This window comes from Saccoglossus kowalevskii, chromosome 12 (genome assembly GCF_978046115.1).
Source record: "Saccoglossus kowalevskii chromosome 12, keSacKowa6.1, whole genome shotgun sequence".
NCBI classification, from domain to species: Eukaryota; Metazoa; Hemichordata; class Enteropneusta; family Harrimaniidae; genus Saccoglossus; species Saccoglossus kowalevskii.
This window is the reverse complement of record NC_140652.1, coordinates 37,875,118-38,019,296: the sequence shown is the minus strand read 5'-3', so window position 1 is coordinate 38,019,296 and position 144,179 is coordinate 37,875,118. Positions and strand designations below refer to the sequence as shown.

Genomic DNA, 144,179 nt, shown 5'->3' with positions numbered 1-144,179 from the left:
ACTATGAATACTAAATCCCCTCCGTCCACCCATCCCACTCACTATGAATACTACATCCCCTCCATCCACCCATCCCACTCACTATGAATACGAAATCCCCTCCGTCCACCCATCCCACTCACTATGAATACGAAATCCCCTCCGTCCACCCATCCCACTCACTATGAATACTAAATCCCCTCCATCCACCCATCCCACTCACTATGAATACTACATCCCCTCCGTCCACCCATCCCACTCACTATGAACACTAAATCCCCTCCATCCACCTATCCCACTCACTATGAATACTAAATCCCGTCCGTCCACCCATCCCACTCACTATGAATACTACATCCCCTCCGTCCACCCATCCCACTCACTATGAATACTAAATCCCCTCATATCCACCCATCCCACTCACTATGAATACTAAATCCCGTCCGTCCACCCATCCCACTCACTATGAATACTAAACCCCCTCCATCCACCCATCCCACTCACTATGAATACTAAATCCCCCTCCGTCCACCCATCCCACTCACTATGAATACTAAATCCCGTCCGTCCACCCATCCCACTCACTATGAATAGTAAATCCCCTCCGTCCACCCATCCCACTCACTATAACTACTAAATCCCGTCCGTCCATCCATCCCACTCACCATGAATACTAAATCCCCCTCCGTCCACCCATCCCACTCACTATGAATACTAAATCCCCCCCGTCCACCCATCCCACTCACTATGAATACTAAACCCCCTCCATCCACCCATCCCACTCACTATGAATACTAAATCCCCCTCCGTCCACCCATCCCACTCACTGTGAATACTAAATCCCCTCCGTCCACCCATCCTACTCACTATGAATACTAAACCCCCTCCATCCACCCATCCATCCCACTCACTATGAATACTAAATCCCCCTCCGTCCACCCATCCCACTCACTATGAATACTAAATCCCGTCCGTCCACCCATCCCACTCACTATGAATACTAAATCCCCTCCGTCCACCCATCCCACTCACTATGAATACTACATCCCCTCCGTCCACCCATCCCACTCACTATGAATACTAAATCCCCTCCGTCCACCCATCCCACTCACTATGAATACTAAATCCCCTCCATCCTCCCATCCCACTCACTATGAATACTAAATCCCGTCCGTCCACCCATCCCACTCACTATGAATACTACATCCCCTCCGTCCACCCATCCCACTCACTATGAATACTAAATCCCCCCCATCCACCCATCCCACTCACTATGAATACTAAATCCCTACCGTCCACCCATCCCACTCACTATGAATACTAAATCCCCTCCGTCCACCCATCCCACTCACTATGAATACTACATCCCCTCCATCCACCCATCCCACTCACTATGAATACGAAATCCCCTCCGTCCACCCATCCCACTCACTATGAATACGAAATCCCCTCCGTCCACCCATCCCACTCACTATGAATACTAAATCCCCTCCATCCACCCATCCCACTCACTATGAATACTACATCCCCTCCGTCCACCCATCCCACTCACTATGAATACTAAATCCCCTCCATCCACCCATCCCACTCACTATGAATACTAAATCCCCTCCGTCCACCCATCCCACTCACTATAAATACTAAATCCCCTCCATCCTCCCATCCCACTCACTATGAATACTAAATCCCGTCCGTCCACCCATCCCACTCACTATGAATACTACATCCCCTCCGTCCACCCATCCCACTCACTATGAATACTAAATCCCCTCCATCCACCCATCCCACTCACTATGAATACTAAATCCCTACCGTCCACCCATCCCACTCACTATGAATATTAAATCCCCTCCGTCCACCCATCCCACTCACTATGAATACTACATCCCCTCCATCCACCCATCCCACTCACTATGAATACTAAATCCCGTCCGTCCACCCATCCCACTCACTATGAATACTAAATCCCCTCCGTCCACCCATCCCACTCACTATGAATACTAAATCCCCTCCATCCACCCATCCCACTCACTATGAATACTACATCCCCTCCGTCCACCCATCCCACTCACTATGAATACTAAATCCCCTCCATCCACCCATCCCACTCACTATGAATACTAAATCCCGTCCGTCCACCCATGCCACTCACTATGAATACTAAACCCCCTCCGTCCACCCATCCCACTCACTATGAATACTAAATCCCCTCCATCCACCCATCCCACTCACTATGAATACTAAATCCCCTCCATCCACCCATCCCACTCACTATGAATACTAAATCCCCTCCGTCCACCCATCCCACTCACTATGAATACTACATCCCCACCGTCCACCCATCCCACTCACTATGAATACTAAATACCCTCCATCCACCCATCCCACTCACTATGAATACAAAACCCCTCCATCCACCCATCCCACTCACTATGAATACTAAATCCCCTCCATCCACCCATCCCACTCACTATGAATACTAAACCCCCTCCATCCACCCATCCCACTCGCTATGAATACTAAATCCCCTCCGTCCACCCATCCCACTCACTATGAATACTAAATCCCGTCCGTCCACCCATCCCACTCACTATGAATACAAAACCCCCTCCATCCACCCATCCCACTCACTATGAATACAAAACCCCCTCCATCCACCCATCCCACTCACTATGAATACTAAATCCCCTCCGTCCACCCATCCCACTCACTATGAATACAAAACCCCCTCCATCCACCCATCCCACTCACTATGAATACTAAATCCCCTCCGTCCACCCATCCCACTCACTATGAATACTAAATCCCCTCCGTCCACCCATCCCACTCGCTATGAATACTATATCCCGTTCGTCCACCCATCCCACTTACTATGAATACTAAATCCCGTCCGTCCACCCATCCCACTTACTATGAATACTAAATCCCGTCCGTCCACCCATCCCACTCACTATGAATACTAAATCCCCCCGTCCACCCATCCCACTCACAATGAATACTAAACCCCCTCCATCCACCCATCCCACTCACTATGAATACTAAATCCCCCTCCGTCCACCCATCCCACTCACTGTGAATACTAAATCCCCTCCGTCCACCCATCCCACTCACTATGAATACTAAACCCCCTCCATCCACCCATCCATCCCACTCACTATGAATACTAAATCCCCCTCCGTCCACCCATCCCACTCACTATGAATACTAAATCCCGTCCGTCCACCCATCCCACTCACTATGAATACTAAATCCCCTCCGTCCACCCATCCCACTCACTATGAATACTACATCCCCTCCGTCCACCCATCCCACTCACTATGAATACTAAATTCCCTCCATCCACCCATCCCACTCACTATGAATACTAAATCCCCTCCGTCCACCCATCCCACTCACTATGAATACTAAATCCCCTCCATCCTCCCATCCCACTCACTATGAATACTAAATCCCGTCCGTCCACCCATCCCACTCACTATGAATACTAAATCCCTACCGTCCACCCATCCCACTCACTATGAATACTAAATCCCCTCCGTCCACCCATCCCACTCACTATGAATACTACATCCCCTCCGTCCACCCATCCCACTCACTATGAATACTAAATCCCCTCCATCCACCCATCCCACTCACTATGAATACTAAATCCCCTCCGTCAACCCATCCCACTCACTATGAATACTAAATCCCCTCCATCCACCCATCCCCCTCACTATGAATACTACAACCCCTCCGTCCACCCATCCCACTCACTATGAATACTAAATCCCCTCCATCCACCCATCCCACTCACTATGAATACTAAATCCCCTCCGTCCACCCATCCCACTCACTATGAATACTAAATCCTCTCCATCCTCCCATCCCACTCACTATGAATACTAAATCCCGTCCGTCCACCCATCCCACTCACTATGAATACTACATCCCCTCCGTCCACCCATCCCACTCACTATGAATACTAAATCCCCTCCATCCACCCATCCCACTCACTATGAATACTAAATCCCTACCGTCCACCCATCCCACTCACTATGAATACTAAATTCCCTCCGTCCACCCATCCCACTCACTATGAATACTACATCCCCTCCATCCACCCATCCCACTCACTATGAATACGAAATCCCCTCCGTCCACCCATCCCACTCACTATGAATACGAAATCCCCTCCGTCCACCCATCCCACTCACTATGAATACTAAATCCCCTCCATCCACCCATCCCACTCACTATGAATACTACATCCCCTCCGTCCACCCATCCCACTCACTATGAACACTAAATCCCCTCCATCCACCTATCCCACTCACTATGAATACTAAATCCCGTCCGTCCACCCATCCCACTCACTATGAATACTACATCCCCTCCGTCCACCCATCCCACTCACTATGAATACTAAATCCCCTCCATCCACCCATCCCACTCACTATGAATACTAAATCCCCTCCGTCCACCCATCCCACTCACTATGAATACTAAATCCCCTCCATCCTCCCATCCCACTCACTATGAATACTAAATCCCGTCCGTCCACCCATCCCACTCACTATGAATACTACATCCACTCCGTCCACCCATCCCACGCACTATGAATACTAAATCCCCTCCATCCACCCATCCCACTCACTATGAATACTAAATCCCTACCGTCCACCCATCCCACTCACTATGAATACTAAATCCCCTCCGTCCACCCATCCCACTCACTATGAATACTACATCCCCTCCATCCACCCATCCCACTCACTATGAATACTAAATCCCGTCCGTCCACCCATCCCACTCACTATGAATACTAAATCCCCTCCGTCCACCCATCCCACTCACTATGAATACTAAATCCCCTCCATCCACCCATCCCACTCACTATGAATACTACATCCCCTCCGTCCACCCATCCCACTCACTATGAATACTAAATCCCCTCCATCCACCCATCCCACTCACTATGAATACTAAATCCCGTCCGTCCACCCATGCCACTCACTATGAATACTAAATCCCCTCCGTCCACCCATCCCACTCACTATGAATACTAAATCCCCTCCATCCACCCATCCCACTCACTATGAATACTAAATCCCCTCCATCCACCCATCCCACTCACTATGAATACTAAATCCCCTCCGTCCACCCATCCCACTCACTATGAATACTACATCCCCTCCGTCCACCCATCCCACTCACTATGAATACTAAATCCCCTCCATCCACCCATCCCACTCACTATGAATACTAAATCCCTCCGTCCACCCATCCCACTCACTATGAATACAAAACCCCTCCATCCACCCATACCACTCACTATGAATACTAAATCCCCTCCATCCACCCATCCCACTTACTATGAATACTAAACCCCCTCCATCCACCCATCCCACTCACTATGAATACTAAATCCCCTCCGTCCACCCATCCCACTCACTATGAATACTAAATCCCGTCCGTCCACCCATCCCACTCACTATGAATACAAAACCCCCTCCATCCACCCATCCCACTCACTATGAATACAAAACCCCCTCCATCCACCCATCCCACTCACTATGAATACTAAATCCCCTCCGTCCACCCATCCCACTCACTATGAATACAAAACCCCCTCCATCCACCCATCCCACTCACTATGAATACTAAATCCCCTCCGTCCACCCATCCCACTCACTATGAATACTAAATCCCCTCCGTCCACCCATCCCACTCGCTATGAATACTATATCCCGTTCGTCCACCCATCCCACTTACTATGAATACTAAATCCCGTCCGTCCACCCATCCCACTTACTATGAATACTAAATCCCGTCCGTCCACCCATCCCACTCACTATGAATACTAAATCCCCTCCGTCCACGCATCCCACTCACTATGAATACTAAATCCCGTCCGTCCACCCATCCCACTTACTATGAGTACTAAATCCCGTCCGTCCACCCATCCCACTTACTATGAATACTAAATCCCGTCCGTCCACCCATCCCACTTACTATGAATACTAAATCCCCTCCGTCCACCCATCCCACTCACTATGAATACTAAATCCCCTCCGTCCACCCATCCCACTCACTATGAATACTAAATCCCGTCCGTCCACCCATCCCACTTACTATGAATACTAAATCCCGTCCGTCCACCCATCCCACTCACTATGAATACTAAATCCCGTCCGTCCACCCATCCCACTCACTATGAATACTAAATCCCCTCCATCCACCCATCCCACTCACTATGAATACTAAATCCCCTCCGTCCACCCATCCCACTCACTCACTATGAATACTAAATCCCGTCCGTCCACCCATCCCACTTACTATGAATACTAAATCCCGTCCGTCCACCCATCCCACTCACTATGAATACTAAATCCCGTCCGTCCACCCATCCCACTCACTATGAATACTAAATCCCCTCATATCCACCCATCCCACTCACTATGAATACTAAATCCCGTCCGTCCACCCATCCCACTCACTATGAATACTAAACCCCCTCCATCCACCCATCCCACTCACTATGAATACTAAATCCCCCTCCGTCCACCCATCCCACTCACTATGAATACTAAATCCCGTCCGTCCACCCATCCCACTCACTATGAATACTAAATCCCCTCCGTGCACCCATCCCACTCACTATAACTACTAAATCCCGTCCGTCCATCCATCCCACTCACCATGAATACTAAATCCCCCTCCGTCCACCCATCCCACTCACTATGAATACTAAATCCCCCCGTCCACCCATCCCACTCACTATGAATACTAAACCCCCTCCATCCACCCATCCCACTCACTATGAATACTAAATCCCCCTCCGTCCACCCATTCCACTCACTGTGAATACTAAATCCCCTCCGTCCACCCATCCCACTCACTATGAATACTAAACCCCCTCCATCCACCCATCCCACTCACTATGAATACTAAATCCCCTCCGTCCACCCATCCCACTCACTATGAATACTACATCCCCTCCATCCACCCATCCCACTCACTATGAATACTAAATCCCGTCCGTCCACCCATCCCACTCACTATGAATACTAAATCCCCTCCGTCCACCCATCCCACTCACTATGAATACTAAATCCCCTCCATCCACCCATCCCACTCACTATGAATACTACATCCCCTCCGTCCACCCATCCCACTCACTATGAATACTAAATCCCCTCCATCCACCCATCCCACTCACTATGAATACTAAATCCCGTCCGTCCACCCATGCCACTCACTATGAATACTAAATCCCCTCCGTCCACCCATCCCACTCACTATGAATACTAAATCCCCTCCATCCACCCATCCCACTCACTATGAATACTAAATCCCCTCCATCCACCCATCCCACTCACTATGAATACTAAATCCCCTCCGTCCACCCATCCCACTCACTATGAATACTACATCCCCTCCGTCCACCCATCCCACTCACTATGAATACTAAATCCCCTCCATCCACCCATCCCACTCACTATGAATACTAAATCCCTCCGTCCACCCATCCCACTCACTATGAATACAAAACCCCTCCATCCACCCATACCACTCACTATGAATACTAAATCCCCTCCATCCACCCATCCCACTTACTATGAATACTAAACCCCCTCCATCCACCCATCCCACTCACTATGAATACTAAATCCCCTCCGTCCACCCATCCCACTCACTATGAATACTAAATCCCGTCCGTCCACCCATCCCACTCACTATGAATACAAAACCCCCTCCATCCACCCATCCCACTCACTATGAATACAAAACCCCCTCCATCCACCCATCCCACTCACTATGAATACTAAATCCCCTCCGTCCACCCATCCCACTCACTATGAATACAAAACCCCCTCCATCCACCCATCCCACTCACTATGAATACTAAATCCCCTCCGTCCACCCATCCCACTCACTATGAATACTAAATCCCCTCCGTCCACCCATCCCACTCGCTATGAATACTATATCCCGTTCGTCCACCCATCCCACTTACTATGAATACTAAATCCCGTCCGTCCACCCATCCCACTTACTATGAATACTAAATCCCGTCCGTCCACCCATCCCACTCACTATGAATACTAAATCCCCTCCGTCCACGCATCCCACTCACTATGAATACTAAATCCCGTCCGTCCACCCATCCCACTTACTATGAGTACTAAATCCCGTCCGTCCACCCATCCCACTTACTATGAATACTAAATCCCGTCCGTCCACCCATCCCACTTACTATGAATACTAAATCCCCTCCGTCCACCCATCCCACTCACTATGAATACTAAATCCCCTCCGTCCACCCATCCCACTCACTATGAATACTAAATCCCGTCCGTCCACCCATCCCACTTACTATGAATACTAAATCCCGTCCGTCCACCCATCCCACTCACTATGAATACTAAATCCCGTCCGTCCACCCATCCCACTCACTATGAATACTAAATCCCCTCCATCCACCCATCCCACTCACTATGAATACTAAATCCCCTCCGTCCACCCATCCCACTCACTCACTATGAATACTAAATCCCGTCCGTCCACCCATCCCACTTACTATGAATACTAAATCCCGTCCGTCCACCCATCCCACTCACTATGAATACTAAATCCCGTCCGTCCACCCATCCCACTCACTATGAATACTAAATCCCCTCATATCCACCCATCCCACTCACTATGAATACTAAATCCCGTCCGTCCACCCATCCCACTCACTATGAATACTAAACCCCCTCCATCCACCCATCCCACTCACTATGAATACTAAATCCCCCTCCGTCCACCCATCCCACTCACTATGAATACTAAATCCCGTCCGTCCACCCATCCCACTCACTATGAATACTAAATCCCCTCCGTGCACCCATCCCACTCACTATAACTACTAAATCCCGTCCGTCCATCCATCCCACTCACCATGAATACTAAATCCCCCTCCGTCCACCCATCCCACTCACTATGAATACTAAATCCCCCCGTCCACCCATCCCACTCACTATGAATACTAAACCCCCTCCATCCACCCATCCCACTCACTATGAATACTAAATCCCCCTCCGTCCACCCATTCCACTCACTGTGAATACTAAATCCCCTCCGTCCACCCATCCCACTCACTATGAATACTAAACCCCCTCCATCCACCCATCCCACTCACTATGAATACTAAATCCCCCTCCGTCCACCCATCCCACTCACTATGAATACTAAATCCCGTCCATCCACCCGTCCCACTCACTATGAATACTAAATCCCCTCCGTCCACCCATCCCACTCACTATGAATACTACATCCCCTCCGTCCACCCATCCCACTCACTATGAATACTAAATCCCCTCCATCCACCCATCCCACTCACTATGAATACTAAATCCCCTCAGTCCACCCATCCCACTCACTATGAATACTAAATCCCCTCCATCCTCCCATCCCACTCACTATGAATACTAAATCCCGTCCGTCCACCCATCCCACTCACTATGAATACTAAATCCCTACCGTCCACCCATCCCACTCACTATGAATACTAAATCCCCTCCGTCCACCCTTCCCACTCACTATGAATACTACATCCCCTCCGTCCACCCATCCCACTCACTATGAATACTAAATCCCCTCCATCCACCCATCCCACTCACTATGAATACTAAATCCCCTCCGTCCACAAATCCCACTCACTATGAATACTAAATCCCCTCCATCCACCCATCCCACTCACTATGAATACTACATCCCCTCCGTCCACCCATCCCATTCACTATGAATACTAAATCCCCTCCATCCACCCATCCCACTCACTATGAATACTAAATCCCCTCCGTCCACCCATCCCACTCACTATGAATACTAAATCCCCTCCATCCTCCCATCCCACTCACTATGAATACTAAATCCCGTCCGTCCACCCATCCCACTCACTATGAATACTACATCCCCTCCGTCCACCCATCCCACTCACTATGAATACTAAATCCCCTCCATCCACCCATCCCACTCACTATGAATACTAAATCCCTACCGTCCACCCATCCCACTCACTATGAATACTAAATCCCCTCCGTCCACCCATCCCACTCACTATGAATACTACATCCCCTCCATCCACCCATCCCATTCACTATGAATACTAAATCCCGTCCGTCCACCCATCCCACTCACTATGAATACGAAATCCCCTCCGTCCACCCATCCCACTCACTATGAATACTAAATCCCCTCCATCCACCCATCCCACTCACTATGAATACTACATCCCCTCCGTCCACCCATCCCACTCACTATGAACACTAAATCCCCTCCATCCACCCATCCCACTCACTATGAATACTAAATCCCGTCCGTCCACCCATCCCACTCACTATGAATACTACATCCCCTCCGTCCACCCATCCCACTCACTATGAATACTAAATCCCCTCCATCCACCCATCCCACTCACTATGAATACTAGATCCCCTCCGTCCACCCATCCCACTCACTATGAATACTAAATCCCCTCATATCCACCCATCCCACTCACTATGAATACTAAATCCCGTCCGTCCACCCATCCCACTCACTATGAATACTAAACCCCCTCCATCCACCCATCCCACTCACTATGAATACTAAATCCCCCTCCGTCCACCCATCCCACTCACTATGAATACTAAATCCCGTCCGTCCACCCATCCCACTCACTATGAATACTAAATCCCCTCCGTGCACCCATCCCACTCACTATAACTACTAAACCCCGTCCGTCAATCCATCCCACTCACCATGAATACTAAATCCCCCTCCGTCCACCCATCCCACTCACTATGAATACTAAATCCCCCCGTCCACCCATCCCACTCACTATGAATACTGAACCCCCTTCATCCACCCATCCCACTCACTATGAATACTAAATCCCCCTCCGTCCACCCATTCCACTCACTGTGAATACTAAATCCCCCTCCGTCCACCCATCCCACTCACTATGAATACTAAATCCCGTCCGTCCACCCATCCCACTCACTATGAATACTAAATCCCCTCCGTCCACCCATCCCACTCACTATGAATACTACATCCCCTCCGTCCACCCATCCCACTCACTATGAATACTAAATCCCCTCCATCCACCCATCCCACTCACTATGAATACTAAATCCCCCTCCGTCCACCCATCCCACTCACTATGAATACTAAATCCCGTCCGTCCACCCATCCCACTCACTATGAATACTAAATCCCCTCCGTGCACCCATCCCACTCACTATAACTACTAAACCCCGTCCGTCCATCCATCCCACTCACCATGAATACTAAATCCCCCTCCGTCCACCCATCCCACTCACTATGAATACTAAATCCTCCCGTCCACCCATCCCACTCACTATGAATACTAAACCCCCTCCATCCACCCATCCCACTCACTATGAATACTAAATCCCCCTCCGTCCACCCATTCCACTCACTGTGAATACTAAATCCCCCTCCGTCCACCCATCCCACTCACTATGAATACTAAATCCCGTCCGTCCACCCATCCCACTCACTATGAATACTAAATCCCCTCCGTCCACCCATCCCACTCACTATGAATACTACATCCCCTCCGTCCACCCATCCCACTCACTATGAATACTAAATCCCCTCCATCCACCCATCCCACTCACTATGAATACTAAATCCCCTCCGTCCACCCATCCCACTCACTATGAATACTAAATCCCCTCCATCCTCCCATCCCACTCACTATGAATACTAAATCCCGTCCGTCCACCCATCCCACTCACTGTGAATACTAAATCCCTACCGTCCACCCATCCCACTCACTATGAATACTAAATCCCCTCCGTCCACCCATCCCACTCACTATGAATTCTACATCCCCTCCGTCCACCCATCCCACTCACTATGAATACTAAATCCCCTCCATCCACCCATCCCACTCACTATGAATACTAAATCCCATCCGTCCACCCATCCCACTCACTATGAATACTAAATCCCCTCCATCCACCCATCCCACTCACTATGAATACTACATCCCCTCCGTCCACCCATCCCACTCACTGTGAATACTAAATCCCCTCCATCCACCCATCCCACTCACTATGAATACTAAATCCCCTCCGTCCACCCATCCCACTCACTATGAATACTAAATCCCCTCCATCCTCCCATCCCACTCACTATGAATACTAAATCCCGTCCGTCCACCCATCCCACTCACTATGAATACTACATCCCCTCCGTCCACCCATCCCACTCACTATGAATACTAAATCCCCTCCATCCACCCATCCCACTCACTATGAATACTAAATCCCTACCGTCCACCCATCCCACTCACTGTGAATACTAAATCCCCTCCGTCCACCCATCCCACTCACTGTGAATACTAAATCCCCTCCGTCCACCCATCCCACTCACTATGAATACAAAACCCCTCCATCCACCCATCCCACTCACTATGAATACTAAATCCCCTCCGTCCACCCATCCCACTCACTATGAATACTAAACCCCCTCCATCCACCCATCCCACTCACTATGAATACTAAATCCCCTCCGTCCACCCATCCCACTCACTATGAATACTAAATCCCGTCCGTCCACCCATCCCACTCACTATGAATACAAAACCCCCTCCATCCACCCATCCCACTCACTATGAATACTAAATCCCCTCCGTCCACCCATTCCACTCACTATGAATACTACATCCCCTCCATCCACCCATCCCACTCACTATGAATACTAAATCCCGTCCGTCCACCCATCCCACTCACTATGAATACGAAATCCCCTCCGTCCACCCATCCCACTCACTATGAATACTAAATCTCCTCCATCCACCCATCCCACTCACTATGCATACTAAATCCCGTCCGTCCACCCATCCCACTCACTATGAATACTACATCCCCTCCGTCCACCCATCCCACTCACTATGAATACTAAATCCCCTCCATCCACCCATCCCACTCACTATGAATACTAAATCCCCTCCGTCCACCCATCCCACTCACTATGAATACTAAATCCCCTCCATCCTCCCATCCCACTCACTATGAATATTAAATCCCGTCCGTCCACCCATCCCACTCACTATGAATACTACATCCCCTCCGTCCACCCATCCCACTCACTATGAATACTAAATCCCCTCCATCCACCCATCCCACTCACTATGAATACTAAATCCCTACCGTCCACCCATCCCACTCACTATGAATACTAAATCCCCTCCGTCCACCCATCCCACTCACTATGAATACTACATCCCCTCCATCCACCCATCCCACTCACTATGAATACTAAATCCCGTCCGTCCACCCATCCCACTCACTATGAATACTAAATCCCCTCCGTCACCCATCCCACTCACTATGAATACTAAATCCCCTCCATCCACCCATCCCACTCACTATGAATACTACATCCCCTCCGTCCACCCATCCCACTCACTATGAATACTAAATCCCCTCCATCCACCCATCCCACTCACTATGAATACTAAATCCCGTCCGTCCACCCATCCCACTCACTATGAATACTAAATCCCCTCCGTCCACCCATCCCACTTACTATGAATACTAAATCCCCTCCATCCACCCATCCCACTCACTATGAATACTAAATCCCCTCCATCCACCCATCCCACTCACTATGAATACTAAATCCCCTCCGTCCACCCATCCCACTCACTATGAATACTACATCCCCTCCGTCCACCCATCCCACTCACTATGAATACTAAATCCCCTCCATCCACCCATCCCACTCACTATGAATACTAAATCCCGTCCGTCCACCCATCCCACTCACTATGAATACAAAACCCCCTCCATCCACCCATCCCACTCACTATGAATACAAAACCCCCTCCATCCACCCATCCCACTCACTATGAATACTACATCCCCTCCGTCCACCCATCCCACTCACTATGAACACTAAATCCCCTCCATCCACCCATCCCACTCACTATGAATACTAAATCCCGTCCGTCCACCCATCCCACTCACTATGAATACTACATCCCCTCCGTCCACCCATCCCACTCACTATGAATACTAAATCCCCTCCATCCACCCATCCCACTCACTATGAATACTAAATCCCCTCCGTCCACCCATCCCACTCACTATGAATACTAAATCCCCTCCATCCTCCCATCCCACTCACTATGAATACTAAATCACGTCCGTCCACCCATCCCACTTACTATGAATACTAAATCCCGTCCGTCCACCCATCCCACTCACTATGAATACTAAATCCCCTCATATCCACCCATCCCACTCACTATGAATACTAAATCCCGTCCGTCCACCCATCCCACTCACTATGAATACTAAACCCCCTCCATCCACCCATCCCACTCACTATGAATACTAAATCCCCCTCCGTCCACCCATCCCACTCACTATGAATACTAAATCCCGTCCGTCCACCCATCCCACTTACTATGAATACTAAATCCCCTCCGTGCACCCATCCCACTCACTATAACTACTAAACCCCGTCCGTCCATCCATCCCACTCACCATGAATACTAAATCCCCCTCCGTCCACCCATCCCACTCACTATGAATACTAAATCCCCCCGTCCACCCATCCCACTCACTATGAATACTAAACCCCCTCCATCCACCCATCCCACTCACTATGAATACTAAATCCCCCTCCGTCCACCCATTCCACTCACTGTGAATACTAAATCCCCTCCGTCCACCCATCCCACTCACTATGAATACTAAACCCCCTCCATCCACCCATCCCACTCACTATGAATACTAAATCCCCCTCCGTCCACCCATCCCACTCACTATGAATACTAAATCCCGTCCGTCCACCCATCCCACTCACTATGAATACTAAATCCCCTCCGTCCACCCATCCCACTCACTATGAATACTACATCCCCTCCGTCCACCCATCCCACTCACTATGAATACTAAATCCCCTCCATCCACCCATCCCACTCACTATGAATACTAAATCCCCTCCGTCCACCCATCCCACTCACTATGAATACTAAATCCCCTCCATCCTCCCATCCCACTCACTATGAATACTAAATCCCGTCCGTCCACCCATCCCACTCACTATGAATACTAAATCCCTACCGTCCACCCATCCCACTCACTATGAATACTAAATCCCCTCCGTCCACCCATCCCACTCACTATGAATTCTACATCCCCTCCGTCCACCCATCCCACTCACTATGAATACTAAATCCCCTCCATCCACCCATCCCACTCACTATGAATACTAAATCCCCTCCGTCCACCCATCCCACTCACTATGAATACTAAATCCCCTCCATCCACCCATCCCACTCACTATGAATACTACATCCCCTCCGTCCACCCATCCCACTCACTGTGAATACTAAATCCCCTCCATCCACCCATCCCACTCACTATGAATACTAAATCCCCTCCGTCCACCCATCCCACTCACTATGAATACTAAATCCCCTCCATCCTCCCATCCCACTCACTATGAATACTAAATCCCGTCCGTCCACCCATCCCACTCACTATGAATACTACATCCCCTCCGTCCACCCATCCCACTCACTATGAATACTAAATCCCCTCCATCCACCCATCCCACTCACTATGAATACTAAATCCCTACCGTCCACCCATCCCACTCACTGTGAATACTAAATCCCCTCCGTCCACCCATCCCACTCACTGTGAATACTAAATCCCCTCCGTCCACCCATCCCACTCACTATGAATACAAAACCCCTCCATCCACCCATCCCACTCACTATGAATACTAAATCCCCTCCGTCCACCCATCCCACTCACTATGAATACTAAACCCCCTCCATCCACCCATCCCACTCACTATGAATACTAAATCCCCTCCGTCCACCCATCCCACTCACTATGAATACCAAATCCCGTCCGTCCACCCATCCCACTCACTATGAATACAAAACCCCCTCCATCCACCCATCCCACTCACTATGAATACTAAATCCCCTCCGTCTCCGTCCACCCATCCCACTCATTATGAATACTACATCCCCTCCATCCACCCATCCCACTCACTATGAATACTAAATCCCGTCCGTCCACCCATCCCAGTCACTATGAATACTAAATCCCGTCCGTCCACCCATCCCACTCACTATGAATACTAAATCCCGTCCGTCCAGCCATCCCACTCACTATGAATACTAAATCCCCTCCGTCCACCCATCCCTCTCACTATGAATACTAAATGCCCTCCGTCCACCCATCCAACTCACTATGAATACTACATCCCCTCCGTCCACCCATCCCACTCACTATGAATACTAAATCCCCTCCATCCACCCATCCCACTCACTATGAATACTAAATCCCCTCCGTCCACCCATCCCACTCACTATGAATACTAAATCCCCTCCATCCACCCATCCCACTCACTATGAATACTACATCCCCTCCGTCCACCCATCCCACTCACTGTGAATACTAAATCCCCTCCATCCACCCATCCCACTCACTATGAATACTAAATCCCCTCCGTCCACCCATCCCACTCACTATGAATACTAAATCCCCTCCATCCTCCCATCCCACTCACTATGAATACTAAATCCCGTCCGTCCACCCATCCCACTCACTATGAATACTACATCCCCTCCGTCCACCCATCCCACTCACTATAAATACTAAATCCCCTCCATCCACCCATCCCACTCACTATGAATACTAAATCCCTACCGTCCACCCATCCCACTCACTGTGAATACTAAATTCCCTCCGTCCACCCATCCCACTCACTGTGAATACTAAATCCCCTCCGTCCACCCATCCCACTCACTATGAATACAAAACCCCTCCATCCACCCATCCCACTCACTATGAATACTAAATCCCCTCCGTCCACCCATCCCACTCACTATGAATACTAAACCCCCTCCATCCACCCATCCCACTCACTATGAATACTAAATCCCCTCCGTCCACCCATCCCACTCACTATGAATACCAAATCCCGTCCGTCCACCCATCCCACTCACTATGAATACAAAACCCCCTCCATCCACCCATCCCACTCACTATGAATACTAAATCCCCTCCGTCTCCGTCCACCCATCCCACTCACTATGAATACTACATCCCCTCCATCCACCCATCCCACTCACTATGAATACTAAATCCCGTCCGTCCACCCATCCCACTCACTATGAATACGAAATCCCCTCCGTCCACCCATCCCACTCACTATGAATACTAAATCCCCTCCATCCACCCATCCCACTCACTATGCATACTAAATCCCGTCCGTCCACCCACCCCACTCACTATGAATACTAAATCCCCTCCATCCTCCCATCCCACTCACTATGAATATTAAATCCCGTCCGTCCACCCATCCCACTCACTATGAATACTACATCCCCTCCATCCACCCATCCCACTCACTATGAATACTAAATCCCTACCGTCCACCCATCCCACTCACTATGAATACTAAATCCCCTCCGTCCACCCATCCCACTCACTATGAATACTACATCCCCTCCATCCACCCATCCCACTCACTATGAATACTAAATCCCGTCCGTCCACCCATCCCACTCACTATGAATACTAAATCCCCTCCGTCCACCCATCCCACTCACTATGAATACTAAATCCCCTCCATCCACCCATCCCACTCACTATGAATACTACATCCCCTCCGTCCACCCATCCCACTCACTATGAATACTAAATCCCCTCCATCCACCCATCCCACTCACTATGAATACTAAATCCCGTCCGTCCACCCATCCCACTCACTATGAATACTAAATTCCCTCCGTCCACCCATCCCACTTACTATGAATACTAAATCCCCTCCATCCACCCATCCCACTCACTATGAATACTAAATCCCCTCCATCCACCCATCCCACTCACTATGAATACTAAATCCCCTCCGTCCACCCATCCCACTCACTATGAATACTACATCCCCTCCGTCCACCCATCCCACTCACTATGAATACTAAATCCCCTCCATCCACCCATCCCACTCACTATGAATACTAAATCCCGTCCGTCCACCCATCCCACTCACTATGAATTCTAAATCCCCTCCGTCCACCCATCCCACTCACTATGAGTACTAAATCCCCTCCATCCACCCATCCCACTCACTATGAATACTAAATCCCGTCCGTCCACCCATCCCACTCACTATGAATACAAAACCCCCTCCATCCACCCATCCCACTCACTATGAATACAAAACCCCCTCCATCCACCCATCCCACTCACTTTGAATACTAAATCCCCTCCGTCCACCCATCCCACTCACTATGAATACAAAAGCCCCTCCATCTACCCATCCCACTCACTATGAATACTAAATCCCCTCCGTCCACCCATCTCACTCACTATGAATACTAAATCCCCTCCGTCCACCCATCCCACTCACTATGAATACTATATCCCGTTCGTCCACCCATCCCACTTACTATGAATACTAAATCCCGTCCGTCCACCCATCCCACTTACTATGAATACTAAATCCCGCCCGTCCACCCATCCCACTCACTATGAATACTAAATCCCCTCCGTCCACCCATCCCACTCACTATGAATACTAAATCCCGTCCGTCCACCCATCCCACTTACTATGAATACTAAATCCCGTCCGTCCACCCATCCCACTTACTATGAATACTAAATCCCGTCCGTCCACCCATCCCACTTACTATGAATACTAAATCCCCTCCGCCCACCCATCCCACTCACTATGAATACTAAATCCCCTCCGTCCACCCATCCCACTCACTATGAATACTACATCCCCTCCGTCCATCCATCCCACTCACTATGAATACTAAATCCCCTCCGTCCACCCATCCCACTCACTATGAATACTAAATCCCCTCCGTCCACCCATCCCACTCACTATGAATACTAAATCCCCTCCGTCCACCCATCCCACTCACTATGATTACAAAACCCCCTCCATCCACCCATCCCACTCACTATGAATACTAAATCCCCTCCGTCCACCCATCACACTCACTATGAATACTAAATCCCCTCCGTCCACCCATCCCACTCACTGTGAATACTAAATCCCCTCCGTCCACCCATCCCACTCACTATGAATACTAAATCCCCTCCGTCCACCCATCCCACTCACTATGAATACAAAACCCCTCCATCCACCCATCCCACTCACTATGAATACTAAATCCCCTCCGTCCACCCATCCCACTCACTATGAATACTAAACCCCCTCCATCCACCCATCCCACTCACTATGAATACTAAATCCCCTCCGTCCACCCATCCACTCACTATGAATACTAAATCCCGTCCGTCCACCCATCCCACTCACTATGAATACAAAACCCCCTCCATCCACCCATCCCACTCACTATGAATACAAAACCCCCTCCATCCACCCATCCCACTCACTATGAATACTAAATCCCCTCCGTCCACCCATCCCACTCACTATGAATACAAAACCCCCTCCATCCACCCATCCCACTCACTATGAATACTAAATCCCCTCCGTCCACCCATCCCACTCACTATGAATACTAAATCCCCTCCGTCCACCCATCCCACTCACTATGAATACTATATCCCGTTCGTCCACCCATCCCACTTACTATGAATACTAAATCCCGTCCGTCCACCCATCCCACTTACTATGAATACTAAATCCCGTCCGTCCACCCATCCCACTCACTATGAATACTAAATCCCCTCCGTCCACCCATCCCACTCACTATGAATACTAAATCCCGTTCGTCCACCCATCCCACTTACTATGAATACTAAATCCCGTCCGTCCACCCATCCCACTTACTATGAATACTAAATCCCCTCCGTCCACCCATCCCACTCACTATGAATACTAAATCCCCTCCGTCCACCCATCTCACTTACTATGAATACTAAATCCCCTCCATCCTCCCATCCCACTCACTATGAATACTAAATCCCGTCCGTCCACCCATCCCACTCACTATGAATACTAAATCCCCTCCGTCCACCCATCCCACTCACTATGAATACTAAATCCCGTCCGTCCACCCATCCCACTCACTATGAATACTATATCCCGTTCGTCCACCCATCCCACTTACTATGAATACTAAATCCCGTCCGTTCACGCATCCCACTTACTATGAATACTAAATCCCGCCCGTCCACCCATCCCACTTACTATGAATACTAAATCCCGTCCGTCCACCCATCCCACTCACTATGAATACTAAATCCCGTCCGTCCACCCATCCCACTCACTATGAATACTAAATCCCGTCCGTCCACCCATCCCACTTACTATGAATACTAAATCCCGTCCGTCCACCCATCCCACTTACTATGAATACTAAATCCCCTCCGTCCACCCATCCCACTCACTATGAATACTAAATCCCGTCCGTCCACCCATCCCACTCACTATGAATACTAAATCCCGTCCGTCCACCCATCCCACTTACTATGAATACAAAACCCCCTCCATCCACCCATCCCACTCACTATGAATACTAAATCCCCTCCGTCCACCCATCCCACTCACTATGAATACAAAACCCCCTCCATCCACCCATCCCACTCACTATGAATACTAAATCCCCTCCGTCCTCCCATCCCACTCACTATGAATACTAAATCCCCTCCGTCCACCCATCCCACTCACTATGAATACTATATCCCGTTCGTCCACCCATCCCACTTACTATGAATACTAAATCCCGTCCGTCCACCCATCCCACTTACTATGAATACTAAATCCCGTCCGTCCACCCATCCCACTCACTATGAATACTAAATCCCCTCCGTCCACCCATCCCACTCACTATGAATACTAAATCCCGTCCGTCCACCCATCCCACTTACTATGAATACTAAATCCCGTCCGTCCACCCATCCCACTTACTATGAATACTAAATCCCGTCCGTCCACCCATCCCACTCACTATGAATACTAAATCCCCTCCGTCCACCCATCCCACTCACTATGAATACTAAATCCCGTCCGTCCACCCATCCCACTCACTATGAATACTATATCCCTTTCGTCCACCCATCCCACTTACTATGAATACTAAATCCCGTCCGTCCACGCATCCCACTTACTATGAATACTAAATCCCGTCCGTCCACCCATCCCACTTACTATGAATACTAAATCCCGTCCGTCCACCCATCCCACTCACTATGAATACTAAATCCCGTCCGTCCACTCATCCCACTCACTATGAATACTAAATCCCGTCCGTCCACCCATCCCACTTACTATGAATACTAAATCCCGTCCGTCCACCCATCCCACTTACTATGAATACTAAATCCCGTCCGTCCACCCATCCCACTCACTATGAATACTAAATCCCGTCCGTCCACCCATCCCACTCACTATGAATACTAAATCCCGTCCGTCCACCCATCCCACTTACTATGAATACTAAATCCCGTCCGTCCACCCATCCCACTTACTATGAATACTAAATCCCGTCCGTCCACCCATCCCACTCACTATGAATACTAAATCCCGTCCGTCCACCCATCCCACTTACTATGAATACTAAATCCCGTCCGTCCACCCATCCCACTTACTATGAATACTAAATCCCCTCCGTCCACCCATCCCACTTACTACCCAGCTGAGCAGCACTGAACCGACCCCCGGATTTTGCCGGCAAACGCCACCCGCCATAAAACTGATCATTTCTTTAGTAACTTTTAAAGAATGACCTGAATCACAGAAAAAATGTATTCGTTTTTTCCGTAACTACATTGAAAGATAATTTAATTGAGCTTTAAATTATTTGGTAGGATTAGCAAAATGTACAGACAAACGATTATGCTCTCTGTGTAACTGCAATAAGATTAGGGGTGGAATTCATTACATTTTTCACTGTAATCACTAAGGCATCTCTAAGTTTTTGAAAAATGTTTGTAATGCTCTGCTTATGCGCCTAGCCCCCCAAAGCTTGGCAAGTACATCAATATATATATATATGATAATGAAGAAATAATAATTAAATAAGTATTTCACAAAATGAACAAAAAAAAGTTCGGGAACTAGGATCCGGTTTACTTCAATTTATGACCTGATACATATCCTAATCCTTCAGACTGATCATGTTCCAGACACCGGATCCAGTCACGTGGTGGAATGTACACAAATTAATGAAATTCTTTCAGGTCTTGTGAATCACATAACCGACACGTTTTTCTATAAACGTGAGTGCTAGGGTGCTATGTGCACGGTACACAAATAATAATGTTTTGAAAATGTTGTGTTCACAGAAATCAAAATGACGGCATTATTTGTATATGTCATTCACAGCCTGGTAATAGAATGGTTTGATTTTATGCTCCCGTGAAGTTGAAAACCGTAAAAAATATATTAGAATGGTTTGATTTTATGCTCCCGTGAAGTTGAAAACCGTAAAAAATATATTAGAATGGTTTGATTTTATGCTCCCGTGAAGTTGAAAACCGTAAAAAATATATTAGAATGGTTTGATTTTATGCTCCCGTGAAGTTGAAAACCGTAAAATATCTTAGAAGTGCAATACTATTAAATCCATTAAAAACATTTGAAAAGGCGGTTTTTTACAGTTAAAAAGGGAGTTATTTAGCCATTGTCTAAACATTCGGGGATTTTTAATGAGTTGTCATCCAGGATTGCAATGACATCACTTACGCACCACTGTGTTTGAAATACATCTAAACATTTTGTAAGCAGGTGATAGTTGTATTCAGTAGATAGATAGACATTTTATTTGACACAAAATTTAGTATGAATGAAAAAAAAATACAATAAATCAATGGTCAAGAAAAACACAAATAAAACAATAGACTAAACTAAAGCTTAGAAATAAAATCAATAAATTTTCCCAAGCAATTGACAATGAAGCTATCGTTAGTGCCTAGCAAGCACTTGAATTTCTCATGAGTTGATAACTTGCAAATGCTGTCATCATAAATTGCTAATTCAGCTTCAAATTTAGTACGAGCTTGTACAATCTGACTATTTCATGTGAGTAATACATGAAATTCATCCCCAACTTGAATAGCCTGTTCATTACATAGAAAACAAAACCTTTGCTCTGGAGGTGTTTTATTATATCTAATTAGTTTTTCAATTGGCAACGAGTGAGAAGAAATGCGAAACTTAGTGAAGCTGACTCTGTGATGCACATTTTTGATTTGTTCTAAATATGGTTCAAATTCAAAATTTTGTTTAAACTTGTTATAAGTACGTAGCTTATTCTTTTCTGGTTCAAATACCGTTGACAACGTATGCAACGTTTGTAAAATACATTGTTTGTTTACGCGTAATTCTAATGACGACTGTAGTGCAATAATATTGTTGCTTCGTATGTTGATGAAATGAGTTGTGGACGCGTGAATGAAAGGAACATCTAATTACCAACATCATCAGCGAACTTGATAACGAATCGCCTGTGTTGATGTCTGGAGATCGTTATCAATTTAAAACACTTTGGGCCACCTCTTTCTCAAAATGAGGCAATGGTATTTACTGAGAGGGACGCACTCTAAAGTCGTTACTTTATGCTAAATTTTCGTATTTTTTCTCGTTTTGCGCTCTGTTAAATGTTATAAATTATACAGTACAATTACAACAACGATAAAAATTATTATGGAAAATTCATATACCTCTCTAATAGTATCTTGGCCTCCTATTGAAATGGAATGGCTTAATCTGACAACGATCTCCAGACGCCAGTTCGAATCAGCACAGGCGAATCGTTAGCAAGTTTTCTTTCATTCACGCGTTCACAGTAATGATTAAAGCGGGGAGTCGTCACCTGCGCATGACAGTCATAGCGTATCGCTGTTGAACAGACGTCTGCCCATGAACCATTGCGTTATCGTCGCCTGGGACTCAATTCCCGCGCGTGCGCAGGTATCGATCGACCCCTCCGCTTTAACATTTGTCGTGAAATATTAACGTTCTTGATGAACACAACATATTATTCTGTCGAAAAAAAAACAAAACAATGACATTGTCATCGATTTAGCCTTTTTTTTATATATTTAAAGTAATTTTATTTCATTTCATTAGAAAAAGCCAATAAGTGTGTAGTAAACAAATAAACTGCCCTATTTGTATTCAAATATAGACAATCATATACATTATAGGCTTTGCTGTACAAAAGAAAAAAAAATGATATTTTCTTTTATCATAAAATTTGCATGAAACAATTGACATAATAGATAACACTTTCTGTACATAATCCCTCAAAGGCTTAAAATAAAAAAATAAAAAACAATAAAAAAAAAACAATTAGGCCGTACATACTAACGGGTTCACCAACAAAACATCAAGTAACGTTGTCTTGTGCAAAATTGGCCCATTTTTCTAGAAACAGTAAACGTGGTATTTCTTCTTTCTTTTCTATCTTTCTTGTATAACTAATTTCAGCTTTAATGGCAACAAAGGATGGTAATTCTTTCTTAATTTTGCTTGTATAGATACATTTTTTAAAGAATATAATTAAATGGTTCAAAAGGTGAAAGAAACTCACCTAGGAGAATCTGTTTTGCTGGGGGCACTGCAAATGTTGACCCCAGTGATCATAAAACCTTGTCCAAATATCTTGCACCACATGACAGTCACAAAAGAGATGAACCAGAGTTTCACTGAAGTTATGGCAAAATGTACACATGTCAGAAATAACTACTAGTAAAGGTGATTGAAAGTGATATACATTGTAGCATAGCATTTTTGTACAGGATGGTATGGTTTAATTTCCATTGAAATTCACGAAGAGTACTGCAAATTGTAACAAGAAATGGCATTGAATAGAAAAAATCCCATCCAGTTTCTACCCCCAACAAGTCTCTAAAGAAAGGCTGACTAAATGGAGTAATTAAAAATTCAGAAGAGATGAGTTTACGGCTGAATTTTGGGGTATAGTTAGAGAGATTAATCATTTGCTTTCGACCATATATACTGATTGGAGGATCTGGCCGCACAACAACTGGTCTACTTATTTTCCAGTCTTTAGGGATAGCCGCTTTGAGACCCCGCCATCGATGTCAGCTATTTAAACAATTCCTAGATCCTTTAAATCTGAATAAAATATACTTTTATTTTGAATAAGAATGTTTTTATTATTCCATATAATCTCATATGCAGGGGAAATAAACTCGTTCTGTATAACATTACTACATACATTTAGCATGTCCCAATAAAACGGTGGTAATGTAATATGTAGTGCATTATTGAGAGGTTGCATCTAAAAATTAGTTGTCCCCCAAGTGGTTTTAAATAAAGATCCAGGAACCGTTTCCATGGATGAAAATATGACAAATACCTTTTAACCCAATCAATTTTAAAAGCTTTCTGCATAACACAAATATCCAACATCCCTAACCCACCATGGCCTATGTCACCTATCATAGTATTACGCGCAACTCTATCTCGACCCCCAAATAAAATAGAATATTTATGAGTTAATCTTATTGACATCAGATTGATTAATATTAATCAGATTTAACATATAAAGGAATTTGGGTATAACAACAGATTTAATGATTTGTATTTAACAATTAGTGTGAAGTTCTGCATATTCCAGAAGCTTTAGCCGTTTTAGTGTGATCGCGGTCACGTTAGTTTTCGCGATCACACTAAAAGGACTTAAACAATTAATTATTTCTAAACAAAAAAAGAAGTCCCGACTTTGCCAGTCGATCCTTCACCAACTGTCAACACTTGCTGGTTACCTAGTGATAACCCTGATCCGGGGGGGGGTTTACTCACATTGAAGTGCTATATGTATATGTATATGTGCCAAATTCAACACTTCTGTCTGAAAATGGGCATGTAATTTTACCCTGTCTGTCTGAAAAGGGGTATCCCTTTTTCATTATTTCTGTCTGAAAAAGGGTCCATGTTTTCCAAAGACTGTCTCTAGAGCTTGAGTGATCCAACAATCAGGAGAATTCAATTCCCTTGGCACCATTTATGCTTACTGTCTGGAAAAGGGTGTCAAATATCCACAGTTTGTCTAAAAAGCGGTAGGCAATTTGAGTTTATTTCTGTCTGATAAGGGGTGGGGGTTTTAAACAACCAGCTACACAGCCCTGTCAGTACCCCCCGTGCCCTAATCATAAAATCCACAACGTCATTATATTTAGAGGTCCAAGCCCTTTCAGGGCTGGAGTCCTTTTGTTATCGCTGGGATTTTTCTGCTTTCCGTCGTTTTTTTCGTCAGATCGTTTGAGAAAATGGCTGAACAGAATGTTTTCAAACTTGCTGTGCTGATTGGTGGTGATGTGAATTTGTGCACTGAAGTTTTTAAATTTGTATTGGTTAAATGTCATGGCCGATATCGAGGGTCAACATTCGACCAGAGGGGGGGGGGGGGGGTAATCACCCCTTTCTGAGGGTCTAGGGCTTTCAAATTTGTAATAGTACTGCCTAAGTGCAATAAATATCGCCAATAAAAACTTTAGTTGTCACGTGACATTTATGTTATGTCCACTTTTAAAAAAATGCATTTTTTTCATTGAAATCTCTTTCTCTCCTGAACAACATGGCCGGTCGCTATAAAACTTAGCATATAGCTTCTACTTCTACTAACTTATATCTACTTAGGTTGGAAAACAAAATTTGATTCGTCCATTAATTTGGTCACCATCTTGGATTTAGTGAAAACCGAAAGCGACCATTATGACCACTTTGTGGCGGTCTAGAAATCCCATTTTGTTGTTGTTTTGCACCTCAATGAGGTAAAAGCACATTGAGGTCGCGTGACTTTTACCGCTATTTTGTTTTTTTCGAGAATCTTCTCATAAATTTGCAGACCGATTGACATGAAATTTGGCATAATCCATCTACATGCATAGCTCTTTCAAGTTTGAGCCCAAAAAGTTGATTGGTCACATGTTTTGGCCGCCATTTTGTATTATTAACAAAAATGACCAAAAGTTTGCGCATTTCTTTCTCATTTGTGCTTCAACCAATTAACTGCCGATTTTGATATAACATGTCTGGTCATAGCTGCATATGAGAAAAATAATATATTTTCGACCAGTCACGTGGTTTGACCGCCATCTTGGATTATAGGAAAAACTGACCAAAAGTTTAGGCATTTGTTTCTCAAAGGTGCATTCACAGATCAACTAAATAAATATGTATATGACATGTCTGGTTATAGCTTTATATGAAACAAATAATAAAATTTCGATCCTTCATGTGGTTTGGCCGCCATCTTGGATTTTGTGAAAACGGGATTATGGGCAATTACATGTGTTGTATTGGTCCGATTGGTGTGAAAATTTGTATGTGCATTCTAATTTTGAGATACATTTTTCCAATTGAATGGCACATGGCTAGGTCCAGTGGCTGGGTGCCCATGGGGTGGGGGCTTCTAACCTCATTAATATGCATAACTGTTATATCTCAAACACTGTTGCAGTTAGGAAGATGAATCCTGTGTTATTATGACGTTGAACAAGAGATTTGATTAAAATAACAGATGAACATATATGGTCATGTGAGCTCATTAATATGCATAACTGTCATATCTGTAACACTGTTGCAGAAATGAAGGCATCAAACAAAAGATGTAACTGACATAAGAAATGGCCATATATGATCATGTAACCTCATAAATATGCAAAAGCAATACACCCAAATTTTACCCCCAAATTGTTATCAGTCGCATGATGTTGAATATAAAGAAATATTTAACATGTTCATTATGCAGGGTTATTGGTATCGATACCCCATTTCAATGAGTATCTGTAGATAACTTTTCTGACAATTCTGCTTGGACCCCCCCTCCCCAAATGCTGCTTGCAGCTTTAATTTTTAAAAACCTTTAGAATGACTAAAATAGTCCATGCATTCAGGATTTGTTGTCACTGTACTCAGCTGTTCCATCGCTGTCTTCAATATGAAGGTTTTTCAGCAGAGCATTCAGAGAACCAGTGTTCGCTCACTTAATTTCTGGAACTTTTTGCTATTTTGAATGCAAATCCGTAAGCGCTGCTTCAAAATGGTGCAACTGTGCTAATGGGTCCTACTTGCATAAAGATGATTTCTTTCATTTTTCTATTATTTTGAGCATTCTGAGATGCATATCGGTAATCGTATGCATATCCGGATTACCACGTTTACCTACCATAGGTTTACGTATCTTGTCGTTGATTTTGTCTTTTCTACTCCGCTTTATCTATATTTAAACCATTGTAGTATGCTGTCCAAGAAAATTAATATTACACGAATATATCTAAAGTTTATGCAGCTTGCGTGGGTGGTGCGAACAGATTATACTTTTGATGGTCATGACCAACAGGACGCGACAGAACCATCTAGCTCAGTTATTTTCTTCGATCAGAATGTCAAAGATATCCAAAAAATAATCGTTTCCATTAGGTTTCCAAATGAGTAGAAAGACAAGAAAAAACTTGTATGCGTTTCATGATTTTGGTAGTTTGTGTAATACAATTGACAGATTCTTATCTAGCATACCAATAACTGTGTATCACATTATCCGGTGAACTTCAAGAAAACAAGGGATTGCACTATATAATCCATACACGATCTGATTTCCAGTTTTCTGATCAGTTCATAACAATAGCTGGGGGTCTGTAACTTCTTCAAGTTTTCTGTACATCTATTTTTGAGAGAAACACATACATGAACACACAATTCAAAAATAGAGCTAACTAAAAAAAATATATGTATGTAGTCAAATGTCATCTTCACTGTGAAACACACCCACGAACCACAGGGTACTAGTATGATGTGTCATTGAATCTTGAAAACATCTTAGTTATGCAATTTGGTAAAATTACAAGACAATTACATTTGTATAAACAAAATAAATGTAAATATTCTTAGCCTGAGCGATTCTTTTTGGCTGTTAAAGCCTGTTACTGTAGTACAAGATAATTTCAATCCTAAACTAATCATGTCTGCACATTATCCATATAGCATCTGTGTACAACAATTCATTTTTATCCAATGAGCATTATTTTTAAAATATCAGTAAAATGGACATACATACATATATACCCACATTAATGACACTGGACAATTATTGTGTAATAAATTGAGTAACCACAGTATCAAATTAAAAAAAAAAATATGGTTAAACATCAGTTTCTTACCATAAGCATTGATTGTTACACTGAATGTAAAGGACACACCAAGTATCAGTTGAAATGCTTTCTCTTGCTTACTTGAAAAATTTTATAAATTACAAAACATTAAATGCCTTTATAACTGAACACGCATCTCAAGATTTTTCACAAAACATAGCATAACTATGACAAACTTGTCCACTGAGAATCTAGATATTGAATAATGAATTCAGAAAGGATACAAACAAGACAAGCCTGATTTGTGTTTATCATTTGATGAATATCTGTCTCTAAGAATATGAATAAAATAAATGGTGGAATATTTGAATTATTAACAATTTGATAGCAGGTAAGCTCAATTCTACCAATTGTATCGTCTATTACATGTAACTAAGAAGCTAGTACAAGTTGAAAACACTTTAAGGTAGCAACAACAAAAAAATAAGTTAAAAATTGATTTGTGATTCAGATATTCTCTAAAAGTTACTAAGCATTCTACTACAACAACCTATATATCACCTGAAATCTTAATATATATTGGAAACACAGTAGTGAATATGCAGCAACAATGTTTGTCTATTGAAAATACAGTTTATAAATTAAAATGACATGAATGACCTGTGAATTGCACAGCATGTTCATAACACTGTTGGCTAGATTATCTTGTCTCAGTTTTGTTTTCTAGCTACAACCAAATAACTAAAAACATGCTTAGATGCTTTCCCTTGCTGCTACTAAAGTCTATACACTGGTGGGCTAAGCTTGGAAAAACAAAATGTGAGTATTAAAAGTTCTGAAACAATGAAAAATTATATGCAAAACCCCCTCCATCCACCCATCCCACTCACTATGAATACTAAATCCCGTCCGTCCACCCATCCCACTTACTATGAATACTAAATCCCCTCCGTCCACCCATCCCACTCACTGTGAATACTAAATCCCCTCCGTCCACCCATCCCACTCACTGTGAATACTAAATCCCCTCCGTCCACCCATCCCACTCACTATGAATACAAAACCCCTCCATCCACCCATCCCACTCACTATGAATACTAAATCCCCTCCGTCCACCCATCCCACTCACTATGAATACTAAACCCCCTCCATCCACCCATCCCACTCACTATGAATACTAAATCCCCTCCGTCCACCCATCCCACTCACTATGAATACTAAATCCCGTCCGTCCACCCATCCCACTCACTATGAATACAAAACCCCCTCCATCCACCCATCCCACTCACTATGAAAACTAAATCCCGTCCGTCCACCCATCCCACTTACTATGAATACTAAATCCCCTCCGTCCACCCATCCCACTCACTGTGAATACTAAATCCCCTCCGTCCACCCATCCCACTCACTGTGAATACTAAATCCCCTCCGTCCACCCATCCCACTCACTATGAATACAAAACCCCTCCATCCACCCATCCCACTCACTATGAATACTAAATCCCCTCCGTCCACCCATCCCACTCACTATGAATACTAAACCCCCTCCATCCACCCATCCCACTCACTATGAATACTAAATCCCCTCCGTCCACCCATCCCACTCACTATGAATACTAAATCCCGTCCGTCCACCCATCCCACTCACTATGAATACAAAACCCCCTCCATCCACCCATCCCACTCACTATGAATACAAAACCCCCTCCATCCACCCATCCCACTCACTATGAATACTAAATCCCCTCCGTCCACCCATCCCACTCACTATGAATACAAAACCCCCTCCATCCACCCATCCCACTCACTATGAATACTAAATCCCCTCCGTCCACCCATCCCACTCACTATGAATACTAAATCCCCTCCGTCCACCCATCCCACTCACTATGAATACTATATCCCGTTCGTCCACCCATCCCACTTACTATGAATACTAAATCCCGTTCGTCCACCCATCCCACTTACTATGAAGACTATATCCCGTTCGTCCACCCATCCCACTTACTATGAATACTAAATCCCGTCCGTCCACGCATCCCACTCACTATGAATACTAAATCCCCTCCGTCCACCCATCCCACTCACTATGAATACTAAATCCCGTCCGTCCACCCATCCCATTTACTATGAATACTAAATCCCGTCCGTCCACCCATCCCACTTACTATGAATACAAAACCCCCTCCATCCACCCATCCCACTCACTATGAATACAAAACCCCCTCCATCCACCCATCCCACTCACTATGAATACTAAATCCCCTCCGTCCACCCATCCCACTCACTATGAATACTAAATCCCGTCCGTCCACCCATCCCACTTACTATGAATACTAAATCCCGTCCGTCCACCCATCCCACTTACTATGAATACTAAATCCCGTCCGTCCACCCATCCCACTTACTATGAATACTAAATCCCGTCCGTCCACCCATCCCACTTACTATGAATACTCAATCCCGTCCGTCCACCCATCCCACTTACTATGAATACTAAATCCCGTCCGTCCACCCATCCCACTTACTATGAATACTAAATCCCGTCCGTCCACCCATCCCACTTACTATGAATACTAAATCCCGTCCGTCCACCCATCCCACTTACTATGAATACTATATCCCGTTCGTCCACCCATCCCACTTACTATGAATACTAAATCCCGTCCGTCCACCCATCCCACTCACTATGAATACTAAATCCCCTCCGTCCACCCATCCCACTCACTATGAATACTAAATCCCGTCCGTCCACCCATCCCACTTACTATGAATACTAAATCCCGTCCGTCCACCCATCCCACTTACTATGAATACTAAATCCCGTCCGTCTACCCATCCCACTTACTATGAATACTAAATCCCGTCTGTCCACCCATCCCACTTACTATGAATACTAAATCCCGTCCGTCCACCCATCCCACTTACTATGAATACTAAATCCCCTCCGTCCACCCATCCCACTCACTACGAAAACTATATCCCGTTCGTCCACCCATCCCACTTACTATGAATACTAAATCCCGTCCGTCCACCCATCCCACTTACTATGAATACTAAATCCCGTCCGTCCACCCATCCCACTCACTATGAATACTAAATCCCCTCCGTCCACCCATCCCACTCACTATGAATACTAAATCCCGTCCGTCCACCCATCCCACTTACTATGAATACTAAATCCCGTCCGTCCACCCATCCCACTTACTATGAATACTAAATCCCGTCCGTCCACCCATCCCACTTACTATGAATACTAAATCCCGTCCGTCCACCCATCCCACTCACTATGAATACAAAACCCCCTCCATCCACCCATCCCACTCACTATGAATACAAAACCCCCTCCATCCACCCATCCCACTCACTATGAATACTAAATCCCCTCCGTCCACCCATCCCACTCACTATGAATACAAAACCCCCTCCATCCACCCATCCCACTCACTATGAATACTAAATCCCCTCCGTCCACCCATCCCACTCACTATGAATACTAAATCCCCTCCGTCCACCCATCCCACTCACTATGAATACTATATCCCGTTCGTCCACCCATCCCACTTACTATGAATACTAAATCCCGTCCGTCCACCCATCCCACTTACTATGAATACTAAATCCCGTCCGTCCACCCATCCCACTCACTATGAATACTAAATCCCCTCCGTCCACCCATCCCACTCACTATGAATACTAAATCCCGTCCGTCCACCCATCCCACTTACTATGAATACAAAACCCCTCCATCCACCCATCCCACTCACTATGAATACTAAATCCCCTCCGTCCACCCATCCCATTCACTATGAATACTAAACCCCCTCCATCCACCCATCCCACTCACTATGAATACTAAACCCCCTCCATCCACCCATCCCACTCACTATGAATACTAAATCCCCTCCGTCCACCCATCCACTCACTATGAATACTAAATCCCGTCCGTCCACCCATCCCACTCACTATGAATACAAAACCCCCTCCGTCCACCCATCCCACTCACTATGAATACTAAATCCCGTCCGTCCACCCATCCCACTCACTATGAATACAAAACCCCCTCCATCCACCCATCCCACTCACTATGAATACAAAACCCCCTCCATCCACCCATCCCACTCACTATGAATACTAAATCCCCTCCGTCCACCCATCCCACTCACTATGAATACAAAACCCCCTCCATCCACCCATCCCACTCACTATGAATACTAAATCCCCTCCGTCCACCCATCCCACTCACTATGAATACTAAATCCCCTCCGTCCACCCATCCCACTTACTATGAATACTATATCCCGTTCGTCCACCCATCCCACTTACTATGAATACTAAATCCCGTCCGTCCACGCATCCCACTTACTATGAATACTAAATCCCCTCCGTCCACCCATCCCACTCACTATGAATACTAAATCCCGTCCGTCCACCCATCCCATTTACTATGAATACTAAATCCCGTCCGTCCACCCATCCCACTTACTATGAATACTAAATCCCGTCCGTCCACCCATCCCACTTACTATGAATACTATATCCCGTTCGTCCACCCATCCCACTTACTATGAATACTAAATCCCGTCCGTCCACCCATCCCACTCACTATGAATACTAAATCCCCTCCGTCCACCCATCCCACTCACTATGAATACTAAATCCCGTCCGTCCACCCATCCCACTTACTATGAATACTAAATCCCGTCCGTCCACCCATCCCACTTACTATGAATACTAAATCCCGTCCGTCCACCCATCCCACATACTATGAATACTAAATCCCGTCCGTCCACCCATCCCACTTACTATGAATACTAAATCCCGTCCGTCCACCCATCCCACTCACTATGAATACTAAATCCCGTCCGTCCACCCATCCCACTCACTATGAATACAAAACCCCTCCATCCACCCATCCCACTCACTATGAATACAAAACCCCCTCCATCCACCCATCCCACTCACTATGAATACTAAATCCCCTCCGTCCACCCATCCCACTCACTATGAATACTAAATCCCGTCCGTCCACCCATCCCACTTACTATGAATACTAAATCCCGTCCGTCCACCCATCCCACTTACTATGAATACTAAATCCCGTCCGTCCACCCATCCCACTTACTATGAATACTAAATCCCGTCCGTCCACCCATCCCACTTACTATGAATACTCAATCCCGTCCGTCCACCCATCCCACTTACTATGAATACTAAATCCCGTCCGTCCACCCATCCCACTTACTATGAATACTAAATCCCGTCCGTCCACCCATCCCACTTACTATGAATACTAAATCCCGTCCGTCCACCCATCCCACTTACTATGAATACTATATCCCGTTCGTCCACCCATCCCACTCACTATGAATACTAAATCCCGTCCGTCCACCCATCCCACTCACTATGAATACTAAATCCCCTCCGTCCACCCATCCCACTCACTATGAATACTAAATCCCGTCCGTCCACCCATCCCACTTACTATGAATACTAAATCCCGTCCGTCCACCCATCCCACTTACTATGAATACTAAATCCCGTCCGTCTACCCATCCCACTTACTATGAATACTAAATCCCGTCTGTCCACCCATCCCACTTACTATGAATACTAAATCCCGTCCGTCCACCCATCCCACTTACTATGAATACTAAATCCCCTCCGTCCACCCATCCCACTCACTACGAAAACTATATCCCGTTCGTCCACCCATCCCACTTACTATGAATACTAAATCCCGTCCGTCCACCCATCCCACTTACTATGAATACTAAATCCCGTCCGTCCACCCATCCCACTCACTATGAATACTAAATCCCCTCCGTCCACCCATCCCACTCACTATGAATACTAAATCCCGTCCGTCCACCCATCCCACTTACTATGAATACTAAATCCCGTCCGTCCACCCATCCCACTTACTATGAATACTAAATCCCGTCCGTCCACCCATCCCACTTACTATGAATACTAAATCCCGTCCGTCCACCCATCCCACTCACTATGAATACAAAACCCCCTCCATCCACCCATCCCACTCACTATGAATACAAAACCCCCTCCATCCACCCATCCCACTCACTATGAATACTAAATCCCCTCCGTCCACCCATCCCACTCACTATGAATACAAAACCCCCTCCATCCACCCATCCCACTCACTATGAATACTAAATCCCCTCCGTCCACCCATCCCACTCACTATGAATACTAAATCCCCTCCGTCCACCCATCCCACTCACTATGAATACTATATCCCGTTCGTCCACCCATCCCACTTACTATGAATACTAAATCCCGTCCGTCCACCCATCCCACTTACTATGAATACTAAATCCCGTCCGTCCACCCATCCCACTCACTATGAATACTAAATCCCCTCCGTCCACCCATCCCACTCACTATGAATACTAAATCCCGTCCGTCCACCCATCCCACTTACTATGAATACAAAACCCCTCCATCCACCCATCCCACTCACTATGAATACTAAATCCCCTCCGTCCACCCATCCCATTCACTATGAATACTAAACCCCCTCCATCCACCCATCCCACTCACTATGAATACTAAACCCCCTCCATCCACCCATCCCACTCACTATGAATACTAAATCCCCTCCGTCCACCCATCCACTCACTATGAATACTAAATCCCGTCCGTCCACCCATCCCACTCACTATGAATACAAAACCCCTCCATCCACCCATCCCACTCACTATGAATACAAAACCCCCTCCATCCACCCATCCCACTCACTATGAATACTAAATCCCCTCCGTCCACCTATCCCACTCACTATGAATACAAAACCCCCTCCATCCACCCATCCCACTCACTATGAATACTAAATCCCCTCCGTCCACCCATCCCACTCACTATGAATACTAAATCCCCTCCGTCCACCCATCCCACTCACTATGAATACTATATCCCGTTCGTCCACCCATCCCACTTACTATGAATACTAAATCCCGTCCGTCCACCCATCCCACTTACTATGAATACTAAATCCCGTCCGTCCACCCATCCCACTCACTATGAATACTAAATCCCCTCCGTCCACCCATCCCACTCACTATGAATACTAAATCCCGTCCGTCCACCCATCCCACTTACTATGAATACTAAATCCCGTCCGTCCACCCATCCCACTTACTATGAATACTAAATCCCGTCCGTCCACCCTTCCCACTCACTATGAATACTAAATCCCCTCCGTCCACCCATCCCACTCACTATGAATACTAAATCCCGTCCGTCCACCCATCCCACTCACTATGAATACTATATCCCGTTCGTCCACCCATCCCACTTACTATGAATACTAAATCCCGTCCGTCCACGCATCCCACTTACTATGAATACTAAATCCCGTCCGTCCACCCATCCCACTGACTATGAATACTAAATCCCGTCCGTCCACCCATCCCACTCACTATGAATACTAAATCCCGTCCGTCCACCCATCCCACTCACTATGAATACTAAATCCCGTCCGTCCACCCATCCCACTTACTATGAATACTAAATCCCGTCCGTCCACCCATCCCACTCACTATGAATACTAAATCCCGTCCGTCCACCCATCCCACTCACTATGAATACTAAATCCCGTCCGTCCACCCATCCCACTCACTATGAATACTAAATCCCGTCCGTCCACCCATCCCACTTACTATGAATACTAAATCCCGTCCGTCCACCCATCCCACTTACTATGAATACTAAATCCCGTCCGTCCACCCATCCCACTCACTATGAATACTAAATCCCGTCCGTCCACCCATCCCACTTACTATGAATACTAAATCCCGTCCGTCCACCCATCCCACTTACTATGAATACTAAATCCCCTCCGTCCACCCATCCCACTTACTACCCAGCTGAGCAGCACTGAACCGACCCCCGGATTTTGCCGGCAAACGCCACCCGCCATAAAACTGATCATTTCTTTAGTAACTTTTAAAGAATGACCTGAATCACAGAAAAAATGTATTCGTTTTTTCCGTAACTACATTGAAAGATAATTTAATTGAGCTTTAAATTATTTGGTAGGATTAGCAAAATGTACAGACAAACGATTATGCTCTCTGTGTAACTGCAATAAGATTAGGGGTGGAATTCATTACATTTTTCACTGTAATCACTAAGGCATCTCTAAGTTTTTGAAAAATGTTTGTAATGCTCTGCTTATGCGCCTAGCCCCCCAAAGCTTGGCAAGTACATCAATATATATATATATGATAATGAAGAAATAATAATTAAATAAGTATTTCACAAAATGAACAAAAAAAAGTTCGGGAACTAGGATCCGGTTTACTTCAATTTATGACCTGATACATATCCTAATCCTTCAGACTGATCATGTTCCAGACACCGGATTCAGTCACGTGGTGGAATGTACACAAATTAATGAAATTCTTTCAGGTCTTGTGAATCACATAACCGACACGTTTTTCTATAAACGTGAGTGCTAGGGTGCTATGTGCACGGTACACAAATAATAATGTTTTGAAAATGTTGTGTTCACAGAAATCAAAATGACGGCATTATTTTTATATGTCATTCACAGCCTGGTAATAGAATGGTTTGATTTTATGCTCCCGTGAAGTTGAAAACCGTAAAAAATATATTAGAATGGTTTGATTTTATGCTCCCGTGAAGTTGAAAACCGTAAAAAATATATTAGAATGGTTTGATTTTATGCTCCCGTGAAGTTGAAAACCGTAAAAAATATATTAGAATGGTTTGATTTTATGCTCCCGTGAAGTTGAAAACCGTAAAATATCTTAGAAGTGCAATACTATTAAATCCATTAAAAACATTTGAAAAGGCGGTTTTTTACAGTTAAAAAGGGAGTTATTTAGCCATTGTCTAAACATTCGGGGATTTTTAATGAGTTGTCATCCAGGATTGCAATGACATCACTTACGCACCACTGTGTTTGAAATACATCTAAACATTTTGTAAGCAGGTGATAGTTGTATTCAGTAGATAGATATACATTTTATTTGACACAAAATTTAGTATGAATGAAAAAAAAATACAATAAATCAATGGTCAAGAAAAACACAAATAAAACAATAGACTAAACTAAAGCTTAGAAATAAAATCAATAAATTTTCCCAAGCAATTGACAATGAAGCTATCTTTAGTGCCTAGCAAGCACTTGAATTTCTCATGAGTTGATAACTTGCAAATGCTGTCATCATAAATTGCTAATTCAGCTTCAAATTTAGTACGAGCTTGTACAATCTGACTATTTCATGTGGGTAATACATGAAATTCATCCCCAACTTGAATAGCCTGTTCATTACATAGAAAACAAAACCTTTGCTCTGGAGGTGTTTTATTATATCTAATTAGTTTTTCAATTGGCAACGAGTGAGAAGAAATGCGAAACTTAGTGAAGCTGACTCTGTGATGCACATTTTTGATTTGTTCTAAATATGGTTCAAATTCAAAATTTTGTTTAAACTTGTTATAAGTACGTAGCTTATTCTTTTCTGGTTCAAATACCGTTGACAACGTATGCAACGTTTGTAAAATACATTGTTTGTTTACGCGTAATTCTAATGACGACTGTAGTGCAATAATATTGTTGCTTCGTATGTTGATGAAATGAGTTGTGGACGCGTGAATGAAAGGAACATCTAATTACCAACATCATCAGCGAACTTGATAACGAATCGCCTGTGTTGATGTCTGGAGATCGTTATCAATTTAAAACACTTTGGGCCACCTCTTTCTCAAAATGAGGCAATGGTATTTACTGAGAGGGACGCACTCTAAAGTCGTTACTTTATGCTAAATTTTCGTATTTTTTCTCGTTTTGCGCTCTGTTAAATGTTATAAATTATACAGTACAATTACAACAACGATAAAAATTATTATGGAAAATTCATATACCTCTCTAATAGTATCTTGGCCTCCTATTGAAATGGAATGGCTTAATCTGACAACGATCTCCAGACGCCAGTTCGAATCAGCACAGGCGAATCGTTAGCAAGTTTTCTTTCATTCACGCGTTCACAGTAATGATTAAAGCGGGGAGTCGTCACCTGCGCATGACAGTCATAGCGTATCGCTGTTGAACAGACGTCTGCCCATGAACCATTGCGTTATCGTCGCCTGGGACTCAATTCCCGCGCGTGCGCAGGTATCGATCGACCCCTCCGCTTTAACATTTGTCGTGAAATATTAACGTTCTTGATGAACACAACATATTATTCTGTCGAAAAAACAAACAAAACAATGACATTGTCATCGATTTAGCCTTTTTTTTATATATTTAAAGTAATTTTATTTCATTTCATTAGAAAAAGCCAATAAGTGTGTAATAAACTGCCCTATTTGTATTCAAATATAGACAATCATATACATTATAGGCTTTGCTGTACAAAAGAAAAAAAAATGATATTTTCTTTTATCATAAAATTTGCATGAAACAATTGACATAATAGATAACACTTTCTGTACATAATCCCTCAAAGGCTTAAAATAAAAAAATAAAAAACAATAAAAAAAAACAATTAGGCCGTACATACTAACGGGTTCACCAACAAAACATCAAGTAACGTTGTCTTGTGCAAAATTGGCCCATTTTTCTAGAAACAGTAAACGTGGTATTTCTTCTTTCTTTTCTATCTTTCTTGTATAACTAATTTCAGCTTTAATGGCAACAAAGGATGGTAATTCTTTCTTAATTTTGCTTGTATAGATACATTTTTTAAAGAATATAATTAAATGGTTCAAAAGGTGAAAGAAACTCACCTAGGAGAATCTGTTTTGCTGGGGGCACTGCAAATGTTGACCCCAGTGATCATAAAACCTTGTCCAAATATCTTGCACCACATGACAGTCACAAAAGAGATGAACCAGAGTTTCACTGAAGTTATGGCAAAATGTACACATGTCAGAAATAACTACTAGTAAAGGTGATTGAAAGTGATATACATTGTAGCATAGCATTTTTGTACAGGATGGTATGGTTTAATTTCCATTGAAATTCACGAAGAGTACTGCAAATTGTAACAAGAAATGGCATTGAATAGAAAAAATCCCATCCAGTTTCTACCCCCAACAAGTCTCTAAAGAAAGGCTGACTAAATGGAGTAATTAAAAATTCAGAAGAGATGAGTTTACGGCTGAATTTTGGGGTATAGTTAGAGAGATTAATCATTTGCTTTCGACCATATACACTGATTGGAGGATCTGGCCGCACAACAACTGGTCTACTTATTTTCCAGTCTTTAGGGATAGCCGCTTTGAGACCCCGCCATCGATGTCAGCTATTTAAACAATTCCTAGATCCTTTAAATCTGAATAAAATATACTTTTATTTTGAATAAGAATGTTTTTATTATTCCATATAATCTCATATGCAGGGGAAATAAACTCGTTCTGTATAACATTACTACATACATTTAGCATGTCCCAATAAAACGGTGGTAATGTAATATGTAGTGCATTATTGAGAGGTTGCATCTAAAAATTAGTTGTCCCCCAAGTGGTTTTAAATAAAGATCCAGGAACCGTTTCCATGGATGAAAATATGACAAATACCTTTTAACCCAATCAATTTTAAAAGCTTTCTGCATAACACAAATATCCAACATCCCTAACCCACCATGGCCTATGTCACCTATCATAGTATTACGCGCAACTCTATCTCGACCCCCAAATAAAATAGAATATTTATGAGTTAATCTTATTGACATCAGATTGATTAATATTAATCAGATTTAACATATAAAGGAATTTGGGTATAACAACAGATTTAATGATTTGTATTTTACCAATTAGTGTGAAGTTCTGCATATTCCAGAAGCTTTAGCCGTTTTAGTGTGATCGCGGTCACGTTAGTTTTCGCGATCACACTAAAAGGACTTAAACAATTAATTATTTCTAAACAAAAAAAGAAGTCCCGACTTTGCCAGTCGATCCTTCACCAACTGTCAACACTTGCTGGTTACCTAGTGATAACCCTGATCCGGGGGGGGGGGGGTTTACTCACATTGAAGTGCTATATGTATATATATATGTGCCAAATTCAACACTTCTGTCTGAAAATGGGCATGTTATTTTACCCTGTCTGTCTGAAAAGGGGTATCCCTTTTTCATTATTTCTGTCTGAAAAAGGGTCCATGTTTTCCAAAGACTGTCTCTAGAGCTTGAGTGATCCAACAATCAGGAGAATTCAATTCCCTTGGCACCATTTATGCTTACTGTCTGGAAAAGGGTGTCAAATATCCACAGTTTGTCTAAAAAGCGGTAGGCAATTTGAGTTTATTTCTGTCTGATAAGGGGTGGGGGTTTTAAACAACCAGCTACACAGCCCTGTCAGTACCCCCCGTGCCCTAATCATAAAATCCACAACGTCATTATATTTAGAGGTCCAAGCCCTTTCAGGGCTGGAGTCCTTTTGTTATCGCTGGGATTTTTCTGCTTTCCGTCGTTTTTTTCGTCAGATCGTTTGAGAAAATGGCTGAACAGAATGTTTTCAAACTTGCTGTGCTGATTGGTGGTGATGTGAATTTGTGCACTGAAGTTTTTAAATTTGTATTGGTTAAATGTCATGGCCGATATCGAGGGTCAACATTCGACCAGAGGGGGGGGGGGTAATCACCCCTTTCTGAGGGTCTAGGGCTTTCAAATTTGTAATAGTACTGCCTAAGTGCAATAAATATCGCCAATAAAAACTTTAGTTGTCACGTGACATTTATGTTATGTCCACTTTTAAAAAAATGCATTTTTTTCATTGAAATCTCTTTCTCTCCTGAACAACATGGCCGGTCGCTATAAAACTTAGCATATAGCTTCTACTTCTACTAACTTATATCTACTTAGGTTGGAAAACAAAATTTGATTCGTCCATTAATTTGGTCATCATCTTGGATTTAGTGAAAACCGAAAGCGACCATTATGACCACTTTGTGGCGGTCTAGAAATCCCATTTTGTTGTTGTTTTGCACCTCAATGAGGTAAAAGCACATTGAGGTCGCGTGACTTTTACCGCTATTTTGTTTTTTTCGAGAATCTTCTCATAAATTTGCAGACCGATTGACATGAAATTTGGCATAATCCATCTACATGCATAGCTCTTTCAAGTTTGAGCCCAAAAAGTTGATTGGTCACATGTTTTGGCCGCCATTTTGTATTATTAACAAAAATGACCAAAAGTTTGCGCATTTCTTTCTCATTTGTGCTTCAACCAATTAACTGCCGATTTTGATATAACATGTCTGGTCATAGCTGCATATGAGAAAAATAATATATTTTCGACCAGTCACGTGGTTTGACCGCCATCTTGGATTATAGGAAAAACTGACCAAAAGTTTAGGCATTTGTTTCTCAAAGGTGCATTCACAGATCAACTAAATAAATATGTATATGACATGTCTGGTTATAGCTTTATATGAAACAAATAATAAAATTTCGATCCTTCATGTGGTTTGGCCGCCATCTTGGATTTTGTGAAAACGGGATTATGGGCAATTACATGTGTTGTATTGGTCCGATTGGTGTGAAAATTTGTATGTGCATTCTAATTTTGAGATACATTTTTCCAATTGAATGGCACATGGCTAGGTCCAGTGGCTGGGTGCCCATGGGGTGGGGGCTTCTAACCTCATTAATATGCATAACTGTTATATCTCAAACACTGTTGCAGTTAGGAAGATGAATCCTGTGTTATTATGACGTTGAACAAGAGATTTGATTAAAATAACAGATGAACATATATGGTCATGTGAGCTCATTAATATGCATAACTGTCATATCTGTAACACTGTTGCAGAAATGAAGGCATCAAACAAAAGATGTAACTGACATAAGAAATGGCCATATATGATCATGTAACCTCATAAATATGCAAAAGCAATACACCCAAATTTTACCCCCAAATTGTTATCAGTCGCATGATGTTGAATATAAAGAAATATTTAACATGTTCATTATGCAGGGTTATTGGTATCGATACCCCATTTCAATGAGTATCTGTAGATAACTTTTCTGACAATTCTGCTTGGACCCCCCCTCCCCAAATGCTGCTTGCAGCTTTAATTTTTAAAAACCTTTAGAATGACTAAAATAGTCCATGCATTCAGGATTTGTTGTCACTGTACTCAGCTGTTCCATCGCTGTCTTCAATATGAAGGTTTTTCAGCAGAGCATTCAGAGAACCAGTGTTCGCTCACTTAATTTCTGGAACTTTTTGCTATTTTGAATGCAAATCCGTAAGCGCTGCTTCAAAATGGTGCAACTGTGCTAATGGGTCCTACTTGCATAAAGATGATTTCTTTCATTTTTCTATTATTTTGAGCATTCTGAGATGCATATCGGTAATCGTATGCATATCCGGATTACCACGTTTACCTACCATAGGTTTACGTATCTTGTCGTTGATTTTGTCTTTTCTACTCCGCTTTATCTATATTTAAACCATTGTAGTATGCTGTCCAAGAAAATTAATATTACACGAATATATCTAAAGTTTATGCAGCTTGCGTGGGTGGTGCGAACAGATTATACTTTTGATGGTCATGACCAACAGGACGCGACAGAACCATCTAGCTCAGTTATTTTCTTCGATCAGAATGTCAAAGATATCCAAAAAATAATCGTTTCCATTAGGTTTCCAAATGAGTAGAAAGACAAGAAAAAACTTGTATGCGTTTCATGATTTTGGTAGTTTGTGTAATACAATTGACAGATTCTTATCTAGCATACCAATAACTGTGTATCACATTATCCGGTGAACTTCAAGAAAACAAGGGATTGCACTATATAATCCATACACGATCTGATTTCCAGTTTTCTGATCAGTTCATAACAATAGCTGGGGGTCTGTAACTTCTTCAAGTTTTCTGTACATCTATTTTTGAGAGAAACACATACATGAACACACAATTCAAAAATAGAGCTAACTAAAAAAAATATATGTATGTAGTCAAATGTCATCTTCACTGTGAAACACACCCACGAACCACAGGGTACTAGTATGATGTGTCATTGAATCTTGAAAACATCTTAGTTATGCAATTTGGTAAAATTACAAGACAATTACATTTGTATAAACAAAATAAATGTAAATATTCTTAGCCTGAGCGATTCTTTTTGGCTGTTAAAGCCTGTTACTGTAGTACAAGATAATTTCAATCCTAAACTAATCATGTCTGCACATTATCCATATAGCATCTGTGTACAACAATTCATTTTTATCCAATGAGCATTATTTTTAAAATATCAGTAAAATGGACATACATACATATATACCCACATTAATGACACTGGACAATTATTGTGTAATAAATTGAGTAACCACAGTATCAAATTAAAAAAAAAAATATGGTTAAACATCAGTTTCTTACCATAAGCATTGATTGTTACACTGAATGTAAAGGACACACCAAGTATCAGTTGAAATGCTTTCTCTTGCTTACTTGAAAAATTTTATAAATTACAAAACATTAAATGCCTTTATAACTGAACACGCATCTCAAGATTTTTCACAAAACATAGCATAACTATGACAAACTTGTCCACTGAGAATCTAGATATTGAATAATGAATTCAGAAAGGATACAAACAAGACAAGCCTGATTTGTGTTTATCATTTGATGAATATCTGTCTCTAAGAATATGAATAAAATAAATGGTGGAATATTTGAATTATTAACAATTTGATAGCAGGTAAGCTCAATTCTACCAATTGTATCGTCTATTACATGTAACTAAGAAGCTAGTACAAGTTGAAAACACTTTAAGGTAGCAACAACAAAAAAATAAGTTAAAAATTGATTTGTGATTCAGATATTCTCTAAAAGTTACTAAGCATTCTACTACAACAACCTATATATCACCTGAAATCTTAATATATATTGGAAACACAGTAGTGAATATGCAGCAACAATGTTTGTCTATTGAAAATACAGTTTATAAATTAAAATGACATGAATGACCTGTGAATTGCACAGCATGTTCATAACACTGTTGGCTAGATTATCTTGTCTCAGTTTTGTTTTCTAGCTACAACCAAATAACTAAAAACATGCTTAGATGCTTTCCCTTGCTGCTACTAAAGTCTATACACTGGTGGGCTAAGCTTGGAAAAACAAAATGTGAGTATTAAAAGTTCTGAAACAATGAAAAATTATATTATTATATTTTGTGTGCAAATACTGGCTAGGTAGGAATAAGAAAAACAATAAAGTCATAACAATTGAATAACAAGCAGCCTGTTGGCTGAGATAGCTCCACTGTTAGCAATGCACATTTCAATAAAGAACTGAAGATATCATTAGAAAATGAACAATATGTATAGTATCAAAGCAATCGGACTAGCTGTTTTTAACAGTAAGTCGAAAATATCACTTTTCACCAAAAATACCAAAAATATTTATCAAAATTAGAAAATTAAAGGTATCATCATGAAATGGACAAATTTGAGAGAGGTCCACATGTAGTACCTACCGGTATATATGCAATATCAAAGTAATCGGACTTGTGGTTTTTAACAAGAAGTCGAAAATATCGCTTTTTACCAAAAATGACAAAAATATTTATCAAAATTAGAGAATTACAGATATCATCACAAAATGAACAAATCAGAGAGAGGTCCACATGTAGTACCTATATATGTAATATCAAAGCAATTGGACTTGTGGTTTTTAACAAGAAGTCGAAAATATCACTTTTTACCAAAAATATTCACCAAAAATAGAGAATTTGAGATTTTCACGATATGAACAAATCTGAGAAAGAACCATCCAAGGTACTTGCATATTAAATTTGAAAACATTCTGACTTGCGGTTGCGAAGAAGAAGTTTAAATTGTAAAGTTGACAACGACGGACACCAGAGGACAATCAGTAATATGAACAGCTCCGCTGTGTCAACTTTGTCGACAGCGGAGCTAAAAAGTAAAAAGTTGACACGAACGCCAGCGGACGCTCACTCATATGATAAGCTCTGCTCGACTAAGGCGACAGTCGAGCTAAAAAAAACTTATTTAGTATTCATGTTCCTCAGATAATACTACATGTACTGTATTAATCTTAATGTCCCTTATAGAATAAAACAACAGGAATTTCATGTAGAATAGTAAATAGTAGAGTTATATATTTCAGCAAAATCTGGCAAGAAAATAGTAGGAAAAGTACACAGTACTTGCTACTTTTTTTTATTTATACTACATAATGAAAAAAACATATCACTTTACAGATTTACAGATGCTGCAAAGCATATTACTAGCATCGATATTATGTTTATTTGGTCCAAAATTAGCAAACAAATTACAGAAAAATAAACAAAAATATGTAGTACCAAAATTCTGGCAGGATAAATGACCCTTACTAATTTCAAACTTGAGAAAAACCTGATCATTATATATTTGCATATAAATAAGTTTACTAAATACATGAACATAATGCTACATTGTAAAGGTCAGATAAAGGTCACAAAAATGTTGATGGGGTACTTTAGATAAGGAACATTGTCAAATCTCTAATATTTAAGGCAGTGAAGAATTTGATGGTTGATTGTATTCAAACCTGATGTACGATAAAACATGGTGAACAATGATCTAAATAACTTACAATACAGATCTAATCAATTCATTGATACAGCAAGGAACATTCAGGAGATATATGTACTGCCAAACAATCTGTTTCATCACATAGTAAATATATTGCATTCTGATATGCAGGAATTTAAAAACACGACATGTTAACATCACTATATAGTCAATAATGTCCCACATGCATACTTGGTGATTCCATTAATTCTGAGGGTGTTAGTATATAATCAAAATCATCCCTCCCAAAAAATATGCCAAGAGTTGGTGCAAAGCAGCTTACTATCAGGTAACAGAAATGTCCATCTCAAATTCTGATACAGCCAATTGCTAGAGTCCATGTGAAGTACTATCGTGCAACTGTACACATGTTAATGTCCATCACAAATTTTGATAAGGCCAATCACTAGAGTCCATGTGAAGTACTATCGTGCAACTGTACACATGTTAAAAGTAATGTCCATCTCAAATTCTGATACGGCCAATCGCTAGAGTCCATGTGAAGTACTATCGTGCAACTGTACACATGTTAAAAGTAATGTCCATCTCAAATTTTGATACGGCCAATCGCTAGAGTCCATGTGAAGTACTATCGTGCAACTGTACACATGTTAAAAGTAATGTCCATCTCAAATTCTGATACGGCCAATTGCTAGAGTCCATGTGAAGTACTATCGATCAACTGTACACATGTTAAAAGTAATGTCCATCTCAAATTCTGATACGGCCAATCGCTAGAGTCCATGTGAAGTACTATCGTGCAACTGTACACATGTTAAAAGTAATGTCCATCTCAAATTCTGATATGGCCAATCGCTAGAGTCCATGTGAAGTACTATCGTGCAACTGTACACATGTTAAAAGTAATGTCCATCTCAAATTCTGATACGGCCCATCACTAGAGTCCATGTGAAGTACTATCGTGCAACTGTACACATGTTAAAAGTAATGTCCATCACAAATTCTGATATGGCCAATCGCTAGAGTCCATGTGAAGTACTATCGTGCAACTGTACACATGTTAAAAGTAATGTCCATCTCAAATTCTGATACGGCCAATCGCTAGAGTCCATGTGAAGTACTATCGTGCAACTGTACACATGTTAAAAGTAATGTCCATCTCAAATTCTGATACGGCCAATCGCTAGAGTCCATGTGAAGTACTATTGTGCAACTGTACACATGTTAAAAGTAATGTCCATCACAAATTCTGATACGGCCAATTGCTAGAGTCCATGTGAAGTACTATTGTGCAACTGTACACATGTTAAAAGTAATGTTCATCTCAAATTCTGATACGGCCAATTGCTAGAGTCCATGTGAAGTACTATAGTGCAACTGTACACATGTTAAAAGTAATGTCCATCTCAAATTCTCATACGGCCAATCACTAGAGTCCATGTGAAGTACTATCGTGCAACTGTACACATGTTAAAAGTAATGTCCATCTCAAATTCTGATACGGCCAATTGCTAGAGTCCATGTGAAGTACTATCGTGCAACTGTACACATGTTAAAAGTATTGTCCATCTCAAATTTTGATACGGCCAATTGCTAGAGTCCGTGTGAAGTACTACCGTGCAACTGTACACATGTTAAAAGTAATGTCCATCTCAAATTCTGATACGGCCAATCGCTAGAGTCCATGTGAAGTACTATTGTGCAACTGTACACATGTTAAAAGTAATGTCCATCTCAAATTCTGATACGGCCAATCGCTAGAGTCCATGTGAAGTACTATCGTGCAACTGTACACATGTTAAAAGTAATGTCCATCTCAAATTCTGATACGGCCAATCACTAGAGTCCATGTGAAGTACTATCGTGCAACTGTACACATGTTAAAAGTAATGTCCATCACAAATTCTGATATGGCCAATCGCTAGAGTCCATGTGAAGTACTATAGTGCAACTGTACACATGTTAAAAGTAATGTCCATCTCAAATTCTGATACGGCCAATCGCTAGAGTCCATGTGAAGTACTATAGTGCAACTGTACACATGTTAAAAGTAATGTTCATCTCAAATTCTGATACGGCCAATCACTAGAGTCCGTGTGAAGTACTACCGTGCAACTGTACACATGTTAAAAGTAATGTCCATCTCAAATTCTGATACGGCCAATCACTAGAGTCCATGTGAAGTACTATTGTGCAACTGTACACATGTTAAAAGTAATGTCCATCTCAAATTCTGATACGGCCAATCACTAGAGTCCATGTGAAGTACTATAGTGCAACTGTACACATGTTAAAAGTAATGTCCATCTCAAATTCTGATACGGCCAATTGCTAGAGTCCATGTGAAGTACTATCGTGCAACTGTACACATGTTAAAAGTAATGTCCATCTCAAATTCTGATACGGCCAATTGCTAGAGTCCATGTGAAGTACTATTGTGCAACTGTACACATGTTAAAAGTAATGTTCATCTCAAATTCTGATACGGCCAATTGCTAGAGTCCATGTGAAGTACTATAGTGCAACTGTACACATGTTAAAAGTAATGTCCATCTCAAATTCTGATATGGCCAATCGCTAGAGTCCATGTGAAGTACTATCGTCCAACTGTACACATGTTAAAAGTAATGTCCATCTCAAATTCTGATACGGCCAATTGCTCGAGTCCATGTGAAGTACTATCGTGCAACTGTACACATGTTAAAAGTAATGTCCATCTCAAATTCTGATACGGCCAATTGCTCGAGTCCATGTGAAGTACTATCGTGCAACTGTACACATGTTAAAAGTAATGTCCATCTCAAATTTTGATACGGCCAATCGCTAGAGTCCATGTGAAGTACTATCGTGCAACTGTACACATGTTAAAAGTAATGTCCATCTCAAATTCTGATACGGCCAATTGCTCGAGTCCATGTGAAGTACTATCGTGCAACTGTACACATGTTAAAAGTAATGTCCATCTCAAATTTTGATACGGCCAATTGCTAGAGTCCATGTGAAGTACTATTGTGCAACTGTACACATGTTAAAAGTAATGTTCATCTCAAATTCTGATACGGCCAATTGCTAGAGTCCATGTGAAGTACTATAGTGCAACTGTACACATGTTAAAAGTAATGTCCATCTCAAATTCTGATATGGCCAATCGCTAGAGTCCATGTGAAGTACTATCGTCCAACTGTACACATGTTAAAAGTAATGTCCATCTCAAATTCTGATACGGCCAATTGCTCGAGTCCATGTGAAGTACTATCGTGCAACTGTACACATGTTAAAAGTAATGTCCATCTCAAATTTTGATACGGCCAATCGCTAGAGTCCATGTGAAGTACTATCGTGCAACTGTACACATGTTAAAAGTAATGTCCATCTCAAATTCTGATATGGCCAATCGCTAGAGTCCATGTGAAGTACTATCGTGCAACTGTACACATGTTAAAAGTAATGTCCATCTCAAATTTTGATACATCCAATTGCTAGAGTCCATGTGAAGTACTATCGTGCAACTGTACACATGTTAAAAGTAATGTCCATCTCAAATTTTGATACGGCCAGTTGCTAGAGTCCATGTGAAGTACTATCGTGCAACTGTACACATGTTAAAAGTAATGTCCATCTCAAATTCTGATACGGCCAATCGCTAGAGTTCAAGTGAAGTACTATCGTGCAACTGTACACATGTTAAAAGTAATGTCCATCTCAAATTCTGATACGGCCAATCGCTAGAGTCCATGTGAAGTACTATCGTGCAACTGTACACATGTTAAAAGTAATGTCCATCTCAAATTCTGATACGGCCAATCGCTAGAGTCCATGTGAAGTACTATCGTGCAACTGTACACATGTTAAAAGTAATGTCCATCTCAAATTCTGATACGGCCAATCGCTAGAGTCCATGTGAAGTACTATAGTGCAACTGTACACATGTTAAAAGTAATGTCCATCTCAAATTTTGATACAACAAAGAAAAGCATTATAACTGTAGTTACTTGCACAATTCAGGCCTCACCATTATTTTGGAGGGGTGATCAACTACTGTGCAGTGTCAATCAAACTCTGCAGTGAGACGGGTGTCCATTTATCACCCATGTGTTGAAATAAGACTCCATGCTCAATATAGATTGTGTGCCGACCAAAATTATACAGCATTTTGCCTTCATAACGACGATTTGCAGGAACAAAAATTATTCCATTCTCTTCAGCCTGAGAAGAGAACATATTTTATGATTTGTCTTCACTACATATACAACATTCTTTACAATGCTAAAGTTGGCCTTGGAATAAGAACAAAAATGTGCATATGTGTGTCACAATTTACTTGTGAAGTTTGAACATGGCATGTCCATTTTAGCCAATTTGAACTGGATCTAAAAATAAAATTACATGCAGCATTATGTATGTACCAAGTTCAAACAGAATTCGTCCATACAAGACTGAGATCGGGTTCTGAAATGACAGAAATGCTTGATTTGATGTTTGATTAATGAATTTTTAGCGCTAAAATGGCCATCAAACGAATACGCAGGAATATGTATTCTAAGATGTATGCATGAATTTTGAACATAATCAGTTCTGATTTGTTCAGTTACACCCACGGATGGACACACACATACACACAGAAATGAAATCCTGTTTTCAGATTTTGCCGAAATAGGGACAATTAATCATAATATGTTTTTGAACTTAAGAAAAGTGAAATGCTGTGAAAACTTTAGTATAGCAACAAATTCTTCACAATTTTCATCTGCATATACATTTGTATCTCCATATATAACATTAGATTGTGGTGTCTTGATGCTATGTACAGATTTTATTATAAATAATGGTAATGTAATTCCATAGATGGTGTTTAGATGTGTATAGAAAATGAAAACAAGTTGAACCTACCTTTTTCTCTACAAGATCTTTAAAACTAGTTGGAATACGATTTCGAATTGAAGGCTAAAAAAAAGTGACATATTTTTGTTAATGAAAACACACATGCATTATAATAAATAATAAATATCAGTAAATGATACTACATTTAAGTTAAATATAATGAAGAGAAAAAATACTCATCATTTTGCAAAGTAGAGACGTGAAATATTTACATTTATTGAGTTCATCTTGCCATAGATCACATCCGTTATTTATTTTTGAGGTCATCTCAAATGTGTGAGTGTTGAAAATGGGTTATGTACTTGATATAAAAATTAAAGGGCTCATACCACTAATTGAATTTCCATAGACGACAATGTTAACATATTACGAGATTGCTATATGAAAATGACGAAGAAAGTTGAAAATATGGCTCAAAAATGGGAAATCAACATGCCAGTAATCAACCATATGAAAAAAACTAACATGTTGGCCAGCTCAAACTCTTGCAAATCTCAGGTAAACAAGACACACCTACTGTATTTGGATTGCACCAAGAGAAATCACTGGAAAAACACCAAGATTAGAACATCCATTAACACACAGAATAAACCCACAGGTACACAGCCGCTAAGTAGTAAACAAAAGACCACATGTTGGTCTCACCTCTGACCCAGGTGATTACGCCCTCAAACAGGGAGCACCTGAGAAAAATAATATTTAAAAAATTTCATTGGTTCTTGCTGGGCATTTAAATTGAGGGCTACGAGCAGCCATTGGTTAATTAGTGGCATGAGACCTTCAGAGAAATAAGAAGGTTTAATAAAGTTCTTGTTGATCTTATATATGATGGAATATCATTAGACGAGTAATTTCCCATGCAAAAAAAATCCCCAAAATTTAAACCCTGGGAGTTATTTATCAAAATCTACCACTTGGTGGCGCCCTATACCCAGACAATTAGTTGTAGAAAGTGGCAACATACACACTCAGCATAACACCAAAATAGATGGTAGGCAATGAATATAAGCCTGATTATTAGATGCAGTACTGTAAAATATAATGTTCTCATTCACCACAAACAAGTACAGACCAACGTTTGGCATGATTAGTAATTTTAATTAATTTCTAGAAATAATACATAGAATAATGACAATTAAAAGTAGTTTATCACTATAATTTAAAAAAAAAAAAAATTCTACTGAATCAAAAGTCTCAATTCATCAGCTCATTATTTCTCCAATTAATTAAAAACAAAAAAACAATTCCACGGTATCTGCATTTAGGCCGGAGACCTGTGACGGGCAACCTTGGATATACCAAAACACAACAGTGGTTTGATTTACCATGGCCACACATAGAATTTGCTCAACATAAAATACTTAATCAAATCTTATGTGAAAAAAAGTAGTTCAACGAAACAATTTTATGATTTAAAAAGAAATAAAAATAAAAATATACAAACAAGAAAAGGATCTAAATATAAAATACTTGTATTACACATCCCTGATCAAATTAAATTCAAATCAACAGGATTTCTGATTAATTGGGGGGGGGGGGTACATGCACTGTTCAATAATAAACTCAAGATGGGATTAATTAGCTAAAAATTCACAAAAATTATGAGAAAAGAGTAATAATTGTGAAATTGAAAGAGTTGTACTACTTGGCTAATATACTGACAGTATGCAAATCTCTTGTCAGTGACAAGATGCACAACACAATTTTTGACCTCATTAAACTTTGAATACGGTCCATTAGAAATGACCGCACTACAAATTGTTAAGTTTGTCTGCCATAATGTGAAAATAAGACAAAAAACCCATAAAATGGGGTTAAGCATTTTTCTCAGAATTCCTAGAGCCATTGAAATTAGTGGTGACATGAATAATTCATTGATGAATGAATAACATTTTTGGACCAGTTTAATAAAAACATTTATATTTACAGACCACAGCCCAACCACAGCCAATTAATAAGATTAGGGCAAAAAATATACCGAATTACAAATTTTTAAAATCTTCAACCAAGATATAAGAGATTGACAGAAATGGGTGAAACGCATAGCAAAATATAACATTTCTGGATAAAAAATTACTCCATTGTGTCTAAATAGTTGAATACAAAGCAAGAAAAGTGGTAAAATAAAAATAAAAAAGATTCCCAGTTACTTTGCACTATACCTGCCAAATCAATGGAGCTGATCTCATGAAATGTGTGCTTGAACACACAACCTCATAATTATCAGATCTATGCAAGGTCAGGAGAGGTCAAAAATTATAATAATTAGGTCAAAGTAAACTTTGGTTATGTAAGATGAGATCTGCCAAAAATGACTAAATTCCAGTGAATAGAGCCATAATTATGGTTAAAACAACAACCTCAGGTGGTCCTAGGCAAACTGTTACTTCAGGGCTCATACCACTAATTGAATTTCCATAGACGACAATGTTAACATATTACGAGATTGCTATATGAAAATGACGAAGAAAGTTGAAAATATGGCTCAAAAATGGGAAATCAACATGCCAGTAATCAACCATATGAAAAAAACTAACATGTTGGCCAGCTCAAACTCTTGCAAATCTCAGGTAAACAAGACACACCTACTGTATTTGGATTGCACCAAGAGAAATCACTGGAAAAACACCAAGATTAGAACATCCATTAACACACAGAATAAACCCACAGGTACACAGCCGCTAAGTAGTAAACAAAAGACCACATGTTGGTCTCACCTCTGACCCAGGTGATTACGCCCTCAAACAGGGAGCACCTGAGAAAAATAATATTTAAAAAATTTCATTGGTTCTTGCTGGGCATTTAAATTGAGGGCTACGAGCAGCCATTGGTTAATTAGTGGCATGAGACCTTTTAAGAATAAATGAGAAAGGTTTGTTTATTAGTTAATCAGGGGGTTTCATTACTTTAGCAATTTGCATTTGTTTGTATAATACATGTATATGATAAAGTCGCAATAATTTTCATGTGAGCAAACCAGCTTCACTAAAATGTCTTGTTTCATGAGTCCAGTAAACTATATCCAGCCAAAGGTGCTACAAATTTTCTTGTGTACATACAAGAACTTTTTAATTCAGGAATCTTGCTTTATGATCAATGATGGCATTTCACAAACAAACTGATCCATGATGGCATTTCACAAACAAACTGATCAATGATGGCATTTCACAAACAAACTGATCAATGATGGCATTCACAAACAAACTGATCAATGATGGCATTTCGCAAACAAACCGATCCATGATGGCATTTCACAAACAAACTAATCAATGATGGCATTTCACAAACAAACTGATCAATGATGGCATTTCACAAACAAACTGATCCATGATGTCATTTCACAAACAAACTGATCCATGATGTCATTTCACAAACAAACTGATCAATGATGGCATTCACAAACAAACTGATCAATGATGGCATTTCACAAACAAACTGATCAATGATGGCATTTCACAAATAAACTGATCCATGACAGCGTTTCACAAACAAACTGATCAATAATGGAATTTCACAAACAAACTGATCAATGATGGCATTTCATAAACAAACTGATCCATGATGGCATTTTACAAACAAACTGATCAATGATGGCATTTCACAAACAAACTGATCAATGATTGCATTTCACAAACAAACTGATCAATGATGGCATTTCATAAACAAACTGATCCATGACAGCATTTCACAAACAAACTGATCAATGATGGCATTTCATAAACAAACTGATCAATGATGGCATTTCACAAACAAACTGATCCATGATGTCATTTCACAAACAAACTGATCCATGATGTCATTTCACAAACAAACTGATCAATGATGGCATTCACAAACAAACTGATCAATGATGGCATTTCACAAACAAACTGATCAATGATGGCATTTCACAAACAAACTGATCAATGATGGCATTTCACAAACAAACTGATCAATGATGGCATTTCACAAACAAACTGATCCATGATGGCATTTCACAAACAATCTGATCCATGATGGCATTTCACAAATGAACTGATCCATGATGGCATTTCACAAACAAACTGATCAATGATTGCATTTCACAAACAAACTGATCAATGATGGCATTTCAAAAACAAACTGATCCATGATGGCATTTCACAAACAAACTGATCCATGATGACATTTCACAAACAAACTGATCCATAATGGCTTTCACAAATAAACTGATCCATGATGGCATTTCACAAACAAACTGATCCATGATGGCATTTCACAAACTAACTGATCAATGATGGCATTTCACAAACAAACTGATCAATGATGGCATTTCACAAATGAACTGATCAATGATGGCATTTCACAAATGAACTGATCAATGATGGCATTTCGCAAACAAACTGATTCACAACAGCATTTCACAAACAAACTGATCAATAATGGCATTTCACAAACAAACTAATCAATGATGGCATTTCACAAACAAACAGATCAATGATGTCATTTCACAAACAAACTGATCAATGATGGCATTTCACAAACAAACTGATTCACAACAGCATTTCACAAACAAACTGATCAATAATGGCATTTCACAAACAAACTAATCAATGATGGCATTTCACAAACAAACAGATCAATGATGTCATTTCACAAACAAACTGATCAATGATGGCATTTCACAAACAAACTGATCAATGACAACATTTCACAAACAAACTAATCAATGATGGCATTTCACAAACAAACAGATCAATGATGTCATTTCACAAACAAACTGATCAATGATGGCATTTCACAAACAAACTGATTCACAACAGCATTTCACAAACAAACTGATCAATAATGGCATTTCACAAACAAACTAATCAATGATGGCATTTCACAAACAAACAGATCAATGATGTCATTTCACAAACAAACTGATCAATGATGGCATTCACAAACAAACTGATCAATGATGGCATTTCACAAACAAACTGATCAATGATGGCATTTTACAAATGAACTGATCCATGACAGCGTTTCACAAACAAACTGATCAATAATGGAATTTCACAAACAAACTGATCAATGATGGCATTTCACAAACAAACTGATCAATGATGGCATTTCACAAACAAACTGATCCATGATGGCATTTTACAAACAAACTGATCAATGATGGCATTTCACAAACAAACCGATCCATGATGGCATTTCACAAACAAACTGATCCATGATGGCATTTCACAAATGAACTGATCCATGATGGCATTTCACAAACAAACTGATCAATAATGGCATTTCACAAACAAACTGATCAATGATGGCATTTCACAAACAAACTGATCCATGATGGCATTTCACAAACAAACTGATCCATGATGGCTTTCACAAATGAACTGATCAATGATGGCATTTCACAAACAAAAAGATCCATGATGGCATTTCACAAACAAACTGATCCATGATGGCTTTCACAAATGAACTGATCCATGATGGCATTTCACAAACGAACTGATCCATGACAGCATTTCACAAAGTAACTGATCAATGATGGCATTTCACAAACTAACTGATCCATGACAGCGTTTCACAAACAAACTGATCAATAATGGCATTTCACAAACAATTTGATCAATAATGGCATTTCACAAACAAACTGATCAATGATGGCATTTCACAAACAAACTGATCAATGATTGCATTTCACAAACAAACTGATCAATGATGGCATTTCACAAACAAACTGATCAATGATTGCATTTCACAAACAAACTGATCAATAATGGCATTTCACAAACAATTTGATCAATAATGGCATTTCACAAACAAACTGATCAATGATGGCATTTCACAAACAAACTGATCAATGATTGCATTTCACAAACAAACTGATCCATGATGGCATTTCACAAACAAACTGATCCATGACAGCATTTCACAAACAAACTGATCAATGATGGCATTTCATAAACAAACTGATTAATGATGGCATTTCACAAATGAACTGATCAATAATGGCATTTTACAAACAAACTGATCAATGATGGCATTTCATAAACAAACTGATCCATGATGGCATTTCACAAACAAACTGATCAATAATGGCATTTCACAAACAAACTGATCAATGATGGCATTTCACAAACAAACTGATCCATGACAGCATTTCACAAACAAACTGATCAATAATGGCATTTCACAAACAAACTGATCCATGACAGCATTTCACAAACAAACTGATCAATAATGGCATTTCACAAACAAACTGATCAATGATGGCATTTTACAAACAAACTGATCCATGATGGCATTTTACAAACAAACTGATCCATGATTGCATTTCACAAACAAACTGATCAATGATGGCATTTCACAAACAAACTGATCATTGATGGCATTTCACAAATGAACTGATCCATGATGGCATTTCACAAACTAACTGATCAATGATGGCATTTCACAAATGAACTGATCCATGACAGCGTTTCACAAACAAACTGATCAATGATGTCATTTCACAAACAAACTGATCATTGATGGCATTTCACAAATGAACTGATCAATGATGGCATTTCGCAAACAAACTGATTCATGGCAGCATTTCACAAACAAACTGATCAATAATGGCATTTCACAAACAAACTAATCAATGATGGCATTTCACAAACTAACTGATCAATGATGTCATTTCACAAACAAACTGATCAATGATGGCATTCACAAACAAACTGATCATTGATGGCATTTCACAAATGAACTGATCAATGATGGCATTTCGCAAACAAACTGATTCATGGCAGCATTTCACAAACAAACTGATCAATAATGGCATTTCACAAACAAACTAATCAATGATGGCATTTCACAAACAAACTGATCAATAATGGCATTTCACAAACAAACTGATCAATGATGGCATTTCACAAACAAACTGATCCATGATTGCATTTCACAAACAAACTGATCAATGATGGCATTTCATAAACAAACTGATCCATGATGGCATTTCACAAACAAACTGATCAATAATGCCATTTGACAAACGAACTGATCCATGACAGCGTTTCACAAACAAACTGATCAATGATGGCATTTCACAAACAAACTGATCAATGATGGCATTTTACAAATGAACTGATCCATGACAGCGTTTCACAAACAAACTGATCAATGATGGCATTTCACAAACAAACTGATCAATAATGGCATTTCACAAACAAACTGATCCATGATGGCATTTTACAAACAAACTGATCAATAATGCCATTTCACAAACGAACTGATCCATGACAGCGTTTCACAAACAAACTGATCAATGATGGCATTTTACAAATGAACTGATCCATGATGGCATTTCACAAACAAACTGATCAATAATGCCATTTCACAAACGAACTGATCAATCATGGCATTTCACAAACAAACTGATCCATGATGGCATTTTACAAACAAACTGATCAATAATGCCATTTCACAAACGAACTGATCCATGACAGCGTTTCACAAACAAACTGATCAATGATGGCATTTTACAAATGAACTGATCAATAATGGCATTTCACAAACAAACTAATCAATGATGGCATTTCACAAACAAACTGATCCATGATTGCATTTCACAAACAAACTGATCAATGATGGCATTTCACAAACAAACTGATCCATGACAGCGTTTCACAAACAAACTGATCAATGATGGCATTTCACAAACAAACTGATCCATGATGGCATTTCACAAACAAACTGATCAATGATGGCATTTCACAAACAAACTGATCCATGACAGCGTTTCACAAAAAAACTGATCAATGATGGCATTTCACAAACAAACTGATCAATAATGGCATTTCACAAACAAACTGATCCATGATGGCATTTCACAAACAAACTGATCAATGATGGCATTTCACAAACAAACTGATCCATGATGGCATTTCACAAACGAACTGATCCATGACAGCATTTCACAAACTAACTGATCAATGATGGCATTTCACAAACTAACTGATCAATGATGGCATTTCACAAACTAACTGATCAATAATGGCATTTCACAAACTAACTGATTCATGATGGCATTTCACAAACAAACTGATCAATGACAACATTTCACAAACAAACTGATCAATGATGGCATTTCACAAACAAACTGATCAATGATGGCATTTCACAAACAAACTGATCAATGATGGCATTTACTTATATATGATCTGATATATGACTCGTCCAACGTGTTAAAAAAGACACATTTTAGTCATGTTTATTGAGTTCATCTCACTTAACACAAGACATGAAACATTTCAGTGACGTTCATTGATTTCTGTATAAATCTTTACATGCAGATTAAATTACTGTTGTACTGCAATAATACATGTGTTTAGAGCAACCTAAAGAAAAGCTGTGAATGATTAAAACAAAGCTATACTCAAATCAGGTGCTGTGCTTATTGGTCAGAAACAAATCATGTGACTCTATCTGAAGCTCTCAAAATTTAATTCCAGATTTCCCATAATGTACTGTGGGTTGTTGTTACTCACCACAGACTCAGTTTCCACAGGGTCTGGTTCTTGTCTTCTTTCATTTGCAGCAAACGGCGTCAATACAGGGTTGCCAGATACAGCACGGTTCATGAGATCTAATGCTTGAGTGAACTGATCTGGAAATGCAGAAACTTAGATTGTGAATCATCTTCTTCACTTCAAGTTGGGCACTCACCTATAAAAGTATTGCTGTTTTGTTATAATGGATGGAACACCAAATCAGCAATAACCATTCAGCTGAACACTGCTGTACTACTCATTTTAATGAGGACGCATTGATATTTACTGTGAGGCAATTATTATTATTATTAATTATTTAGTTTCTTACGAGAGATTTTATCATAAAACAAAATGACCAACATCGAGATCCGGAATTGAAGTAATTGTTTTTGATGAATTTTTAACATTAAAACAACCACAATTTAGCCATCTTGATTCGGATAACCAAATGAATAAATATGCAACATTATATATGATGTATATGTAAAGTTTAAACATGACTGTTCAGCACATGTCAGAGATATAGGAGAAGCAAAATGACGTACATAATGCCATCTTGAACCAAATCATGGAACAAATAAATGTGCATATGTTACGCAAGACATGAGATGAATTTGTGAAGTTTACATAGCCAAATATTACAGGAAGTACAGTTTTAAAAGTCTTCTTCTACTTTTATATACGAATATTAATATTAATAACTTCATATTGCCTCTTACCTTTTATCATGGGAATATTGAGGAGTTCTTCGGAAAACATGGACTTCCAGCCTGAATACCACTTTGTGACTTCAGCAAAGTCAGGTTTATTACTCAGCCAACTACATAACACATTCAACCACTTAGGAAAGAAGTGTTTGTGCAACATGGTTGCCAGGTTTGGTTTCGGCAGTAAGTCTTCCCATGCCATAACCCAATGGAATGGATCTGGGAGTAGATAAAACATCAAAGTACATAAAGACCTATATTGTTGTCAACAAATAAGTGTGTACATGACAACAAAATTCAGTTCATTTAATTTTGCATGTAAACACAAGAGGGCGCTATACTACAAATAAGTTGGAAGAATGAAGAAAAACTCACCGAGATGTTGCTGGTAGGGATTGATGACAAGCTCTTGTAAACAAACAACAAGCTTTGGTGAAATATTACGAATGAGAAATGCATCCATAGTTCCCTGTGAAAACACTGGCTTCCACGGTAACAAAATAGTCTTAGCAGAAATGTCACTAGGGTGCCAATTGGTTAATGCATGTGATAGCTTCTGTCTGATTGGTGCATACAGTGGCTCTAGTCGAGTACCTTGAAAACAAAAAAAATTGTCAGATAGCTTTAAATGTTCAATAATTCAGTTTTTTTTTAGTTTTTTTTTATTTCACTGACATCGATTTTAATTATTCCCATTTTTGTGGGTGATTTTTAAAAAGACTCATTCACTCCACACTATAGGTGGCACTCACCCATTAAAGGTAACCATGGATGTAACCAGGAGTCAATTCTCTGTGTATCTGTCAAAGGATTCCATCCCTCAACTTCCTTCTGTAAATTTGGTAGGATTAGTTGGTCCAAAACATTTGCTGTAATCCACTGTGGTAGTATTGGCAACCAGTTTTCAAGTAATTCTGTTATAATAAAATTAAAAAAACACTGTCAACACATTTGAACACTATTGCCTTTAATACAGAGTTGCCTGGAAAACGAACATTACCGATACTGGGACATTCTTTCTATGCAAGTTTATTTTGCAGTTTCATACTAGTCTATGCATTGTGGGTGTAAGTACCATATTTACTCTATTACAAACACATCTCAAGTACAAGCACACACTAGTCTATGCGTTGTGGGTGTAAGTACCATATTTACTCTATTACAAACACATCTCAAGTACAAGCACACACTAATCTATGTGTTGTGGGTCTAAGTACCATATTTACTCTATTACAAACACATCTCAAGTACAAGCACACACTAGTCTATGCGTTGTGGATCAAAGTACCATATTTACACTATTACAAACACATCTCAAGTACAAGCACACACTAGTCTATGCGTTGTGGGTGTAAGTACCATATTTACTCTATTACAAACACATCTCAAGTACAAGCACACACTAGTCTATGCGTTGTGGGTGTAAGTACCATATTTACTCTATTACAAACACATCTCAAGTACAAGCACACACTAGTCTATGTGTTGTGGGTGTAAGTACCATATTTACTCTATTACAAACACATCTCAAGTACAAGCACACACTAGTCTATGCGTTGTGGGTGTAAGTACCATATTTACTCTATTACAAACACATCTCAAGTACAAGCACACACTAGTCTATGCGTCGTGGGTGTAAGTACCATATTTACTCTATTACAAACACATCTCAAGTACAAGCACACACTAGTCTATGCGTTGTGGGTGTAAGTACCATATTTACTCTATTACAAACACATCTCAAGTATATGCACACACTAGTCTGCGTTGTGGGTCTAAGTACCATATTTACTCTATTACAAACACATCTCAAGTACAAGCACACACTAGTCTATGCGTTGTGGGTCTAAGTACCATATTTACTCTATTACAAACACATCTCAAGTACAAGCACACACTAATCTATGCGTTGTGGGTCTAAGTACCATATTTACTCTATTACAAACACATCTCAAGTACAAGCACACACTAATCTATGCGTTGTGGGTCTAAGTACCATATTTACTCTATTACAAACACATCTCAAGTACAAGCACAGACGAATCTATGTGTTGTGGGTCTAAGTACCATATTTACTCTATTACAAACACATCTCAAGTACAAGCACAGACTAATCTATGCATTGTGGGTCTAAGTACCATATTTACTCTATTACAAACACATATCAAGTACAAGCACAGACTAATCTATGCGTTGTGGATCAAAGTACCATATTTACACTATTACAAACACATCTCAAGTACAAGCACAGACTAATCTATGCATTGTGGGTCTAAGTACCATATTTACTCTATTACAAACACATTTCAAGTACAAGCACAGACTAATCTATGCGTTGTGGGTCTAAGTACCATATTCACTCTATTACAAACACATTTCAAGTACAAGCGCAGACGAATCTATGTGTTGTGGGTCTAAGTACCATATTCACTCTATTACAAACACATTTCAAGTACAAGCACACATAAACCATATATTCATTTATAGTGTGTCCAATTATTAAAATATCATTTATTTTGACCATAGACACACTTCAGTCATTTACGTAAGTGCATAATCTACTAATAGAGAAGATACAGTAGTTTAAATTTAGACTATTTTTCAATTCAATTGTGATAAAAATGGTCAATGTGCTTGTGTTTACCTATAACTGGGTCACAATCACGTGGATTCCACTTAGTGACAGCAGTTCTTAAATACGGCATCCATACTTCCCATACCAATCTATTGTACACTGACATAGAATGCATGCCTTCCTGTGACACTATATTATCATTATTATCAACTAAATCTTTCCAGAGTTTAAAAACATCCATTCCATAACTGTTGTTTTGCAATGGATCCCAACTAGATAGGTATTCCTTGACCTGCAAGATGATAAAAAGCAATTAATTTAAACATTTTCATTTGTAGTCATAAGCTGTTGTTATGGTGAGTTGCACCTGATCTGACATGTACTGTAGAATACTTTATTTTCGCTTGGAATTAATTTTCTCTATTTTCGCTGAGGGAATGATTGAGTAAAAATAAAATCCAGCGAATTTCCCTTTTTTCCTGTATTTTACATTCAACTCGTCAAAAATCAGTGAAAATAAATTCCATTCAAAGCGCAGTAAAAGTATTTTCAGCGAAATTAAAGTATTTTACAGTATATCCATATATCTTTATCTTATTGATTTAGGCAGAGGGTTTGCAACCCGCCTATTCACATAGTTCATACCCACCATAGACTCCGGTCAGTCAAAATGACTATTTTGAACTGTAGGCAGAGTCAGACGCTGATAGGTGGCGGGTTTCAGAGCGAACTGAAAACGATAAAAGGGTGTCCCAGTCCGAGATAATGCCCTCTACTTACGACTACCACTTAGTTGAGACCAGTAAAGAAACGGTGTCTTACCTTGTCAGTGCCGCCCCCGAAACAAAAGCAAGCTGCTGAAACGGTGACAGGGGTTCGGTATGCCCGAGAACGCTAGACCCAAACCCAAATTCTTGGGTGACTAGCTTTCAAAAGAAGACCAAAACAGTTCTGCATGAGGGCATAGGTCGAAAGAGATACCTGGAAAGTTCCCAAGAGTGCTGACAGGAGAAATCTCCCTGTAACAAATGTGCTGCCGAGACTGTTCTATCGCCTATGTGCAGGGATCCCTGAGGTCGTCCGGGCTGGGTCAGTAACCAAAGCCTGACCCTAGTGGATGGGACCCCCCCTAAAAAAAAACCTAATGGATTGCTTATCCCTTAGGTAGTAGTGGTAAAGACATTTTGCGTTCTCCAGAAGCCTGCCCTCAGCATATGCTCGAGGGGGGGACCTGACGCAAGAGCCAATGAGTTAGCAATTGCACGGACCTCATGCGCTCATACTTGGTGCCTCTGTAGACCCTGTGTTTAGGAAGCCAAACGTTTAAGAACCTCAAACAGTGATCCACCTGGTAATTGAAGTCGGGAGGCTGGTCTGTTCTGCTTACCCTGGCCATAATACATAAACATGTGCTTGCTTCCATGCTTCGACTCTCTAGTATGGCTCTCGTAGCAACTCAGCGCTCAAACCGGGCAGAGAAGCAACTCCTCCTGATCCTTCGGGCCGACAATATTGCCAGCCGGGGGATGATGATCGGTTGTGGATCGTGTCCTGGGATTTGATTCTTGGAGAGGAACCAGATTCTTTAGCACGACTTGATTGTCCATAAAGGCGGCACACCCATCCGAGAAGAACAGGGCCCCTAGTTCAGACCGACGCCTACCTGAGGTGAGGGGTAGTAGGAAGACTGTTTTCCACGTCAAATATTTGAGTGGTGCTGATCGGAGAGGCTCAAAGGGAGGTCTCCTTAGATCGAACAACACAACCGAAAAGTCCTAATTAGGTGGTTCCCTCGTTCGGGTCTAGGCCTCTGATTATGGGAAGCAGTAAACAGTCTCCTAATAGTAGGACAACCAGCTAGCCTTGTCCCCAGAGAATTCTCAATGGTGGGTGACAAGGCTGACCAATAGCCAACGATCGCTGAATAGGACAAGCCCATTTTGTCAAACAGATGGACGAAAAGTCAACTACCTGGCCAACAGAGAGATGGCATGGATCAATCGCCATACCACTACACCAATCAGTGTACGCTCGCCATTTCGAGTCGTAGGCTGTGTTGGTGGGATCCCAGTTCGTCCTGGCCATGAAGTTGACAGCCCACTGGTGTTTTGACTAACATTTCCAACAGTAGTGGAAACCAGGCCTTGCTTGGCCCGTTGGAGCCGCTGCGAGAGGGCATCTGCTTGACTGTTCCTCACCCCTGGAAGGTGGTGTGCAGCTAGCTCCACATTGTATTCCAGGTACCAAAGGAGAATTTGCTCTGCTAGGACTGACAACGATAGGTTTTCTGCTCCCACCCACCCTCCTTGTTGCTATAGGAGACCACCGCTGTGTTGTCCGCCTGTTCAGTTCCCGTAGATGCTGCAACAAAGTGTGCTGTACCGGGCAGCTGCGTAATGCGGTTTGGGGAACTACCCTGCGAACCGAGGTCATCATTCCAATGATCCTCATTACTTCTTGGAGAGACACAGAGGGAACGCTGACTAGGTGCTCAGCTAGGTTGCTTAGTGCTAGGCAACGGGCCTGCAATGGCCGTACCAAGCACACCTCCGTGACAAACTCCATGCCCAGGAACACCACCTGTTGTATTGGCTGAGGATGGGACTTTCTTGATTCACTAGGAAGACCAACTGGTGTAGTAAATCCTGTGTTAGCCTTACTGTTAGGCTAACAACCCCTTGCTTGGGTTGTGTAGCAACCAGTTGTCTAGGTGCGGGTTGATGTGTACCGACGCCCGGCGCAGCAGTAGCACCACCTGTTTCCACCCTCTGGTGAACACATATGGCACCAATTCTAGTTGAATTGGAGTTTGTTGTTGTGAAACCAGAAGGGGAGCACCCTGTACTTGACTACTTGGTCCAAATGGACGAATCGAGGGAGTCGCTGACTCGCTGGGTGTATCGGTATGTGTGGGTAAGCATCGCTCAAGTCTAGCTAGGCTAACCAGTAGAAACAGAGCACAGAGTATTTCCAGGAAGCACATACTAATTTAGTCTGCTTAAGTCCAGAACTGGGCGCAGACACCTGTAGTCTTTGGAACCACCAACACTTGCAAGTAGAAGCCCAGACTTAACGCCGGGTCCTCTATCCTGTGTATAGCGCCATGTAAGCAAACTGTCTACCTCCTGACGGATTGCTTCCGCTTTGCGGGGATCCCCTGGTAGCGCCCCGAACGAGGGGCTGTTAACAGGGGGGGTGGAGATTGCAGCAGAATACACAGACTCAATCTGTGGACAGAGATATTTGGGTTCGGTGGTTCTACATCAGGGGTGACCTCTGCGAGGCTTATAGTCGATAGGTTCAGACTCTGCCTCCCGCCGAACATATGCCCATCCCCTTTCGCCTCAAGTGGAAGTGTTAAACTTGCTTCCCCTGCGAACTGGGTGGGCAACCACCCGAGGAAGAGGGGGACCACCACCTGGTCCCTTCTTCCTGGGGAGCACGTCACCACTCTTCCCTCCCCCAGAAGAGCTGGGACGCTTGCCTCCTGGCTACTTCTGGCCAGTGGGTCGTTACGTTTTCTTAGCTTGGGGTCCTTTCCGCTTGCCCTTGGCAGAAGCCAAACTGGTTCGCGGGTCTCACTTGTACCAACTAGTCAGTGGGATCCTGAAGCACCAAGACTGCTCCTTCCATCCTCAGAAGATAGAGGGTGGGGGAGGTCCAGCCTGGTGCGCCCAGTGAAAACAGCCAAAACCGCATCCCGCTGTACAGAGGCAGCCCCTGCCATGAGAGCCAGATGACACGTTAGGATATCCCGCGTAGGCATGTGGTGTCCCATCAATGGCTGTGTCTGCTGGTCTAAGAGGCTGGTGCGTTCCGCGTTTGAGACTTCAGAGTGCTGGCGGCACAAAACAATGCATTCCAGTGGGCATGCCACAACTCAAAAAATTTGAGGGTCGCCATTCTGCTCTCAGGGCGTGGATTGTTTCCAACTGAACTGCCAAAATATTCCATGAACGTGGCCATCCCCCTTTGCCCGTCCCACCGAACCAAAAAAAACGTGGTACTGGCAATTTTAAATCGGATTGTCAAACCAATATATTTGTATATCTACAATGTATAACATGATGTATAATGAATATACAAAATGTTAACATAATCATTCAAAGCCTGTCAAAACCGCATTCATTAATAAAACAAAATAACCACCAGTCAACCATTTTGAATCTGATCTGAAATGAAGTGCATCAGGGACCCATATAATTCATAAAAGACCGAGATCCGGTTCTCGAATGTCAGAAATTCTTGTTTTTAGCATAAAAATGGCTACCATTCGGCCATTTTGAATTAGATCGTCAAACCAATATATCTGTATATCTATGAATATATCAAATCTGAACATAATCAGCACTATGAGCATGTCAGAGATATGGCTCTAGAACCACATTTATTAAAACAAAAAGGCTAATGCTGGATTTCAATGTTTTTTCAGCACATTCACCATTCAGCCATCTTAAAGCAGATTGTGAAAAAAATTTATGTGCATATGTATAATATTATGTATGATGTATGTGTGAAGTTTGAATGTAATCAGTCCAGGCATGTCTAAGATACAGGTCCAGACACATACACAGAGGTCAATCCATCTCCAGGGACTAATAATTTGACAACAAAGAAATTTCTAGATCTTCAAAAAGGGTTCAAATTGGCAACATATGGCTGCCAAATCAGTTGACCAATCAAAATCTGAAAGTTAGGTGCATCAGCTCAAACCATGGTCAATAAGTACAGAAAGTTTGCCAATATGATTGACAGCGGTGTTTACAAATGGCTTGATGAAAAAAACAGCAATGAGCAACATGTTTTTAAGCAAAATAACAGCATAACAAACCATGTGACTGATCAAAATTAATTTATTTTCCTGTAAAAAGCTTTGGTCATAAATACTATATGCATAATTTTAAAAAGAACTCATCAAAGAAGTAGATTTTCACATGTTTTTTGCAGTTCTTCTCCCCTTTTTGGTGGGAAAAGTCATGTGACCACTAAAGTTTTTATTTATTCAATTGCTACTTCATGTTTATACATGTATTCATTTCAAGATTGGTGACAAGGTAGTAGAAAAGATTGTTCTACATTTGTCATTGCACGCCTTCATATCAAGGTTTCATAAATGTCTGATTAATCATTTCTGAGATTTTGAACAAGTAGCAGAAAAAGTAAAGACACAACAATAACACAAGGGCTCCAAGGTTTGCTTGTAAGCCTAATAAGTTCAAACTTGAATTCAGAATAGGTTTGATTCATCACTGGGTACTATATGTCAATTAATTCCCATCTATGATGAGGTAAACAAAGCAATAAGAATGTAAAAACTCACCAGTGGAAACACTGTTGCTATAACTAAATTTGGCAGTTCATATACTCTATACTCTTCATAAAAATTCTCTTGTAAAGTCTTGAAAAACTCATAGGCATCTTCCAACTCCCAGGGTTCCATGCTATCTTGCTGCTGTCTTTCTTCACATCTAAACCAATAGGAAAGCAACATTTTTTGGCCATGTTAGATTGTAGATTGGAGAGTGTGTTATTTAGCAGGCAATGCCTGGCATGCGCATACAGTCAAGTAGTCTATTGATTTACTAAAAATAGAACTAACGTAACCATAGAACGTCAAAACATGTGAAGCTAGGCAAGTTGGTAGTTCACGCATGAATTGAGTGGATTCAAGATGGTGCCTGCTGCTGAATGAAATGAAGCGAAACATTATTCAAAGTTGAATTATTTTCAGTCTGTTGCCAGAAAACAATTACCTTATCACTGAACAACATTCTAAAGATGCTTTGCATAAATGAGACAATGTTTCCTTTCGCAGAATTTGTGAAAAAATCAAACAAAATGATGCCCATTCAGGTACATAGATTTCCTCCATACTCTCGAATATATACATGTACACATGTTATTTATAGAGCTTGCTTCAAAAGCTGTCTTTGGTCCCTCTTGCTGTGCCAGCTATAATACAAACATTAATGTATCCTACCTTTCTATCATTACCATAATTTCCTTTAATTTGTTGATCTGCTTTGATTCTTCAACAAGAATCTCATTAAGTTTTACTTCTTCATGTCTGAGGTGAACAACTGTGTCTTCTTCATGATGTAACCTGCAAATAAATGATGACAGATCAGATTTAAGACATTGGTAATCACAGTAACATTACCACCACAAATCACAGATCAAAAAAACTTATTTATTGTTTTTTGTATAGTAATTCATGACATTTATTCATACCTGTATTTCCATCCTACTTTATTGAGAAATGTGAGGACAAGAGAATTGCACCCTCTAGTGGTGAGATTCACACTCTTGCGATGAGATTGCACCCTCTAGTGGTGAGATTGCACCTTCTAGTGGTGGAATTACACCCTCTAGTGGTGAGATTCACCCTCTAGTGGTGAGATTACACCCTCTAGTGGTGAGATTGCACCCTCTAGTGGTGAGATTGCACTCTCTTGTGGTGCAATTCACCCTCTAGTGGTGAGATTGCACTCTCTTGTGATGCAATTCACCCTCTAGTGGTGGAATTACACCCTTTAGTGGTGGAATTACACCCTCTAGTGGTGGGATTGCACCCTCCAGTGGATGGATTCCCCCTCTAGTGGTGGGATTGCACCCTCTAGTGGTGGGATTGCACCCTCTAGTGGTGGGATTGCACTCTCTTGTGGTGCAATTCACCCTTTAGTGGTGCGATTCACCCTCTAGTGGTGAGATTCATCCTCTAGTGGTGGGATTACACCCTCTAGTGGTGGGATTACACCCTCTAGTGGTGAGATTGCACCCTCTAGTGGTGGAATTACACCCTCTAGTGGTGGGATTGCACCCTCTAGTGGTGGAATTACACCCTCTAGTGGTGGGATTGCACCCTCTAAGGGTAGGATTCACCCTCTAGTGGTGAGATTCACCCTCTAGTGGTGAGATTGCACTCTCTTGTGTTGCAATTCACCCTCTAGTGGTGAGATTACACCCTCTAGTGGTGGGATTTACCCTCTAGTGGTGAGATTGCACCCTCTAGTGGTGAGATTCACCCTCTAGCGATGGGATTGCACCATCTAGTGATGGGATTGCATCCTCTAGTGGTGGGATTGCACCCTCTAGTGGTGGGATTGCACCCTCTAGTGGTGGGATTGCACTCTCTTGTGGTGCAATTCACCCTTTAGTGGTGCGATTCACCCTTTAGTGGTGTGATTCACCCTCTAGTGGTGTGATTCACCCTCTAGTGGTGAGATTCATCCTCTAGTGGTGGGATTACACCCTCTAGTGATGAGATTGCACCCTCTAGTGGTGGAATTACACCCTCTAGTGGTGAGATTGCACCCTCTAGTGGTGAGATTGCACCCTCTAGTGGTGGGATTCACCCTCTAGTGGTGAGATTGCACCCTCTAGTGGTGGGATTCACCCTCTAGTGGTGAGATTGCACCCTCTAGTGGTGAGATTGCACCCTCTAGTGGTGGGATTGCACTCTCTTGTGGTGCAATTCACCCTCTAGTGACGAGATTCATCCTCTAGTGGTGGGATTACACCCTCTAGTGGCGAGATTACACCCTCTAGTGGTGAGATTACACCCTCTAGTGGCGAGATTGCACCCTCTAGCGGTGGGATTGCACCATCTAGTGATGGGATTGCACCCTCTAGTGGTGGGATTCACCCTCTAGTGGTGGGATTGTACCCTCTAGTGGTGAGATTGCACCCTCTAGTGGTGAGATTCCCCCTCTAGTGGTGAGATTCACCCTCTAGCGGTGGGATTGCACCATCTAGTGATGGGATTGCACCCTCTAGTGGTGGGATTCACCCTCTAGTGGTGGGATTGCACCCTCTAGTGGTGGGATTACACCCACTAGTGGTGAGATTGCACCCTCTTGTGGTGCAATTCACCCTCTAGTGGTGGGATTGCACCATCTAGTGGTGAGATTCACCCCTAGTGGTGAGATTGCACCCTCTTGTGGTGCAATTCACCCTCTAGTGGTGGGATTGCACCATCTAGTGGTGAGATTCACCCCTAGTGGTGAGATTGCACCCTCTTGTGGTGCAATTCACCCTCTAGTGGTGGGATTGCACCCTCTAGTGGTGGGATTACACCCACTAGTGGTGAGATTGCACCCTCTTGTGGTGCAATTCACCCTCTAGTGGTGGGATTGCACCATCTAGTGGTGAGATTCACCCCTAGTGGTGAGATTGCACCCTCTTGTGGTGCAATTCACCCTCTAGTGGTGGGATTACACCCTCTAGTGGCGAGATTACACCCTCTAGTGGTGGGATTCACCCTCTAGTGGTGGGATTGCACCTTCTAGTGGTGGGATTGCACCCTCTAGTGGTGGGATTACACCCTCTAGTGGTGAGATTGCACTCTCTTGTGGTGCAATTCACCCTCTAGTGGTGAGATTGCACCATCTAGTGGCGAGATTCACCCTCTAGTGGTGAGATTGCACCCTCTAGTGGTGGGATTCACCCTCTAGTGGTGAGATTGCACCCTCTAGTGGTGGGATTGCACTCTCTTGTGGTGAAATTCACCCTCTAGTGGTGAGATTGCACCCTCTAGTGGCGAGATTACACCCTCTAGTGGTGAGATTACACCCTCTAGTGGTGAGATTACACCCTCTAGTGGCGAGATTCATCCTCTAGTGTTGAGATTACACCCTCTAGTGGCAAGATTACACCCTCTAGTGGTGAGATTCACCCTCTAGTGGTGAGATTGCACCCTCTAGTGGTGAGATTGCACCCTCTAGTGGTGAGATTGCACCCTCTAGTGGTGAGATTGCACCCTCTAGTGGTGAGATTCACCCTCTAGCGGTGGGATTGCACCATCTAGTGATGGGATTGCACCCTTTAGTGGTGGGATTGCACCCTCTAGTGGTGCAATTCACCCTTTAGTGGTGCGATTCACCCTCTAGTGGTGAGATTCATCCTCTAGCGCTGGGATTGCACCATCTAGTGATGGGATTGCACCCTCTAGTGATGGGATTGCACCCTCTAGTGGTGGGATTGCACCCTCTAGTGGTGAGATTGCACCCTCTAGTGGTGAGATTGCACCCTCTAGTGGTGAGATTCACCCTCTAGCGGTGGGATTGCACCATCTAGTGATGGGATTGCACCCTTTAGTGGTGGGATTGCACCCTCTAGTGGTGCAATTCACCCTTTAGTGGTGCGATTCACCCTCTAGTGGTGAGATTCATCCTCTAGCGCTGGGATTGCACCATCTAGTGATGGGATTGCACCCTCTAGTGGTAGGATTGCACCATCTAGTGATGGGATTGCACCCTCTAGTGGTGAGATTGCACCCTCTAGTGGTGGGATTACACCCTCTAGCGGTGGGATTGCACCATCTAGTGGTGGGATTGCACCCTCTAGTGGTGAGCATGACACCCTCCAGTGGTGATGATGATACTTACTGTCGATCATTTTTTATAATCTCCTGTTCAGCCATTTCCACAAGTAAATCTAGATTATGCTGTAATTCTGGCATGGTAAAAGCAGTCTGGTCAATCGTGATGGGTGAGCTAGTACCAGAATCTTCATCTGGTCGGCTATGTTTCTGGCTAATTTGATCATACCCCGAGAGGACTCGTTTTTCTTTTCCTGTCATATCAATCACCTTCACCTTTGTCAATGCCGTGTCAGCCAACCGTGACTTTTTTGTTGATGTTTTGGCTTTTTCTTTGACATCATCTATTGTCTTATATGAATATTTTGGCTTCTGTTTGGCCTAGAAAATTAGTATTATAAATATAATTTTTATGGTCATTTACTGATATTAAATAAAAACAAAAAGTAATACATAATTGTTGATGCATTAGTCATCAATTTTTTTTGCACAGTACAAAATATTTCTAGGGGGAAAATTTTGTCTGAAAACATAGTTGAACTCTGGTGACCTTGCTCTTTGTTATATAATATTATTCCCTTTATCATAGTTTGTTTCAATATAAATATGCATTGTCATAATTAATTTTGTATACAAACAAGTTTTAGAATTGAAACAGCAGTGGGAAAGCAGTCTACCGAATGTCCTCGATTGATGTAAATATCTTACAAAAACATTGGTGCCTGATTTGTTTAATTATTTTAAGGGACATAATTTCCAGCTTTATTCAAAGTAATTCAGATATTTTAGTATAAAAACAAATGCCTCATCTCAGAAAAAAAGTGCTGCATTTAGACGTGAATAGATTCATAAAACATGCAAGATAACAGAAAATCTTAGCTGGCTTTTGCCCAAGTACAAATTAATGATTCACTGAGACAAATATGAACTACCTTATTATAATCATTGTGTGACTACTGTCTTATTTGAAAAGTAAAAAAAAAACTGTTGCAAGCTTTGCTTTGTATGCAAATCAACTCAAATAGTTAGTTGATGTCCAGTGGTGAGGATCTACATCTTCAAACACTGCAATCTTTGTTTTTGAAGTGTGTTTTTAAATTAATATTAAAAAAGTTCTATCATTCTGTTCTAATAGCTGAAACATACTTTTGAGTACAATTTTCTTTTCAAAATGTGGATGCAACGTTTTGCTTTTTATTTATTTTTTATGTATTGTTTGTTTTGATAACTTTGGACTAAACAGATTTTCTATTGACTTCAGATCTTGATCAAAAGTTTGGCACCCAAGTCATAGGAGTGCTTATATTGATTTTCTGACATCTTGTTTTCTGTCACGATTTTATTGGTTATTGCAAATGTGTATCAGAATGTGCAACTCTTCCATGAGTTGGTTTTGAAACCCAGTCTAGTATTCCCATGGAATTTGGGAGATACATTACCAATGATATTATTACAAGATAAATGATTTACTTCATTGAACACATACAACAATGCATATTCCCACTGAGATCAGGGAGCTTTGAATGTGTATCACCAGTGATCAGTCAAGTAGCAGTCAAAATATTTTATCAGATTTTCTAAATTTTTGCATGATATTTTCTGTCATTCATACTAAGGGAAGACTTTATACTGATGAATAGGTGACCAAGTTTGATTAAGTTTGGAATAGAATTAGTAAAGTTATTGTGCACACAATAACAATTATTAACGACGACGAGGTAATACGGGCAAGGTAACAAGCAAAAATATGAAATAATTGTGTTTGTCAGAATTTCCCAATAATTCTGGACAACACATAGGCACCAATTTTATAATTATATGTGATATTTTCACCATGTACCTAAGCTTAGAGTTATGATGAAAGACATCATTGAATGGTTCACACACTCAAAGTTAACCACTATGACAAATAATTATTCTCCTTACCTCAGGTCCTTTCTTCCACTGTGATAACTGTCGGCGGAAATCTTCATCTTCTTCATCCTCTGAGTCAACTTGAGGCGGTTTATTCGGCCGTTCTGGGCCATGATAACTAATGGCACCCTTGCCTTTTCTTTTATGTGCTTCAACAGGAATAACGATACCCTGTCCAGTTTTACCCAAACCTTTACCAGGTTGATAACCCATCTAGAATGAAAACAAGACACATTACATGCAAAACCACGTCAGAGATGACTTTTTTATTCTAATAATAAAATTCATGAAATCCACGAGGACTGAGTTTGGTGTGCATTCTAGTATTAAATTGTGTATATTGATATCTCATAAAAAATTCATTATAGCATCATGAATATTCCTAACCTAATTACCGGGGGTATGACATTATAATGAGGTCTCATGAACATTCATAACCTGCTGATAAAATGATAATTTCACATAAACAATCATGATCTCATTAAGACATACTAATGGTCATGAGGTCTTAAATCATAAACTGTGATGACAAGAAACCTACATTACCTGTAATAAGAGTTTCTGTCCAATACCCTTTGTGTGTTTTTCCCAGGTACCGATAGATTTACCAATACTTGTTGATGATGGTGCCTGCTTACGAAAGCTTGATGTTCCTTTTGACTTGTATAATTTCTTCCGACTTCCAGTAAAGTCCAGAAGAGGATCCATTTCCTCATTATTTTCCTCCTCTTCCTCCTCCATCTCTTTTTTCATCTCTTCACTGGTTTGTTTAAATCCTCCACTCACAAAGTCCAGTCCTTGAGAGAGGTCTTGTCGTTTCCCACCTCCCAGACCTGTTCTGCCTCCTCCATCCTCATCACTGTCTTCTCTTGCTGCCCATATACCTGGAATGTTTAAATAGCTATCAGAATGTTTAAATAGCTTTTAGAATGTTTAAATAGCTTTCAAGATGTTTAAACAGCTTTCAGAATGCTTAAATAGTTTTCAGAATGCTTAAATAGCTTTCAGAATGTTTAAATAGCTTTCAGAATGTTTAAATAGCTTTCAGAATGTTTAAATAGCTTTTAGAATGCTTAAATAGCTTTCAGAATGCTTAAATAGCTTTCAGAATGTTTAAATAGCTTTCAAGATGTTTAAACCGCTTTCAGAATGCTTAAATAGTTTTCAGAATGCTTAAATAGCTTTTAGAATGCTTAAATAGCTTTCAGAATGTTTAAATAGCTTTCAGAATGTTTAAATAGCTTTTAGAATGCTTAAATAGCTTTCAGAATGCTTAAATAGCTTTCAGAATGCTTAAATAGCTTTCAGAATGTTTAAATAGTTTTCAATGTTTAAATAGCTTCCAGAATGCTTAAATAGCTTTTAGAATGCTTAAATAGCTTTCAGAATGCTTAAATAGCTTTCAGAATGTTTAAATAGTTTTCAATATGCTTAAATAGCTTTCAGAATGTTTAAATAGCTTTCAGAATGCTTAAATAGCTTTCAGAATGTTTAAATAGTTTTCAATATGCTCAAATAGCTTTCAGAATGTTTAAATAGCTTTCAGAATGCTTAAATAGCTTTCAGAATGTTTAAATAGTTTTCAATATGCTTAAATAGCTTTCAGAATGTTTAAATAGCTTTCAGATATTTAAATAGCTTTCAGAATGCTTGAATAGTTTTCAGAATGCTTAAATAGCTTTCAGAATGCTTAAATAGCTTTCAGAATGTTTAAATAGTTTTCGATATGCTTAAATAGCTTTCAGAATGTTTAAATAGCTTTCAGAATGCTTAAATAGCTTTCAGAATGCTTAAATAGCATTCAGAATGTTTAAATAGTTATCAATATGCTCAAATAGCTTTCAGAATGTTTAAATAGTTTTCAGAATGCTTAAATAGCTTTCAGAATGCTTAAATAGCTTTCAGAATGCTTAAATAGCTTTCAGAATGTTTAAATAGTTTTCAATGTTTAAATAGCTTCCAGAATGCTTAAATAGCTTTTAGAATGCTTAAATAGCTTTCAGAATGCTTAAATAGCTTTCAGAATGTTTAAATAGTTTTCAATATGCTTAAATAGCTTTCAGAATGTTTAAATAGCTTTCAGAATGCTTAAATAGCTTTCAGAATGTTTAAATAGTTTTCAATATGCTTAAATAGCTTTCAGAATGTTTAAATAGCTTTCAGATATTTAAATAGCTTTCAGAATGCTTAAATAGTTTTCAGAATGCTTAAATAGCTTTCAGAATGTTTAAATAGTTTTCAATATGCTTAAATAGCTTTCAGAATGCTTAAATAGCTTTCAGAATGCTTAAATAGCATTCAGAATGTTTAAATAGTTATCAATATGCTCAAATAGCTTTCAGAATGTTTAAATAGTTTTCAGAATGCTTAAATAGCTTTCAGAATGTTAAATTGTTTTCAATATGCTTAAATAGCTTTCAGAATGTTTAAATAGCTTTCAGAATGCTTAAATAGATTTCAGAATGCTTAAATAGCTTTCAGAATGTTTTAGTTTTTAGAATGCTTACATAGATTTCAGAATATTTAAATAGCTTTCAGAATGCTTAAATAGATTTCAGAATGCTTAAATAGTTTTCAGAATGTTTAGTTTTTAGAATGCTTACATAGATTTCAGAATATTTAAATAGCTTTCAAAATGTTTAAATAGCTTTTAGAATGCTTAAATAGCTTTCAGAATATTTAAATAGCTTTCAGAATGTTTAAATAGTTTTCAATATGCTTAAATAGCTTTCAGAATGTTTAAATAGCTTTCAGAATGTTTAAATAGTTTTCAATATGTTTAAATAGCTTTCAGAATGTTTAAATAGCTTTCAGAATGTTTAAATAGCTTTCAGGATGTTTAAATAGCTTTCAGGATGTTTAAATAGCTTTCAGAATGCTTAAATAGTTTTCAATATGCTTAAATAGCTTTCAGAATGTTTAAATAGCTTTCAGAATGCTTAAATAGATTTCAGAATGCTTAAATAGCTTTCAGAATGTTTAAATAGTTTTTAGAATGCTTTCATAGATTTCAGAATATTTAAATAGCTTTCAGAATGCTTAAATAGATTTCAGAATGCTTAAATAGCTTTCAGAATGTTTAAATAGTTTTTAGAATGCTTACATAGATTTCAGAATATTTAAGTAGCTTTCTGAATGCTTAAATAGCTTTTAGAATGCGTAAATAGCTTTCAGACTGTTTAAATAGTTTTTAGAATGCTTACATAGATTTCAGAATATTTAAATAGCTTTCAGAATGCTTTGCAGAAAGCTTTCACCGCTCAATTCACACCTAATGCTTACCATATGTTGCCTGGTTCTTGCTCTGCCTGTGTTGTCTGCGATTTGGATTAAACTCATTTTCCAGATCATAATCTGTCACTTCAAAGCGTTCTACTTCTTCATCAGAATCTTCATCAAATCGGCTCGCCATTATTTCTCATCTATATGATCAATTGGAAGGATGGAGTACGTAAAAAAATACTGATGTCACAAAATAAATTTTTTTTTTTTTAAATGTTTTGTGCCAGGCGACAGTTCTGGACATTGAGTGTCACTGTTGTCTCTCCTGATTTTTTTAAAGTGCAAATTGCAAGTGCTAGTGCTGACACATAGTGCATTTTGCCACAGAAGTCATATTCATGTTTGGGACTACATGACAGGGCTGTGTGGGTGTCTCTCTATCAAATGGCAATTTTAATGCACTATCCTTGCGTCAACCAGGCTCGGTCAAACACAAGCACATGCGGACCTTAACCAAGGTTCCCCCAAAGTCGCATTCGTTAGTGAATGAATCTCGGCCAGTGGAATTGGCCTTCCCATTGAGTCTGTGGCACACTCACCCAGAGTAGTGGTCGACCCTTTTGATGTTCAGCCTAAGGTAGGATTTGACTTGGGTCTACGGATCATGAGTCTGATGCGACAACCACTATGCTACCAGTGACCGGTTCTAGATTATTTTTTTAATTACTTAGTGTTTACATGGGTAAATAGTTTTTGGGGAAAAATAAATAGAATCAAGGAAAGCTTAGAAAGAAGTGGTACTCAAGTTATCTGTGGAGCACCTATAAATTGGTCAATTTATGCAAATTAACCTATGTACCAAGTTGATGAGTGGTTGAGATATTTGTGGGATAGTTAAATATTGGCTAATTAATAAGCAAATTAAGTCATTAATATGCAATTGATTTCAACTAAACACTAATTAGGTCTGAACATTATACTACAGCATTTACATACCACGTTTCATTGAAATTTTGTTTAATAGAATACAAGAAAAAAGTTAATTTTTTTTAAATTGGCTAATTAATATGCAGATTAGGTCATTAATATGCATGGATTCAACCCAAAACTAATAAGATCTGTGCATTATCCCAGAGCATCCATGTAAAAAATGTCATTAAAATCTGTTGAATAGTACATGATAAACAAGTGAAAATGCTTAAAATTGGCTAATTTAATATGCAAATATGAAAATTAATATGCACAGATTTCAACCCAAAACTACAGGGTACCAAGTTTCATTAAAATCCGATAATTTGTTTTGAGAAATCATTGAAACAGACACACACACACATACATGTCTTACCATTGTTGTGACAACACACATTGGATTAACTTTTAATATAGTTCTGTTATGTTTGGATTAAAACGCGACTCTATAGGGAAGCAAATTCTAGATGAAACGTTCATATGGGGGGAACATCTAAATAAACTAAGATTTTTAAAACAGTGCCTTTCTGGTCTAGGGGTGGCGTTGTTTCTATAAATATACAAAGTAAGTTAGACAGCTCATTCATGATAAAACATCTTCAGAAATGTTGTTCAATTACAAGGCAATCATTTTATGATATCAGACTGAAACTAGTTTTACTTTGAATGGCACCGCTCAATTCACACCTAAAGTTTACACACTTTGACAGTATTTTCACTCAACCAAAAAACTGCTTAGTTACTATGGTTACTAGAAGGAGCATCAATAGATATTATAAAATATTAGCAATTTTAAACTTTCATGAAATTGTATCTATTAACCTAATATTACATTAGCCATGCAAGGCACAGTCCTTGTTAGTTATCAAATTAAGATATATAGTTTTGTTTATAGTAATATAGTTTGAACGTTGTTACAGCCGAGTTTGAATCGAAAGTCGGATGACGGACAGACGCGAATCTTTCTGTTGACCCAAACTCAAACAAGGGAATCGCAACAAGAAACGACACAAAAACAAGTTGTTATCAAGATTAAATATTGTATTCGTATAAATATAAATAGTGTGCTCACAAGGTATCACTGGATTGTACAATATATGAAAAGTTACTATAATTACTATATATTACTAATTATTATTAATAAATTACTATAATTTCAATATTGGTCAAATACAACATACATAATATCATCGGCATTCCCCCCGTATTCAATTCGTTACAAACTAAGGTCAAGCATTCCGAACATCCCATAAATATATTATCCTAGCGCCAGACTACAGCTGGGTTTCACAACAACAAACTCCAATTCAACTAATTAAACAGTGACTGCAGAAACACCACAAAACCGCAATAATCAATACAACACTCCAACTCACTACTACTAATAGTACTATGTTTAAACAGTGGTTTCATAACACCACAATAATCACTACAACAAATAGTACTACATGTACATTTAAACAGTGGCTTCAGAGACACCACAAATCCGCAATAACCACTACAACAAATAGTACCATATTTAAACAGAAAAACCACAACATCTCAGCTCAATAGCAATAATATACAACTATTCGGAATGCTTGCCCCTTAAAAAAGTTGCTCAATTACAATATGCTGTCATGCAAATACAAATCATAGGGATTCAATATAATTACAAATATGTACGCAAACACTTTAGTTCAGTTCGTGAACACAGTCAGTTCCATAAGAAATACCTTTGGCTACGGTAATGCGGAAATACACAAACGCTGGAACGGCGGCGCAGAAATAGGTACTTGAGACGGTGACTTCCACGCACCTTGCAATTCTGACCATGGGGTTGAGGCAATCAGTCGGCGATGTTCAAGCACCTTACAGTTCTTTGGCTGTAGGGTTGCAGTAGTCAGTCGTCGAACACGCACTTGAAGTAATTGCTGAACTCAACAGAGAACGACACAGCAGACCTTCAGCATTTATAACGTACGACCAAACGTAACAACTTCGAAACCATACAGTGAACCGGGACCCAATTGTCCCACACACCACGTGGTGACACCAGAACCTTGACACACCTGCTGACCTTGTGAGGTATTGTAATGAATGACCACGAATTCAAGTCTGACGACCCCCTTTATAGACAACGTCCATACGCCTCCCTAGCTAAATAGCAAAAGTGTTCGTCTTCACAAAAAACGAAACACTAAACAAAACACAGAAGTACGTAACAAACATAAACATATCAAAGATTTGGATCCAGAAGCTAATGCTTGATTATAATGATTTTTTAACATTAAAATGATTGGCATTCAGTCATATAGTATCTGATCGTAAAATGAGCACTTGTCCATATTGAGAGATATTGCTCTGCAACAACATTAATAAAAAACAAAATGGAAACTGGTCACCCATTTTGAATCAGATCTTCAAACCAATACATCTGTACATGTATATCTATGATATGATGTACAAATGAATATAAAACAAAATGGCTGCCATTCGGCCATTTTGAATGCAGTCTGAATAACAAATTTGCATCAAGGCCCCATGATGTTCAATGTATGTACATGTACCAAGTTTGAACAAAATCCATTTGTAAACAGCCGAGATCTGGTCCCAGAATGCCAGAAATGCTTGATTTTGATCATTTTTCAGAACAAAAATAGCCGCCAAACAAATAGATGTGGATATGTATAATATTATTTGTCATGTAATACTAGTATGTGTGAAGTTTGAATCGGTCCAGGCACGGATGCACAGAAATCAATCCATAAAAATGAGACGTCGACACAACGTCATAGCATTGGGATATTACCCAATCACACCTGAATTGTCGCCCGTTTATTTCAGAAATCTGCACACTCGGTATACATTCTCACACGGCATACATCATGGAGGTAAAAATCCCTTTCTAGCTCCATGCATACATGTAGAAGAACATGCGCTAAAACCACGGTATATACATGTAAACAGTAACACAATGGTATATAAATGTAGTAGAGTATAAAATACAACACGAAAACTTCATATCAATTTATCTATCTATGGTTACCCGATAACGGCGAAATCAAAAGACGAAAACTCATTCAACAACCCAATGTTTTTGTTTTTTATTAATTTCATTTTCACATACTAATACATGTGGTTGAACACTATAATGCTGTGTATTGTGTAGGGTAAGGTAGCTTCTGGAACAACAGAAATGTACACGGACTACGATCGTGAACCAACATTCCATCCCTATTTTGTCAAAACGGAACTTACCAACAATCAGGTTACACTAGTGGATAGTAAAAGCCGTCAGCTTTCACAACTCTTCCAATCACTGATCAATACATTAACAATATGAACGATATCAGTGAAAATATACACAACCGACTGAAGTGGACATGGAAGCTGCCATTTTGTATTCTCCAACTACAAACGTAAGCGGGCGCACATCAGCACACACTCCCTGATTTCGCGAGACAGCTGAGACACAAACAAAATTTATTTTCTAAATTTTCAGTTTGTGATGAAACCTGAATGAATAATATTCCATTGTACTATTCAAAGTTGGAAGACATGGGTCAGCTATGTTACATGAAAGTTGTCAGTATTTCGACCAGTTACATGAATTGCCAAACATGCCCGATGGACTGCCTTTCCGTGTATATGGGGACCCAGCATACAGCAACCTTCCGTTCGAGCTTTCAGAGTGTTGTTAGGACCACTAATTATTGACTGCCCCTGAGTAGTGAAAAATATAATTAATAAAATGTAGTTTTTAAAATTTTATAAGATATAAAACAAATGTTAAGTACACAACAAATAAAATTATGACGAGTGTTTTATTCAAGGTCTACTAGATTAATTGAAATGGTTGCAAAGTGTTGTACATGTATTACGTACATACATGTATCTACGGTGGCTTGTTAGGGCCATTCACTGTTTTTCGAATTTCTGACATTTTCACCTGTATTTTTCGGCTGCATTTCGAATTTCCGACAATTTCATTTTAATTTACACCTCGGTGGAAATATTTAAACCGCGGTGAGAATAATTTTCTCCGCGGTGATAATATTTGCACCGAGGTGTAAATTAAAGTGAAAATGTCGGAAATTCCATTGACGCTGCAGGTCGGCGTCTTCTACACCGATCTGACGCATATCTGTGCTGGCGCTAGGTGTGCCGGGAGTTTGTTCGAAATTTCGAACGTTTCGAAGTCAGTCGTCGGTTGGCACGTATTTTACAGAAATATTAAATCGTTTCATAGGTCTGTTTACTAAATAATGATAAATGAAACTTAGAAAACTTGTAAGAACAAACTGGGCCCAAATTGCAATAAGTTTACGCTGCTATATATAAGATAAGATAAGATAAGATAATTCTTTATTACAACCTTATAGAATGAATTACATATCTATTTTGGTTTATGAAATGCAATAAAGGTGTTAAAATAAACATAACAAGTTAGATATCTAAAATCTACTACAATACAGTTACATGAAATAATGTTTAAAAAAAATATTAATGACCCATTAGGTGGTTTTCTCTAATAGTATTTGCTGTTTTTATAAATTTGATAAGCTCTGTTAGTAAATATTTGTTGTTTGTATTCAATATATGAATGAATTTTTCTTTGTTTGTACAGTGTTGAAAATTGTTAATTTTCTTTGAAAAATGTGAATATAACAACTCTCTTTCATCTGTGTAAAGTTCACATTTTGTGATGTAATGAATTTCATCCTCAAGTAGGTTGCATTTAGTACATTTTCTGTCTTCTGTTTTTATTTTTGGTCTTTTGTGCCTTCCCATCTCGATGTTTAGTTTATGGGCACTTAGTCTCAATTTTGCTAATAGACCAATGTTTTCTTTATTATCAAGGATTTTAATGTATGGTTCAGTATTTATATTTTTCTTCAGTAATGTATAAGTTCTTAGTTTTGAATCTGGTCTTTGATTATCTTGGTTCCATTTATAATTGTAATATTCATTCACTTTTTGTTTAAACTGGTCTTTTTTAATTGTTTCTAAATTCTTAATATCATACAGCTGTTTTATTTTATGCAGATTCATTAACCATGTGTCATTATATTTGTTTTGTTGTTGATCTTTTATTGCATCATATACTAGACTGATTGGGCCATTCTTAATAATATTTTGGTAGTATATGATTGCATTCAGTTGTATTTTTGCTAGTAATGGTAGTCGTCCAATTTCCACTCTACTACCAATGTTACTTGTTCTGTTATTAACATTTAATAATCGTCTACAGAACATTAAATGGTGTTTTTCTGTACACGTTTTGTCCCAGTACTCTGGTCTGCTATTGATTCCCCAAATTTCTGCAGCATAAGTTAAAATTGGTGTCTGGATGCCCTCAAATAATTTCAATTGTAAAAGCATGTTTAACTTGTTTGATGTTAATACTGGTTTGATTGCTGCATCAGCTTTTTTTGCTTTATCTACCAATCTTTCCATGGTCATGTTCATTGCCCCATTTGTATTAAATGTTACCCCTAGATATGTGAATTGGTTTGTTTTTTCAATCGTGTTTAGCCCATATGAGAATTCTGTATTTTTTGATTTATGACCATTTTTTGTGAAAATCATAATTTTTGTTTTTCTCATATTCAACTGTAGACCCCATTGTTTTGTATATTCATAAAGTGTGTCTAATGACCTTTGTAAGTCTTCTTTGTTAATAGCTGTTAGAACAATATCATCAGCGAATAGAAGTGAAGAGATGTTTTGACTACTTAGGTTTGGACTATTCATTGTACAGTTATCAATGTTGGCTACCAAGTCGTTTATAAAAATGTTAAATAATGTTGGGCTTAATGGACACCCTTGTTTGACACCTTCTTGCATTTTAAAGCTCTCGGTCACTTTGTCATCTAATTTAATTTTGAATTGCATATTCATATACATATGTTTTAGGACTTGATATGCACCACCACATATGTTGTTTTGTAATAATTTTATGAATAGTCCCTCTTTCCAAACTTTATCAAAACATTTTTTTAAGTCTATAAAGCAAGTGTAAAGCTTTTTGTTTTTTGATTGGTATTTTTTGATCAGTGTATGTAATGTCAGTATATGATCAGTTGTTCTGTGATTGCGTCTAAAGCCGGCTTGGTTTTTATGGATTATGTTGCTGGTTTCAAGATGTTGTGTTATACGTTTATTTAAAATTATTGCAAATAATTTTCCAATTGTGTTACTTGTTGATATGCCTCTGTAATTGGCCGGATCATATTTGTCTTCCTTTTTATGTACTGGTGTGATTATATTTGTGTTCCAACAATCTGGATATTCTCCCCTTTGTAAAATGATATTAAAAATCTTTTGTAATGCTTCTGCTATTAATGGATGACTATGCTTTAGCATTTCAGATGGGATGCCATCAATTCCAACTGATTTTCTTGTTTTTATCTTTTTCAAAGCTTCATTGATTTCTTTAAGTGATATTTCAGCGTTCAACATATTATTTAGGAAATTCATATTTTCTAATTGCCTTAATAGTTTCTGTATTTCTGATTGTCTCTTTTCTGAAGTACTAGTATTTTGACTGATATTCTGGAAATGGTTTATCCAATCATTGTATGATATTTCAGACACAATGCTGTCTTGTTTTCTCTTTGTGTATTGTCTTATTACCTCCCAAAATTTCACTGTATTTTCTTCATTATCTAGGTTGTCTAATTTTTGTTTCATCATTTGCCATCTTTCCTTTTGAAGTGTTTTGACATATTTTCTGAATAGTTTTCTTTCTTCATGATATACTTTTCTCAAGTTTTCATCGTAAGGTCTCTGTTGTATGTGCTTGGCAAGAGTTTCTAGTTGTTTCTTCATTTTCATACAGTTTGAGTCAGTGCATTTTACTTTACTTTTCTTAATGTTTTTTCTGTGTTTTGTCTTTTTTATGTTACATTTTTTGGCAATGTTTTCTAATAAATTTTGAAATTTTTAGGTTATCTCATTTACATGTTTTTTTTGTAAAATCAGTTTCTGTAAATGACTTTATTAATTGTTCACCTTCTTTTGTTTTTAAAAATATCTTGTAAATATCTGTTGCTGACTTCGTCCATTTATAGCTTCCGGGGTGATTTTGCAGGTTTTTGTTTATGTTAAACTCTGTTTCTGTAAATGTTGGCATTTGTATTGTTGTTGATATAGGACAGTGGTCACTTCCTGGTACTAATGTTTTGACTTTAAAGTTCAAAATATATTTACTTAATCTATTGTCAGCTAGAAAGTAATAAACAGTGCTGGCACCTCCATTGTCCGCATGACAAGTAAAGTGACCAAGTATGTCACCATTATATCTACCATTCAATATATGTAGTTGATTACTTTTACATAGTTGTATAAGGTGATCTCCAAATGTATTTTTCCTTGTGTCCATATTGTTTCTCTTTTTCATATCATTATCATAAATATAATTGTCTGGCATTGGAGTATAATTGTCCTCATCATCTGTTATTGTGTCAATTAAATTTTTAGTTCTGGCATTAAAATCGCCTTGTATCATTATTGCACCTTTCTCTTTGTAATTTTGTATTTCTTGTTCAATAGCCTGGTAAGGGTTCATGTCTATGTTATTCACATACCATGAGGAATCAGCTGGTGGGACATACACCGTGCATAAATAAATATCTCTTATAAGATTAAAATATTTTTTGTTAAGTTTTAACCATTGTATATATAGAGTCTGGTTCGGATGGAGTTCTACGCGTGATTTTATTGCGCTCAAGGACGTTCTATTTTCGAACTAGTTGAAACCGGAAATAACGCAACTACTTTCGAACTTCAAACACAAATTTGATTATCGTTATTATGTGTTATTTTCTGTTGTTTCAAAGATTGAATTATGTATGACAATAATATTTCACTCTATAAACAATATTTCACTAAAATATGTGATTCAAAGGCAACCCAAATTGTAAAAAGCAATATCAAGTTCCGCGTATAAACACTGTTGTAAAGAGGCGGCGGAGCGGAATTTTAGCCAAAATCGGCTAGTAAGGCGTCATATGACACAGGTTTGTGCTGGGACAGCGCTTCCGGTGACGACACAACGCAATGATACGCTATGGCCATCTAACGCATGCGCAGGTGACGACACCCGCTTTAATATTCCTGTGTTTCTTTGATTTGTTTTCTTTTACCTATGACGATTTCCAAACATGTTGATAATGCAACGATATAAATTTAATCAAAAATCAGAAATTCTCATGATTTTTAAAATCATGAATATTGCATAATTTATTAAATGTGCAAATATAATGTTTTGAAATTACCCAGTTATGATGCCATAAAATAAACGTAAATATGACATAATTTATAAGTATGTTGAGGTAAATTTGAAAGGTACATATACAAATTCAATAACAGCGTTTTGTATTCGCCTGCATAGATATAATATATATTTAGTAGTAATTAATGATATGATAATAATTTTATGGCAACAAAAAAATACTGATATTTAATAAGTATTTTATTTTAACATTGTTGGCCAAACGTAACAATAGCATTTTTGAAAAATATAATTGTGATCAATTCCATAACGCTAAAATGATGTTTTCAATCAGCAGCTGTGTATCTTAAACCGACGAGAATTAAACACACCAGCTCACGTGTTCAACAAGTGCAATTTGTTCATGAATTAAACATGAGCTCACCTGCCTTGTTGCCAAGTTAAAAGCTTGGACCAAACTATTCAGAAATAGGTATATGCTCATAACGACCGGCGCAATATTTGTATTCAAAATATTTTGAGACTATTGCATAAATGAACTTTTTCGTCGTTTTAGCGAGAATTTTACAATAACTTAATGCGGCCAAGAAACGGATTTACAGTAAAATATCGACACCCCTTTTCTAACGTTAACGAGCTTACCTAACCAGAAAATAGTAGCACGCATGACTTGAGTTTGCCACACATAAACTTTCAACTGTCGGCGGCGAGACGTGTGTGGGATTGTCTACACCGGTGTGGGGTTTATTTAGCCTAAATTGAACTGAACTTGTTGGTATCGACTGGTGTTTGTATTTATTGTTGGATGATGGCGACACGGGCGTGAAAATAGCCGTGATCATCGACTCTGGTCGGGAGATGCGAAGGGGCAGATCGAGGGGACCCCGACTTTAAACCACCACAAACTTATTGACTTACACGTTAAAACAAACACCATCAACATGGCTACAACACTCAATGCTAACGACCAGAATGGAGAAAACGGTACCTCAGAAGGGATACAGTCGCCGAGATTGTGGCATTTTGGGCGTGGGAGAGCCCCGTTCAGCCAAACCATGATGGAGTTCGATCGTCAACTCGACCATTTGTCAGTCTGGCTTGAAGAGTGGTCCCACGAGGAGGTATGTTTTTTTTTCTTTCTTCCTGGTTGTGTCCGATATGTTTAGATCATGACACAGCGGGATTTGTCACGAGAAAATATTTTTGCTAGTCTCGTCTTAAACCATCAGATTGTCCCCAAGTGACCTGTTGTCAAGTCAACATGACCATTTTTTTAAAACACACGCAGACCATATCGGCTCACGTAATACAGCACAGTACCTACTTGATATCAAACACAAATATTGTACATCTGTCTCTCGCCAGTAAACATAATCAATATAAAAACAATAACATTTCAAACTGATTGAAAATTTATCTTCGATTTCATATGTCGGATATACTAAATATCAAAAAGAGAAACTAAAAATTTAAAATGATTTTTGATGAAGAAAATGAATACTAGTAAACAATATAGGGTCACTGTACTCAGTTCAGAGAAAATAATATACAGTAAAAATAGCATGTTTTAATTTTACCATTGTTTTCTATGGCAGTGATATATCTGAATATCTCAAAATGTTGATGGGTGACGTATGGTAAAAAAATTATGTACAGTGTTTTACAAGGTAGTTTTTGATGTCAAGAAATATTATTACAAAAATTAGATTATTTTTAGTAGGGTTTGAAAGAGGAATGAAACTGCTACTAAAATGGCAATTCAGTATGCATATTATTATACAATATTATATACCATTTCTCTCAAACATAAAGTTCACATACTATTGGCTAATACTAAAACTGATAATTTTAGACAATATTAATATAGTAATAATTGTAGATTTTAACTCTATCCCTGCATGCATATATCAGCCGATACACATCATTTGCCAGTATACATTACTTTATCTGCTACAATTATACAAGTAGAGTTAATCAATTTTTATTAAAACCCATCTCATAAATGTAAAGCTCAGTTTTGAATATTCAAGTGTAACCTGAAACCCCCTCTACTGGAAATAGTATGACCCATTTTATGACATAATGTTGAGGTATATTTTCCATTTCATGACTATACAAAATGATAGAATTATTTGAATAAGACTCAGGTAGCCACTCATTTAACATTCAATTGTGGTTCATGAGTGCTTTTTTTCTCAAATATTTTGGACATTTCCTGTACAACAAATCGTGAGAGGTCTACCACTAAAGTAGTGAAGAAAATTAAAATAATTAAGCATATTTTTTAATGTTAGATTTAGATTATTACCGTCGCCATAGCAACTTTGAATTAAATCACTTCTGCCGGAATTGTCACAGAATTTACGATGTTAAATTGTGCTGATTTCTTGTAGCGGTAATTACTGATATATTATTGCGAACCGTCACAGAGATGTTATTTACAGTCCATTGAGTATATTGTTTTGACAGTCAGACAGTTAACCCATGCTGAATGTCCTCATTTACATAGACCTTTTCAGATGAGGAATTTTTTTTTATTGGGCGTTTGCGATGTCTAGAAATGAAGTGCTTGACTGGGTTTACAAGGAGTGGGAATAGGGTACATAAATAGTACTAAAACTTGATGCATTTTTTACTCCTGTGTGCTTTGAGAGTCTTTGTTTTTACGCTGTATGGATGTACCTGGTACGTCTGAAACTTTGTACATAGGTGTTCTGGACCTGATTAGTTTTAAACTAGGGTTAAAATTTGTGCATATTAATAGGTACATTTTCAACTTTTCCACCAATACCTCAAATACTAATTATTGTATTTCATTGGAAAGCTGTATACAGTGTCCCTCCGCTGCTCGCTAATTCACACCTAGGTTGGAACATCACAGGTCACTGGTCATTGATGGCTTTCAAAAAAAATTAGTATGAAACAACTGTTTCTAATGTTTTTCTAACCATGTCAATGTCATTCATATTTGACACCCATTGTACTGTCAATTACTGGGAAACAAACTGGTGTTTGCAGCTCGGCTCAAGTTGTCAAATATCATCTTTACAAGTTTCTTGGCCGATACTGCTCTGATAAAACTCTGAACAATCCATCAACTGAGCAATATGTTTTAGTGAAAGTTATGCAGTCTGTCTTTCCTTGATAAGTCATGTTCTTTTTACTTGAATCCCCATGCACACCCGTGGGTTAACATGGAGTCACTCATATAGGGCTATACATTTTTCATAAAATTGTTTCAAAAGTGATACATGTATCCTTTTTTGCATTTTGGCTAATTTGAAAGTGGATATGCGGGTACTGGCAGTACATGTACATTTTTTTAGTATTTTTTCAGGAAGTAGACAACAATAACAATATCCCACCCATCAATCCACAACCTGAACCCTACCCATGGAAAGTTCAGGGTGCTCTATAATCATACACTCACATCAAAAAACACTTGTCTGAAGGCAAAATATTTCAGCAAAAATTAAATGGAATTTTTGGTTTATTTCATTTGGTGGTTTGCATCATACATACATGTATGTATGCATGTCTTGAGGTTATACCGGATTCTGCCGTAAATTCGCCCATCTGAAAAATCGCCCTGGTGGTGGACCCTTATTTGGGGTTCAAATTTTCAAAAAATTATCATCAAATATTTTTAGGGGGCTTATATTTTCATTGAAAAATCCACCTACGTCGATTTTCAACGCCGGCAGTTGGACTACCCAAAACGAAAGACACTATTGCAATTTATTAAATTTTATACATTTTGTTCTTGCTGGATTAAAAAGTAGACCACGCATCTTTCTCCCAAAAAATCACATTAACGAACCTCGTGCGCCAAATACAATTATTTTGTTTCATTTTCTAACAGCAGTATATTCTAAAAGAAGTTTCAAATAAAAACGAACCTAACTGCATTAGTTAAAAGCAAATGATCACAGTAGCGCAATCCGGTCATGCTGCGTTTCATGATTGTTGATTATTACCTAGTAATGATTAAAATAACGTGAAAAAAATAATTTTTTTGAATTGGTATGAAATGCAAATAAATTTCAACTTATTTCATCGTAAGCGAATGATTCCGATCGCATTTTCAACACTCGATGCTGTAGAAATGAATATCCACCATGTTTTGACCTGAACGCTGTTCTTTGATCGACAGGTCAAATTGATAATTAACCAATGAAAACGATGGATGATGCCAACGTGTTCAAATTACCATAGCTCATTTAAATATGTTAATGTTATTGAACGCAGCACGGAAGAGATTTGCCGATGTTGTACGATCTTTTTGCTTGGATTTTGATGGGAAAGCGACATGATTTGTTTTTAAATAAAAAAATTTGTTGTTTTCAAAAGATAAACTGAGCATTTGAATAATAATTTAACATTGTTTACAGCGATAACAGCTCATTGTCGAAACGAAGCTACCCATTCACGCTAGTCACAATAAACATCAATATTCTTGAATATGCGTCATTGACCTACGGCTAAACTTTTAGGCATCAGAAAAGATTGAAATAACACCTTAAAAAACTGCCAAAAAATCTCCCTGGGCGATTTCTTGGTCCCATTTTATTTTTTGTAAAACCCAAACTGTCGTTTAACGGCCCTGGGCCAATTTACGACAGAATCCGGTACATGTAACACGTTATTATTTTCCTCAAAACTTATTTATATATTATTGGAAAACTGACATTGACTGTGGCCTAAGTTACTGATACCTGCACCAACTAACCCTTGACACATTTCAACCCCCCCCCCCCCCCCTTACTGTGTCAACCGACACTTGATCACTTTGGCTATCAATCCTAAAGCACACTGCACCAACCAGTACAAGCTGTGGCAACCAACTCTAAAGCACACTGCACCAACCAGTACTACATTGTAGCTGTGGCAACCAACTCTAAAGCACACTGCACCAACCAGTACTAGCTGTGTCAACTAACTCTAAAGCACACTGTACCAACCAGTACTAGCTGTGGCAACCAACTCTAAAGCACACTGCACCAACCAGTACTAGCTATGGCAACCAACTCTAAAGCACACTGCACCAACCAGTACTAGCTGTGGCAGCCAACTCTAAAGCACACTGCACCAACCAGTACTACATTGTAGCTGTGGCAACCAACTCTAAAGCACACTGCACCAACCAGTACTAGCTGTGGCAACCAACTCTAAAGCACACTGTACCAACCAGTACTAGCTGTGGCAACCAACTCTAAAGCACACTGCACCAACCAGTACTAGCTGTGGCAGCCAACTCTAAAGCACACTGCACCAACCAGTACTACATTGTAGCTGTGGCAACCAACTCTAAAGCACACTGCACCAACCAGTACTAGCTGTGGCAACCAACCTTAAAGCACACTGCACCAACCAGTACTAGCTGTGGCAACCAACCCTAAAGCACACTGCACCAACCAGTACTACATTGTAGCTGTGGCAACCAACTCTAAAGCACACTGCACCAACCAGTACTAGCTGTGGCAGCCAACTCTAAAGCACACTGCACCAACCAGTACTACATTGTAGCTGTGGCAACCAACTCTAAAGCACACTGCACCAACCAGTACTAGCTGTGGCAACCAACCTTAAAGCACACTGCACCAACCAGTACTAGCTGTGGCAGCCAACTCTAAAGCACACTGCACCAACCAGTACTACATTGTAGCTGTGGCAACCAACTCTAAAGCACACTGCACCAACCAGTACTAGCTGTGGCAACCAACTCTAAAGCACACTGTACCAACCAGTACTAGCTGTGGCAACCAACTCTAAAGCACACTGCACCAACCAGTACTAGCTGTGGCAACCAACCTTAAAGCACACTGTACCAACCAGTACTAGCTGTGGCAACCAACCTTAAAGCACACTGCACCAACCAGTACTAGCTGTGGCAGCCAACTCTAAAGCACACTGCACCAACCAGTACTACATTGTAGCTGTGGCAACCAACTCTAAAGCACACTGCACCAACCAGTACTAGCTGTGGCAACCAACTCTAAAGCACACTGTACCAACCAGTACTAGCTGTGGCAACCAACTCTAAAGCACACTGCACCAACCAGTACTAGCTGTGGCAACCAACCCTAAAGCACACTGTACCAACCAGTACTAGCTGTGGCAACCAACCTTAAAGCACACTGCACCAACCAGTACTAGCTGTGGCAACCAACTCTAAAGCACACTGCACCAACCAGTACTAGCTGTGGCAACCAACCTTAAAGCACACTGCACCAACCAGTACTAGCTGTGGCAACCAACCTTAAAGCACACTGCACCAACCAGTACTAACTGTGGCAACCAACCCTAAAGCACACTGCACCAACCAGTACTAGCTGTGGCAACCAAGTCTAAAGCACACTGCACCAACCAGTACTAGCTGTGGCAACCAACCTTAAAAGCACACTGCACCAACCAGTACTAGCTGTGGCAACCAACTCTAAAGCACACTGCACCAACCAGTACAAGCTGTGGCAACCAACTCTAAAGCACACTGCACCAACCAGTACTACATTGTAGCTGTGGCAACCAACTCTAAAGCACACTGCACCAACCAGTACTAGCTGTGGCAACCAACTCTAAAGCACACTGTACCAACCAGTACTAGCTGTGGCAACCAACTCTAAAGCACACTGCACCAACCAGTACTAGCTGTGGCAGCCAACTCTAAAGCACACTGCACCAACCAGTACTACATTGTAGCTGTGGCAACCAACTCTAAAGCACACTGCACCAACCAGTACTAGCTGTGGCAACCAACTCTAAAGCACACTGTACCAACCAGTACTAGCTGTGGCAACCAACTCTAAAGCACACTGCACCAACCAGTACTAGCTGTGGCAACCAACCCTAAAGCACACTGTACCAACCAGTACTAGCTGTGGCAACCAACCTTAAAGCACACTGCACCAACCAGTACTAGCTGTGGCAGCCAACTCTAAAGCACACTGCACCAACCAGTACTAGTTGTGGCAACCAACCTTAAAGCACACTGCACCAACCAGTACTAGCTGTGGCAACCAACTCTAAAGCACACTGCACCAACCAGTACTAGCTGTGGCAACCAACCTTAAAACACACTGCACCAACCAGTACTAGCTGTGGCAACCAACCTTAAAGCACACTGCACCAACCAGTACTAACTGTGGCAACCAACCCTAAAGCACACTGCACCAACCAGTACTAGCTGTGGCAACCAAGTCTAAAGCACACTGCACCAACCAGTACTAGCTGTGGCAACCAACCTTAAAAGCACACTGCACCAACCAGTACTAGCTGTGGCAACCAACTCTAAAGCACACTGCACCAACCAGCACTAGCTGTGGCAACCAACTCTCATCTTTTTTAATGCATTAAAAATTGCTCTCTTTTGTCAATGAAAAGTTTATTGCTCATTTTTAAATAGTCCAGACTAGAGTGAATTGTGCACTATGTTTTGTCAGCTAGGACCAGCCCTTATCACTTGCTGTGCCAACCCAACCTAATATCACTTAAAATGCGTTTTCAAAGCCATGTTCACTCACAAAGAAAATTAGAACCAGTTAATTAGAACTAGCCGTGGGTCAGCAGGCAATTACCTACTACATGGCGGTTCAATGACACCAATGTATACAGAAACAAGGCAATTGATGACACTGCTTTTCAATTGTTTCCCTTTGTACTATAGCTCTTTTCTTCTGTGAATAACTTCGAGATAAACTAGCCTATTATTGTTAGTGAATTGTTAGAAATAAGAATACCTATTCTACCAGTGTTGACATTGATATAGTGCTAGAGAATTTTAAAAATATTGAGAATGACTCTTGATAGTTCCAGTACTCATTGTTATTGCTTTTAATGTGTAGCCTTACAATCTGTGTTCAGATTCAAGTTGTTATTGCTGTTAATATGTAGCCTTACAATCTGTGTTCAGATTCAAGTTGTTATTGCTGTTAATGTGTAGCCTTACAATCTGTGTTCAGATTCAAGTTGTTATTGCTTTTAATGTGTAGCCTTACAATCTGTGTTCAGATTCAAGTTGTTATTGCTTTTAATGTGTAGCCTTACAATCTGTGTTCAGATTCAAGTTGTTATTGCTGTTAATGTGTAGCCTTACAATCTGTGTTCAGATTCAAGTTGTTATTGCTGTTAATGTGTAGCCTTACAATCTGTGTTCAGATTCAAGTTGTTATTGCTGTTAATGTGTAGCCTTACAATCTGTGTTCAGATTCAAGTTGTTATTGCTGTTAATGTGTAGCCTTACAATCTGTGTTCAGATTCAAGTTGTTATTGCTGTTAATATGTAGCCTTACAATCTGTGTTCAGATTCAAGTTGTTATTGCTGTTAATGTGTAGCCTTACAATCTGTGTTCAGATTCAAGTTGTTATTGCTTTTAATGTGTAGCCTTACAATCTGTGTTCAGATTCAAGTTGTTATTGCTGTTAATGTGTAGCCTTACAATCTGTGTTCAGATTCAAGTTGTTATTGCTGTTAATGTGTAGCCTTACAATCTGTGTTCAGATTCAAGTTGTTATTGCTTTTAATGTGTAGCCTTACAATCTATGTTCAGATTCAAGTTGTTATTGCTGTTAATGTGTAGCCTTACAATCTGTGTTCAGATTCAAGTTGTTATTGCTTTTAATGTGTAGCCTTACAATCTGTGTTCAGATTCAAGTTGTTATTGCTGTTAATGTGTAGCCTTACAATCTGTGTTCAGATTCAAGTTGTTATTGCTGTTAATGTGTAGCCTTACAATCTGTGTTCAGATTCAAGTTGTTATTGCTGTTAATGTGTAGCCTTACAATCTGTGTTCAGATTCAAGTTGTTATTGCTGTTAATGTGTAGCCTTACAATCTGTGTTCAGATTCAAGTTGTTATTGCTTTTAATGTGTAGCCTTACAATCTGTGTTCAGATTCAAGTTGTTATTGCTTTTAATGTGTAGCCTTACAATCTGTGTTCAGATTCAAGTTGTTATTGCTGTTAATGTGTAGCCTTACAATCTGTGTTCAGATTCAAGTTGTTATTGCTGTTAATGTGTAGCCTTACAATCTGTGTTCAGATTCAAGTTGTTATTGCTGTTAATGTGTAGCCTTACAATCTGTGTTCAGATTCAAGTTGTTATTGCTGTTAATGTGTAGCCTTACAATCTGTGTTCAGATTCAAGTTGTTATTGCTTTTAATGTGTAGCCTTACAATCTGTGTTCAGATTCAAGTTGTTATTGCTGTTAATGTGTAGCCTTACAATCTGTGTTCAGATTCAAGTTGTTATTGCTGTTAATGTGTAGCCTTACAATCTGTGTTCAGATTCAAGTTGTTATTGCTGTTAATGTGTAGCCTTACAATCTGTGTTCAGATTCAAGTTGTTATTGCTGTTAATGTGTAGCCTTACAATCTGTGTTCAGATTCAAGTTGTTATTGCTGTTAATGTGTAGCCTTACAATCTGTGTTCAGATTCAAGTTGTTATTGCTTTTAATGTGTAGCCTTACAATCTGTGTTCAGATTCAAGTTGTTATTGCTTTTAATGTGTAGCCTTACAATCTGTGTTCAGATTCAAGTTGTTATTGCTGTTAATGTGTAGCCTTACAATCTGTGTTCAGATTCAAGTTGTTATTGCTGTTAATGTGTAGCCTTACAATCTGTGTTCAGATTCAAGTTGTTATTGCTGTTAATGTGTAGCCTTACAATCTGTGTTCAGATTCAAGTTGTTATTGCTGTTAATGTGTAGCCTTACAATCTGTGTTCAGATTCAAGTTGTTATTGCTGTTAATGTGTAGCCTTACAATCTGTGTTCAGATTCAAGTTGTTATTGCTGTTAATGTGTAGCCTTACAATCTGTGTTCAGATTCAAGTTGTTATTGCTGTTAATGTGTAGCCTTACAATCTGTGTTCAGATTCAAGTTGTTATTGCTGTTAATGTGTAGCCTTACAATCTGTGTTCAGATTCAAGTTGTTATTGCTGTTAATGTGTAGCCTTACAATCTGTGTTCAGGATCAAGTTGTTATTGCTGTTAATGTGTAGCCTTACAATCTGTGTTCAGATTCAAGTTGTTATTGCTGTTAATGTGTAGCCTTACAATCTGTGTTCAGATTCAAGGCTAATGTGTATTTATGGCAGGTTCAAAAACATTTATGGCTGGTGCAAAAACATTCATAACATTCATGTATAAAATAAAATCAATCGTATTTTTGTAAGTAGTATAAATGTGGATCACATTGTTTTCACATTGTGCATCTCAAATAGCAGAAAATACTAGTAGCCAAGCTTCTCGTTTGAAAAGCTAATCTTAAATTTTGAATTAATTTTAATGTGTCTCAAATTCTCTCGCCACAGAGGAGTTCTTTCTAAGCTTTCTTTGATTTATTATTAGTATTTAGTATTACAAATTATTGATATTTTTTGGTTTTTGGAAACCCCTCACCTCAAACATTCTCACGTAAAAAAATTAAACCTTTTAAAGCAGTGGATTCAACTAGCACCGCTTGTGTTAATTCCTATCTTTTAGCCATGATATCCATAATTGTTTCTTTATTCTGAGTTTATTTTCTATGGTAGATATTTGTCTGTATCTGTAATTTATGATTAATAAACCATTATTATTATTATTATTATTATTATTATCATTTATCACTTCATTCTCAACCTGAAACACAATTTCCGGCAAAGTCCTAATATAGAATATTCATTTGTTGTTCATGAATTTTTCTTCATGTTATATTTAATTTTGGGATAAAGAAACAAAACAATTAAAATATTATGTATGTTTTGGCATATTTTCTTATAAAAGTAATGAACAATGTAAATATGTCAATAAAAGCACATGTAAATGATAAAGACTCAATAACTTCACTATAATGTCACAAGTATAATTTCCTACAGCGTTTTGTTCACCGAAATAAAGGAAAGGACAAAACACTTGACTTAAAGTAATTAATAACATTACATGTTTATTTAAGTTTCCCATGGCAACATTCTTTGAACCTACATTTCATTGTAATTGTATTATAACAATGCTAAGTTCTTATTGCCAATTAATATAAAAAACAGTTGTACATGCATAACCAAATGCAATTAATATGATATAAAAAACAGTTGTACATGTACATGCATAACCAAATGCAATTAATATGATACATGTACATGTATAAAAAACAGTTGTACATGCATAACCAAATGCAATTAATATGATATAAAAAACAGTTGTACATGCATAACCAAATGCAATTAATATGATATAAAAAACAGTTGTACAAATGTACATGCATAACCAAATGCAATTAATATGATATAAAAAACAGTTGTACATGCATAACCAAATGCAATTAATATGATATAAAAAACAGTTGTACATGCATAACCAAATGCAATTAATATGATATAAAAAACAGTTGTACATGCATAACCAAATGCAATTAATATGATATAAAAAACAGTTGTACATGCATAACCAAATGCAATTAATATGATATAAAAAACAGTTGTACATGCATAACCAAATGCAATTAATATGATATAAAAAACAGTTGTACATGCATAACCAAATGCAATTAATATGATATAAAAAACAGTTGTACATGCATAACCAAATGCAATTAATATGATATAAAAAACAGTTGTACATGTCATGCATAACCAAATGCAATTAATATGATATAAAAAACAGTTGTACATGCTTAACCAAATGCAATTAATATGATATAAAAAACAGTTGTACATGCATAACCAAATGCAATTAATATGATATAAAAAACAGTTGTACATGCATAACCAAATGCAATTAATATGATATAAAAAACAGTTGTACATGCATAACCAAATGCAATTAATATGATATAAAAAACAGATGTACATGCATAACCAAATGCAATTAATATGATATAAAAAACAGTTGTACATGCATAACCAAATGCAATTAATATGATACATGTATAAAAAACAGTTGTACATGCATAACCAAATGCAATTAATATGATATAAAAAACAGTTGTACATGCTTAACCAAATGCAATTAATATGATATAAAAAACAGTTGTACATGCATAACCAAATGCAATTAATATGATATAAAAAACAGTTGTACATGCATAACCAAATGCAATTAATATGATATAAAAAACAGTTGTACATGCATAACCAAATGCAATTAATTTGTGCTTGTCGTGTCCATATTTCAAAGTCAGAATTTTGTTGAAATATTTTCTCACTTCAATTTTTGAGAGACAAATTCTTAGCTGTGTTATCAACAGTGTAGAGCTATTCATATTACTGGATTTTTTACTTATTCTTAAAAAATGTCAGCTGTATGGGTTTCATACTCATTTTGGGAAAAAAATCTTTTTGATTATTAGAAAGGGCTTTCATATTTTGTATGTACATGTAGTTATCCTTGGTGTACCTTTAGATATGTTTATTTTGTGATGATGCTTTCAAATCACTCATTTTAATGAATATTTTTGTCATTTTATTTTTGACTTCTTCTTAAAAACGGCTATAAACTGGATTGTTTGGTATTACAGTATGGTCTGAGTATAACTTAACATTAAGATAACTTTAAACTTGCTTTCAAAACTGCTATAAACTGGATTGTTTGGTATTATAGTATGGTCTGGGTATAACTTACAATGTAACATTAAGATAACTTTAAACTTGCTTTCAAAACTGTAATCTGTCTAAATATGTTTCATATTAGTCAGGGGTTTTTCTAGAAAAAATAAACAAGAGGGAGCACACACAGGCGATCAACCTGGAAACGCCATATCGGAAGGTTGCTGGGAAGTTTTCACGGAGAAAAATATATTTGAGAAAGATTTCATGTTATACAGCAGCACGGAAGTGGGCGGCTCAAGAAATATATTTATGACTTGAAAGTTCAATCGGCAATTCAGTAAGAGGGCGCCAGCCGAGAGTACCAGGGGGCTGTGCCCCTGTTCCCCGGTTTAGAAAAACCCCTGTTAGTATTAGAAAATTACTACATGTATACAGGATTGAAATTATTCAAGAAAATGATACTCAGTTTTTTATGAAAAGACAAAGCCAACTGACTAGCCTAGCCTAGACTGTTTTTATATGTTTTATGATAACTTCCATTCTCTAATTTTAGTAAATATTTCTGTCATTTTTGGTTGAAAATGATATTTTTTGATTCATTTTCATTTTAATGAGAAATATTATTTTTCCTCTTTTCTTTCAGAGATGTCAGATACTAGAAGGGGTCCTAATAAGAAGTAATTATACTCAAGTTCAGTTTTTATGGACAACATTACAGCCAGCATTACATAGAGACTTCATGTATGCTTCAAAACAACATTATCCACAGAGTAAATTTGTGCCAATTAGCACACATGCTACCAGACAAAAGAAACAGAGAAAATGGGCCAAAAAATTTCACAGAATTCCCAGGTATGAATACATCTATTCTATTCTATTCTATTCTATTCTATTCTATTCTATTCTATTCTATTCTATTCCATTCCATTCCATTCCATTCCATTCCATTCCATTCCATTCCATTCCATTCCATTCCATTCCATTCCATTCCATTCCATTCCATTCCAGGGTTCTTGCCACGCTGGTCGGCGGTGGTCGGCCCCGACTGGCACTCAAAATTAGCGACCACCATGGAAATGCTTCCGACCAGGACTATTGTCCGATTGTTATTATAATTATGTACCGACCGACACGCATCCTTCAGTCGTGGATTATAATTTGTAAACAATAGACCTAGTCGCACGATACGTAGCGGCTAGTCAATTTTGTGAAATTATCATCTCTTTGTTTGTAAGTAAATACTTTCTGCGATAGACACAGTCTTTAGATTGAAAGCTTAAATTCTTTCAAAATCAATTTCACCCCGATATAACATGGTCAAAGAGGAGTTCACGATCTGACAGTTTACGCTACTCAAGAAAAAAATCAACGTGTTTATTGCGTGATTTGGTAAAATACATTTGAACTCTTCTTTCAAGACCTATTTTACCTTTTAAAAATAGCTAATCACCTCTTTCGATAATCATCGTGCAGTTTTCAACTGAAATCGATGTCAACACATCGTGCTACGACATCGCTTTACTTCCGCAATGTAATTTTTATGATCACTGCCATTCGGAAAACTTCGGATTCTACCGGCAGTACCATGCGGCATTCTGATTGGTTAATGGAATTATTGACCCATCGGGTCGAAGGACACATGCCGGCCAACTAATACGTCACAGACATCATGGTGGGCTGTGTTTTTTACCGAAGCGATCGAGTGATCAAAAATATCCACTCCCGATAAAACTAAGTCAAATTTTACTTTATCAAAAAAACAAAGTAACATTTTTTGCTTGGCATCATGACTGAGTAAGAGGAATTATTGGTATAACCAGTGTATAACATCGCAAAGTAAGTTATGTCACATCGTAACTTTGAAAGTTCGGAAGTTTTATTTGTTCGTTCATTACTGTGAATATATACGTTTTAGAAATTGATGGTACGAATAATAAATTACAACAATACTCCAAATAATTACGTGATCGATTTTTGGAGTAAATAAGATCGTGAACATATTCCTGGCTGAAACGTTTCAAATGCGTTTTATTTAACTTTTTACAATAGACATTAATATTGCAACAATAATTTATTTGTTTCTGTTTTTTAGTCTGCAGCATTCGCATTTCGAATATATTTAATTTTTAAATTCAAACTCTTCTAAAATTGTGAAACATAATGTCTAATTCCAAAAATATTTGCACTGCGACCGAACTCATTAATATTCATTGCTAATTAATATTCATATAGCTCGATAATATTCATGACCGACCGGCACTCACCTTGGGCTGGCGAGATCCCTCCTATTCTATTCTATTCTATTCTATTCTATTCTATTCTATTCTATTCTATTCTATTCTATTCTATTCTATTCTATTCTATTCTATTTGTTTTATATGTATCATGTTACTAATATCTAATTATTAGAATATACATTTTGTATCTATAAGTAAATGAAGGAAACAAATGAATATTTCTGGACTGCTTTTATTGAATAAATTCTGGGTATTTTCATTTATGACTATGTCATGAAAAATGTGCATAAGATATTATAACCCTGAGGTCTTGCTTAATAAATAACATATTCTCATCACTTCAATATGCCTGTTTGTATTTCACTAAAGTAAATATCGTAACCATATAAACATTACTGGTAACTATGTGTTCTACTACTGTAATACAACACTATTTACTGAGTGGTGAGAACTACACACCTTTAGGGCAATACCAGGTCAACATTATCCCAAGATCAGTTTTAAACAAAATGAAAATTTAACTGTTTTAACCTCTTCAAACCTTCAAACTCTTTTATGCTAAGAAATGTAGATTTTTTGTGTACATCGCAAAAAATGTTTTCATTAATTTTAGACCTATTGGCTACAGGTTTTAATCAAAAATATGGAAAAAATTTGACGCTTTTGGTTTATTTTGTGAAAAGTGACAGAAAATTGAAATTTCTTCTGTTTTACAATTAGAGAAAATATACAGAATTTGAAATGATTTCACTATGATAACAGGATTTGTTATTGTGGTGAAATTGAGTAATGATTTTATATTCACGTTTGTGTTGACTACAACATATATATACATTAATAAAGCCGAGAGTATCAGGGCGCTGCTCCTGTTCCCCGGTTTAGAAAACCTCTGCTATGAAATATATACATGTATTTAGTTTGTTTAATATATAGTGTCACTGAAACACCAAAATATTGTTAAAAATAAATTTTGTCAAATAGGATTCAGTTACCATAACAACAATGTAAAGAACCTTAATGTTTCCTAATTACATAGAAACAATAATATTCTTGTTTACAGTGCTTTTGTACAACGCCGTAGAGATGTTCTGCAGTGCAATTCTGAACTCGCTTTGCCAAAAGTTCCCTTTCAAGATGAGCCAATGTCTGAACATATTCTGTAAGTATACATGGCATGTCCTACAATAGCAAATGAATAAAATATTCATCAAACAAATTAATTTCTCAGAAATCTTTGTAATTTGATGAATATGCACTTATTTCTTTTTTGGTGGGGTGGGGTAGGGGTATGTGATATTATATTTAATAATGTACTAATAATACACATATTTTAAATAGTTCCATAATCCTTGACAATGATATGAGCAATTATTATGTTGTATAATATTACCTTGGTCAGTTTGCTACAATGTATATAAAGTAAATTTATTTGCCATCTGAACTCCCAGGTAAGCTTATGACAGTTCACTATGAATAGTACCGTAAAATCTGTATTAGAAGCCGCATCCCTAATAGAAGTCGCACCCATTCTTTTTGAATGTTTGAGAACCAAAAATTCATCATTTCTCATATGTGTAGATGCTCTAATAGAAGCCGCATCCCCTCTGTTGCATTGTACCATTTTAATAGAAGCCGCGGTTTCTAATACAGATTTTACAGTAATAGAAATATAGTAATAGTAGCATCGTCTGAATCGCATGGTTTTGCTAAAGCCGGCCATTCATAACCGGCCCACGAACCAAGGAGCTTGCGCCACCAATCAGCAATGCTGTATCATAAATGTGAAGGTTTGAGTGCTCGTCACAGATTAAAACAATGGACGTGTGTAGGCTTTGCGCTGAGTCACGCAGACTCAAGAACTGAAGGTTTATTTTTATCGACACATTTCCCAAATTTTTTATTCAAACATTTGAAAACTGTTTATGGGCAAGTGAATGAAGACAATGGAATGTCTAAATATTTGTGCGAAACGTGTTTTAGTAAACTGACAAAACTGTTGAAACTGATAACATATCGACTTGCCCGATCCGGTCTTCATTGCAACACAGTCCCTGTAGGACTGTGGTTGCAACAAAAACAACATTCCCCTCAGATACAGCAAGTGCTTTTTTTTGATGGTCAGTAAGCTTGTTCAGAGAAAAAGCTAGCAACACGTTCATTTCTATATTCTACCATTTTAATTTTACAAAGTAAAGTGTTGTTTCTATCGTGAGTTCTGATTGGGTGATGCAAATGAAGTGAATCTTAATATAATTGTTTGAGGGCGTGCGACATACAGTGAATCATGGTGAAATCTGTCATGGGTTAATGTTGAGGCTTTGGTCGAATATATTGTCTTTGGCTGGCGAAGATGTAATAGTAGTTGTAATATAGGAAGATAGTGATAGTAGTATTCTAGTAGTTGCCAGGTGTGTACTTCCTAATATCAAATGATCTTTCATTTTGTTTACAGTAATTATAAATCCAGGTGGACGGAAGTAATGAGGAACACAGGAAGATTACCCACAATGCCACAGAAACCTACCTCACCACGTTATAATCTTGCCAAATCAAAATCAGCTCCTCAGCTAACTAGGTATGCAAAATACACAGGGTCAGTGCATGCAAATTATGTGAGGTCATAGTTCAATGTGCAAAATTATTTGAGGTCATAGTTTAACATTGCACGTTACATAGTTCAGTATATTAACTCTATATTGGATTATGCAAAGAATTGTGGGATAGATCTGTATAGGGTGTTTGGGGGAAACTTGCATCTTTTCCATAAAATTATCTGAGGTCACACTTAAAGGGCGGCAGTCGCTGTGCCACGTCCTGTTCAATATGGGACTCATAGCGACGTAAACAACGCGTGTAAAATACATTGTTTATTTACATGATATTTGAACACGCGCTGCGCAACGACCACCGCCACCGCAGACACATTGTACAGGTCATCTAGTTTACAGTTGCCTTAATGTTGTCATTGTGTGCTTGTTTTTGAAATGAGAACGTATGCTCCAGAAAATATTTCTCATATCACTTATATTATATTGTGAAAACAGCTGATTATGGTTGAAGACAATAATAGACTACATGTGAATGTAATACATTGTGGTGTAGAATGACATGTACATGTATGATGCAATAGATTGAAGTAAATTAGTTGTCATTATATTTTGTCATTATATTTTATTGTAGATCACAAAACTTACCTCCACTCAGACGCCATTTACAGGATGAAAGCCCACATCACCAAGGTAGATTAGTTTATAGCCCTGTAGTTCCTGATAATGCATTACTGAAATCTATGAGTAGTATACAACTTACACGTAAACGCAAGTCATTGGTAAGTTGTTATCACTATTTGAGATGAATCTAGATAGTGGACCACATTCAGATAAAAGATGGGAAATTGAATGTTGTTCACAATTTTTTATAATTTTTCAATTGCTATTACTACAGTATATGTTTTACTAGCTCTCTAAGTTTTTATTTCCTTATTAACTTCAGTATTTATTGTTTAATTCTGCTCAAAATGAAAGGATTAGAAAAATAAAATCTAATTCAAAATGGCATGTGCTGCAGTTTTAATTAAGATTTTATAAAAAGCACAAAATATTGTCTTAACATTTTAGAACTATTACATGTATCTATCTTTTAAGATACAGATCTTATCCTTTTACAACTGTGTTATATATTGGTATGCTTTGGTCTGTAGTTTGGTACCCCACCTGAAGAACAACTTCCGGTTGCTAAGTTACCAAATGAAGCTTGGCAGCTATTTCATTGGTATGAATCATGCTGGAATGGTGAGTGTTGAATTCCCGATGACCTTTGAACCCACCTATGTTGTGACAATTATTACTACCTTATACTAAAATATATTTGGATATTTAGAGTACTAACGAATTCCAACTTAAATACACCACGAATATTCACTTTTGAGATATAATTTTTGGTATGTGTTGGTTCTTGGATATCTAAGCTTCGTCGTCCTGTACTTCGTTTAGTAATTCGAACTTCCCAGTTTGCGTAAAAAGGGAGAGTTTCGCAATTTTGACATCAAAAATGTCTTTGCTTCATTATTTGCTGAGGGACGGCCGTTTAGGTATGTGCTCTGTAACTTACAGCACATGAACCTAAAAACGTTAGGTAATCAAACAAAAATGACATTGTACTAAAGTCCAAAAAGTACGTTCAAGGTCTTCATTTTTTTCGTAGCATAAAAACGATTTACTCCCTCCCTTATTGTGACACCCTCAAATCAACTGATTTCCATTCCCCTCAAGAGTCAAAATGGTATGTGCCATTTTACGCTATGACTGGAAAAAGTCTTTTTTGCTTGACGTGTTCATTTGCCTTCAATTACCTTTCAGTGGCTGTCACTGTCGCATTCTGAGTCTTGCTGATAACATTTTGGTTCAAATCCACGTAGCTATCGCCGAAAATTCAAGAAATCTTTCATTTCTTTGTCAACTAACATGCCGGAAATCAAATTAGCATAACAATGCGTTCGAAGGTTGTTGCCATTTTATTCGACAGCTTACCACACTAGTGCCACACCACATACAACTAAAACATTTAAACCTTTGTTGGGAAATTCACGTGTAAATTGTGTTTTTAAGTCGCGTACCATAAATTGCGTTTTACAGTCCCTCAAGTTTGTTCCAAAGACTGCAGTCGCACCAGAGATAACCAGAACATTGATTCGTTTCAAAAACGTTCGTCGTTAAATTCACGTTTAAAAACGTTTTTGACCTTTGTGAATTGATGATAAGCAAACAATCATGGTGGATTGGCCCGATTGGTTCTGTCGATCGGAAAAGCAAGGGAGATAAGACTCGATTTTCATAGTAGGTCGTTTAGATCGGACGGTTACTTTTGTTTCAGGTTCGTCGTTGTTTTGGGTGAATATAGAACATGTTCAAGCCCAAAATTGTAGCAATAATGTTCACATCGCTGTACGTTAAAACACACTCTCGAACTTGACAACATTCGCTTACGGACCACTAAGATTGATGATTCGATTGCTGACCGGGATAACTGTATTTAGTGTTTATTTCTATGCAATATAAAATCATATCAATGCTGTGGGCGGCGAAGGCTGACAGATTGTTTTGGTTCTTTGGCCGGCTCTCATTGCACGGGCAACTGACATTAGCTGACCTTTTTTGACTATTCTGACGTGTTCTGGGCTGTATATAACAGTTCGACACTGACAAGTAAGTAGGTTGGTACTAGTAAACAGCCCGGGACATAGTCAATATAGGAGTCTGAATCAGTTAGGCCCTGAAAATGGCGTCATCGCGCAGTATTCCATTAATGAACGAAGTTCACATAACAATATTATGCCTACAAATCATCCCATAATTATTGAAAAGTTGTTACTAGCTTATACTAAAACAAGCCGGTATGCTGGTTGGCAATCGGCTCCGCTCAAAAAACAAGCAACATGTTTTCGGCTGTTGCCTCGGTAGGCACCGGGCACCGTATACGAAGTTCGCCAAAAAAACACTCAGTCTTTAGAAGTCACTTTATTTTATTGCTACATGTAGGACGTATTCTGCTGTTAAATTTATTATTTCCAACCGTTTTGCAATAGTATTTTCTAGATTGAAGGCAGCATTTACAGTTCATTCAAAGTTCAAAATTGCGTTGGGATTACGTTGATACAGTGTAACAATGTCGGTGCCGGTGTGCAGGCAACGTAGCCAAAATAAAAAGCATGATCATTTAAACACTACTATTACAAGACTGGTAAGAGGTAATAAATTTGGGGCGAAAGTATTCCAATTAGTGGCGGTACGACCTGCCTGTCAAGTATGAACAAAATCAGCCAAACCAAAAAAATCACAGAAGAGTTAAAAAGCAATTCTTGGTGAACAGTAACCCCAACTTTGGGGTCAAATTTCTCGGTAATGAAAAAAGATATCAAAAATTCAAATAGTAATTTTGTGCCCACACTCAAGCTGAGTAGAATGAGCTATGTCTGAGGTGTTTTATCCTGAATTTGTAGGAGGAGATACATTTGGCGCGAAGCTAATCAAAAATCAATTTTTTGGCTGTTGCTATGGCAATGGTGGGCCACATTTTTTTTCTTCAGATTTTTCCTAATAACTAGGGTGAAGGTGTGACATACCTGCCACGTTTGAGTGAAATCGGCCAAGCCAGAAAAATCACAGAAGAATTAATACGTGAAAACTGTGGAAATCACACACACAAGCCGATAGGCTGGTTGGCGATCCGCTCCGCTCAAAAAAGCAAGCAACATGTTTTCGGCTGTTGTCACGGTAGGACATGAACGTGAAGCTAACGTCGGTTTATAACTAAAACCGAGTCCCGCATACGAAGTTTGCAAACAAATTCAGTCTTTACAAGTTACTTTATTTTATTGTTAGATTATTCTGTTGTGAAATTTATTATTTCCAACCGTTTTGCGATAGTATTTTCTAGATTGAAGGCAGCATTTACAGTTCATTCAAAGCTCAAAGTTGCGTTGGGATTACGTTGATACAGTGTAACAATGTCGGCGCCGGTGATCTCTTACCAGTGTGCAGCGTAGCCAAAATAAAAAGCATGATCATTTGAACACGGCTATAATTACAAAACTGGTAGGAGGTAATAAATTTGGGGCGAAAGTATTCAAAAATCAGTTTTTGGCTGTTGCAATGACAGTGGTGGGCCAGGATTTTTTTTCCAATTAGTGACGGTACGACCTACCTGTCAAGTATGAACAAAATCAGCCAAGTCAAAAAAATCACAGAGGAGGTAAAAGTCGTTGCTGATGAGAAGTTACCTCCACTTTGAGGTGAATTTTTCGGTAATGAAATAGACATAAGAAAAAACAAAAAGTATATTTTTGCCTACACCCAAGCTGAGTATAATGAGCTACGTCCGTGCTTTTTAATCGTAGAAATGTAGGGTGAGATGCATTTGGCGCGAATGTATTAAAAAAATCAGTTTTTTGGCTGTTGCCATAGAAACAGTGGGCCAGAATTTGTGTTCAGATTTTACAACCTTAACTACAGTGAAGGTGTGATTTGCCTGCCAAGTTTGAACCAAATCGGCTCAGCCAAAAAATCACAGAAGAGTTAAAAAGCCATTCCTGGTGAACAGTTACCCCAACTTTGGGATCAAATTTCTCGGTAATGAAAAAAATTCAAATAGTAACTTTGTGCCCACACTCAAGCTGAGTAGAATGAGCTATGTTAGGGGTGTTTTATCCCAAATTTGTAGGAGGAGATACATTTGGCGCAAAGTTATCCAAAAAAAGTTTTTTTTTGGCTGTTGCTATGGCAACGGTGGGCCAATTTTTTTCCAATAACTAGGGTGAAGGTGTGACCTACATGCCAATTTTGGGCGAAAACGGCCAAGCCAAAAAAATCACAGAAGAAATAATACGTGAAAACTCTGGAAATCACACACATTACAAACCTACAAAAGTGATTATAAGGGCAATCCTAGCAGAGCGGATCGCCAAAAAGTGGTTTTACGGGCAATCCTAGCAGAGTGGATCGCCAATATGTTATTTAGAGTACTAACAAATTCCCACTTCCGGTCCGATTTGAATTAAAATACACCACGAATATTCACTTTTGAGATATTTGGTATGTGTTGGTTCTTGGATATTTCAGCTTCGTCGTCCTGTACTTCATTTAGTAATTCGAACTTCCCAGATTGTGTCAAATCGGAGAGTTTCTTCAGCGCATGAACCTAAACATGTTAGGTAATCAAATTCACGAGAAGTTGACAATCCCTAATACTGCTAAATCGCCAGTTGTGAACTTTATCAGGATTCCCGTATGAAGTTACACATCATTCTAGCAAGGAAAAATATTGATTACTGTCGTGCAGGTTATATAATAAAATATGAAATAATTAATATTTCATTTTTGTTAGTATATCTTTATTTATTAAAATATGTACACATTATATCTAATTGGGGTGGGTATTGCCAAGCAAGTTTATAAAATTATAAACAAAATATTTTCGTAAATAACACTGACCGTGAAATACGCCTTTGAGAAGTATTACTGATGAATACTTTATATTGCAATTTCTTTCAATTTGAATTAGTTGTTTATCTATATTGGAAAACGGTTATGGGGATTATTAATTTCAATAAACAATATTCAACTATCCTTTGCAACACCAATAAGATCATAATGATAATGTTTATTGGTCTTTGAAACTAGAGGCATTATCAGAGCATGGGTCTTATTTTGGAACTCCTGCTAGGATGGTATTCCCAGAATAGTGCCAGTTGTTAAAGAAACATAAAACTTTAATTCTCAACAAGGATGAAAGGACCAGTTACTGAGACAAAACCCTACTCCCCGCGAAACCCTACAGATACGAAACCCAATTACCGCGAAAGCCACTCACCGCGAAGCTACTAGTCACTTTATATAAAATGTTTTATTATTATTTTGAAATAAAACATTTTTTCAATAAGCAACCTTTTGAAAGAAAAGCATCAATATCAGAATAAAATAGTGACCAGTTCAATCTTAGTTTATATATCTCAAATTTGTTTTTGCAGATGTTCAGAGAAACGAGTTTCTTCACAAAATGCTAAGAATTCTTGACTCTCGTCAGCTTTATTTTATATCAAGTTATTTATCAGTAAGTATCCAATGATGCTCTGTTAATATGTAAGGGGAGAAATGTGTTGGTGATGGTATTTGTAGATACGGTGTATGTGGTGGTGACAGTGTATGTGGTGGTAACAATGTATGCAATGACGGTGTATGTGGTAGGGACAGGGTAAGCCATGGTGACGGTGTATGTGGTGGTGACAGTGTATGCGATGACGGTGTATGTGGTAGGGACAGTGTATGCGGTGGTGACAGTATATGCGGTGGTGACAGTGTATGCGGTGGTGACAGTGTATGCGGTGGTGACAGTGTATGCAGTGGTGACGGTGTATGCGGTGGTGACAGTGTATGCGGTGGTGACAGTGTACAGTACTCATATCGCTTTTATCGCTTTTTTTCCGACCGCTTATCGCTTAATTTCCGACCGCTCGCTGCTTTCCGACCGGAAACCGACCGCTTTTTTTCCGACCGCTCGCGTTCGCTTTTGTTCGCTCGCTTGCTCGCTCACTCCTGCTATGGCTGGCTTCAGAAACATCGTCCGCTTGCTAGCCGACCGCTGGAGTAACAATGATCGTACATTGTATGTATAGACTTAAGTTTTTATTCGTAATAAATTTAGGTTTTAATGACGATTCAAAACACAACGCCTATTGCTTCTCTGTTTTGGAACAAAGACTCCTTCAAATCACTTGACACATTGTAACGTTTGCTACGCAAGTCAAACTGTGACCTGTATTTACATATTTACGTCCTTGTGTGTGTAGTTCAAGCAGCTATATAACTGGTCAATCGCGATATGTATTGAGTACTAGTATTTGTGTGTTGTGTGTGTGTTTCTGTGTGTGATTTTGACTAAATTTATTCCGAACGGCGCTCAAAATAATTTGACACTTTGTTATTTTCGAACGCAACTCACACTATGACCCTTACTCAATTTGCATAAGTAATACGAATGCTGTAGTTCAGAAAATCTATTGGTTAACTTTTGCTCGTGTCTGGGTGCGCAAAACAAAACTGCACATATAATTATCGCATAGCTGAATTTCTACAAATCAATTGGACTTAAACTACTAGTATAATGACTGTGACGATTAATCGCTTGTCTGAGTACATGCGGCGACGAATTATTGCATTGGCAGCAGCCGGACAAAAAATGAAAGAGATCTCGGAACAGTTAATTTGTTGAGGAAAACAAAACAAACGCAGCCAGTGATACATTTTGAAAACAAAAATACAAAATAAACGCAATCAGAGGCGCCGACCACGCGCGTTGGAGATAAATAAAACGTGTTGTGACAGTCTCACCAAACTCTTTCACTCACGCAATATAATTATGTTATTTCCCAAAGCACTAATATTTAATACATTGACGAAAAACACCGCAAGAAAAATGTAAATCAGGCTTGTAATTACTAGTAACTCTACTCGAACGCAATGTTGATCACTGTAAAAGTGGATAAATTCGAACCGTCATCAAATTCAAAATTCAAGCGATCTCGTTGAATGTCAAAAATAAACTCGATGTTTAGAAAGACAAAAACAACACCATATTAGAGTGCAAAAAAAGTTAGCAGCAAAGAACAAGAAGTGCATGTGGGAAAGCGATGAGTGAACTCGAGGAAAATTATGCTGATGTGAGAACAAGCCATATACCCGCGGAGTACTCGCTAAAACATCGAGAAAATGTGCCATTTCAAAGGGCACCCTTACAAATAATGTCTGCGATTGTGTGAACATGATAACGTGCAAACCAGGAACAGAACTCGTGGTCCACAAGGAAACTTAGCGATGACGCAGTTAGATGTATACGGCTGTTGAAAACAGAGACTCGATCTCATATAAGCAGGTTCACGTGAATATATCATTTTCAACTATTACCAACAACGCTATGATAACAAAGACATTGTGAAATTCTTTTGTTTTTATGTAGAAAAATACAGTAATTTTACCAAGTAAAATCGTATTTATTAAAATTGTTGTTCATACATGTACACGAGTTGTCGAACACACTACATAGTTTGTAATTTCATCTAGCTCCTTTCAGTCACGATTCAAGACAAGTAAAAGGCACAAATATAGATAATATAGCAAATTATTTTTTTCTGTAATATTCGTGTGTAATCAGTAATTATGAAAAAGAATTATGGGTACATATGAAATAGATTTCGTTATGAATTATTCTTAATATCAATTTCTAAATTATTTTGTCAAAATCAGTTTTTTTTCCAGGTTTTTTCCCCCAAAACGAAAGAATTTCATAATGTCGGGAACGAGAAGTTTTTTTCTTATTATTATTTATTGGGAACGGAAAGTCTTTATCGTAGTGCTTCGCCTCGGTTGACAATGAGCTCTTCGGGTCGCTAAAACTGTATGTCCACCTCTGTTGGGGTGAACATTTGTATTATTATACTGAATAAATCTTAGAACAGAAATGGTGGCACTCAATTATGGAAATCTTCCAGCTCATCGTTAGAAAGATTTTCGGAGGCAAATATAATCTTGAAGGATTGCAGGAAATTGACCCTTACCGATTCATATTTATGAATTAATCGGGATTCAGGTATCATAGTGTTTGTAACAGGGAAAAAAAAAAAGCTTTCGCGTGGGATTTTTCATGCAAACATTGTGAATGGTTCCCCGACACTGATTCCTTTTTAACTTTCAATTTTTCTAAGACGCGGCAAACCCTGCTCATGACCGGAGACGTCGTCGAGATACAGGTGCGATTCCTCTTAGCAACCTCCCGCCCGCTTCCGGATTTCGATCGCTTTTTTTTCGCTCGCTTTGTTCAATTCGACCGCGCAATTTCCGCTTTTTTTCCGACCGCACAAATCCGGAAGTATCCGCTCGCGCAATCGCTCGCTCGCTCGCTCGCCTGACAGCGCAACCGCCCGCATTTACAGTTCATTACCTACTGTTTCATGTACAAGTGTATCATTTTTGTTTTTATGATGTTAAAATAAGAATAGATACAATCAGAAATTTATAGAACGACCGTTGAAAAAAATACGGTGGATCACACGGCCATATAAAATTGGTAATAATACATACGCGTAGTAATAATGTCCACCATAAACAAGATCGAACCAAACATGTGAAATCAAATACGACACTGACTGACACAGACACAACTAATATGAAATAAAACCATTCTATTTTTGGTGGAGAGCGAAAAATTTCTACTGTAGAGTACGGTATTCGTTGAGTAACCGTGTGTAGGGTGACAGTTGTCATGCACGCATGGTTTGGGTTTAACACGGGTCAAGTTGTAGTTATGTTAAAATCCGTGGCACCTATAACAATTGAAGAATATCTGCAGGAATAGTAAGACTGTGAAAAAAACGACTGATCGATTGTTATAGAATGACCGTAGTGTACAATTTGTCAAACAAATACAATACTTGCAAATGTAATGTCGGCCAGCGCCCATCTTACTTGTCCGAAGTTGTCGAAGCCGACATCACTGGAGATCGCGTTTTTTAACTAGGCGGCTGGCAAGCGGACTAACACGTTACATAAACCTGTTGAATTACAATTATGGTTTTTATGTTTGCGCCCAATGTCTCGTTATAAAATAAAGGATTCAAATTTTGCAGGGTATTCCGTTTTTTGCGAACTCTGGGCGAAATACTTTCATGAGCTGTACGTAGTTCACTTACAGCCAAAACAAAGTCAGCTTGGACATTAAGTTGTGAGACGCGACAAAACAAACGCTGCCAGTGATAGATGACGTGAATAAAAAAACAAAATAAATGCAATCAAAGGCGCCGACCACACGCTTTGTGTGGTGACAGTGTATGCGGTGGTGACAGTGTATGCGGTGGTGACAGTGTATGCGGTGGTGACAGTGTATGCGGCGGTGGTGACAGTGTATGCGGCGGTGGTGACGGTGTATGCGGCGGTGGTGACGGTGTATGCGGCGGTGGTGACGGTGTATGCGGCGGTGGCGACGGTGTATGCGGCGGTGGCGACGGTGTATGCGGCGGTGGCGACGGTGTATGCGGCGGTGGCGACGGTGTATGCGCCGGTGGCGACGGTGTATGCGCCGGTGGCGACGGTGTATGCGCCGGTGGCGACGGTGTATGCGGCGGTGGCGACTGTATGCGCCGGTGGTGACAGTGTATGCGGCGGTGGCGACAGTGTATGCGGCGGTGGCGACAGTGTACAAATGTATGCGGCGGTGGCGACAGTGTATGCGGCGGTGGCGACAGTGTATGCGGTGGTGGCGACAGTGTATGCGGCGGTGGCGACAGTGTATGCGGTGGTGGCGACAGTTTATGCGGCGCTGGCGACAGTGTATGCGGCGGTGGCGACAGTGTATGCGGCGGTGGCGACAGTGTATGCGGCGGTGGCGACAGTGTATGCGGCGGTGGTGACAGTGTATGCGGCGGTGGTGACAGCTAGTGTATGCGGTGGTGACAGTGTATGTGGCGGTGACAGTGTATGTGGTGGTGACAGTGTTTGAGGTGGTGACGGTGTATGTGGTGGGGACAGTGTATGTGGTGGTGACGGTGTATGCGGTGGTGACGGTGTATGTGATGGTGACAGTGTTTGAGGTGGTGACGGTGTATGTGGTGGTGACGGTGTATGTGGTGGGGACAGTGTATGTGGTGGTGACAGTGTATGCGGTGGTGACGGTGTATGCGGTGGTGACGGTGTATGTGGTGGTGACAGTGTTTGAGGTGGTGACAGTGTATGCGGCGGTGGCGACAGTGTATGCGGCGGTGGTGACAGTGTATGCGGCGGTGGCGACAGTGTATGCGGCGGTGGTGACAGTGTATGCGGCGGTGGTGACAGCTAGTGTATGCGGTGGTGACAGTGTATGTGGCGGTGACAGTGTATGTGGTGGTGACAGTGTTTGAGGTGGTGACGGTGTATGTGGTGGTGACGGTGTATGTGGTGGTGACGGTGTATGCGCTGGTGATGGTGTATGCGATGGTGATGGTGTATGTGTGGTGACGGTGTATGTGGCGGTGACAGTGTATGTGGCGGTGACAGTGTATGTGGTGGTGACAGTGTTTGAGGTGGTGACGGTGTATGTGGTGGGGACAGTGTATGTGGTGGTGATGGTGTATGCGGTGTATGTGGTGGTGACAGTGTTTGAGGTGGTGACGGTGTATGTGGTGGGGACGGTGTATGTGGTGGTGACGGTGTATGCGGTGGTGACGGTGTTTGAGGTGGTGACGGTGTATGTGGTGGTGACGGTGTATGCGGTGGTGATGGTGTATGCGGTGGTGATGGTGTATGTGTGGTGACGGTGTATGTGGCGGTGACAGTGTATGTGGCGGTGACAGTGTATGTGGCGGTGACAGTGTATGTGGCGGTGACAGTGTATGTGGCGGTGACAGTGTATGCGGTGGTGACGGTGTATGTGGTGGTGACGGTGTTTGAGGTGGTGACGGTGTATGCGGTGGTGACGGTGTATGCGGTGGTGACGGTGTATGTGGTGGTGACGGTGTTTGAGGTGGTGACGGTGTATGTGGTGGTGACGGTGTATGTGGTGGTGACGGTGTATGTGGTGGTGACGGTGTTTGAGGTGGTGACGGTGTATGTGGTGGTGACGGTGTATGCGGTGGTGATGGTGTATACGGTGGTGATGGTGTATGTGTGGTGACGGTGTATGTGGCGGTGACAGTGTATGTGGCGGTGACAGTGTATGTGGCGGTGACAGTGTATGTGGCGGTGACAGTGTATGTGGTGGTGACGGTGTTTGAGGTGGTGACGGTGTATGTGGTGGTGACGGTGTATGCGGTGGTGATGGTGTATGCGGTGGTGACGGTGTATGTGTGGTGACGGTGTATGTGGCGGTGACAGTGTATGTGGCGGTGACAGTGTATGTGACGGTGACAGTATGGTGGTGACGGTGTATGTGGTGGTGACGGTGTATGTGGTGGCGACGGTGTATGTGGTGGCGACGGTGTATGCGGTGGTGACGGTGTATGCGGTGGTGACGGTATATGCGATGGTGACGGTATATGTGATGGTGACAGTTATTGGATAAAGTTGTCATAGGTATACTATGTTTATTTTTATCATATAGCTTAAACAGTACCGTGATTTCATAGCTTTACTCCCTGAGTGCCTTGCCCTGAAGATATTACATAATTTAAATCCAAGAGAGTTATTAGTTGTATGTAGAGTTAGTAGAACATGGAATCGCATCGCTAGTAGTGATCAACTATGGAAAGAAAAGTGCAGTCAAGTTGAAATTGGTAAGTTTAAATATATTTGACAGTGACGTATAATTGATTGTATTATTTTCTCATGAATTAATCTGATAACATAGTGGTTATTGCATCAGAACCAAAATAAAATTGTACATGAGGTTAAAAGTTAATTAACCCTGGGTAAATGTGCTACGATAACCATGGCAATGATTCATTCGTTCTTGATATGTCTTGACACAGTATTATTTTTTCAATATCAATAAATTTGTTAAAATACACTCCTAAGGCATTTTAATCATACATGTATACAATCAAGTTCAGTTCCAGTGGATTTTGCACCAATCACATCATCAATTACATTATATCCAACATCATTTATTTTCCTTATTTATCATCCCAAAATGGTACACCATATTTCTTATAGAAGTACTCATTGAATATGACTTATTGTGACAACAACACATGTGAGTGTATGTGCTACAAATAGCACAACCTTAATTTCTAATTAATATTTATTTTTATTTGATTTTTTAGAGGTACCAGTGACTGCCAATATGAAATGGAAAACAGTCTATAAAGATAACATGTATTTAAAACTGAATTGGGAGCTAGGTCACTTCAAAGAGGTTGATGTCAAAGGGCATACTGGAAAGTAAGTAAAAAGTTGCAACAAGTTGTAAAGCATAGAGGTCAAGTAGTGACCAAATCATTAGAAAGATCAATGTCATTGGTCATTAGTAGTGACAAAATTGTTAGAAAGGTCAATGTCATAGGTCATTAATAGTGGCCAAATTGTTAGAAAGGTCAATGTCATAGGTCATTAATAGTGACCAAATCGTTAGAAGGGGTGATGTCATATGTCATTACTAGTGATCAAATTGTTAGAAAGGTCATTGTCACAGGTCATTAATAGTGACCAAATTGTTAGAAAGGTCATTGTTATAGGTTAATAGTTATGACCAAAACATTAGCGAGAACATTGTCATAGGTCATTAGTAGTGACCAAATTGTTAGAATGATCAATGTCATAGGTCATTAGTAGTGACAAAATTGTTAGAAAGGTCAAGGTCATAGGTCATTAGTAGTGACCAAATTGTTAGAAAAGGCAATGTCATAGGTCATTAATAGTGACCAAATTGTTAGAGACGTCAATGTCATATGTCATTAATTGTGACCAAATTGTTAGAAAGGTCAATGTCATAGGTCATTCAGAGTGACCAAATTGTTAGAAAGGTCATTGTCATAGGTCATTAATAGTGACCAAATTGTTAGAAAGGTCAATGTCATAGGTCATTCAGAGTGACCAAATTGTTAGAAAGGTCATTGTCATAGGTCATTAATAGTGACCAAATTGTTAGAAAGGTCATTGTCATAGGTCATTAGTAGTGACCAACTTGTTAGAAAGGTCATTGTCATAGGTCATTAGTAGTGACCAAATTGTTAGAAAAGGCAATGTCATAGGTCATTAATAGTGACCAAATTGTTAGAGACGTCAATGTCATAGGTCATTAGTTGTGACCAAATTGTTAGAAGGGGTGATGTCATAGGTCATTAGTAGTGATCAAATTGTTAGAAAGGTCATTGTCATAGGTCATTAATAGTGACCAAATTGTTAGAGAGGTCAATGCCATATGTCATTAGTTGTGACCAAATCGTTAGAAGGGGTGATGTCATAGGTCATTAACAGTGACCAAATTGTTAGAAAGGTCAATGTCATAGGTCATTAATAGTGACCAAATTGTTAGAAAGGTCAATGTCATAGGTCATTCAGAGTGACCAAATTGTTAGAAAGGTCATTGTCATAGGTCATTAATAGTGACCAAATTGTTAGAAAGGTCATTGTCATAGGTCATTAGTAGTGACCAAATTGTTAGAAAGGTCATTGTCATAGGTCATTAGTAGTGACCAAATTGTTAGAAAAGGCAATGTCATAGGTCATTAGTAGTGACCAAATTGTTAGAGAGGTCAATGTCATAGGTCATTAGTTGTGACCAAATTGTTAGAAGGGGTGATGTCATAGGTCATTACTAGTGATCAAATTGTTAGAAAGGTCATTGTCATAGGTCATTAATAGTGACCAAATTGTTAGAAAGGTGATGTCATAGGTCATTAGTTGTGACCAAAACATTAGCGAGAACATTGTCATAGGTCATTAGTAGTGACCAAATTGTTAGAATGATCAATGTCATAGGTCATTAGTAGTGACAAAATTGTTAGAAAGGTCAATGTCATATAGGTCATTAATAGTGACCAAATTGTTAGAAAGGTCATTGTGATAGGTCATTAGTAGTGACCAAATCGTTAGAAGGGGTGATGTCATATGTCATTACTAGTGATCAAATTGTTAGAAAGGTCATTGTCATAGGTCATTAATAGTGACCAAATCGTTAGAAGGGGTGATGTCATATGTCATTACTAGTGATCAAATTGTTAGAAAGGTCATTGTCACAGGTCATTAATAGTGACCAAATTGTTAGAAAGGTCATTGTCATAGGTTAATAGTTATGACCAAAACATTAGCGAGAACATTGTCATAGGTCATTAGTAGTGACCAAATTGTTAGAATGATCAATGTCATAGGTCATTAGTAGTGACAAAATTGTTAGAAAGGTAAATGTCATAGGTCATTAGTAGTGACCAAATTGTTAGAAAGGTCAATGTCATAGGTCATTAGTAGTGACCAAATTGTTAGAAAGGTCATTGTCATAGGTCATTAGTAGAGACCAAATTGTTAGAAAAGGCAATGTCATAGGTCATTAATAGTGACCAAATTGTTAGAGACGTCAATGTCATATGTCATTAATTGTGACCAAATCGTTAGAAGGGGTGTCGTCATAGGTCATTACTAGTGATCAAATTGTTAGAAAGGTCATTGTCATAGGTCATTAATAGTGACCAAATTGTTAGAGAGGTCAATGTCATAGGTCATTAGTATTGACCAAATTGTTAGAAGGGGTGATGTCATAGGTCATTACTAGTGATCAAATTGTTAGAAAGGTCATTGTCATAGGTCATTAATAGTGACCAAATTGTTAGAGAGGTCATTGTGATAGGTCATTAATAGTGACCAAATTGTTAGAGAGGTCATTGTGATAGGTCATTAATAGTGACCAAATTGTTAGAGAGGTCATTGTGATAGGTCATTACTAGTGATCAAATTGTTAGAAAGGTCATTGTCATAGGTCATTACTAGTGATCAAATTGTTAGAAAGGTCATTGTCATAGGTCATTAATAGTGACCAAATTGTTAGAAAGGTCATTGTCATAGGTCATTAATAGTGACCAAATTGTTAGAGAGGTCAATGCCATAGGTCATTAATAGTGACCAAATTGTTAGAGAGGTCAATGTCATAGGTCATTAGTTGTGACCGAATTGTTAGAAAGGTGATGTCATAGGTCATTACTAGTGATCAAATTGTTAGAGAGGTCATTGTCATAGGTCATTAATAGTGACCAAATTGTTAGAAAGGTCATTGTGATAGGTCATTAGTTGTGACCAAATTGTTAGAAGGGGTGATGTCATAGGTCATTAGTTATCAAATTGTTAGAAAGGTCATTGTCATAGGTCATTACTAGTGATCAAATTGTTAGAAAGGTCATTGTCATAGGTCATTAATAGTGACCAAATTGTTAGAAAGGTCATTGTCATAGGTCATTAATAGTGACCAAATTGTTAGAGAGGTCAATGCCATAGGTCATTAATAGTGACCAAATTGTTAGAGAGGTCAATGTCATAGGTCATTAGTTGTGACCGAATTGTTAGAAAGGTGATGTCATAGGTCATTACTAGTGATCAAATTGTTAGAGAGGTCATTGTCATAGGTCATTAATAGTGACCAAATTGTTAGAAAGGTCATTGTGATAGGTCATTAGTTGTGACCAAATTGTTAGAAGGGGTGATGTCATAGGTCATTAGTTATCAAATTGTTAGAAAGGTTATTGTCATAGGTCATTAATAGTGACCAAATTGTTAGAAGGGGTGATGATATAGGTCATTACTAGTGATCAAATTGTTAGAGAGGTCAATGTCATAGGTCATTAGTTGTGACCAAATTGTTAGAAAGGTCAATGTCATAGGTCATTAGTTGTGACCAACTCGTTAGAAGGGGTGTCATAGGTCATTAATAGTGACCAAATTGTTAGAAAGGTCATTGTCATAGGTCATTACTGGTGATCAAATTGTTAGAAAGGTCAATGTCATAGGTCATTAGTTGTGACCAAATTGTTAGAAGGGGTGATGTCATAGGTCATTACTAGTGATCAAATTGTTAGAAGGGGTGATGTCATAGGTCATTACTAGTGATCAAATTGTTAGAAAGGTCAATGTCATAGGTCATTAGTTGTGACCAAATTGTTAGATAGGTCAATGTCATAGGTCATTAGTTGTGACCAACTCGTTAGAAGGGGTGTCATAGGTCATTAATAGTGACCAAATTGTTAGAAAGGTCATTGTCACAGGTCATTAATAGTGACCAAATTGTTAGAAAGGTCATTGTCATATGTCATTAGTTGTGACCAAAACATTAGCGAGGACATTGCCATAGGTCATTAGTAGTGACCAAATTGTTAGAGATGTCAATATCGTAGGTCATTAGTAGTGACCAAATTGTTAGAGAGGTCAATGTCATAGGTCATTAGTTGTGACCAAAACATTAGCGAGGACATTGTCATAGGTCATTTGTAGTGACCAAATTGTTAGAGATGTCAATGTCATAGGTCATTAGTAGTGACCAAATTGTTAGAAAGGTCAATGTCATAGGTCATTAGTAGTGACCAAATTGTTAGAAAGGTCATTGTCATAGGTCAGTAGTGACCAAATTGTTAGAAAAGGCAATGTCATAGGTCATTAATAGTGACCAAATTGTTAGAGAGGTCAATGTCATAGGTCATTAATAGGGACCAAATTGTTAGACGTCAATGTCATAGGTCATTAGTTGTGACCAAATTTTTCTCAAATAAACACAATGCCCCCAAATCTTGATTTTTGATTTTGAGGTCATACATGTATACATACTAATTATAGTAATTAATACATGTACATACTGATTACCGGTATAGTAATTAATACATGTACATACTGATTATAGTAATTAATACATGTACATACTGATTATAGTAATTAATACATGTACATACTGATTATAGTAATTAATACATGTACATACTGATTATAGTAATTAATGCATGTACATACTGATTATAGTAGTTAATACATGTACATACTGATTATAGTAATTAATACATGTACATACTGATTATAGTAATTAATACATGTACATACTGATTATAGTAATTAATACATGTACATTCTGATTATAGTAATTAATACATGTACATACTGATTATAGTAATTAATACATGTACATACTGATTATAGTAATTAATACATGTACATACTGATTATAGTAATTAATACATGTACATTCTGATTATAGTAATTAATACATGTACATACTGATTATAGTAATTAATACATGTACATACTGATTATAGTAATTAATACATGTACATACTGATTATAGTAATTAATACATGTACATACTGATTATAGTAATTAATACATGTACATTCTGATTATAGTAATTAATACATGTACATACTGATTATAGTAATTAATACATGTACATACTGATTATAGTAATTAATACATGTACATTCTGATTATAGTAATTAATACATGTACATACTGATTATAGTAATTAATACATGTACATACTGATTATAGTAATTAATACATGTACATACTGATTATAGTAATTAATACATGTACATACTGATTATAGTAATTAATACATGTACATACTGATTATAGTAATTAATACATGTACATACTGATTATAGTAATTAATACATGTACATACTGATTATAGTAATTAATACATGTACATACTGATTATAGTAATTAATACATGTACATACTGATTATAGTAATTAATACATGTACATATTGACTATAGTAATTAATACATGTACATACTGACTATAGTAATTAATACATGTACATACTGATTATAGTAATTAATACATGTACATACTGATTATAGTAGTTAATACATGTACATACTGATTATAGTAATTAATACATGTACCTACTGATTATAGTAATTAATACATGTACCTACTGATTATAGTAATTAATACATGTACCTACTGATTATAGTAATTAATACATGTACATACTGATTATAGTAATTAATACATGTACATACTGATTATAGTAATTAATACATGTACATTCTGATTATAGTAATTAATACATGTAAAAACTGATTATAGTAGTTAATACATGTACATACTGATTATAGTAATTAATACATGTACATACTGATTATAGTAATTAATACATGTACATACTGATTATAGTAATTAATACATGTACATACTGATTATAGTAATTAATACATGTACATACTGATTATAGTAATTAATACATGTACATACTGATTATAGTAATTAATATATGCACATACTGATTATAGTAATTAATACATGTACATTCTGATTATAGTAATTAATACATGTACATACTGATTATAGTAATTAATACATGTACATACTGATTATAGTAATTAATACATGTACATACTGATTATAGTAATTAATACATGTACATACTGATTATAGTAATTAATACATGTACATACTGATTATAGTAATTAATACATGTACATACTGATTATAGTAATTAATACATGTACATACTGATTATAGTAGTTAATACATGTACATACTGATTATAGTAGTTAATACATGTACATACTGATTATAGTAGTTTATACATGTACATACTGATTATAGTAATTAATACATGTACATACTGATTATAGTAATTAATACATGTACATACTGATTATAGTAATTAATACATGTACATTCTGATTATAGTAATTAATACATGTACATACTGATTATAGTAATTAATACATGTACATTCTGATTTATAGTAATTAATACTAATTATAGTAATTAATAGTCAAATTAAAAGTTAGTTGATAATTGTCAGCAAAGCTGATATCAATGTTCTGGAATATATTGTTTTATTTCTTGTGAGAATTTGCTTTTGAGTTAGGGAACATTTCACTTGGGTTGTTTAAGCTGAAATATGAACCACTTTCTTGGAATTTAGGCTCTGAAGTTATAAAGTCAGGAACATTCCTGGGGAGACTGGGAATTAATATTCCTGGCAGTGAACCAGTGAACATGGAACATTAATTGGAGTGACAATTTTAAATATTTTTGCAATGGTAAAGTTCATGATGGATGTAAAAGTTTTTTAATATATGTTGATTATTTTCAGAGTCTTGTCTATAACCTTTGATGGTAGAAGGATGGCAAGTGGAAGTAAGGATACAACAATCAAAATATGGGATGCCAAAAGTGGAAACTTAATACAAACACTGAAAGGTCATTCGGTAGGTTTCTTCTTGTGAAATTTTAAATAGCTAACAAATTAATTACTATGGTAACATAAGGATATAAATTATTATACATCTGTCACCGTAATGCCATAAGTTACAGTGTGCCGTAATTTTGCGGTATTGCACTAGGTATTTTCATCCTACCATATTAGGAAACGTGAATTCCAAATATGAAACGATTACGCGCATAAGCATCCTCTAATAATAAAAAACAAACATGACTTCCCTCAGGGATTGACCGGACCACACACAAAGAAGTTCGCTAAATCTGTTCTCAACGTTTTGGTTTTCGGCATGTTTGATGTTACAGTACAATTATCGTGAATGCTTTGGCTACACTTCAGCATTAGCTTCGCTTCAGCATCGCATCATTGTGGCCTCATTATGGCGACAATGTGGCATCAGCATCGCTTCATCGAACAAAGAAGTACAGTACTCATGCACCCAACCTCCCACCCACTACCTCTTTTCAATCGTTTTTTTTTTTCGCTGCTTTTGCAACCGCTTGTTGAATTTGACCAGACAATTTCCGTTTTATTTTCGACTGCGCAAACCCAGAAATAACACCGCCCACTTGATTGTTCGCTCTCATTTAAAATTCAGACTACCATGGGACTACTAAAAAATTTTGGTGGTTCACATTGACTTATAATTGTCTTTCTGGTGTTCATAGATGTTGAACTTTTTGTTTCAACTATCTATAATTATATGCACACAATCTGACCCTTTGACCTAGATTTGGCTGGGATTGAGTATTTTATTTTAAACAATATTCCGACATGACGCACTGCTACAAAATGTATTTCAACAGAAGTACGACATGGTTGTCTGGGTTTCCTTTTTGTGTTTACGATTTGTATAATTATTGTTGTTTTCCCCTAAGGAGAAGACAAGCCAAAGGACCATGAAGCATGGAGTGAAAGAAAATATTTCTAAGCCTAAAATAAAACCTAATGCACCTCTTTGTGCATTTATCAATTTTGCATATATTTGGTATGACAGTATGTTTGTAAATATCTAGAAAAATCTCGTCTTTGGTTAATAATTTCGTTTGTTTGGAATGTCTACCGACCGTGGCTCAATAATTTGTTTGGAATATCGATCCCTGTTGGTTTCTCCATATGGTCCTGACGTCCGTCAATCAACACAATCAGCCGAGGCATGGGGATCATGTCCCGTAATTTGTGGGCTGTATACCCAAATAATTAAACAAGTACTATTTATTATGTTTTTTTTTTTTATTTTACATCGCAAAACTACAACAGAGCTAGAGTTGTCATGGTGAAACAGCCACCTTGAAATTGATGCAACTTCAACTATCCATTTCTTACCTTGAAATCTAAAAAAAATAAAAATCCATCGGGGGATATATTAATAACCATTCTTACCAATCGCTAGCTTTATTTTATTCAAATCCATAAAATTCATGAGTTTTCCGACATTTGTTGGCAACTTCCATGCTAAAAATGGTTGAAAATGTGGGTGTGGTTCTTTCGTAAAGTCCTGTTGATAATACGGACAAATATGGTTCTGTGACCCAGGTCATGCTCCGATCAGGTGACTCTCAGCCAATGATGTTGTAACAAAGCATATTTGATGCAAATTGAAGGGTCTTCGTACCATCCAATCTCCGGCGCCGATTCACATTGGCTCATCAATAAAATTAACTTAATCTCATCTTTGTTGATCTTCCAGAAAGGTGTCTGGTGTCTGCGATTTTTCACACGCAATCTTCTGATCAGTGGTTCATATGACTGTACAATAAAAGTTTGGAATCTGCGGAAAGGATCTTGTGTTCGTACATTGTTTGGCCATGAGGGTGCGGTGTGGGCAATTGTGAGAAAACAAAACTTATTAGCATCAGCTTCACAAGACAGAACTGTAAGTTCATTACTTTGCTGTGATTACATACTAATTTTAAGAAGAATAAATTTTAAGAAAGTCATTATCACTCTCAGACTAATAAACCCCAAACACTGTCATTCCAGGATATTATTATTATTATTATTATTATTATAATATTATTATTATTATTATTATATCATTCCAGGATATTATTATCTTGGTATCATAAAATTCTGCCATGTTTATTGTCTATTAGAAATTACCTTGTACCAAAAAGAAACAAAATTATTGATAGTACTGGTAATAATTTGTAGTGGTTTTTTGACTCCCGTGTGCGAAGCACAAAAAGGGAGTCTTTGCAGTTAGTGTGTCTGTATGTGTGTGTGTATGTGTGTGTGTGTCCGTCTGTTCCACTGATATCTCAAGAACCATACATCAGTTTTTGATGAAACTGCGCAGATTTGATTAGTTTTGGGTAAAAATCTGTGCAATATTAATTACCTAATTTGCATAATGATTAATCAATTTTCGGCTTTTCCACTGATATCTCAAGTATTAATCATCACATTTCAATAAAACTTGGTACATAGATGTCATAGGACACTGCACAAACCTGAAAGTTTTTAGGGTAATATCAGTAGATATTAATTACCTAATTAGCATAATTAATTAATTTTCAGCTTTTGATATTTCAAGTAGTAATTGTCACATTTCAATGAAACTTGGTACATAGATGTCATAGGACACTGCACAGACCTGATAGTTTTTAGGGTAATATGAGTACATATTAATTACCTAATTTGCATAATTAATTAATTTTCAGCTTTTGATATTTCAAGTAGTAATCATCACATTTCAATGAAATTTGGTACATAGATGTCATAAGACACTGCACAGACCTGATAGTTTTTAAGGTAATATGAGTACATATTAATTACCTAATTTGCATAATTAATTAATTTTCAGCTTTTGATATTTCAAGTAGTAATCATCACATTTCAATGACACTTGGTACATAGATGTCATAGGACACTGCACTGACCTGATAGTTTTTTGGGTAATATCAGTATATATTAATTAGCTAATTTGCATAATTAATTAATTTTCAGCTTTTGATATATCAAGTAGTAATCATCACATTTCAATGAAATTTGGTACATAGATGTCATAGGACACTGCACAGACCTGATAGTTTTTAAGGTAATACGAGTACATATTAATTACCTAATTTGCATAATTAATTAATTTTCAGCTTCTGATATTTCAAGTAGTAATCATCACATTTCAATGAAATTTGGTACATAGACATCATAGGACACTGCACAGACCTGATAGTTTTAGGCTAATATCAGTATATATTAATTAGCTAATTTGCATAATTAATTAATTTTCAGCTTTTGATATTTCAAGTAGTAATCATCACATTTCAATGACACTTGGTACATAGATGTCATAGGACACTGCACAAACCTGATAGTTTTTAGGGTAATATGAGTACATATTAATTATCTAATTTGCATAATTAATTAATTTTCAGCTTTTGATATATCAAGTAGTAATCATCATATTTCAATGAGACTTGCTACATAGATCTTCTAGGATTATGCAGAGACCTAATTAGTTTTAATTGGATATTAATTACCTAATTTGCATAATGTTCCACTGATATATAAAGAACCACAAATTGGATTTTAATGAAACTTTTAAAGAGAACTATGCAGAAACCCAATTAGTTTTTGGTAAATATTTATGCTTATTAATCACCTAATTAACATAATTAATTAACACTGATATCTCAATTACTGATCATCACATTTGAATAAAACTTGGTACATAAATGCTCTAGGACAATAGACAGGCCTGATTAATTTTGGGTTAAAATTTGTTCATATTAATTCTCTAATTAGCATAATAATTCATAATTTTTTTGTTCTGTTCTGTTCATATTAGTTACCTGATGTACATAATTAGTTTTCAGCTTTTCTATCAATATCTCATGTACAGGTAATTTTGAATTAATTTTTAATGTGTCTTCAATACTCTCAGCACACGGGAGTTCTTTCTAAGCTTTCTTTGATTTCAAATATATTTCTAATCTCATTGTCAGGCCAAATTGTGGGATATTAGTCGTTGTCAATTGTTACATACATTGCGTGGACATACACAGGCTGTATTCTGCATTGACATGGACGATGACTGTAAAATAGTGTTGACTGGCTCAGCTGATAGGGTAAGTAGATAAAAACAAAACTTAATGCAAGTGTTTGAGTGTTTGGTTATGGTTTGATGACTTTTCTTTCATGTCTAATAACTTTAGTCATTTGTTTCTACAATTGAACCACTCCGTATTGAACGTTTACAAACCCTTTACTATTTATATTATGGTTGTTATTAGAGTATTCGTGTATGGAGTGTGGAGACTGGCAGACATACCAGAGTGATCTGGGCAAGTCAGACAACCTCCATCATGGCACTTAGTTACCACAAAGGCTATTTTGCATGTGCTGTAGGAGAGGTGCTTTCGCTTTGGAAACTAGGAGAGCCAGCAGCAAGTTGTGTTCGGACTTTCCAGGAACATGAAAAAAGGTAAATCACCACTAGAGGGCGCCTTGATTAAACTGATGATAAACCCAAAACACATGATGTCTTATTTAGAGCAGCCAATCATATATGACTTGTTTTGAGATCATTCTATCACACATGTTGCTATTTTCAATGTAGCCAAATCACATGGAACTAACGAAAAAACCTTTAAATTGTATGCATGAGTGAGTGAGTGAGTGAGTGAGTGAGTGAGTGAGAGATCAAATATTTGTTCACTTTGTTTAATTTTAATTTCAATCACTTTAATTTGACCTAGAATTGAGACATTAGAATTGAAAATGGCAGAACCAGAGAAACCTGAAGGAATCATAGTGAGTGCTGGGCAAGATGGTATGGTTAAATATTGGGATATCAACAAGTAAGTACATGTGGTCATCATGTGATGGTTACATGATTGTCAGGTAATGTAACATGCTCATTGGTTGATTCAGTTTACAATATTTGTCATGTGATGCTCGTCAGACATTTTTACTAGGTATGTTCATATTAAATGAATTTTCTGTTTCCTGATTGGCTTATAGCAGGTTATATTTTTTTCATTTTCAGAGAGAAGAGTCTACACACTTTGAGTGGACATTCCAGTCAAGTCAATGCCATCCACTTTGATGAGACAAAGATTGTCAGTGCTTCCTATGACAATAAATGCAAAGTCTGGGATTTCAACATCTAAAACAATTTAACACAAATATTGCCAAAATTGTGTCTTGTTGCTTCCAAGTTTCTGTCAAAATATGCACATGAAACATACCATTATAATACTATAATTATCCAGGCAGTGAGGGCAGTGTTCACAATTATGTCAAAATTACTGAGGACAGCAATCACAATTTGACACATGTCAAAATTACTGAGGACAGCGATCTCAAATGTAACACATATCAAAATTACTGAGGACAGCGATCACAATTTGACACATGTCAAAATTACTGAGGATAGCGATCTCAAATATAACACATATCAAAATTACTGAGGACAGTGATCACAATTATGGTATGTCAAAATTACTGAGGACAGTGAACTCAAATATAACACATGTAAAATTACTGCGGATAGCGATCTCAAATATGGCATGTCAAAATTACTGAGGACAGCGAACTCGAATATAACACATGTAAAATTACTGAGGATAGCGATCTCAAATATGGCATGTCAAAATTACTGAGGACAGCGATCTCAAATATAACACATGTCAAAATTACTGAGGACAGCGATCACAATTATGGCATGTCAAAATTACTGAGGACAGTGAACTCAAATATAACACATGTAAAATTACTGAGGATAGCGATCTCAATTATGACACATGTCAAAATTACTGAGGATAGCGATTTCAAATATAACACATGTAAAAATTACTGAGGATAGCGATCTCAATTATGACACATGTCAAAATTACTGAGGATAGCGATTTCAAATATAACACATGTAAAAATTACTGAGGATAGCGATCTCAATTATGACACATGTCAAAATTACCGAGGACGTAATTATGACACATGTAAAAATTACTGAGGACAGTGATCTCAATTATGACACATGTCAAAATTACTGAGGACACAATTATGACACATGTCAAAATTACCGAGGACGTAATTATGACACATGTCAAAATTACTGAGGACAGTGATCTCAATTATGACACATGTCAAAATTACTGAGGACACAATTATGACACACATCAAAATTACTGACGTAATTATGACACATGTCAAAATTACTGAGGACACAATTATGACATGTCAAAATTACTGAGGACAGCGATCTCAATTATGATACATCAAAATTACTAGGAACAGGAAATTAAACAAATATATGTCTAAATGTCAATGAATATGCTTAAAAAGTGGTGAACCATGTGTATGTTTTTTTGTGTAAATTTTGAATTCATTTGTTAAGTGTATTACACTAAAGTAAGTATGAAAGGATTGCCTGTTTGTTTATTCATACTTTGTTACCACAAATGTTTATCAATTTGCCCCCCAGAGTTTTTCATTCATAATTGTCAAAAATATTTTTATTATGTAAAATAATTTATCCATATTTTTATAATCTCTAACAATTGATAAACACTTATTTTTGTGCCAAATTGAGTGCCATGGTGTGTGCCCTTTGGAGGGGGAGGGGGGCATACATAATTTTTGTACTTGAGAAAGTTTTTACAAATTTTGCGTTTGTATGGATTCAATTTAATGTGTGCTATTCTAATTTGCCAAAAAATACCCTGATTGTGCTATATGTAATTTATTTAAATAAAAATAAATAATAAATAAAATATTCAGTATTTGAATATGTTATTATTTCTTCCTATATGTGTATACTTTTTATTTCAGTTATTTTCCAGTTCTTGTTCAAACAAAGTCCAAAAAATAGAAATTATGTTTTGACTGACTGCTATGTATGCATGTGTTTGCGTCTCTATTTCTCTGGCAGCAGAGGTATGTAAGGTTGCATAAATACGCCAGTTGCGAGTGGTGAGTTGCGAGTAGCAAGTAGCAAAATGTGTCAGTTGCGAGCGCTCGAAAGTGTCATTTGCGAGCGCTCGAAAATGGCAGTTGCTAGCGCTAAAAATACTAGTAGCAGTTGCTAGTGGCGATTTGTATGTACTTGCGAGTGCTAGCTACATCGGCATTGTGTGAAATAAAATTAAGTCCGATGTCCTACCCACTTGTTTTCAAGTTACATGTGTTGAAATGTAGCGAAATGTTGAATGTCTACGAGACTACACTAAGCCAGTGCGAGCGAGTCTGGCCGCTAGATCAATCGGAACTATGTGAAATAATAAAAATAAGTCCTCGCCTCCGATGTCTTAGCGGCATATTTTCTTGTGGCGAGTGTTGACATGTATTGATATTCTAAATCTATATTCATTGAAATCGCCGATTTCTAGACATCTCGACCCAAGACACTTCGTCCCAAATTGGTCATCTCGACACAGACACCCTGGACATCTCGACCCTTCGCATCGAGGCGACCCTTATCTCAATGTGGCGACGCAAACCTCTATCTAGTTCAAAGTTGATCGACATCTATTGATTTGAAACACCGGCTACAGAGAGCAATCTAGTGCAATGGATCAATTCAAAAAATGTTCAAGGGTTGCGTGCTGTGAAATGAACAACGAAAGTACATAAACGCCACAGTCCGCTTCATGTATATTAACATAATTATTAACATATTACAATGTAATACCTAATAGTTGTTAGTGTTATCTGTTTTAACATTTTATTTTATTCTTTATATCTGTATTTCTTGTTATTGTGTGTTTTTTGTGTATGATAATTGACCATGGTTAATGTATTTCCAATTCATTAATTTGAGTCAAGAATGTTTAGTTTGATGATTGATACGCATTCACTGGTAGACTGTTGCTTTCTTGTTGTGTCAATACAAACATGATTTAAACTTGTCTTTTCCGGTGTTTCTTTTCCCTTGCCATCATATTCAATATACGAAAATAGCACGCGTGTCTGTGCGTTTGCATGAGCGAAAGAGGCTGGTGAGACTGTGTCACAACGTGTTCTATTTATTTCCAAGGCGCGTGGTCGGCGCCTTTGATTGCATTTATTTTGTTGTTTTTTTATTCCCGAAATATATCACTGGCAGCGATTGTTTTGACATGTATCACAACTGAATGTTCAATCTAACTTTGTTTCGGCTATAGGTGTAGGTGGGTCGAGATGTCCAGCGAAAAATGGGTCGATATTTTTGGGGGTCGAGATGTCCAGTACCCGAAATCGTCGATAGCCCCGACATGCTATAAATCGATTGCCTTTATTCACGGTCGGGCGACTGTGTTCAGGTTTTTGGCTGTTACATGGAAATTCTGAATTGCATCTTCAAGTATTAAAGTGAGGGAATTATATGTAATTCCTACTAGAACTGAGTCAATATGTTTTGTCTAAATCACGAGGTCGGTTGGGATGGAGGTGAAGCTGACTCTAGGTGTGAAATCCCGGTGTCTCCATTCATCGAGAATTGTGTGACACGCATCCGGTTAAACGCGGGGTTAAACCATGGAGCTAAATGGTTAAACCAACAATGTAAGCGTTTTGATAATTGTAAACTTGCAATAATCTTGAGATGACAAGAAAAAAACTAACTACAGCGAAGTCAGCAAACGGATGGAGTCTCACGAAGGTGTATAAAACACATCCTGAATGTGTGTCCAAACGCGGTCAATGTGAATGTCTTCACAGAATAGAGATAGCAGTCTCACGACCTGTCTATAGGACAGAAACAGACAATGAATAATAAATAAATGCGTTTAGTCCGTGCGATTTGCGTCGATGTTGCCAAGTTCAAGTGGGTCGTCGGTAGGATGACAGTAATATCAATGAAATAATGCACGTTTTTTCCGTGGTTTAATGGAAACTTTAAAGCATTTAATAAGTGTGTGAGAATACACACATGTTGACAGAAAGCACTTGTCGAATAAATACAATGGGGCGTGGGCGGCTTCAGTTGTTGAAAGAGAATAATTATCGACTGGATACAATGGAATATGGCAAGTTCAACTCGTTAACAGAAAATAATGTTGTCACAAAAATATGTAGGACCATGATTGAATACAATGACCGGCGAAAAATATATATTGAACGCAATGAAGCGTAATCAAGTCACCCACTGTCGTTGTTTAGAGTATGTCGCTCTTTGACGTTTTACTTCAAGTGTGTCAAAATAATATTCTTTGTTTACATACACTGTACTAATGTGACAAAGCATTTCATTACAAAAAGGGCATACATTAAAAAAACGCAATGTGGAACGATTGTTTCCCGTTGTGGTAGGTTCACTCCCAAAAGCAAAATTGTGTATGATATAAATATGCTTGTATGTATATAAATTGTATTCAAAAACACCTCGCGTTATTTTTACTGCAACAATTGGAGTTTAATGTTTATTCCTAAAGTTTGATGAGTCGTCTGTCACTTCATGCAAAATTTTGCAGGCGAAGCGCGGGCGGAGATTGACAGCACATCGCGTTTGTTATTGTTGTGCTGTTTAGAATTAGCTTTATTCAGCATTTAACCGATTGCCACTTTAATCTTTTGTGGAGGCGTCAACTGGTGACAAACAATAACGACCAATATAGCGGCTTCATCAATAATGTGCATGCTGGTCCAAGATAAAATGCCGTCGGTCTCGTTGTTTCGCGACCTCAGACCAGGATGCGTTTAATACCACACCAAGGGACTAGCATGGGATCAGTTTTATCTGTTATATTTTCCCGAACATGACACCTATCTGTACGTTCTGAATGTGTAACAAGGCCGCCATAAAATTGCATTCCAATGATTCGTTTCTGACATAAAAATGACATTCGACCACAGTCACTTTAACGCAAAATAAGACTGTTAGTGAGAACATGGATGTACTAACAAATATCACTGTTACCTAAAATCAGAGCATTGTACCGTCCGCTGTACATAAAACTCAAACAAAGGTCAATTTGATATTTCGAATGAACCGACGATATGACACTGTTTACAGTGATTTTGTATTTTTCTCGGTTAAAAAACGGCGATTACGCGAACGAGAGTACAAAGATCTCGAGTGAAGATTTGTTTTTCCCACAAACAATCTCAGACAAGTCCGCTTTAAATCCTCGCAACAAGAAAATATGCCGCTAAGACATCGGAGGCGAGGGGTTATTTTTATTATTCACACAGTTCTAGCGGCCCGACTCGCTCGCAACTGCTACGTTTAGTCACCGTCCCTCAACACATGAGGGACGGTGGTTTAGTGTACGTACCACACATAGTTCCGATTGATCTAGCGGCCAGACTCGCTCGCACTGGCTTAGTGTAGTCTCGTAGACATTCAACATTTCGCTACCTTTCAACACATGTAACTCGAAAACAAGTGGGTAGGACATTGGACTTAATTTTATTTCACACAATGTCGAGGTAGCTAGCACTCGCAACTACATACAAATCGCCACTAGCAACTGCTATTTTTAGCGCTAGCAACTGCCATTTTCGAGCGCTCGCAACTGCCACTTTCGAGCGCTCGCAACTGACACATTTTGCTACTTGCTACTCGCAACTCACCACTCGCAACTGGCGTATTTATGCACCCTTACATACCTCGGCAGCACTATAGTCCAGTCATTCTAGTAAAAAAAGGGGGCCAACCCGTCACAAATTGCAACAGAAATAATTTCTTCACAGTGCTTTTCGGAAAGGTATCTAGATTGACATACTAAAAGTCTAGAAAAATCTTGGCTTCCGAAATATACCTAATTTGCATATATTCAAAATGGCCGTTTTGCACATTTTTACAAAAACTATTTGGACATATCTTTAATTCTAGATGAGGTATTATAAAAATTCATGATGCCATGATACTGTTTTGAGTCGGAGAAGGTACAAGAGTGCCAAATTTGTTGGTTGGGTAGATGAAAATTTGCATAAATCCAATATGGCTGCGATAATATAATTATTTAATTAACTTCTCTTCCGGCTTCTCTTCTATGTGATATAAGTAATAAGTTTAAGATATAGAATACAATTTTAAACAGAATCGTGCAGTACAGAAAAGATGTAAATAAATGGTTTCCTGGGTAGACGGATGCTTCATCTGCATAAATCCAACATGGCCGTCACATCTAAAAATGAAACACCTGCTATACTATATACATAATAGACCATTTAAACATAAATTTTCAACTCTATAAACTATATTTTTGATTTAACAAACTGTATTATATAGTTATATTTCTGTCCAAAAGTTTATTGTTTGATTAATGTAATTGCTAATCGTCATCGCTATCTTCATCAGATATCTGAACTACATTTGTGCATCCAGATCCTCGACATTGACCACAAACTGCAGAACATTCAAGGTTGTGCTTTCTGCACGCACATGTGACTGCAACAGTCTGTGGAGCAGTTGCATCTACAGAAATTACGATCGGTTGTATATCGCGTGCTGGGATTTGCTTCCTGACGAGAAACCCGATTTGTGTCTTTATCACTACTTGATTGTTCATAAAGGTGACACACCCGTCAGAGAAGGACAGGGCCTCTAATTCAGCCCAACGCCTACCTGAGGCGAGGACAGGAAGACTGTTTTCCACGTCAAAAGTGGTGCTGATCGGAAAGGCTCAAAGGCTCAGTCTGCTTAGAGCGGCCAACACAACTGATAATTTCAAATTGGTTGGTTCCCTCGTTTGGGGTCTAGGCCTCTGATTAAACAGTAAACAGTCTCCTAATAATAGGACAACCGGCTAGTCTCGTCCCCAAAGAATCCCAATGGTGGGTTACAAGGCTGACCTATAGCCAACAATCGCTGAAAGGATGATGGACAAAAAGTCAGCTGTCTGGCCAACAAAGGATGACATGGATCTCTCTTCCACCACACCAATCAGTGTATGCACGTAATTTTGAGGCGTAGGCTGTGTTGGTGGGATCCCTGTTTGCCCTGGACGTTAGCAGCCCACTGAGTGAGTCAACTGAGAGCCTTGATGCGTGTAAGTGGTACACCATTTGCCTCAAAGGCAGTGCGCCGTCCGGTTGGGACAGCAGATCTGGAAGTACCCCTGGTGTTTCGACTAACATTTCCAACAGTAGTGGAAACCAGACCTTGCTTGGCCCTCTTGGCATTCCTGGGTGTGGTGAATAGGTCTAACCTTGGACCGTCCCACCGCCGAAACAGTCTGGAGGTTACCCATTGGGGTATCCACCACTCCGCATTCTGGAGACGGCGCCGCCACGAGAGGGTGTCCGCTTGACTGTTTCTCACCCCTGGAAGGTTGTATGTGGCTAGCTCCACATTGTATTCCAGGTACCAAAGTAGAATTTGCTCTGCTAGGACTGACAATGATGGGGGATCTGCCCCCCCCCTCCTTGTAGCTATAGGAGACCACTGCTATGTTGTCGGTGCGAAGCAGCTATGGGTAGAAAGTGAAGTAGTGCTAAGCGCACTTCTTTCAGTTTGAGCCAGTTGATATGGCTGTCGTGAATCTAACACAGGGGCCATATTTTCCATTGGGCTTGTTCGTCCAATAGGTGCACTCCCCAACATGTGAGGGAGGCATCCGTTTCCAGAGTAATAACTGTGGCAAGTGGGTCCCAAAAAAACCCTGCCTGTTGGCAATTGCCGACCACCAGCACTTGGCCCTAGAGTGTTACTCACCTCTGTAGTTCCCGTAAGAGCCCGGTGTTGCAACAAAAGTGCGCTGTAACAGGCAGCTGCGTAATGCGGCAAGGGGGAACTACCCGCTAACATCATTCCGATGATTCGCATTAGTTCTTGGAGGGACACAGAGGAAATGCTGACTAGGCATTCGGCTAGGTCGTTTAGGCAGCAGGCCATACCAAGCCTACCTCCGTGTCAAACTCCCTGGCCAGGAACACCAACTGTTATGTTGGCTGAGGGTGGGGCTTGCTCGATTTACAAGGAAGCACAACTGGTCTAGAGAAATTAGCCTTACTGTTTGACTAACCATACCTTGTTGGGTTGTGTAGCAGCCATTCATCTACCATCTACCAGCCAGGTACATGTTGATGTGTACCGATGTGATGTGTACCGGCGCAGCAGTAGCACCACCTGTTTCCACACTCTGGTGAAATACGTATGGAGCCATGCAAAACCTGAAGGGGAGCACCATGCGCTCGACTACTTGGCCCAACTGGGTGTATCGGTATGAGGCTAACCAGTAGAAACAGAACACGGAGAATAATATGGTGCTTGGTGTTTCCAGAAAGCTCATCCTGATTTAGTCTGCTTAAGTCCAGAACGGGCACAGCCACCTGTAGTCACAGTTGTAGTCTTTGGAACCACCAATACTTGCGAGTAGAAGCCCAGACTTAACGACGGGTCCCCTATCCTGTCTATAGCGCCCTTTAAAGGCAAACTGTCCACATCCTATCGGATAGCTCCCGCTTTGCGGGGGTCCCCTGACAGTGCCTCAAACAGGGATCTGTTACACGCTGCCTCCGAACTGGAATATACCGACACAATCAGTGCGACAGATATGTGTGGGTTCGGCAGTTCCACATTGAGGTGATCTTTCCTCCGCCGAGGGGAGACCCTGCGTGGCCTGTAGAAGTTGATAGGTTTGATACCTCCCGCCGGACATATTCCCATCCCCCTTCTTCCTGGTGGCGCGTCGCCACTCTTCCCTCCCCCAGAAGAGGCAGGACGCTTGCCTCATGGCTACTTCTGGCCAGTAGATGCCGACTTTGGTCGTTACGTTTTCTCAGCTTGGTGTCCTTACTGCTTGCCTTTGGCAGAAGCCAAACCGGATCGCAGGTCTCACCTGTACCAACTGGTCAGTGGGATCCCAAGGCACCGAGACTGCTCCTTCCATCCTCAAAAAATAAGAGGGTGGGGGAGGTCCAGCCTGCGTAACTGAGGCGGTGGTGCGCCCAGTGAAAACAGTCAGAACTGCATTCCGCTGTACAGAGGCAGCCCCTGCCACGAGAGCCAGATGACACTGCAGGATATCCCGCTTAGCCGTGTGGTGTCCCATCAATGGCTGTGTCTGCTGGTCTAGGAAGCTGGTGTGTTCTGCCATTGAGACTTCAGAGTGCTGGCAACGCAAAACAATTCGTTCCAGTGGGCTGGCCACAACTCGAAGGTTAAGGGTCGCCACTCTGCTCTTAGTGTGTGAATTGTTTCCGAATAACCGATCGAAATATTCCATTAACACGCCCCCCTTCCCACTGAACCCAAAAAAAATTGTGGTACCGGGGTCAGGAGGAGAACCAAAGGATCCGATCGGGGCGTGATATTTGACTACAGACTCCGGGTGGGGGTGGGTGGCGGTTGAACATCGGCTCACGGAGTCATTATGAGGAACATACTTTGAGGGGCCTCCCGAGGTTGCACATTTAAATGATACTATTTTGACGGCCATATTGGATTTATGCAAATGGATTGTTATTCAATCAAATGTTTCACAATCACATGCATACACACACACCAAACCATATTGCAGCAACTTGAATATCTAAAAAATGTCATCTAGAATTAAAGATATGTCCTAATAGTTATATTTTCCATGTTATAAAAATGCACCAAACGGCCACTTTGAATATATGCAAATTAGGTATATTTCGGAAGCCTAGATTTTCCTAGACTTTTAGCATGTCAATCTAGACACCTCCCTGGAATGTATTGTGAAGAAATTATTTCTGTTGTAATTTGTGATGGGTCAAACCATAAATTGACTGGACTACTAATGATATTCAAACATCACACGTACGTCGTGCATCTTGGGATACATAATCATGTGCATTTCCTTTGTGATTCAATTTTTTATGTTTATTCAGTACTTTGGCAACAAAAATTTTAACTTGTGTGTACATCTAGAATTTCCTAATGTGTATAGCACATATTTAGCTATTTGTAATATACAAAGAATCTCGACTGATTGCATTAGATGGATAATTTTTTTGGAAATTTACAGAACAAACAAATCTGATATTTACCATCAACTAATGTCAATTTGTACATTCTCTGAAAGGAATATGTCTACTCAATCTGTATTTATATTTTTTTTTATTTGAAAAGTAGTTTTTTTGAAAGTTCAATAACAGCACATGGCCTAATTGGGATACTATTTTGAGGCTTTTTTGTTCATTTCGACTTACTTAGAAATGCATTGTACCGTCTACCACGTTTGACTGTTATTCAACTCAATTTATCTGTTTGTTTGCAAGAAAGATGTGTAAGAGGATGAGGATATGCATGTAACATGTGACACTGAGTCAGGGGTTTACGAAAAGGACAACAATGCATACAACATGTGGCACTGAGTCAGGGATTTACCAAAAGGACAACAATGCATGTAACATGTGGCACTGAGTCAGAGATTTACCAAAAGGGCAAGAATGCATGTAACATGTAACACTGAGTCAGGGATTTACCAAAAGGGAGGTATGTACGACCTAGAAAAAGTGCCATATGCGAGTACCAAGTTGCGAGTCGCAAGTAGCAAAATATGCCATATGCTAGTGGTAAAAACGGCATATGCGAGTGGTAAAATGTATCATTTGCTAGTAGCAAAAAAGCCCTATGCGAGGGGTAATACAAAGGCCAGGAAAACTGGTGTATGCGAGGGGTGGAGTCATTTGCCAGTTTACTCAACGGCTGGATTCGTTTGCTTATAATATAATAACGTACGTTCAAATGTGTTTTATCACAGTAAAATCAAATATTTACCATGGTTATGAAATGATGTATACATGGTTGGTTAAGATTGGCATGATGCTGTTGAGGCTTTTACTTTAGGGGTGATTCATATATAACAATAATGGTAGCAAATATGTGTCAGCGCGATCTAGCCTAGGTGTCAACCGGCGCACGCCGCCCGGTACTCAACATTACAGTCGACCAGTGTACGCGGATTACATTGCGAAGGTCACAAATAAAAGCAGCTTTAACTACTATTTCCAGTGCTTTTTGTTTATTATTCATTTAAGTGCTTATATCAAAAAGTTCGTTCAGTCGTTTGCATAGAATCGATGTTTGCTCTTCACACACTGCACAGGAAACGTGACAGCACAAAAATTTAATAAACGGCCATGACCAGCCAGCACACTCCACATAACATGTGAAAATTGTTTTTTTCTTTCGGTAAAATTAGTATGAACCCGTGGTCTGCGATTAAAGAATCATAGAATTATAATTGTAGTTAGTGAAAACGGGTGTTCACAGAATTCTTGTGTCACGCGCCGCCTGTTAAATGAAGACAATGGCAGGTTTCAAAAGTAGTCACACCTCGGAGAGGTGTTAAATTTGCCACAACCCAAGTGTTAACTAGCACACAATTCCATAATAATACATCGACACGAATTGATAGTATACGTAAAGAAATAAAGTGCATGTTGAGTGATAAGTCCGCATGTTTACGAGACGTCCCTCATTGTCGTGCTTTAGACAGTAACTCTTGTAAAATTTGTATGTTTTATATATGTGTTTTAGCAGTTGGTGTAACCATGGAACTATCAACCTGTTTATAGTTCCATGGTGTAACCATTTTAATTCCTTCTGAGAAGTTTAAGTGTTTCAATAAACCAAACCTCACACATGGAATGTATTTACACGCAACGCGGATGAAATTTGAATTGAAACAAATTGAAACAAAGAAGCTTCTGCCGTTGCTTGATCGGGATAGAGAGACAATTTTTACGGGTAAATGCTAGTAGAAGACTTAGCCTCAATGCCCTAAACACTTCGACCTAACCACTTTACTTGTACAAGTAGAAACAGTTTTATGTTAGCGTTGAAATAATCATAGAAGTACAGTTATCATCAGTACAAGTAGACTCGCTGAACAGGAACTCACACGCGAGCCAATGGAAACAATAGCTAGTTTCAAAACAATTTTGTCCCAGACAAGACACGGACAACAAACTCGCTGTTTTGCTGATTAGGAATAACGTGATGTTAATTTCGTGGTAAATCCTCCCATACACTGTTGATTCTGTCGACCAATGAGAACGCACGTTTCTGATCAACCAGACTACTTAGACCTAGAACACGCGCGGTAATTGGACTTAAGGAAAGCACGACTTGTGTCTATGACCGTTGATGTACATGTAGTTGCGTTTACAGCCAAAACAAAGTCAGCTTGGACATTCAGTTGTTAGAAATGACAAAATAAACGGTGCCAGCGATACATTTCGAAAATGAAAGAACAAAATAAACACAATCAAAGGCGCCGACCACGCGCTTTGGAAATAAATAGAACGCGTTGCGACGAGAAATCTCGCCTGCATCTTTCACTCACGCAAACGCACACACACACATGCTATTTCCGTATATTGAATACGTTGGCAACGGAAGGGACACGTTTAAATCATCTTTGTATTAACACAACTTGAAAGCAACAGTCTCACACTGAATATATGTTTATCAATTATCAAACTAAACATTCAATGAAGCGGACTGCGACGGTTAAGACGAAAATACAAGGCTAAGACGAAAAAAATGTGACAGTACGATTATGCTCGTCTACTACACGCCCGGGGACTACACGTTCAAGTATCCAACTTCCCAATACAAAACATGATTAGTATCAGCAATAATTTCTAGTACTGCCTGGATAATTGTAATCAACAGTGTATAGGAGGATTTAGCGGAGGGCCTGTACTTCATTACAAAACTGTTGAAATACCACGAAATTAACATCACGTTATTCCTAATCAGCAAAACAGCGAGTTTGTTGTCCATGTCTTGTCTGGGACAAAATTGTTTTGAAACTAGCCATTGTTTCCATTGGCTCGCGTGTGAGTTCCTGTTCAGCGAGTCTACTTGTACTGATGATAACTGTACTTCTATGATTATTTCAACGCTAACATGTCCATTCTTATTTTAACGAAACATAAAACTTTTTCTACTTGTACAAGTAAAGTGGTTAGGTCGAAGTGTTTAGGGCATTGAGGCTAAGTCTTCTACTAGCATTTACCCGTAAAAATTGCCTCTCTATCCCGATCAAGCAACGGCAGATGCTTCTTTGTTTCAATTTGTTTCAATTCAAATTTGATCCGGGTTGCGTGTAAATACATTCCATGTGTGAGGGACGTCTCGTAAACATGCGGACTTATCACTCAACATGCACTTTATTCCTTTACGTATACTACCAATTCGTTGTATTATTATGGAATTGTGTGCTAGTTAACACTTGGGTTGTGGCAAATTTAACACCTCTCCGAGGTGTGACTACTTTTGAAACCTGCCATTGTCTTCATTTAACCGGCGGCGCATGACACAAGAATTCTGTGAACACCCGTTTTCACTAACTACAATTATAATTCTATGATTCTTTAATCGCAGACCACGGGTTCATACTAATTTTACCGAAAGAAAAAACAATTTTCACATGTTATGTGGAGTGTGCTGGCTGGTCATGGCCGTTTATTAAATTATTGTACTGTCACGTTTCCTGTGCAGTGTGTGAAGAGCAAACATCGATTCTATGCAAACGACTTAACGAGCTTTATGATATAAACACTTAAATGAAAAATAAACAAAAAAGCACTGGAAATAGTAGTTAAAGCTGCTTTTATTTGTGACCTTCGCAATGTAATCCGCGTACACTGGTCGACTGTAATGTTGAGTACCGGGCGGCGTGCGACGGTTGACACCGAGGCTAGATCGCGTTGACACCTATTTGCTACCATTATTGTTATATATGAATCACCCCTAAAGTAAAAGCCTCAACAGCATCATGCCAATCTTAACCAACCATGTACACATCATTTCATAACCATGGTAAATATTTGATTTTACTGTGATAAAACACATTTGAACGTACGTTATTATATTATAAGCAAACGAATACAGCCGTTGAGCAAACTGGCAAATGACTCCACCCCTCGCATACACCAGTTTTCCTGGCCTTTGTATTACCCCTCGCATAGGGCTTTTTTGCTACTAGCAAATGATACATTTTACCCCACTAGCATATGGCATATTTTGCTACTTGCGACTCGCAACTTGGTACTCGCATATGGCACTTTTTCTAGGTCGTACATACCTGCAAAAGGACAACAATGCATGTAACATGTGGCACTGAGTCAGGGATTTACCAAAAGGGCAACAATGCATGTAACATGTGACACTTAGTTAGGGATTTACCAAAATGGCAACAATGCATGTAACATGTGGCACTGAGTCAGGGATTTACCAACAGGACAACAATGCATGTAACATGTGGCACTGAGTCAGGGATTTACCAAAAGGGCAACAATGCATGTAACACGTAACACTGAGTCAGGGATTTACCAAAAGGGCAACAATGCATGTAATATGTGGCACTGAGTCAGGGATTTACCAACAGGACAACAATGCATGTAACATGTGGCACTGAGTCAGGGATTTACCAAAAGGGCAACAATGCATGTAACACGTAACACTGAGTCAGGGATTTACCAAAAGGGCAACAATGCATGTAACGCGTAACACTGAGTCAGGGATTTAACAAAAGGACAACAATGCATGTAACATGTAACACTGAGTCAGGGATTTACCAAAAGGGCAACAATGCATGTAACATGTGACACTGAGTCAGGGATTTACCAAAAGGACAACAATGCATGTAACATGTAACACTGAGTCAGGGATTTACCAAAAGGGCAACAATGCATGTAACATGTGACACTGAGTCAGGGATTTACCAAAAGGACAACAATGCATGTAACATGTAACACTGAGTCAGGGATTTACCAAAAGGGCAACAATGCATGTAACATGTGACACTGAGTCAGGGATTTACCAAAAGGACAACAATGCATGTAACATGTGACACTGAGTCAGGGATTTACCAAAAGGGCAACAATGCATGTAACATGTAACACTGAATCAGGGATTTACCAAAAGGGCAACAATGCATGTAACATGTAACACTGAGTCAGGGATTTACCAAAAGGGCAACAATGCATGTAACATGTAACACTGAGTCAGGGATTTACCAAAAGGGCAACAATGCATGTAACACGTAACACTGAGTCAGGGATTTAACAAAAGGGCAACAATGCATGTAACATGTGACACAGAGTCAGCGATTTACCAAAAGGACAAGAATGCATGTAACATGTAACACTGAGTCAGGGATTTACCTAATGGGCAACAATGCATGTAACCTGTGACACTGAGTCAGGGATTTACCAAATGGGCAACAATGCATGTAACATGTAACACTGAGTACGGGATTTACCAAAAGGGCAAGAATGCATGTAACATGTGACACTGAGTCAGGGATTTACCAAAATGGCAACAATGCATGTAACATGTGGCACTGAGTCAGGGATTTACCAAAATGGCAACAATGCATGTAACATGTGACACTGAGTCAGGGTTTTACCAAAATGGCAACAATGCATGTAACATGTGGCACTGAGTCAGGGTTTTACCAAAATGGCAACAATGCATGTAACATGTGACACTGAGTCAGGGTTTTACCAAAATGGCAACAATGCATGTA

General features: G+C 39.1%; 2 protein-coding genes across 2 annotated transcripts; one reads left to right on the top strand and one right to left on the bottom strand.

Annotated features, from left to right (window-relative positions):
• Positions 1 to 50,541: 50,541 nt before the first annotated feature.
• Positions 50,542 to 82,048, bottom strand: LOC100378273 (tuftelin-interacting protein 11). Its single transcript, XM_085506649.1, has 14 exons — positions 81,895 to 82,048; positions 77,746 to 77,885; positions 75,010 to 75,347; positions 74,476 to 74,676; positions 72,617 to 72,930; positions 69,211 to 69,333; positions 68,551 to 68,698; positions 63,300 to 63,522; positions 61,408 to 61,569; positions 61,031 to 61,249; positions 60,668 to 60,874; positions 59,946 to 60,064; positions 51,469 to 51,522; positions 50,542 to 50,784 (listed from the first exon to the last, which is right to left on the bottom strand). Exons 2-14 carry the CDS (start codon positions 77,873 to 77,875, stop codon positions 50,614 to 50,616), a joined length of 2,409 nt encoding a protein of 802 aa, XP_085362775.1. The 5' UTR covers positions 77,876 to 77,885; positions 81,895 to 82,048; the 3' UTR covers positions 50,542 to 50,613.
• A 5,510-nt stretch (positions 82,049 to 87,558) lies between these two features.
• Positions 87,559 to 130,552, top strand: LOC100378122 (uncharacterized). Its single transcript, XM_078010774.2, has 15 exons — positions 87,559 to 87,993; positions 100,039 to 100,247; positions 102,693 to 102,791; positions 104,085 to 104,207; positions 104,813 to 104,960; positions 105,333 to 105,423; positions 110,157 to 110,239; positions 116,252 to 116,423; positions 116,913 to 117,030; positions 123,676 to 123,790; positions 125,492 to 125,677; positions 127,749 to 127,871; positions 128,037 to 128,227; positions 128,502 to 128,603; positions 128,792 to 130,552. The coding sequence occupies exons 1-15, from the start codon at positions 87,814 to 87,816 to the stop codon at positions 128,913 to 128,915; spliced, it is 2,064 nt and encodes a 687-aa protein (XP_077866900.1). The 5' UTR covers positions 87,559 to 87,813; the 3' UTR covers positions 128,916 to 130,552.
• The last annotated feature ends 13,627 nt before the right edge of the window (positions 130,553 to 144,179 follow it).

Excerpts from the sequence above, each read along its gene's own strand:
- LOC100378273 (XM_085506649.1), bottom strand. The coding sequence starts at position 77,875 with ATGGCGAGCCGATTTGATGAAGATTCTGATGAAGAAGTAGAACGCTTT. Across the intron at positions 63,523-68,550 it reads TAGCAACAGTGTTTCCACTG|GTCAAGGAATACCTATCTAG; the intron begins GTGAGTTTTTAC and ends ATCATCTTGCAG. Across the intron at positions 50,785-51,468 it reads AAGATCTTGTAGAGAAAAAG|GCTGAAGAGAATGGAATAAT; the intron begins GTAGGTTCAACT and ends TTCTCTTCTCAG.
- LOC100378122 (XM_078010774.2), top strand. The coding sequence starts at position 87,814 with ATGGCTACAACACTCAATGCTAACGACCAGAATGGAGAAAACGGTACC. Across the intron at positions 100,248-102,692 it reads AAATTTCACAGAATTCCCAG|TGCTTTTGTACAACGCCGTA; the intron begins GTATGAATACAT and ends TCTTGTTTACAG. Across the intron at positions 110,240-116,251 it reads TTATATCAAGTTATTTATCA|CTTAAACAGTACCGTGATTT; the intron begins GTAAGTATCCAA and ends TTTATCATATAG.